The sequence below is a fragment of the Silurus aristotelis genome (assembly GCF_946808225.1).
Source record: "Silurus aristotelis genome assembly, chromosome: 4".
NCBI lineage: Eukaryota > Metazoa > Chordata > Actinopteri > Siluriformes > Siluridae > Silurus > Silurus aristotelis.
This window is the reverse complement of record NC_139577.1, coordinates 15,403,484-15,527,911: the sequence shown is the minus strand read 5'-3', so window position 1 is coordinate 15,527,911 and position 124,428 is coordinate 15,403,484. Positions and strand designations below refer to the sequence as shown.

At 38.3% G+C, this 124,428-nt stretch overlaps 4 protein-coding genes and 3 long non-coding RNA genes across 17 annotated transcripts; 3 read left to right on the top strand and 4 right to left on the bottom strand.

Annotated features, from left to right (window-relative positions):
* Positions 1-6,941: 6,941 nt before the first annotated feature.
* On the bottom strand, positions 6,942-79,288 carry marchf8 (membrane-associated ring finger (C3HC4) 8). Of its 3 annotated transcripts, none has more exons than XM_083539316.1 (7): positions 79,176-79,288; positions 64,682-64,868; positions 26,919-26,969; positions 19,554-19,633; positions 14,374-14,554; positions 11,865-12,000; positions 6,942-10,077 (listed from the first exon to the last, which is right to left on the bottom strand). In XM_083539316.1, exons 2-7 carry the CDS (start codon positions 64,784-64,786, stop codon positions 9,773-9,775), a joined length of 858 nt encoding a protein of 285 aa, XP_083395442.1. In that variant the 5' UTR covers positions 64,787-64,868; positions 79,176-79,288; the 3' UTR covers positions 6,942-9,772. The 3 variants fall into 3 exon arrangements, with proteins under 3 accessions (XP_083395442.1, XP_083395443.1, XP_083395444.1); XM_083539317.1 differs by lacking the exon at positions 79,176-79,288 and adding an exon at positions 65,056-65,168; XM_083539318.1 differs by lacking the exons at positions 64,682-64,868; positions 79,176-79,288 and adding an exon at positions 36,947-37,357.
* On the bottom strand, positions 16,590-19,547 carry LOC310724889 (uncharacterized protein). Its single transcript, XM_083539320.1, has one exon. It carries the CDS (start codon positions 19,114-19,116, stop codon positions 18,301-18,303), a length of 816 nt encoding a protein of 271 aa, XP_083395446.1. The 5' UTR covers positions 19,117-19,547; the 3' UTR covers positions 16,590-18,300.
* Positions 51,713-62,079, top strand: LOC310724898. Its single transcript, XR_014533199.1, has 2 exons — positions 51,713-57,536; positions 57,779-62,079. It is a non-coding gene; the product is annotated as an uncharacterized lncRNA (long non-coding RNA).
* Positions 79,289-81,315: 2,027 nt separating the features above from the next.
* zfand4 (zinc finger, AN1-type domain 4) lies at positions 81,316-94,313 on the bottom strand. Of its 2 annotated transcripts, none has more exons than XM_083539287.1 (10): positions 94,188-94,313; positions 92,146-92,450; positions 88,795-88,870; positions 88,549-88,616; positions 88,200-88,386; positions 87,743-87,890; positions 86,264-87,322; positions 86,070-86,124; positions 83,224-83,341; positions 81,316-82,327 (listed from the first exon to the last, which is right to left on the bottom strand). In XM_083539287.1, the coding sequence occupies exons 2-10, from the start codon at positions 92,327-92,329 to the stop codon at positions 82,192-82,194; spliced, it is 2,031 nt and encodes a 676-aa protein (XP_083395413.1). In that variant the 5' UTR covers positions 92,330-92,450; positions 94,188-94,313; the 3' UTR covers positions 81,316-82,191. The 2 variants fall into 2 exon arrangements, with proteins under 2 accessions (XP_083395413.1, XP_083395414.1); XM_083539288.1 differs by lacking the exon at positions 94,188-94,313 and adding an exon at positions 93,028-93,180.
* LOC310724894 lies at positions 83,362-85,773 on the top strand. Its single transcript, XR_014533195.1, has 2 exons — positions 83,362-84,397; positions 84,966-85,773. It is a non-coding gene; the product is annotated as an uncharacterized lncRNA (long non-coding RNA).
* Positions 94,314-94,395: 82 nt separating the features above from the next.
* LOC310724896 lies at positions 94,396-97,166 on the top strand. Its single transcript, XR_014533197.1, has 2 exons — positions 94,396-94,572; positions 94,667-97,166. It is a non-coding gene; the product is annotated as an uncharacterized lncRNA (long non-coding RNA).
* Positions 97,167-97,481: 315 nt separating this feature from the next.
* Positions 97,482-114,512, bottom strand: washc2c (WASH complex subunit 2C). Of its 8 annotated transcripts, none has more exons than XM_083539266.1 (32): positions 114,328-114,512; positions 111,155-111,292; positions 110,906-111,070; positions 110,748-110,816; positions 109,597-109,770; positions 108,328-108,421; positions 108,157-108,221; positions 107,795-107,848; positions 107,541-107,627; positions 107,159-107,243; positions 106,835-106,900; positions 106,420-106,535; positions 106,162-106,222; positions 106,004-106,054; positions 105,745-105,921; positions 105,488-105,651; positions 104,930-105,040; positions 104,752-104,841; positions 104,552-104,653; positions 104,361-104,462; positions 104,081-104,253; positions 103,755-103,866; positions 103,140-103,331; positions 102,847-103,032; positions 102,030-102,158; positions 101,828-101,929; positions 101,578-101,658; positions 100,764-100,820; positions 99,424-99,642; positions 98,640-99,227; positions 98,291-98,462; positions 97,482-98,201 (listed from the first exon to the last, which is right to left on the bottom strand). In XM_083539266.1, exons 1-32 carry the CDS (start codon positions 114,334-114,336, stop codon positions 98,056-98,058), a joined length of 4,137 nt encoding a protein of 1,378 aa, XP_083395392.1. In that variant the 5' UTR covers positions 114,337-114,512; the 3' UTR covers positions 97,482-98,055. The 8 variants fall into 8 exon arrangements, with proteins under 8 accessions (XP_083395392.1, XP_083395393.1, XP_083395396.1 ...); XM_083539267.1 differs by having other exon boundaries at positions 107,795-107,851; positions 114,181-114,492; XM_083539270.1 differs by having other exon boundaries at positions 114,181-114,492.
* Between the last annotated feature and the right edge of the window lie 9,916 nt (positions 114,513-124,428).

The window sequence follows — 124,428 nt, the reverse complement described above, 5'->3', positions numbered from 1 at the left end:
TGTTAAATGTGAGTCAAAATCGTAAAAAAAATGAAAATAAATAATCACTTGAAACATATCAGTCTGTGTGTGAAAAATCTATATAATACACAAGTTTCACTTTTTGTATTGGATTACAAAAATAAATAAACTTTTTATGGATATTGTAATTTAATATTAAAATTTTAATATTCTATAGGAGACAGATTACTAGACAATATTTTGACATTTGCTGAGGGGTATGTAAATTATTGTTGAAGCCCTCTTCTTTTCCCAAAAAAAGAGGAGTAAAAAAAAAAAAAGAATCGATGCAATCCTCCCTTCTCCCCAAGTGCAGCACCTCTATGCACAGCATGTTCTGCATACCCCATTTTAGCACCTCTACCTTTAACATTCAAACTGCTTCTCTAAGCTGCACGTGGGTGGTCTCTCTTTTGGCCTCATGGGTAAGACTTTTTATACAGTGTAAATATTGTCTACACAAACCTCAATGTGTGCATGTGAAAGGTCCTGTAAATGTTCTATTGTTGAACTCAGAATGAAGTGAAATCCAGAGTGTAGTGAAGTTACACAAAATATCAATAGCAATGTTTTGACCTTAAATCTTAACATTTAAAGTAATCTTACACACTCATAAATGCTGTTTTTGATTAAATAATAATTATAGGAGCCTAATGTCCCATATGGTTTTTCTCTCACACACACACACACACACATAAATTAAGAAACAGAAAACAGCCACACTGTTCATGCTAATCTCTATAATTATCATTAAGAAAAAAACTAGACTAGAAAATAAAAGAAGAAATACACCAGAATATGTACAACACGTTTAGTCAGAATTATTTGGACAGCATCCCCGAGAAAACCAGCAGCATAACAAGCAAGCACACAATGAGTTACACAGTCTAATTTAATATTCACACATAAATCATTTTAACTGACTTATGAATTTTATTTTCCATTAAAACATATCTCCCTTAGTGTGTAGAATAATGCCAGGCCTGTTGAAAGATTAAACCCCTTTAACAAGAGTAGGCACAACAAATTTTCTCCTGCTAGGGGGCACTAACATCAAAAGCTCTGACTACCGGATTTCCGGTGTTGCCTGAAGTCAAATATTTCAAAATAAAAGTGCACATATGTAGTTAAAAGGGCAGACGGCAGCTATGATTGATGTAACAATCACAAAATGACAGTAACAATAGGAAGAATGTAAATGCCCTCTTGGTAACTATTTACAATGTAGAATTAAGTGGCAGTCTGCCAACGTATTGGGGCCAATCACAATCAATCAAATTTTTTTACTGATTTAAAACCTAAGACCCCGGTCTTCATAATGAGCAGTCGAAGATGCAGGTCCAACTTAACCTTTGGGTCAACCTGGTCATGGTGAAAGATGTGCAGTTTGGTATAAATTATCAAATGCTGCTTTCAGAAAATCCTGTTTAGTGCATCATTGAATTACTGCTCATTGGGCCTTATTATGCTCATGTGTCCCAGCAACCAGCTAAAGGCATAAACAGACCACCTCGAATTTTGCTTAACAAACACTGCAGGCTGCGCTTGGTCAGTCCCTCCGTTGGCTTTATATGTAAAACATGGTGTAGATTTAATATTCAAATGCTCTCCACACAAATCTTGGAATGTGCATGTGCTATACACGTTTTCTTTTAGCTAGAATCAGAATTAAGTGCAGACTATAGTGCAGTTACACAATGTTTCCAGAAAAACAGCACATTTCAACATCTGTGAAGGCAAAATGCTTTTGAACAGAGGAGGGAATTAATGAAGTACAAATACTTTGTTACTGTATTTAAGTAAAATGTTCTTGTATCAGTAGTTTACTGCAATATATGCAATACAGCCATTATGGTTGCACAAGCCAGTGCACTCTTAGTTCCAGGTTGGGAACATTTGTTCTTATAGCAGCTCTCCTCACAACTTCAGTTTTTTGCCTTCATTATTACTTTCATATTACTTTTAAAAAGGAGAAGTGTAGGAGAGTGGATGTTAGAGTTGGTACTTTAAATGTTGGTATTATGATGGGTAAAGGGAGAGAGGTAGCTGATATGATGGAAAGGAGAAAGGTAGACATGTTTTGTGTTCAGGAGACCAAGAGGAAAGGGAGTAAGGCCAGGAACATTGGAGGTGGGTTTAAACTGTTCTATTATGGTGTGGATGGAAAGAGAAATGGTGTAGGGGTGATCCTGAAGGAAGAGTACAGTAAGAGTGTAGTGGAGGTGAAGAGAGTTTCTGATAGGGTGATGAACGTGAAGTTGGAAGTTGAAGGGGCGATGATAAATGTCATCAGTGCTTATGCTCCACAAGTGGGTTGTGAGATGGAGGAGAAAGAAAAATTCTGGAATGAGTTAGATGAAGTGGTAGAAGGTGTACCTAGGAATTCTTTTAGATATTGCTAAAAACTTTCTTCCAGCTTCTCCCATTAGTTGTCGCCACAGCGGACCTTCCGCATGTTTGATTTGGCACATGTTTTTACGCTGGATGCCCTTCCTAACGCAACCCTCCCCATTTATCCGGGCTTGGGACCGGCACTAAGGCTTGTGCAACCCTAATGGCTGGGGTTGGTTCCCTGACCGGTGATCGGACCCGGGCCGCAGCAGTGAGAGCGCCGCATCCTAACCACTAGACCACCAGGGGACCTTTTTTTTTTTTTTAAAGGATGGAAATGGCAGTGGTAAATACTTATTTAAGAAGAAGAAGGAGGATCATAGGGTGACATAAGAGTGGAGGAAGGTGCACACAGGTGGACTATGTTCTATGTAGGAGATGCAACCTGGAGGAGATTGGAGACTGTAAGGTGTTGGCGGGGGACAGTGTAGCTAGACAGCATCGGATAGTGGTCTGTAGAATGGTTTTGGAGGTGAAGAAGAAGAGGAGGAGAGTGAGGACTGAAAGAAGAATAAGATGGTGGAAACTGAAGGAGGAAGATTGTAGTGTGAGGTTCAGGGAAGAGGTCAGACAGGGGTGAAGAGGTGCTGGATGATTGGGCAAATACTGCAGAAGTGATCAGGGAAACAGCTAGAAAGGTACTTGGTGTGACATCTGGAATTAGAAAGGAAGAAAAAGAAACATGGTGGTGGAATGAGGAAGTACAGGACAGCATAAGGAGAAAGAGGTTGGCAAAACAGAATTGGGATCGGCAAAGTGATGAGAAAAGTATTCAGAAGTACAAGGTGATGCGGCAGCAGGTAAAGAAAGATGTGGGAAAATGCATATGAGGAGCTGTATGAGAAGTTGAACACTAAGGAGGGAGAAAAGGATTTGTACCGTTCGGACAGGCAGAGTGACTGAGCTGCGAAAGATGTGCTACAAGTTAGAGCAATAAAAGATGGAGATGGAAATGTGTTGACTAGTAAGGAGAGTGTGTTGAGAAGATGGAGGGAGTATTTTGAGCAGCTGATGAACGAGGAAAATGAGAGAGAAGGTTGGATGATGTGGAGTTGGTAAAGCAGGAAGAGGATAGGATTAGTAAGGAGGAAGTGAGAGCAGCGATTAAGATGATGAAGAGTGGAAAGTCGGTTAGACCAGATCACATACCGGTAGAAGCGTGGAGATGTTTAGGAGAGATGGTGAGAAAAGGTGAGAAAATGCCTGAGGAATGGAGAAGTGTGCTGGTATCTGTTTTTAAGAATAAGGGAGATGTGCAGACCTGCAGTAACTACAGGAGAATTACGTTGATCAGTCGCACCATGAAGTTATGGGAAAGAGTAGTGGAAGTCAGGCTGAGAGAAGAGGTGACCATCTGTGAGCAGCATTATGGTTTCATGCCGAGGAAGAGCACCATAGACGCATTATTTGCTTTGAGAATGTTGATAGAGAAGTATAGAGAAGGTCAGAAGGAATTGCATTGTGTATTTGTGGATTTAGAGAAGGCATACGACAGAGTGCCAAGAAACGAGTTGTGGTATTGTATGAGGAAGTCAGGTGTGTCAGAGAAGTATGTGAGGGTGGTGCAGGACATGTATGAGGACAGTGTGGCAGCAGTGAAGTGTGCAGTAGGAATGACAGACTATTTCAAGGTGGAGGTTGGACTGCATCAAGGATTGGCTCTGAGCCCTTTCCTGTTTTCAGTGGTGATGGACAGGTTGACTGACGAGGTCAGACAGGAGTCTCTGTGTACTATATTTTGATTTGTGGTGAGAGTAGGCAGCAGGTTGAGAAGAGCCTGGAGGGGTGGAGGTACGTGCTGGAGAGAAGGGGAATAAAAGTCAGTAGGAGTAAGACAGAGTACATGTGTGTGAATGAGAGGAAGGGTGTTGAAGGTAGAGGAGTTCAGCTACCTGGGGTCAACAATGCAATGTAATGGAGAGTGTGTTACAGAAGTGAATAAAAGAGTGCAGTCAGGGTGGAGTGGGTGGAGAAGAGTGGCAGGAGTGATTTGTGATAGTAGGGTATCTGCAAGAGTGAAAGGGAAAGTTTATAGGACTGTGGTGAGACCTGTGATGTTGTAAGGTTTAGAGCAGGGGTGGCCAACCAGTCAGAGACCAAGAGCCACATTTTTTACTGTGTTACCGCAAAGAGCCACATCATACACATGGGCACACATGAACATCACCCATCCCTTCCTCTTACACACACACACACACACACACACACACACACACACACACACACACACACACACACACACACACACACACACACACACACACACACACACACACACAGTCAGTTCAACCCACAATCAAGTCCACAATCAAAATTATAATAATTTACAATAGCGTTTTTCTTTTATTATGCATGTTGCTTAGTGGAAGTTCTGGCATTCCAGGTCAGAGTGCAACTGTGATTCAATAGCCGTATTAATGTCCGATATTCTGTGTTCAACAGTGTGGCGGGATAGTTGGACGTCTGATACAATAGGTTTTAGTTTGTCATTTTCAGAAGACAAGATTTCAACAAATTCACTGAGGCATTATTTAACAAACTCCCCTTCATTGTATGGCTTTTTAGCCTGTGAAATGTTCCAAGCCAAATAAAATTTTCCAAGCCAAATTTAAAGCTAATTTTTTGGGAAAACTGTATCTGCTTTTCTGCCTGACTTTTCAAAGTGACCACATTGTGCTTGTGAAGTTCAGTCCCTTTTGGAAATTCCTGGTTGATGTTAGCATGGAGTGAGCTGAAGTGGCGCTGAAGATTTTAAATGTGCTAATGACGCCTGACATAAGGCAGAATGACTTGCCATTACGTTCAACATAAATATTAACTCTCCCACTCTGTTAAAAACGTCATATTTTCTTTTTGCTGTGCATTTTTTCCTGCCATTTTGAGAGCGAACTTGACACAAACTTTTTACTTACAATTTTAGTAAACAATTTGCATATGGAAGTTTGTGTTTGTGTTTTTTTTTTATGTGCGTGTTCGCTTCGCTTGAGTTCAATACGGTATTTTTGTCAAACGTGTGTATGTGCGTGAGATGAAAATACCGCAAAGTTTCCCAGTAGGGGCAAGATCATTTAAGTTTTAAAAATACCGTATTGAACTCAATGGAACTGAACATGCACATTAAAAAAAAACCACAAACACAAACTTCGATATGAACGTAAGAGCTGCATGAAACCAGCCAAAGAGGCTCGAGAGCCACGGGTTGGCCACCCCTGGTTTAGAGACAGAGAATCTTTAGAGAATCTGTACTTTTACTTAAGTGAAGGATGTGTGCACTTTTGTCATTTCTGCTTTTGAGGCTTTTTAGGATGTAACACTAGTTGATTTGACAATAATCACATCAAATGAGATGAGACAAAATAATTCACAAGTATTAGATGTCACTTACAACAGAGAAACCCACAAAGTTTTTCTACTGGAATTTTGCCAAACCTAAAGAGAGGTAAAGATATTGTGTTGTGGACTGCTATGACCGAAATCAAACTGTGGGAATACATTTGGGTACTGCATACAAGGAAAAATTCATTGGATATTAAAGTTGGACTTTAAAATTTTTATTTACAGCAATTTCTCCATTTGTGAGTAGCTCATTTTTGACTTTTTCTTTGACAGCGTGTTCAGCAAAGACTTTCAGATTTCGTTCTTTTAATCACAGCTCATGTTTGAGGGTTATTGACACCATGTCTTCTGCACTAGGATCATATCCATTAGACAGAGAAATAAATGTGGAAAATGCTTCTGAAGCAGAAGAAGCTTCAAGTTTGAGTTCAGTGGTGTATCTTTCTACAGGTCAAACATGAGTGTCTTTTCAAGATCGGATCATGTCTTCTATTTTATAATAATGCTGATTGGTGTTCAAATTTTTTTCAGCGTACTTCAGATGTCTACATTGAAAACAGATCTGAGGTATGATTTGGAATGAACAGCTGAAGACTGCAAAAAGACCAGGCAACATTTGCTCAATGTAGCCTCAGATTCCTGTTCTTGGCAGAGGTGGAATCTGATGTGGTGATCTGTTGTAGGTTATCCACCTCAGAAATACTTTTTAATACTTTCTCACAACAATAGTGAATAGTGGTTATTGAAGTAACAGTAGCTTTCAGTCTGGCCATTCTCCTCTGATCTCTTATGACAACAAGTCGTTAATATTAACAACTATGCGATAGTCACTGAGAAGACTTTGTGCTTTTAGGCAATTATCCATATTCTGGTGATTGATGGCAACATTAATAAAGCTATTAATCTGCATTTGTTTAATTTTATGCATTGTGATGCTGCCACATGATTTGCTGACTAGTAAAATTCTCACCATTGTTTAGGCAAAAGACCAATAAAAGAAAGCTGAGGGTTTTTGTCTCACTCACAGTAGCTTAAGATGATGTGTAAAATACAGACAAATCTGAAAGATTAATACTTATTTAATAACTACATTAAACAAACAAATCTTTTAATCTTTCGTTTTTACCACACGCGTCTCTCAAAGCGACTTTGAATGCGAAGGCAGTGTTTAACGTAAACAGCTTTAGGAGCCACTTCAATAGACAACCAGATGCTGGTTTCATCAAGGTTTTATTTTATTGCTCCATTTAATCTCCCCTTAAAAACACGAAACAACATCACTTACATCTTAATTAAGGAACTTAAAGTTAACCTCTTAAAAGCGTAATAATACTGAGAAAAAAAATGTACAGATACATAAAATACAAAACTATACATTTAAATTACAGTCTTTTCAGTTTCACAAAACCATACTTAGCTACTGAGAAAGCCACAGCAACGTGTTCAATCAGGTCGACTGCTTCTCTTTTTTCCGACACAGTGCTTGTGAAAGGCCTTAATGACATTTAGTAGCCGCGTGAAAACCGAGGAAATGGTAATTCCAAGAAACGAGTGATGGTTTCAGTTCTTTAGGCAGTGTTGTGTCAAAAAAAAACAACCACCGCTTTATAACAGCAGTACAGATTGTGGCCAAAAACAAAACACCCAAAATGTCTCGTTTGCAACAATGTATAGGTTTACTTCATTTTATTTGGTTGCTTTACAGTCTATATACTCAAATATGGGAAATCAAACAAAACAACGCACATCAAGATTTTCATTAAAAACATTATGAAAAACTACTTTTACTATTCAAAGAAAAAAGGTCACAGAGAAGAATGGAACACAAGAGGGCTAGGAAACAGTCATGTTGACCACATTCAAGTCGATTCAGTAGCAATAAATTGCAGTTTGCAAGGAAAACACTTTTCTGAGCATGTGTGTCTTCAGTGTGTGTGTGTTAGCAAAAGTGATCAATCATGTGATCATCAGAGCTCAACTACTAGCAATCGGCAGCAGTGAAGAATGAAGAGACAAACAGTACAATTACTGCAACAGATTAACGCTAAACAAAGCAGACACAATGCAGCAAAGCTGATACCTGACAATGCAGATGTGAAATTACAATACAGTAATAATACCTGGTTGAAAAAAACATTACAGTTTAAACTTAATTCAATATTTTGTCAATGGTCCCACACTACTTTAAAAAGGTTAAAGGAGCCAGCTCCTATTTATCTCACCTCTGCACTGATTTTTAAACTAAAGCAAAATGGATCAAATATCAAATCTTAAAGGATGCCAGGTTGCAGTTGGGTAAAACTTTACAAGCTTTCAAAGGGCATTTTTTCCACAGTCATCATGTAGCAAAGCAGTAAATGGTAGAGATCCAACATAAAAAAAAGTTGAACGATCCAAGAACAATATTATATTAAGTGTGCAACATCGAATCTGTAGTGTTATTTGCATAAACTGTAAAACTAAAAACCATGTAAAAACTGGAAAAGGACTAAAAGACTGATCCCATCAACAAACTGTAATTGCACTTTTTCATTTTGCTCGAATTGCACCAAGCTTTTAGGGTACGTTAAAATCTGTATAACAACATGTAAAATGTGATCTCTGCCACTAGATGGCAGAAGTTATGCTCTGATTGCAGGTTCGCCCTGACTTTCTTACGTGACAAGGAAGAGAAATGGGATCTGTTCCTTCAAAAACCCCTATTGCATGAGAAAATGATGAAAGTCACAAATTTCCCAACATCTATAACTAACACCCCTCACAACATTTCTATGCTTTAAAAGAAAGTCTGAGAGTCTAGTTTTGGGACTCCATGCAATAAATTCTAGGGAATACGTAGATTTGTCCTAGATTTACTGTCGTATTTAGAAACCAACAAAAACAAACACAAAACAAAACAAAACAATATATGCATGCTGACTGTAATGAGAAAAAGAAAAAAGCTAAATGTTGACAGGATACAGTTTCTAAAGCCACATGTTACATGTAAAAGTGTATGTTTGTGTGATTGAAAAGAAATTTTTTTAACTATGAAATCATAAATAAAAATGGTTGACTTAGGCAAATAAGCTACTCTTTTAACCAGTACTAAAGGAACTGAATTCTTAAAGAAGGTGTTCAAAGTAAAGACTCAATATAAAGATTCATTAAAGTATAGAAAAACACAAATCATCTCGAAAAGGTGTCATGATTCTGGAACTTAAATCGCTGTGGAAATAAAATGGCTTCTAACAGGTAATGGATGAGATTTTTTTTTTTTAAGCCCCCAAGAGGAACAGTTAGGGGCTGATGGCCTAGACAGAAACCATAGCAAAAAACTAGTGGTCAACATATTCATTATGGGCCTGCCACAAGTTACAGCACTAGCAAATATGCTTTAGCCCTTGGTAGATATTCAGTGATTTGATTTTGAATAAGTAAGTAACATTTAGAATAAGTTAACTATCAGATAAAACAAAAGAAAAAAACGGATCAACTCAGAAAATACTTCCTTTTATGAAAGATGGCATGATCACAAAAAAAAAAAAAAAAAAAAACGTCCATTTTCCCTTATAGCTCCTCAAATTTCCAGTTTTTACATCCAAATTTTTTTTTCGTGGGAATAAAAAATGTCATATAAAATGTGAGAAAATCTCTCTGTTTTTTTCCTGTTATGTATATATATAAATGTATGGGTATTAAAAGAGGAGAGCCTTAAAGAAGGAACAAAAAAGTGCTTAAATGCATTGTTAAGGACTCCATTTGAACCAGCGCAGAGACACATTACTCACACACAGGGTGAGCACAGATGCACGCAGCTTGAGTGGTGCTTCACACATCTCATACAAGAGCAGTACAATGGCAGTAGTTGGACCTGGCGCACACCGACTCAGAATGGCTAGCCAACAAGTTACAGGAACAGAACAGACAAAACAAAGAAAACACCTAGAAAAAAAGAAGGAGTTCTGTCTCAGTTACTCTGCCCAGCGCTGTCTGTTGCCCCCTGTATCCTGGCAGGAGGCAAAGCATCATCTGGCCCCACGGAATTGGACTGCGGATGCACCCCTCACATGTGCAGTATCTCCATGCTGTAGTCCTCAGTCTCTGTGTACTGTGAAGTGTTTGTGTCTGATTGTGCTGGCCCAAAACCCTCCTTGTTTTCCAAGTTTGGCTCCATAAGTAAAGGTTTTTCGAAAATATTTTTTTTATAGGTCTCTGGTCGGTTTTGCACATATATGACTCTGTTGTAGGCCTTAAGTCTCCTCCACAGCTGGATATAGACTTTGCATTGCACGTACATGAAAACCAGTCCGCCAGTGAACCCGATAGCCACCACCACAAGCTTTGTCCAAAAAGGCCACTCCAGAATCCCTGCAGAAAACAGTAAATGATCTTGTGAAAAAGGCCAGGTTTAATGTCGTGTTAATAAATGAACCAAAAGAATTACATTACAATTGATTTTTGGAAGAAAAGATCAAATCATATTGAAAAGAGACATTCATTCCAGGACCAGCCATATGCTCTCAAAAACACAATGACAAGTGCTACAAAACACCGCATCATTTCTGTGCACAAATACAGTATGATTCTGGAGTGTTAAACATTCTCTAAATGTCAAATCGGTCACTGTGGTCCGGCTACAGGGTGGACACCAGAGGAGCTATGACACTGGAATCACAGACAAGATGCTCCTGAAAGGAATCCCGATTTTCCACATATAGCATTCGAACTCATCTTGAGAGTGAGCGTGAATTTTAAAGTATTTTAAAATTCTAGAAAAAGCAACGGAGGCATACCTCTCTATTATAATGTTTCTAATAATGCAATCTTTCCAGTGGCAGTCGATTCCTTTCAAAGTAACGAATGGTCTGTCAGATGTGGTGGAGGTTGTTCCAACAAATTATCAATGCAATAAAAGGTTTATATCTTTATAGAGCCTTTGACAGGCAAATATAATCAAATCAATAATTTTTCACATTCATTTGAAGCAAATCACTTTGCTATTTGCAGTAATCACTAATCAGATTGGGAGGGGACTGGATGGTACTGTGGTGAATCATAATTGTCTACTGTGAGCTAGAACACAAGGTACTCCTGAACATGGAATATAATACTGTACTGCTTTGGGAGGCTCCGTAAGTTAGACCAGGGTGCAGCTTTAGTGTTCCTGACATGGTGAGCAGGAATAGAGTAAGGAGACAGGGGGTTAGTCCTGAACATATGCAGATCTCCCAAGAGAGAATGTGCTATACGCTGAGAAGAACGTGGGCTTTTGTTGCTCTTTATTTATTTTACGTCATGCCATTTTTTTTTGGTTATTTGAAATGCACACTGCTGCTGTTCTTGGGATTGGATTGGAGTTTACTGATCAGGTGTTATTATTACAACTTTTGCCACCTTAAGCTGCATGTTGCTGATTCTACAGTATATATTCATGTATCAAAAATCAATTTTTACCATCATATATGAAACACATGGTGCACAATATCTCAATTTTACCAACCAATTAGCGTTTAAGGCTCAAAATGATGGGTGAATCTCTAGCAGGCAGAGAGTTGAAGGGAGAGGGTAGAGAAGAGGGACGAGAGACTCAGACATTTGAGCAGAAAGGAGGGTGAATCAGATATTTAGGCAGAGAGAAAGAAAACAAACATCTGAGCAGAAAATAGGAGGAATAAATTGAAAATATAGATATGTAAGAGCCAGAGTCAGAGAAAAGACAAATCAGATGTTAAAGGCAGAAAGCATTTACCTGGTATTCTCCTGGCTGCGTGGTTAAAAAGAGTTTATTACTATTTCACTACAGGTGGAAGCAGGAGGCATGAGTAATTGGGAAGGGTACTGTATTCTAATGCCAGTTAAATTACATTCATCTCTATTTATCAAAAACACAGGCTACATAGCCACACATTGAAGATGATAATGGATATTCATATGTCAGGTATAAATGAGAGTCATGAACTAGTCTAATTTCAGAACAAGACAGATGTTCATACATTGCTTAGAATCATCAACACTTCACACTGTTGATTTTCTTTTCAGTAACACTTCAATGGGAGCAAAATAACCCTACAGGAAAATCTCCAAATACAGCAGAACAATGGGATGTTGGTGAGGTAGGTTAGGGAGGGGAGAGAGAGCTGGTAGAGGCAGCTGACCTTGTTTGATCTCCTCTGCAGTGCGGTCGATCAGGACGTACAGTGACCAGACCACACACGTAATGGCAATGACATGGAAAGTGACAGAGCACATGATCTTCCTCCTCTCGCTGGCTGTCATCTGCAGCTTCTCCCACTGTAGACACAGAGATGGAGGCAATAGTTTATACTGGGCTCTTTAAACACCTGAACTTTTTTCCTCTGACATGTGTACAATAACAACAGATGGTATTTACCCCCTTATTGATGGCATAACAAATGGGGTTTACATCAGAACCCATTCCGTCTGCCTCGCTGGCTTCGCTGTATTGCATTACAGATTACACACACCCTCACGCACTTGGCCTTTCCACTGTAACCTGACAATAAATATTTAATGTAGCTTTCTGCATGATCTTACAGCATCAGTTCCATGGCCTGTGTTTCAACAAAGTGTTACTAAAGTCCAAATATTAAATCCAATATTAAACTAAATACTTAATTATTAAACTTTTGTTTCTTACAATTTGTTCAATGTAGCCAGTTATAGTTCTCTGCATTAATTAACTTTTTATTAATTTTTTATGTCAAACAGCTAAACCATTCTATTTGTAAATGTTTTTTGCGCCAACAAAACAAAACACTGAGTCACTAACAGTCAGACATCATCAAGGACAGTGCTGTGATGTTGCTAAAAGCCTCTGCTTTAAGTGACTAGTGACAGATTGTGTTGAGAATAAAGACTACTCGGCTTTCTAGATGGGATGCTTTCACTAAAATCCACAAAATGATCAACGCTTCTGCCTTCAATAATAGACCCCTTGGTGTTTATAAACAAAAAAGCCAAGGAAGAAAAGAAAAAAAAAAAACGATGGAGGAGTGTAGATACAACATGAAGCGACTTGTTATAATCTGACCAAAGAATCCACTTTGAATAAATCTGATTAGGGAATTCGAATAACATGATGTAAAATGTTACACACTTATTGTTATACATTAGCACTAACAGCCACCATGTGGCTAATACAACACCAAGTTATTTAACACTAGAGAATCCTTATGGCTTGAGATCCAGTCAGTAGCTAAATGATGCAAAATGTTCAGACATACAATACATCAAGATCTCATACATACTAAAGACATACAGGTCTTGTGATGCATGAAACTTTTTCTGTTTGTGGGAACGTTCAAGCCATAATTTTTTATGATAACAAATTTACCTAGCTAAACCTGTCCATTATAGACAACTCTTAGATTTATAGTTTCTTCATGTTTACATCAGCTATGTTTGTTAAAGTAAAATTAATTAGATGAACCAACAAGCTAAAGTTGATAAATTCTCAGTTAGCCTGCCAGCTTCAATGATATGAGATGAAGTAGGTGCTGCCAATATTTTTTTCTGTTGGATTATAAAGGTGTACAATTTACTATTATGTGTTAAAAACAAAAAAATGTGTTTATGAAAACCTACAATTCTGGCATTCAACAACAAATAATTCAATAAAAATCACCATAAAATGATCACACATTAACTATGAAATATTAAATCACTATAGCATCTTGTTTTTGCAACCAGGAGGCATAGATAACACCAGAGTGAAGTGTTTTACTCACACACTACACAAAGAAATTACCCTTGTTATTCTTTACTCTTATTTATGTGAAAAAATTACATATACTATATATATATATATATATACACACACACACATATATACATACACATATATACATACACACACACACACACACACACACACACACACACACACACACACACACACACACACACACACACACACACACACACACACACACACACACACACACACACACACACACACACACACACACACACACACACACAGTATGTGCAAGTTGTCTATACACTCCTCCTCCTAAACTGTATGAAAATGTTTAATATGTACTGGGATATTGCTTTGTGCTTAGAACTAAAGCTGCATTTATTAAGCTCTGAAAATCAGAACCACTGATTGCAGGATATCGACGCTCTGCGTTTGAAGATGGATTAGAAAGACAGCACATGGACGAGAATGGCGTCACTGTGAACAAGGCCAGTGTTTCCAGCTGGTATTGTGACCATACTGCTATCTTGCATAACTCACAGACATCTGACCTTGATGTGTTATAAAAGCTGAAAGCCTACAGTGATACAAAGCCGTCCTGACTGACGGATGGTCTGGATGTGATGCAGAACACAGGAAATGTATTTAGAGGTAATCAGTAGCAAAATTGATTCTCGATTCCTGCTTTCATTTAGTTGCTTATGCTAATAAACAGTAAGTGTTAAATGATTACAGGCCTTGTAGAATGAAGACACACTCAAGCCTGTTTTGGCAGAATGCGGTCTTCTGATCTTAAGAGTGTATGGGAGAAATTAACCTTTATGAATGAAAAAGAAATGGAATTACTAGTCAATTAAAATAGTACTGGTGCATTTTCAATGGTCTTTGAAATGAACATGGCTACTGCAGAGTGTGTGTGTGTGTGTGCGCGTGTGTGCGTGTACCTTGCGCAACGGCTTTAGTTTGGTCTCCATGATAAACTCAAACTTGCAGAGCTCACAGCAACGGGTGTCAGAGCTCTTGATCCACTGCTGCAGACAGGCCTGGTGCACAAAGCGCAGGCTGCCTGTGCAGTGGCATGGCGTGATCAGTGGACTGTCCTCATCACCCTCGCAGTGACAGATCCTGTACGACAAACAGAGGAGAGAGGTTCACACTTGCATCGAGAGCTTGCAACACTTATAACATGCACACAAGGCTTGCATCGCAGCTGCAGCGTACACAAAGTTTTGCCCCGAAGTTCAGCTGCATCAATGCTCTGATAAAATAAATAAATAAATAAATAAAATAAATAAATGCTGTGGAAGCATTCTGTCTCGAACTATCCGCACTGAAGCTCATCTGACATGTGATGCGGGCTGTCTCTGAGTTTTTACATATCTGCTTTCTCTACAGACACTGTAAGCTGATCCAAATAAATGACAGCACTGACACTACATCAAAGCTTAAAACCTTCTACAAGATCTGCAAGCATCATATGAATTCAGAAATATAAAGAATTTTAAGTGGGAAAGTAAACAAACAAACAAACAAACACACACACACACACACACGCTTGCTTTAACAGACTTGTGTTCAGCCAATTCCTTCCTTGCACCTTCACCTACAATATAGAAGCTGTGATATTTTAGAAACTGAACCAATTAAACAATCACGTGGATGTGCATGTGTAATAGTTTCCACACACCCGTACGTGTTAATCAGTTTGCCTTTAGGTAAATTTAGCAAACATGCAACCTACCGTCCATTCAGTTTTTCTAAAACACTAATCTCATGATGTAGGATCAATTTGATAGACACAAGATCCTCAGAAGTGCATGTAAATCAAACCAAAGATCCCTTACAGCAGCTTTAAACATTTGGATGGGGAATTTGGAGATTTAATGTAGGATCTGTTTATTTAAAAACTAAAAACTAAAATAAGACAGAAAGCAGGGGTCTGATCAAAAGCAAAGAAATCTGTTGTGAGCCCACTGTAGTCCACCAGCTAAGAAACAAATAGACAGATGTAAGCACTGCCATTATTTATTAGGTTACAAAACTCATCTGACAATGCTGGCAACTGTGCCCCTGTGCTGCTGAGAAATCGAGCAGTTCAAGGTGACTCTGGAAGCAGTTCACATTAAACTGAAGCAGTTCAAACATTCCTGAAGCTCTTGGAGGGACGTCGCTTGAAAAGGATTTTCTTCGGTTCTTTTAAAAGTTGCTGTGAAATACAATAACTGTGGAAGGTTTTTAATATCCTAAAACATTGAAGGAGTTACAGAGCCAGGCAAACACTTCTGATTATAGGTTTATAAGAGCAGCCTCCAGTACAGCCGGATTGGGAAAGAAGGCTTAAGAAGATAAGAACGACCCGACGGCAAACAGCACGTCTGCATGTAACAGAGAACAGCACACCTTAGCAGAAATATCAGATCTGACAACTGTCCAATCGTTTTCAAACCGAGTTTCTGACAGGCAACTCTTTGGCAAGAAACGTGAAAGAACTAATGCAAAGAAAGAAGGCCACCACTATAAGTGTCAAGATGTGGCTTTCTACAATGAACATGCAAGATAATGACTATTTCCAGGCTAGTCTTATCCAATCCAAGATACAGGATTAAAAGACAAATAAAGCTCCTTCAGCACATAGACTTCCTTACAGATAGCAGAGCTTTAGCAGTATTTAGACTAATGGAGAGGAGCAGGTCATTTAGTAGCTGTCAGCACTAATGTTATATGTCTTTGATAACAGGGGACATTTCATTTTGCTATTCAATTCAGGAAGCTGATGAGTGTCCAGACTTTGCAAAAACCTCTAGAGGAAATGGAACTGAAGTCGCTACACTGAGCTCCTCGCACATTACAATCTTTAATCCAGCAGGCGACTTGATTTCAAGCATTAAGAGTTCTCCATTTCTGAGGCACTATGAAATTCTCAATAACATGAACAGTTATAGGATAAACAATGTGACAGATGCTTCACATTTGCGGTGAAGAGACAAGTGTGAAGTGAATAAAACAAATTTGCATGAACAAATAGCAACAAAACTGGTTGGCAGGATGAAGAGAACAGCAAATAGGCCAAATAATAATTTTAATTAGTATACACACACACATTTTTTTAAATATATATATATATATATATATATATATATATATATACACATACATACATACATACACACACACACACACACACACACACACACACACACACACACACACACACACACACACAACCAGACCTGCTGTATCCATAATTAAATCTGCTTTTAAAAGCATTATACTAAATTCAGCTTTTTAATCCTCAGTACAAAGACAGACACCGGGACATCAGAGGCAGCATCCTGTCCTTCCGCTTTGTTTCAGTCAGAATATCTTAAGCCCATGACACACTCACAGCTTCCCAACGATTAGACCGACTCAATCCAATTATCACATAAGACGTTCCATTTTACACCCCGTCCTTATTGACTCAGGTAACAGCTCCTGGCTCCCAGTGTTGACTGTGCAACCTCTGACAGAGTTGCCAAAGAACAGCAAAATAGTTTCACTGAACAACTGTTTTATATTCAACAGCTCTAACCTTGTCTTAAGCATCCACTACAATCCTATACATATGATTTAACTACAGTACAAAGACTGCAGGCAGTTCTCAGTATACAGAGATTGATGGCAGTCCAGCCTAAAAATATTACTTATTGTGTTTTAAAAATAATATTCCATAAAGTGTCATACTGACTAATGATCACAATCTGACCGGATTTCTTAGCAAACCGTAATATAACCTTAAGGCTATTTTTTTTTGCTCACAGATACAGTCAAGAATTCATCTATCATATAATGATAACCTATGCATATTCTATATGCATATTATGCATATAAGCTCACATCCCTGAACAGAGACATTTATATTGTGCAAATGCTTTCTCAAGCTCATGCTGCATATTTCTAACAGCATCACTTAAACCCAAACACATCCGTGCACTGCCCGTTTGAGGTCACCTTCACTATGAATCAGGCCAACTGATCCATATTCTTGAGCTAGTTATTTGCAGGTCTTGTAAAGTAGACACCGAAGAGAAGGCCATTAGCAGCCCTGTGTAACTGGGAAGAGCTGATGAATCTGTGAAATGCTGGACTACGCGAGCAGCGATTGGACTGTTAACTTTTTTTTTTAAAGCCGAGTCAGACAGCATACACATCAAAGGCAGCGAACTTTACTAGAGAATGAAGTCATGAAAACAGCAATGACAAATTTGTTTTCTTTTCATACTTTCACTAATATTTTTAAACAGCACTGATTAAATCGAAAACCCTAAAAAATTATGAGCAAACTCAGACATGCAAACACAAAAGCAGACTTTAAACTGCTTTAAATAAAATTAAATTGCACAAAAAAAAGCCATCAGAACTAAAATGGACAATTTAGAAAATCAATTCTTCTATTCCTCAATTTGAAGTTTTCTGTGGTTTAATAGCATGTCTAAGTCAATTACCTAGCTCGGAAATGGGCTCAAGGATGAGCTGATAGAATTGCATTAATCTTGGTTTGCTTTTAGCACCTCGTGTTTTGCAACTATGACCTGTGCCGTAATCGAATCTCCCACATACATTTTCTCTGACAAAACTTGGAAACGTTCCATGAATTGACAAACTGCAATAGGTCTGGTCTACTGTTTTCCTTTGGACAACCTCTTGCTATTATTTTCCACAGCGAAAATCTATACACTATGCAACTTAATATACCATGCTTGCATCAGCATATACAATACAATACAATATTTACTAAAGCACAATGCTATTACTTAATGGTTTGCTTTACTAACTGACTGTAATTAGCAGAAAAAAAGAAATTTAAAAGGCAGCAGAGCAGCATATGAGATTTAATCATATGGGTGGAGCCATAGGGGTTGTGGAGACTGTTGGAAAGGCAGGTGGGATGATGGGATTCTAGAGATGGAGCACTTTTCTAGAGAAAGGGTACATGAGTAATTGACTGAGTCGGAGAGGAGAAGCCTCACCAACCTGCAGCAATCCCCAGTCAGAGAGTATGGCGAGGGTGGACCTTTTTTCTCCATCAGTGGTGAGAAGCAGCCGTCCAGATCACCGTCCTCCTCCAGGAAGCAGAGAGGAGCGTGGTGATGCTCAGATTTTAGCCTCCAACTACTAGACTCTTCCTCAAACACATCGTCATCACCCAGCTCCTCAGTACATACCCCATTTACCTCCGGCAAGGCACTGGATGGCTTTGCACAGGAGGGCGGTTCGCCCAGAGGCAGACTGCCCGTTGTGGAGGAGCGAGGGAATGGGAAGAAGAAGCGCAGCAGATTGGAGGTCTTCTGAATGTCAGCAGGGTGAGCACTCGCGTAGCCGTAGGTGGTGGAGAAGGAGGTGTGCTGAGTAGAGTAGAGTGGAGGCAGGTGAGTCAGCTTGACTACCAGAGTCTTGGCTTGGTGCCCACTTTCTACATCTCCTTTCATATCGGAGTGCAATTCACCATCTGAGCGTGTGCGTTCAGCAAACTGCAGGCTGCACCGCCTGTCCATCTTCTGACCCACGTCATTCAGAGACTTGGAAAACTTGAGCGTGCCGGCGTGCGGTCTGAGGTTGACCGAGGGCTTTAACAGGGAGAGCCACTCGGCCCCAAACATGGATTTATTTTTGGGTTTGATGGGCGAGTCGAGACAGAGATTTGTCATAGTGATGCTCTGCGATGGCCAATGCTTATCATCGGAGTTGAGCAAAACCACAGCTGTCTGAGCAGGTTTCTTAGAGACCTGCCTGTAAGCCGGAGCGCTAGTGTAAGAACTGCACAGCAGGACATAAAAACAGACAAAAACACGGGACAGAAGCAGGGGCGAGAGACAAGCAGAAAGAATAATGAAACATCGACATGCAACATGCAGTACACAGCATGAGAACACTGAGCTTTAAAAATTGCACATAAAAAAAAAAAAAAACACACAAAAAGCAGTAGAAAAGTATGAGTCAAAATACCAGTTCTTAAATAAAAGCTTTAACCTCTGCTGGTTGCTAGCATTATAATTTTCATGACTAATGCAGAGAACTACCTGCTTTGAAGCGGCAGCAGCACATGAAGGAGCTCATTTTAAACATACAGACAAGCTGGTGGTACCTGCAGATGTCCTGGTTTGAAGGCGTGACTGAAGTTCGAGGGAAGCTGATAGGGGTGTTCACAGAAGTCGGGCTCCCTGCCTTTAAGAGGACAAAAAAAAAGAAGAAAAAAAAAAAAAACACACATTCAGGTTTTAAATGAGAGAAGTAGACACACTGTCAGCACTTTAAGTCATGTTGCAAAAACACCACCTGAATTAAGGAAATGAAAGTTTCACAATAGCTTCGTACATCTAAATACTGAACAGTTTTATTTTATATGCAATTTGCACTATTTTGATTTCATGTGACACCACAGAACTGTAGAAATTGTATTATCATAGATACACATGCCACAAGCCAGGTTTAATTTCTCTGTGTCCAAGACCAATTAGTTATTGATTCACAGTGAAGCACACCGAGAACTTATATGGCCCAGAGCCTGACAGTAATCAATATAGTGTGAAATGCTGACCTTTTGAAAGGCATGGACACACACACACATTAAAAAGGGCTTTTAAATAATAATATTTATATATACAATTATTTAGAGCAAGCATTCCAAATAATGCAAAGAAAATACTGATACTGCTAGTAAAGTCAAGAAGAATCGAACCTCGTCGTGCCCCAAGTTTTTAATTCTAAAGAAGAAAACAGAGGGTGAAAATTGCTACTACATGTCGCAGGCATATTTACTGCTCTGTTATCCTGCGAAGATGCAGGGGTTTCATGTACTGCTGAACTCCACTGCCCCTGTACAAATCACTGTGTGTGGAAAAAAAGATGAAGTGTGTGTGCGCGCGTGTGTGTGTGTGGTGACTAAGCTCAAAATTTATATTGAATTATTACGACTTCCTGCAGTTTCACTAATCCCGCAGGAGGTAATCAGCCCTCAGTGTGGGTATTTAAACATGATACAGGCTCTGGCATTTAACAGAACCCCACATGCATACACACAAACACCTTACAGGAACAGTGTCTAAGACTCCAGGCAGGTATCAAAAAAAATAAACAGGACAGCACTGGACTATTTTGTTGAGAAACACCTGTCTAGCTTACACTAACACACAGTAAAAATGTCTTCTAATACTCCTACGCTGCATGCTCATGATTCAGATTCGAGTATCAGGTACAAATACAGCAAACAAGTCTCGATTTTAAAGAAAAGTTGCCTATACAGGACCTGCATGTACCATCCCAGATCAAACCAGACTGCTGAAATTTGTGGAACGACACAATCCATGTTGAGTAAACATTGTTATTCAAAAATATTACTGCAAAGTAGAGGTGTGATGGTAAACAAAATTCACGGTTCGGTTCAATTTCAGTACATTAAGCCGGAAGAAATGCAGAAGTTTAAGCCGGAAGAAATGCAGAACATACTTGCTTCTCGGTTTATTATCAAAGCAGTTTATTTTAGTTATAGTTTAGTTATTATAGTTTTTTAGTAACATTTGCAAGCATTAATAGTTTCCCTTTTTAATTCAAATTGTAAATAAAATTCCTGTTCAGTTAAATAATATAGACAATTATATTGTATAATATAAAAAAATATAATATATACAAATAAAAAAGAATAGAATAGAGTAAATCAAATGAATGTAATACACTTTATTATAGGCAATCAATGTAGTAATTGATTTAATTGGCACAAATTGAATTGATTACATAAAATTTAATAAATGGAAACATCTAATTAAATAGTTAACATTTGTTAGATACCATTTGGGTAATCCTAATGTGTATATACAGTGAGGAAAATAAGTATTTGAACACCCTGCTATTTTGCAAGTTCTCCCACTTAGAAATCATGAAGGGGTCTGAAATTGTCATCGTAGGTGCATGTCCACTGTGAGAGACATAATCTAAAAAAACAAAAACAAAACTGAAATCACAATATATGATTTTTAAACTATTTATTTGTATGATACAGCTGCAAATAAGTATTTGAACACCTGTCTATCAGCTAGAATTCTGACCCTCAAACACCTGTTAGTCTGCCTTTAAAATGTCCACCTCCACTACATTTATTATCCTAAATTACATGCACCTGTTTGAGGTCGTTAGCTGCATAAAGACACCTGTCCACCCCATACAATCAGTAAGAATCTACTACTAACATGGCCAAGACCAAAGAGCTGTCCAAAGACACTAGAGACAAAATTGTACACCTCCACAAGGCTGGAAAGGGCTACGGGGAAATTGCCAAGCAGCTTGGTGAAAAAAGGTCCACTGTTGGAGCAATCATTAGAAAATGGAAGAAGCTAAACATGACTGTCAATCTCCCTCGGACTGGGGCTCCATGCAAGATCTCACCTCGTGGGGTCTTAATGATCCTAAAGAGGTGAGAAATCAGCCCAGAACTACACGGGAGGAGCTGGTCAATGACCTGAAAAGAGCTGGGACCACCGTTTCCAAGGTTACTGTTGGTAATACACTAAGACATCATGGTTTGAAATCATGCATGGCACGGAAGGTTCCCCTGCTTAAACCAGCACATGTCCAGGCACGTCTTAAGTTTGCCAATGACCATTTGGATGATCCAGAGGAGTCATGGGAGAAAGGCATGTGGTCAGATGAGACCAAAATAGAACTTTTGCGTCATAATTCCACTAAACGTGTTTGGAGGAAGAAGAATGATGAGTACCATCCCAAGAACACCATCCCTACTGTGAAGCATGGGGGTGGTAGCATCATGCTTTGGGTGTGTTTTTCTGCACATGGGACAGGGGGACTGCACTGTATTAAGGAGAGGATGACCGGGGCCATGTATTGCAAGATTTTGGGGAACAACCTCCTTCCCTCAGTAAGAGCATTGAAGATGGGTCGAGGCTGCGTCTTCCAACATGACCATGACCCGAAGCACACAGCCAGGATAACTGTAAGAGTGGCTCTGTAAGAAGCATATCAAGGTTCTGGCGTGGCCTAGCCAGTCTCCAGACCTAAACCCAATAGAGAATCTTTGGAGGGAGCTCAAACTCCGTGTTTCTCAGCGACAGGCCAGAAACCTGAACAATCTAGAGAAGATCTGTGTGAAGGAGTGGGCCAAAATCCCTCCTGCAGTGTTGCAAACCTGGTGAAAAACTACAGGAAACATTTGACCTCTGTAATTGCAATATTAACATTGACTTTCTCAGGTGTTCAAATACTTATTTGCAGCTGTATGATACAAATAAATAGTGAAAAAAAATCATACATTGTGCTTTCTGGATTTTTTTTTTTAGATTATGTGTCTCACAGTGGACATGCACCTACGATGACAATTTCAGATCCCTCCATGATTTTTAAGTGGGAGAACTTGCAAAATAGCAGGGTGTTCAAATACTTATTTTCCTTACTGTACGTGTGTGTGTGTGTGTGTGTGTGTGTGTGTGTAACAAATGTCTTTATTCCTTCCATCCTTCATTCATTTACTCCCTCAATATGCTGAATTGTCAGTATTTTCTCCTTTTAAGAGAAAGAATTTTTCATTTTAAGCTGTACATAAAACGAAAAAAAAAAATGTGGTAAAAATGTGCGCAAAACATTTTTTTTTACAAGAGTTTTACAACGCATTATTAATAGTATTTCTGGTACAGAGTGTGTAGTCACTCTGACACTGCACTCACACTTTTCTTTTTTTTTTTTTCTTTTTTTTTTTTTTTTTTTTTTTATACCCTTGACCTTTCTGTGTATCTTTAATAATAAAAGTTTAAAAAATAATAATTTACACTGCGGTTAAAGTGTGAGGCAGAGAATAAACAAACTTGTGGTAATACGTTCGTGAGGGAAGTCAAATTTTAACTATGTTACCGAAATGGAAAGCATTAACTTCAAAGCACAGGGAACACAAAAACAATGCACATTTAAAACAGAAAATAAAAAAGGAGAGAGGTGTGTTAGTCACTAAAATCTTTACACCTACTATTTAATTGAAATGTATTGATTATACTGGACAATAAAAAATTAATAGGGAGACTGCTCTGATCGCTGAGCATATTTGTTTTAACATCATTGGACGTTCCATTCATATAGTTATTCGTTTTTGGAATCTTTTAAATAAAGGTTAAAGTTTTGTACTTTTTCCCTTGTATGGACCAGACAAATGTTCCCCCAAGGTCAAACTAGTCAGTCAGATGTTCATATCTAAGTACACAACAGGATATAAACCTAAGATATATGCTTTAAAAATCCATCACTTATATGACCGAGCCCACACCCTGAGGAGAGTACATACTCATAAATCTAATCCCGCTACAGTAGTGAGCCGAAGTCTTTAGAACATTGCACTTAATGCTACATTTCTTAATGGTCATCGTTTTGTGTACAGTCATTCCCAGTCCCTCCTATTGGGTACTTGTCATTTCACATGGCCTGCAGACAAGCTAAAGTGCTCATCTAACCACAATATTCCCATTTTGAGCAATCTGCCTCTCAAGGTTTTTTCTGCAAATTATCATCTCTCGCTCTCCTCGGAAGGTTAATGCTTATAAAACGATATTTTAGGCTTAAGGGGGCAATATAATAGCGCAGAATCTATTGACCCTAAAATGAGTTTCACTGCTATTTTATAGTGCTCTATACAGGGAAATAATAGGGTGCCTGGAATCAGAATGATATGCTTTGTGTTCTGGTTATGACGTGCATAGTATATATTACATCACACACAAAAAAAGGCCCCTTTACAGCAAGGCCCCTAGGTTCTAAAACCACAAATATAATTCCCAGAAACAACTGAAGCAAACAAATACAAATAATAATGCCTGTCAACATTATTTACAAAATGATACCCTTTATTTGCCTTTCATATTTTTACAAGCGAGGTTTATATTTTGCATAGCATTGCTACCCAACAGCTCTTTGTATATAGAAGTGGATTTCCTCCAGGTTTTCACATTTTCTTCCACCTCACATTGGTAGTTTGGCTATGATAAATATCTGCTAATTATGAATGTGTATGCATGGTACCCTGTAATGAATTCAAATAATTACAGTTTCGTTATTTTCATATTTTTCCATATTTTTATTTAAAACAGATCCTCTTGAAATGCACCGAAATATGTGCATAACACTTGCGTATTGTCTAGAGGCATCAACCTACAAGTGTTTGGGCACAGTTAGCCAAATGCAAATAATGCTGCCTGTCATCTGCTCACTCTGCTGACAGGCACATGGTTACAGGAATGTTAGAAATAAGTACACACAGATGTAACAAGCAAAAAAAAGTCACTCAACAGGGTGTGAGACAGAAAGAGAGGAAGAGAGGAGACAGACAGACAGACAGACACAGACAGACAGACAGACAGAGACAGACAGACAGACAGACAGACAGACAGACAGACAGACAGACAGACAGACAGACAGACAGACAGAAATAGTAAGCGAGAGAGATGATATAACGTATGACACAGAGACACTTATTTGAGAGAAAAGGTTTTTGCCACAATAGGCACAATGATCACACTCTGAACGGTTCTAACAGAAGCCCACTGTGGTAGCTGGACTGATAGCACAGAAAATGAGAGAAAAAAATAGTGAAGGAGACAAAGAGAGCGAGAGCGAGAGCGAGAGAGAGAGAGAGAGAGAAAATGAAAGAGACATAGAAGCCGAGAGAGATTCTTAGCAAGAATACACATTTGAGGTGTTATCAGTTAACATGCCCTCATGCACTGTGTGTATATACGTGTGTGTATGTGCTGGATGGTATGCTTGCGGTTAACAGAACACAAATGTATGATGGGGCATATTTTCTATTATTTATATTGCAGCTGATTAAATGGCTCTAAAATGATGGGGTCCTTCCACAGAGATCTAATGCTGTCTGCATGTAAACCACCGCATACCGATTCATTCCGAAGCTAAATGAAGACGTTTAATCTGACTGTGTGAACAGCCTCAGTGTTAAATGGTGACAAATTTAGAACCACGGGTGATGCGGTGTCAGTCCTGCTTGTGTTTTTATCTTTAGCCGAAAGGCTCTAAAGGGCTCCCATCAGTGTTAGATGAGAGCAGTGGGGTCTCAAAAGCTGGATCACACAGCCTTTCTGCCAAACCACCAATTCACCACCTAGATGATATCTATTAACACATGGAGCTGGTTTATCGGCTAAGAGGTTAAGAGGCTCATAATGCCGAGTTAGTGCACTTGTGCACAGTTAAGAGAACAAAACCTGTGCCAAAGTGATAGCTTTTACCCCGCCTGATCCCTGAAAAATCCCACTCCACTGAGCTTGATTCAGCCAAGACATGGCTGCCCTGCAGTGTGTATAAAGTGGGTAATTGTCTGTGTTTGTATAGGACAAATACAAAACTATAGCAAGTGTTTCCGAGCTATTTTAGCAAGAATTATTTCGTTCATTTGTTAATTTGTTCATGCGTTCATTAATTCATTCATTTAGTCATTCATGCGTTCATTCATTCAAGGGTAAAAGTCAGAAGTGTCAATTATTTTGACTCATGTCTATGCCAATAAAAATAATTGAATAATGTTATAAATAATAATAATTGAGTGCCAATTCTTCCTTCAGCTGAGGCAATTGTTTACAGCTTCCAGCTATGCGCATGCATAGCAGCCCGTCCTCCGTTTACACAGCGCCAGCTCTTTTGTTCTAATTGAATGACTATATTTTTATTTTTATGAATTTCTTTTTTTTTTTTTTTTTTATGTAAATAACATAAAACGACAGGGTTTAATAAAACTTTCTTGATATTTGTATTCCCTGAACAAAGCACCTCTGTAAGTGGCTCTGGATAAGAGCATCTGTGCAATGCAGTAAGTCTAAGTGCAGTAATTATTGGAAATATAGGAATTCAGTCAAGTACCGATTATATTAGTACGTATTCTTATGCATAAATTGACATACTTTTAGGTGCATGAAGAGAATACAAATGCTTTCTGAATTTATACAATTTTCATGAATACGAAAAATTCTTGTATGAATGCACATACAAACATTCTGAGATTAATTCGGTTTGCATCCGACTTGATAAATAAGACCCATTGTTATTAAACTGACTAATTTTTTAGATTTAGATGATAAATTTGAGTTAGCAAAAAATGAGGTTTGCTTTTTACCATGGTTTATGTATTGCCTTCCCTATTTCTCTGCCTCTAAATTATACAAAATGTTCAGACCATCAATCTCCTGAGCCTGGTACAGTCTAAGTGTCTGAGTCGTGCTCACAAAATAGAAATGAGAGATAAGATTTTATAATGTGAGAATTTTAGATGCAGACCCCCTGGAAAGCACTAAAGTTCACCTGTCCTCAATCTCTTTCTCTCTCACACACACACACAGACACACGCGTGCGCAAACAAACCCACAAATGCACACATACGCATACGCATACACACAATCATATAAACAAACACTGTGTAAGAAGGTAGGAGGAAAACAGATTTCCATACCTTAGAAATGTTGCTTGACCTGCTTGCAGAATGACCCAGTGGTTTCTCATTCTGTAAAGAAGAGAAGAAGAAGAACAGTGTTACCACAGAAACAATGCTCGTGCGTATCGCCAGCATTGGAAATGACAACCTTGTTGAATGTGTTCTAAATAAAGCAACCGTTTTGAAATATGATAAAGGTTCCTATTTTATCAAATCTTCCATGTCAGCACTTTTGATTCCATGCTGTCAGTTTGGATAAATTACAAGAGCATAGTCAAAAAATGCATTTGTGGAACATTTAATTACCTTACTGACAGAGAAAATAACTTGGAAAAATAAAAAAAAAATATGTCTGTATATTCTAAACCATCAATATTTGCTAACAGCTTTACATGACTACTATTTAAACCCATTGAATGGAGTCAAGTACGAGTAGAGAAGAAGAAAGATCTGTAAAGAGGATTTAGCTGGCAAAACAGCAGACGTTCTGAGGGCCTGTTCTCAAATAAGTTTAGCTGCTTAAAAATGAATCCCCAAGAAAAGAACAGTTATCAAGCCAGAGCATCCATCAGCAACTAGCAAAAACCTTTAGAGCCTTCTGCATGTTTCTCCTGTCTTTACTTTGAGGCATTCAGGAGTAATTTATAGAATTATGACCTTTTTCAGTTGAAAATCACACCAGTAGTGCAAGAGACTATAACTGGCCTTTCACTCAGGGTAAGAAGGCCATTTCTCTGATTGGCATTTCTCTCCTGCATGTCAGTCAGATAGCGCTAGCCAATTGCAGGTGATCTGTTCTCTCATCCTTGTGACATCTAGCAGTAAGAGTCTCCTTTAAGTGTGTTCAGCCTCCGTGTGAGTTCACAGGAGTGGAAAGTGATTTATTTATTTATTTTAATATTCGATTTTTCCCTCACATAAAAGACATCTAGCTAAATAGCAGGAATGATCATTGAGACAAAACAAGATATAACAAAGGCTGCTGCTTACAGACACTACAACTCTTTCGAAAGGGCTATTCCGGGAGGCTGGAACAATACAATTACCGTACTTTAATTTCCGGACTATAAAGCGCACCCATATATAAGCCTCACCCACTGAATTTTACAAATATTTTTAACATAAATAAGCCGCACCTGTCTATAAGCATACACTACACTGTCTACACTAATGTACTTTACACAGGCTTTAATGAAAGACACGTTACACACGGTGTAACAGGTGAAATATGTTGTGCTTCCTTTAGGAGCAGAGCGGTATTTTGGGAATAGGCTGCCACTGCATTCTTCCGATATTAATGCATGTGTTCAAGACGAGGATTATGTCCTTATTATTTTCTGATGCTCATTTCTAAGTTTTTTGACTATCCCTTAATGCTGTTGCCAAGAAAAATAAAAAAAGCATGAGTTTTGGAAACCTGTCTGTGCTCATATGATTTCTGTTGCAACTGGAGTTAGTGAGCTCTCCCTTGACTCGGACTCAACGCGTTACAATGGCTTGTATCTAAACAGTAGCCTACCAAGAAAGTAATTGTTCACTGTCCTTCTCCTTCCTTTCACAACTATTTCTCTCGGGAGTTTATCTTTTGGCATCGTCGTGCGTTAAAAAAAAAAATGTTTTTCTCCCGATGCCGTGCAGCTCAGAACACAGGTGAGGTGCATTTTTTTTGTTTCCGTTCGGAAATTTAATTGGTCTAATGTTATGTTGCTTAGCTTTTTGGCTTGAAGTTTGTGAAACCGAGAAAAACCCAGGAAAAATTCATAAATTAGGTGCTTCGTTGTTTAAACCGCGGGGTTCAAAACGTAGGAAAAAAGTAGCGGCTTATAGTCCGAAAAATACGATAGATTTTATTTGCATTGCGCATTTACAAATACAAATCGGCACAAAATGAGTATATATCCACAACCACATTGAGCAAGCAAGAGTCAGTACCAGTTAAAAAGTCTAGCAAATGAAGAAAAAGGAAGAAGAACTGATAGTTGTGGATGAACATGAAAGACAATGATGAGTTGAATATCAGCAGGCAAAAGACCAAGAAACCAGTGGTACATTAGTGTGTTAATGAGATGGCAGACACGAGTGGAGAAAAATCTGATTAAAGCTAGCAGAAATTTTATTTTATTTAATTATCTTTACCTATATCCCTGGCTCAGGTCCTGAATAAAGCCATACTACAAGGCCTTGAGGCAGAGTGCTGAACACATTCATATTTAGTAGCAAAAAAAAGTATTATATGTGTAATATTAGAATATCCAGAAAAAGTGTAACATTGTGTTGAGATGACATTAAAATCAACACAGGAACACAAAGGCTGTAATTTGTGATTGGTCTGTACACCCACATCCCATTGCAACTGAAATTGGAGTGCTCATTTGTAGCATGGGGCAATTATAACTAGGGATGCTAGATTTTGCTGTACCAGGTATACTAATACACATAATGGGAAAATTTTAGTCATTATATTTTGGAAGCCAATGTGATGATGATCTTTAACATACAACAAATTGTGTCTGGTGTGACAAATAAATGCAGATATACACATACTGACTGTTGCTTAGTGCTTAATAACCTATTCACTTTCCCTATCAATGGAAAGGGACAACCACAGACAAGATTGTTGCTGAAAATCACGTGCTGGATGCAGCACAATAGTGACACTAATATGGCGAAGTGGCTGTTGCAGTGTTTCTGGGATTTTTTTTTTGTTCTTAATATCACTAAAACATACCACAGGTCTCTAGCCATCAACAAAGCTATGGACTAATGACCAATGAAGGTTGAAGGACAATTAGCACATATTGTGTACAGAAACAAATGTGCTGTAGTACACAGTGTGTCGTGCACTCAATCTAGAGCACTAGTAATATATTATACACACCAGCAGGCAAGAGACTAAACAGTGATCCGTTTTCTATAGTCAGTATAGCAAATAAGAAAGCGTGTATTTTTGAAAGCTAGACCTACGTTTAAAAGCAAGCATGAGCTTAAACACACACACACACACACACACACACACACACCTGGACCAAAACTCCATGTCATGTGACTAATTTTTAATGCACATCTTTAACAGGCTACGCAGAACTTTCAACCTCACTTAAGACACACAGACAAATGAGGATTACACAGACAGACAGACAGACACAATCACAGACTAATTCAGATAACCACACACACACATACACACACAGATAAACAGGACAGACACACACACACAAACAGATAACTAGAGTTACACAGAGAGGTTCTTGCACATATACAAGATAAGCCATAATAGGGACACACACACACACACACACACACACACACACACACACACACACACACACACACACACACACACACACACACACACAGCTTAACATCTCTGAAAAGAAAGAAGGCTCTTTTCCAGCTGTAACCATCCTTTTCTTAACACACACACACACACACACACACACACACACACACACACAAACATAGCAGGCTCTCTGACAATAAAACTGTACAATTCAAGCCCTCAGTGTAAAAAAAAATAAATAAAAAAAATAATAAAAAAGACACAGTTGAAGTTCATCTCAGCTGAGAGCTCAGAGTCTTTTGCAGAACAGTGTGATGATTCTTGTGTGAATGTTGTGTTGATGTCCTTCAAAGGAACTGCACTAGTTAGAAGAATAGTGTTGCTGCGGGTGAAGTGAAGGAAATTCTGTGTATGGTGGTGCAGTGCAGCAAAAGAAGGACATGTTCTTTAACATTAATTACTCCATCAACTTACTCACAGCTCCTACCCATACACGTTGCCATGGAGATGGCAGTGATGGAGGACTGGGTGTTAAATCCCTGCTGGTCTCTGTTCGGTATGAAGGAGAATTTCATCCATGCTAGCCAGCAAAACCCGCAGCTTTCTTGCCCTCGCACACATCATAATTCTTTTACAGTTTAATGACACAGTCTAACCTCATTTCTATAACTGCATTCATGTGTAAATGTGTTCAAGCGAGAGAGAGAGAGAGAGAGAGAGAGAGAGAAAGAAAGAGAGTGAGACAGACAGACAGACAGATGGAATGCTGTTATCCTGCAAGCCTGCACATTTACAACTTTGATTTGTCTTTATGGCTCATTCTTGATGGAACATTGTACTGATGCTAACACACACCAATTAAACCTCTTTACTACATTAGCAAACTCTGCTTGAACGCTGCACAAACACGACTTTATGCCGCATCCAAAGACATTTTCAGATAGTTTGAAACGCAAACTGAGCTTAATAAGAGCGTCTATATTTTCCCCCAGCACTGAGAGTCTAACGCACAGCGACGGCTTAATGATGCAGGGCAGCAAGTTTTCCTAAAACAAAAACAACTTAACAGAAGTGGGAGCAGTCACATGCTTTTTGCATGGTTTTTTTTGGTGTTTATTGGTTGTAAGATAAAAGAGAACTTTTTTCTCTAATTCCCTTTTATTTGGTCATTTTGAAATGTTTGTAAGCCGGTGCGTAGCTGCGATTGGCTATCAGCTGGAATGCAGAAACTGGCTGCAGTGTGATAAGAGGAAGCAAGCATTAATGTTTGTTCACCACACCTCAACAATTCACTCTTTCGATTTAACACTTCCACACAATCTTATAGCCATGGAGAAGTTTTCTTTATTTGACTTTCCCTTCATCATGAATTTATCATCAGAAACTGCTTTATTCTTTTTAGGGCCGCATAGAGTCTAAAATCTCGAAAATACCGCTAGACCATAATATACGCACACAATTCTTCACTGATTTATACCTAGGGGCAATTTAGCACAGTCAGTCCACCCGTAGGCATGTTTTTTACAGGTGAGAGGAAATGGGAAACCCATATGGTAAAAAGCAGAACAATCCCAGCTCAAAATTGAACCGTGGTCCTTAGAGAGAAGTTGCAATGCTAGCTGCTGCACCACCAAACCACCCTAGTTGGCCTGTAGAGTATTTGATAGTGGACTTAAGAAGGTTCTGCAACACATCCTTCTGCCAGTAAATTACTTTCTGGTATGAAGAAACTTATCTCTGAGTATATCTGAAATTCTGTGTCTAATGTTTGGGATTAAACCCATTACAAGACATTTAAAATATATTAACTGCTCTAAACAGAGTCAGTTCACAAGAACATGTGAGATGATGTTCAAAGGTAAAGAACATGTACACCATGCAGTTTCATTACAAAAAACATTGCCAAATAGTGGCAGGCAGACAACAATGAGCAGCTTTCAGATTGCCATAAGTGCACTGCCAGTACAATGAGGCAGCAAATGTATGCACAGTCCCCGAAGCTAATGAGCAAGGGATAATTAGAGAACAGCAGAGGAGAGCAGAGGAGGGCAGTGGAGTGACGAGAGCACTGCATGCCAAACAAACGCTCCTCCTGCTCAAATTATAGAACCCCTAAGTAGCTTATGCTACAACACCCCACAAATAGGCAAAAGATGAAAGGTGATGTTATGGATGTTGTGCACAAAGAAAGTCTCACTAAATCAATAACCACATGTAGCAATCAAAAACCTCAGATTCAATTATATTTCACTGTGACATTGGCAGGAACATCATCCAGTTTTGCAGCATTCCCTGAAAATTAGTGTTACAAAGTGTCACACCAATAAATAAGTCAGTGTGTATGTAACGTATGCAGATGGGCCAGTTTTGGGCCACTATCTCCTGCACTCATCTGTGAGTTTGTTTACAGACTTGGACAGTTGATTTATGTGGCCACTGAAGAAGCTCTTTTAGCTAAATTAGCAGGTTTTTATTTATGGCATATTTTGCTTGAGGCAAATCATTGGAATTTAAAAACATGTACAAGATGTATGAAAGCAGTATAATCTCCAATGAACATCCTGAACCCTGAATTCAAGGACACACAACAGAAAACATTAAAAGATATGTCTGAAACAGCTAGTCCTGTTTCCAAGTGTAGTTGTCCCTCCTCCATGGTTCTCTCACTAGTATTATGTGGGCCTTCTTACAAAAAGGAGCCAACATCTTTAGTGACTGAATGACTGGACAGCTGGGGTTGTTAGCCGTGCATTGAATTAGTGGCAATTGTTGAGATCAGGTCTACACTTCCTCAACCTGCTGTTCCATGTCCTGCTGTCTCATCCTTTATTCATCTCTCTCTCGTGCTCGTGCACAGTCTATTTCTGCCAGCAAGAAGTGCCAAATTCAGAGACATTACAGACTTAAGTGTTCTATATTAATAATAATAATAATAATAATAATAATAATAATATGCCCCTTTTCAAATCGAGCAAAAAGAAAAACGAATACAATTGTTTAGCGTCACTGTGATGGTCAGGTGAGAATGTATGCCATCCCTCCCTCCCAGAGAATGCAGCCAATTTTACTACTTTGGCTCCTAGACATGAACGGCTGTGACATCGTTGGGCAAACACTTTTCTGTCACGCCACTTGAGAACCCGGTCCTTTCATCATCTTAAGGCCAAGGGAAACAACAGCAATTTTCCCTCATCACTGTTGTCACAAGAACATTCTCTGTATAATATTTTTGTATTTGCACTGTTCATATCTGGTGTCATAATGAAGACACTGAGACGAGATGGAAAAATTTAATCCACCAACCGAACACTATGTGAGATGCTCACAGGGTTGGATAGGGCTCACATCATTGGCATTTGAGAAACTGACCGTACAGAACATGGCAACGAATCTCCTGACAATTGTTTAGAGAATACTTTAATGGCATGTAAATTTGATAAATACAAATAATTTTACATCAAATGCGGTCAGTATTCGATGGACTCTCAGCTGATTCACTAAACCAATAATGTCTTAAATATATTACTAATCATATCAGGTCGCAGTAGCAGTGTTTGTTGTGTGGGGTAAAACTGGTTCGAATTGCTTTGGCAGCTTTGACTCAGGGCAAGTCAGGCCCTATAGCCTTTCAGTACTTCATGAATATTTCACCTAAACCCTACACTACACTACACTACACACACACACATTCATACATACATACAATGTCCATGAGGCACCTGCCACTTCCAACCAGCAGGAGCCTTTGACAACTATTCACACTCAAAACTGTTTCACAGCTATGCAGTTAGCGCGTAGGAGGTTTACAGCAAGTCAGCTGTGCCTAGAGCTTGCCATCCTGATTACAGAATTATTTTTTTTCTTTCTATGGGAGATTATTTTCTCAACACTATTACTGTCTATTCATTAGCACACTTTAAACACTGGAATTATTCCAAACATATCAACCTAGTTAAGGTACAATCTGAGAAAGTGACCAAGATGTACCCGACCGCCAATATACAGTGCATTAAAATTGCTTCGAGACAATTTTTGTTTACATGAGACTGCGTGCATAAAACAGCACATGTCTACAGAAGTCCTGACTGCTGACTTCTCAAACAAAAAACATTCATTCACGTCACATCAGCCCTGTGTATCAGTCAATTCAATTTAATGAATCTGATGTTTTCCTGTAATTAGTCTAATAGAATATTTCAGAGTCACATCTAATCACTATGACAGATCAATCAAAGCCTAAGCAAACACATAATCGTACATTAGCCAACCTGTCACACTAGTCCTTTATATAACAATATGTTGTTTTATAGAAAGTTTAATTGAAAGGCTTGTCATAAAAGCTGTCCAGATGCTCATTATTTGACCACTCATCTCTGAAAACATACCTCGAGTGGGAGGAAAAAACACTTTATTTTAGGGCATTTACAGTTAGAAAGAACCTGCCTCAGAAGCGTCTACAGTACGGCATACTTTTATACTCCTAAAGCAAACTATTACTGTGAACACCTAAACATTATAATACAAATATTATAGACCATACGAACACACTTCCTGAGCAGAGGTAATGTGATCACGGAGCGCTATGGGAAAAGCTTAAGCAAAAACAGAAGCCACTTTGGAAAATACAAACAGGTACTAAAAAAATTTACATACATTTCACAAGAAACCTTTTGTTTGTTTCATCCTGTTCAACATTTAAATCTCACATTTCCTCCATTTTTTTAAGCTTGCAGTAGCAGCCCACAAGCCATGGTCGGCCAATGTCAGCATCATGATTAGCATTATTAGCATAGCAACTATTACTTAACTAACTGCAGTTAACTAACAGGCTTGCAGATGACACCAGAGCTGAGAAAAACACAGATGGGGGAAAACTTTGAATACGTCTTATTCTTATAAATACAGACCCTTGGTCAGAGAGATGTGTGTGAGAACAGGAAGCAGTAGAGAGCAACAGACTCCTCCTGTCCTGCAGAGTAAAACCCTAATCAACCTCTGAGGATCAGACTAGTGTAACACGAGACTTGTGAGTCTTAGCTGTGGGGAATTCCATTTGACTGTATAAACAGCCAACATTAACGTCCATATATGTTCATCAGTGTCTTTAGAGGACATAGACAGAGGGACATGAAAAAATGACTAAAGTAATGACTAAAATAATGTCTGAATTAATAAGGTGTTATTCAAGCCGCTTAGAAAAGTGATGCGTTCAATTCCCTAATCTGACACCGCAAGTAATTCCACCCCTAAAGCAAATCTAAAGTGTAGAACCATTGGTGCACTTACTTCGTTTATAACAAGTTGATCCCAATCATCTCCTTACTGACTTGGGCCTATGAATCCTAATCAGAGTGTTCACACAGGGAGCTTTGTACTCCTTGCTCAGAGGCAGTCCATCGCCTTTTATAGAGAACAGAGGAAGGAGTTGTACTGTATTTGTGTTCTTATCAATCATTAAAATACACTGATAAAGATTCAAGGGCACTACATTGGTCACGTCAACGACGTTGAGACATCAAGTCAATAAATTCAAATTTAAATAGGAAAATGACCAATACATGACATTACATTGATGTTAGACCTATCAGTAAGTACAGAGCTGACTCTAACGACAGATTATTTAATCTTGTACCCACTTGAAATGTGTTTATATGTGACAGTGTGGTTCGTTTTATTCAAACAGGGAGGTAACAGTGCTCACAGTCACTTGTCTTACACACAAAAAAAAATCTGACTGAGCTCGGAGCAAAAAAGATGGACACCTCAGCGAGAGACAGCTGGACATGCTCCTCATCCAGTCTGCCTCTCCCTAACATGCTGGATAAACTGCCTCTAGTCATGTCACACTAATCTCAGTCCTCCCCTCCCCCCGCTACCGGGTTTTCACACAAAGCCTCAAAATCAACGCAGCTAATCGCTAAAGATCCAGATAAAAAAAAAACCCAGATCAGGCTGACACTGAGAATCTGCGTCTCTATTCCAGAGGAAACAATCAGTAGAACCGTGTAGCAGAATTAAAGTGAACAGCAAGCTAATGGCTAATGCCAGCTCAGCTTCGCTCTGAAGAGTGTATTATTCTGTTGTATCCGAAAAGCTGTTAAATCAGTCATAATGGTAGTTAATGGCACTGAGGAAAAAAGTCCACTCAACTGAGGCTTTACACACACAAGCACACAAACCAGAAGCAGACATGAGCGCTGAACCGATCACAAAACAGTGACTTCACAGAAGCTCTCACATGCAATACGAGCCCTAAATGATTTCCACCTCAGACTAATCCAGCAAGAGAAAAAATATATAAATTGTTAGATCACAAACAACAGCAGTGGTTAACCTCCTGAAAAAGACCTATAGAATACAAGATGTTCACACATCACACACTCTGGGATAACACATGACTAAAGTAAATAAAGGAAGGAAATGAGGCCACAGAACTCATTTATATAAATGTAGGTACAACTGAGCTGTACAGACACACACACACACACACTCACACACTCACACACTCACACACTCACACACTCACACACGGGCAAGCAAGAGAAAAGGCAGCAATCCTTTATCGAGTCTCACAGCTAGAAGAATGAGAGAATGCACAGACACATAAGCAGCTCATCCTCCTCCAGCAGGCCTTGCCATAACAACAGAGGCAGCATTGAAGGCTGCATCCTCTGTGCATGAATGTTCCCACACAACACACTCATCTTCAGCAGGACCAACAGTAAAACAAACCAGCACGATCACACAAATTCGAACGTGTATTTACCTGAAGCTTCATTTTCCAACAGGAATGCATCGGTGAATCTTTTGTAAGGGAGGCTGTTACCTCCCTCTCCTTTGCCTTCTCGTAAGCAAACACACAAACAAAGCCTTGTTGGAAAGGTTACATGTCCCCTGTGTAAATCCAGTGGGGGATGAGGTGTTGCTGAAAGCAGAAGTAGCACAGCAGTGGTGCAGTAGCAGGACAAACACAGGCCCCACTCGACAGCACACGTACACAGGCACACATCCAGCTACAGTAGCAAGCTGCCCTACATTCACCTTTCCCTTGTACACTCACAGATACACGCGTTCCCTCGGCCACTACTTGTCCAGGCTTGCTCTAAGCTCTCAAAACCCACCCACAAAACCGCTTCCTCCAGCTGACTCCAATCAGCAGGGATGATCTGTTAAATTATTCATGAAGAGGCAGAGCTGTGGATGTGTTTTGAGCTTCAGCCCTTGTGCTTAAAGCCCGCCTCTCCCTGCACACACTGCTTGATGGTGAGCTCGGAAAAAATAAAGGCCCTCTCTCTCCTCCAAGATCTCAATCCACATGACAAAGTCCTTAAATGTTGCTAAAGACTTCCAGAAAAACATGGTCACGTCTTATTTTGACACAGACGAGCTAAACAGAAGGGCAAATCACACAAAGAAAGAAAGGAAGGACTCACAAAGATAGATAGAAGAGAGGGAGGGGGTAGGAAGAAGTGCTTTTGGGAGCACATAAGGCAGAATCTAATTTGTTAGAGAAATTACCATGGCTGAATCTAAGCCTACTCTACTCTAGCCTGGATTTATGTAGCATTAATCGAACCACGGGGCTCATCTGCTTCACAAAGAACACACACAACACTTTTCCACTGCAGCTCAGGCCCTTCACAGCATGACCAATTCAACCAGAATTTATTTCAACAATGATATAGCCTTGAGACAGCGAATGAGATAAAACAGTCTGTAAAAATACATATACAGCAGTGACAGGCTGCAGCGCTAATGCTATTTAAAGTGTGTCTTAATTCGACGATATTTACACAACCGAGAACACTATTAAAATAACACAATGAAGCATTTGCCATATGAGAAAAAAGATTCCCGATGTTTCTGCCTCATTTGTTTTATTAATTAATGGCATATACCATGTATTTAGCCACTAATTATGTCTAAATGTTACTAAAATCAGATAAACAACAAGAAAACAAACAACAGCTGATCTCAAATCTTTGCTATACATACAGATCAAATGCTGCTTTTTCCATTTCAGTCTCCGATCATATATCAGTACCAGTAGCTCATATAACACACAACACTGAACTCTCTCCAATTCTTTCTCTCACACACGCACACATGTTTAATACTTAAACATAACTACTTTAAACCAATGCTGGTATATGCTCCTGGCAAATTTAGTAATCTGATACTGAAGACAAAGTACCTGAATAAGCACATCGAACATTAATGCGTTTACTACATCAAAACACCTACACAGGTGACTAGATCTTTTTGTGAAACCATAGCTAGCCGCCTAGGCAGCTCCCCAAGTAAGGCTAAGGTTAGAACGAGAGCTACTCCTACACTCTTATAGCAGATAGCTTTATTATCTCAGGCAAATATTTCTTCTGTTTAGAGACAAATTTTGTGACAAAAAACCCCCCAGAAACGAATTTCTAAGCATGTTAAAATATCCACGACACATAACATTTTGTCATCAAATTTCAATAATGTGTAAAATCAAACTCAGCCCATTCATTAATAGATTTTAGAATACAAACAATAAATGATGTTTGGCATAAAAATGTATAGGATTCATTATAGTTCTGAAATAATTCCTCAAACAAAATAACTGCTAAAATGTCTAATCATTGTAGACAGAGCTTTCGAATGCTGTAGTCTGTAAAAAAGTACTTCTCCTTTATACACTTCCTCATCATGAGACCTAAATCAAACTGAAAGGCAAAAAGATGTGTGTGATACAGAGCAGCAGCAGGCACAAGTTTCCTTACTTGTATGCTGCTATTCAGGAAAGCAGCAGGGTGACATAGTGTCATAACACCACGGACCCTAGTAGGTGGATTGGTTACACTAAATTGCCCCTACATGTAAATGTATTTGTCAGGTTGCATGTGCATGGTCCAATACATTGTACTTTACATAATATTTGAGGTGTATGCCTGTATTTTATGACCAGGGTAAAGAAGTTACTTTAGATGATGAATGAGCAAATGCTTATTAAGAACAACAGGTTAAGTCACTTATAAATATGAATAAACACTCCATGCCCATATCACACTTTCTGGACTGCAAATTGTTTGCTATTACCCGGTACGGACTTTGGTCAGTCAAAAGAAGTGCACATGATCCCAAATGGCAACTGTTCCCTGTGCAGGGAACAAAAAGTGAAAATAGTTTCTGCAAATTTGCACATATCCATTATGATTATTTTTAAGAGTGTGTAATTAATTGTAATACATATTACTATATTATATGGAATAATAGAGCCTTGAGTAGTAATAACAATTAAATCAATTAAATCATATACAAAACGTAAGTGACTGGTGAAAAAATATGATTATTAAATGAAACCATAAATGTGAATATATTTTAAGCGTTCATATAGAATTTTTATGTCCGTACATAAATTTGACTAATAGTTTTATCATCAAAGAGTGACATTTTGGATCATTTATGTTGTGCTACCTGGGTTTTCAGACACCTTCAATGGAATAGATTATCTACAATAAATTCGCCAAGAGTTATTTTCCCATCGATAATAAAGAGTGAAGGAGAGAGAGAGAGAGAGAGAGAGAGAGAGAGAGAGAGAGAGAGAGAGAGAGAGAGAGCGAGAGCGAGAGAGCGAGAGAGAGAGAGAGAAAGCACGAGCAAGAGAAATATAGGTAAGAAAACCAAAGAGGTCTGATGTCTGCTAAAGAAGACATCAGATAACCTCCCGGGCATGAAATTGCAATGTAATAGTCCTTTTCTGCTCTTATTCAAAATAAAATCATACATACTAATGGGAGCCAGAGGCCCTGTCTCCTCTAGGGAACTCTCTTCATCAGGTGTGTGCTGGCGATAGATAACTGTTGGGGTGCATACCAAATCAATCAGCTTCAAATCACATTTCTCTGCACTCTGCTTAATATTTTTCATCAGTAGAGGTGAAAGGGGGACACATGCGCACCAGTCTACAAATATAGCACCTTTTACAAAATATACTTCCAGAGTACGCAAACTCATTAATATTCATTAATATTACCACTGATCTATATTTCAGAAATGCCACTCAAACCAGGTATGAACTCAAAACTATGCTTTAAGAAGACAATTGAAAGCACCTGAGTGAAATGCCGCACAACAAAAACACAACAGGTTTGTTCCCTTATATAAGCCCAAGACCTGTCAAACCAGTGGGTGACATTTTAAAACAAATTAACCATGCATTTAAAAAAATTATTTTAAGTACAGCTGCTGGATATAATAAAAATTATAAGGAAGGGAAATTATGAATACTGATGCTCTTAAAATTCAGAGTGAATTAAATGCAATTAAGTGTCCTAATTCACAAAACAGCACATAAAATAAAGTCTTAAGGTTTCTACTCTTAATGTTTAAGCTGCAGGACTTCTCACTAAATGAACAATAGGAATGGAAATAATATTTCTAGCTGTTTCTGGATTGACCTCCCATCATTCTATATTAGATTGTTGGTAACTTTGCAGATATGTCTCATACGTGTGCAAAAAAAAAAAGGATAATGAAAGATAACGAGAGGTAAATTTAAAGACATCTCTTGTAGGATAAGTAGTTTAATAAGTATTAATAGCAATAATAAGCAGTATAGCTGCTCTAATGTAAGTTGTAAGGCGTTTTTAAAAAGCTGGTAATGCTCCCAAATTAGTTTTAGGATAACCATATTCTCGGCTGTGCTGGTATACTGTGACTAAGCATTCCTGTCATTCGCCAAGCGAGGGAACTGCCCAGAACTTCGAATGTCCGAGGCTCCCAACATCCTCAAAAAAAGTGGCTCTTCAGCAGAAAACAAGAGAACAGGCTAACAAATACTAAAATGACTAGCAATTATCTAATAGAAATACTACTTAAGTTAGTTTGTGGTACTCCATAATAATTTTAGAACAATTAAAAGTTGATCCTGAAGATATTTTTCTGATTTTCTTCATTGTACCTGAGCAGCAATACAGATTTAAACATCCCAAGCAACAAGCAACCTGTACTGATGATAAATAACATGATGACAGATATTGTAGAAATCAACAAAAAAAAAAAGTATTCAGATGCTAATAAACTTGCAGATAATGATATGAGCACAAAAGGCTATGCGCAAATACAGAACGATGTGAGGTTCATGTTGCATTCAAATGGCTGTAACAAAAAAAACTGCATGTAAACAACAGAAGGCCATGTTGCTATAGTAACTGTTACATAACAGAATCCCAGTACATAGTGGCAGTTTAGTTGATAGAGTTCACTTGACATTAGCATCATATTACATAATGTTTCATGGAAGCGGCTTGATATTTTTGTGACGTTAAGGTCAAAGCTGTAAAATAGATGAAATTGTAGCGCAGCGTAGTTTCGCAGTTTCCTGCTTAATCTTGGCTCGTTCAGATGAATGTATGTCGACGTGTAAGTGATAGCTGCTGATTTATGACTCCATTTTAACTACACGTTTCAAGGGTCTTGTGTCAGGATCATTCGTCAAATTATTATTTTTTTCCTAATTTAAATGTTACTGACACTCAAAAGATAGTAGATCGATCATTCAATGCTTTAAAAAAAAGCCCATTAATTTACTGCAGCTACACCATGGATACAATCACACCATATCATAAACCAATCCCTGCTTTTTCACATTTACTATTTCGTGGGTCAGTATGTTATAAACCCATAATTTCTAACTGTATGGAAAAGACGAGGTAAAAAATGGCTCCAGCGAGTTATTGATGAAATTGTTGTGACGGTGTTTAATTGGTGCTAACGTAGTCATTCAAAGTATAAACATATCTTGATGAGAGGGTGAGCCGAGTAGGACATTTATAAACATTCCTGTAACTCGTTCAACTTAACAAAATAGGGTTTTTAAAGTAAATGTATCCTGAAACAATAAAGGAAAATTTATAAATCAAGAAGGAAATGTGCAGACTGATAAATGGCACAAACACTGAAAGTTAAAGACAAATGAGAATGTTTTGGTCTACTCTGAAACCTATGACTATAAAAGTGAAATATGAAAGTGTTTTATGAACATATTGACTCATCAGTAAGAAATGCTGCACATGATCAGACATGTCCTTTGTGGGTTTTTTATTTTTTCTATATAAACATTTTTTTCCAGGACATTTAAGGGAAAAAAGGGAGCCAGGCGATAACCGATAACTTCCACAAAATGTCCCGCACCATTAAATGTAACTGGATAAAAAGCATGATGTGCCATTTATTCATAGAATAAAAAAAAATTTTGATTGCTATAAGAAAAATTTAAAGCACTTTGTTACATGCTGTTATGGTATTCATTAATACAGTATTGCACCAGGCTGTCTTGGCTTACCCTCCCTTTAACAGCATGTCCTGACATGTTTTATTCCTTACTTACTGCAGCAGGGTTTGCTCTGATCTGGCCTGTAGCAAAAGTGTGTCCTTACAGCAGATGCCTTCCGCACTGTGAACCCGTACAGAATGACAGGAATAGAATCATAGCTTTACAGTTTTTTAAATAAGTATACGATCACACCTTGGGTAGTCATTATTTTACTACTATTTACTATTTTTCGACATTCTACCCATTTTATCTCTGAGCCAAAACGCAGACGGCTGCAATTTGATCCTCTTTTTATGAAGAAATGAAGAGGATTAAAGTGAAAAATTGAGTGTTTAAACATCATTCCTTGGAGCCATGATTTCACACAACTCCAATAATTCATTCACAGCAGAAAATGGGGAAAAAAACAACTGAAAAGCAAGGAGTCTGTTGTGTATTTCATCTGATACAAGAATATCTTCTAGGTTGACATTTAGGAGAGTCTGTACTCCCTCATCTGGCTTACGATAGGACAGGAATACAATTAACGCTGCTATTGACAGAAGCTTATAAAAAATAAAACAACAAACAACAACAAAAAAAGCAGGACATTTATCTAACCCAGTTCTGCTGGAAGATTAACAGCTCAGACAATAACATTAACAATAACCCAGACACAGAACGTGAACTAGATTTGTAATTGAAACTGAAGAGACAGAGGACACAGATGTACAGAACCATCTCTGTGCAGCTAATCTGTCTCTGGTTGTGTTCTGGAACGCAGCAGGATGAAGACTCTAATTGAGAGAATTCCTAAGGACCAATACGGGGAAAAAAACTGTGCACGAGATATGTTGCGATTACATGCGACATCGCTTGACATTTGAGTTCTGACTGTAATGCAAAAGCGCAGATGTGAAAATAGCATTAGAGGCACGGTGCACCACCGAGCTGTGTGGGAGGTGTTGGATTGTGAGGCATGCCTTCAGTGAACACCACCACCTCGTTTATGGCACCGTACGGCAGGTCATCACACATGTCATTACCTCAGCTAGCAATCAGTCATTTACAATGAAGACCCCAGCAGCGTCTCCCACGCTGCTCCACAGAAATGCAAAAATGTTGAGCCTGTAAAACATGCAAGGCTGCTAAACCCTCCCTCATCCAAAGGTTAATCATGTTCTACACAGGTTTCTGAGAGTCTCTCTCCATGACAGTCATCGGCATGCCAGCTCGAGCAGTTGTCAGCTCCATGAGCAGGATTCCAAACTACAGCTGGGTTATAGCTAAAAATAATTAAAGCCATATCCTTTTGTGGGAGAAAGAACAAATAGTCATCCCCAGAAAAGAACACAGCAGAGGAGAAGAAGAACAAGCAAACAAGGAAGTACATGGCAAAATGATTTTCGCTTTATTCTGTTTTAGTCAGCAAGTTTCCAATGAAAGCAACTCAGTTTACTGTACAATGATTTAATTTGACATTTTTTATGTTGTAAATAAATGGCACTTAGATAAATTATTTCAAAATGTAGCTCGTCTTATTTTTTTTTCTGTTTCATATGTGATCACTTAGTGAGAAGTTTAATTTCACTGCCTGCTGAATGTGCTGATTTATTTTATAGTCGGTAAAGATCTCTACATTCATGATTCAGTTTTCAGATTCAGATGCTAGTTTTCCTATTTGCTGGATTAATAAAATGTACACAAGTAAACATATGGCTAATATGAACCTACTTCACATGAAGTTTTCAGTTTCTTAAATCAATGATCTTCATTGGTCAGGGATTAGTGCCACATTTGGTTAACAGTTCAGTTTAGAGCTAATTTGACATTAAATATCTTCTATCACTTTAGCTAATTAAAATTAAGTCAAATGGTCACAAGACCTTTTCACTCAATTAAGCACATAAAAGTGAAAATAGTCATTTTCTTCCAACATCCAACTGTCTTCATAATAGGCTCTTACAAGGATAGTCATACACAAAGTTTTTGTGGGAAATGTGAGTAGAGTGGGATCCCACAGGGTGACAACAGGACAGTCAAACCTCAGTAAATTTTAGCCACAACTCTGCACAATTTAGTCTTCGGCCTCATTTCACACACCTGATTCAGCTCATGAGCTGAATTAGATGTGGAAGAAGAGGGAAAACACAAATCACTATAGGGATGTGGCCTTACAGCACCACAGTGCAACACTCCTGACCTACAGGAGGATAGCTGAGTACTTCATCAGTGTGCTGGACAGCACCATGCTGTTAGCCATTTTCTCAGTGGCAAACCTTTCGAACAATATTGCACTCAATACTCTAAACCTGGACACGAGTAAACCTTGATAAGCTTACAACAGAGTGCTGAGTGCTAATTGCACAGCCTTTCCTCTAACAACAACAGGGATCTGGTGCTTTAGCTGTAACCAAGTTTGAATAAATAAATCAGTATGGTTAGCAGATGCTTAATTACTTGTATGTGATGAGTTGCCATTGTAACTCCAGCATTACATTTTTGGCATACACTTTCCCATCATTCCCACCTTATTCCATCCAATGGCATCAGCAGGAGTCACGAGTGATAAGAGCCATAACTCACTGATTCCTGCTCTCTCTAAACTTTTGTTAATTAAACAGATAAGTTGTTTTTAAGCGCATTAACTTCAGCAACAGCACTTAGTTCATTAAAGCTGTATGCTTTTAAAAGTATGTGATGATTTTAAATCATGGCTTGATTAACAGGACAACTACATGATACTGAAAAACATCTGGAATTGTGTTTTTCCTCAATGGGGACAAGGCCACATTCATGGACTGTTAATTAACCAGGTTAGTGTTTGGTGTTTGGTGTGTGTGTGATAGAGAGATTTTTTATTTTGAAAAATCTCTGTTTTTTCAAGGCATTAGAACATCTCAAATGAAGCAGGCTAAACGTGGCTTCATCTGTCTCCGGCTATATTTAACACTTGCTCACACCATACTATTTGCACATTTAATGTCAACTGCTGAGAAAAAGTGAAGCAGCCTGGCATTAGTGACGATGCAGGCATGCCACTAATGAGTGCAGGGCAAACACACCTGGACCAGGCTTGACTCCCAGACCTCTGAGGCTGCCACCAGCACCCATAAATTAGCAGTGCGGTAATGAAAATGTCATTTCTCGTTTACTCTGCCTGAAATATATCATTTGCAGCACACCACAGAAATTAGCATTTTAAGGCCATTCGTTTTAAAGCTCGCTGCTGAACAGTGAGTGCATCCATTAGCATTTTGAATGTTACAACCAGAAAGTTTATAATGTCATTCAAATCTAAGGAGATATATAAGGAGATAAAAGATATACTTTATATATTTCCTCTAACTTCGTTTTTACAGATTATACAGATACTACACAGTATTAGCATTTAGCATTAGATTCGTGGTACCTGCGGTTTCCATCTTTCCCGTTGAATTAAGCTAAGTATTGGAGTTCAATTTTACAGAAAAACTTCCTTATATAAACTCTAGATGATTTTACGATAGGAAGCAAGTCTGGCCTCGAGATTAGAGTTAGAAATGAGGATTTATAAGCCATTGTCCATAAGTCCAGTGGCTGTCTTATTTCCCCAGGCAGTAACTATGACAGCTTACTTACTCTAAAGGGCAGACATTGTAATAGATATAAGGTTTTAGTGACAAAGCCTAGATGTGCAGATTTTTAAGGGAATATGTGGACGACAGGAGTTTAAAGGGCTATACCACATTTCAAATGCAATGCTTTAACATGTTATGGACAGCAATATGAATCAGCCTATTACTGTCCTGTTGATTACTGACGGCTAACGAGTTTTCTGTTTTACTTTAGAGACCGAGTTCAACAATGCATGTTCGTATAACTGTACATACAAAAACAATAAAAAGTCCTAGCAGGAGTTTGACACTTCTTGCTTTTTTTCAGTTATGGCTGCAACAAAGCCAGTGACGCATCATCATTAGGGCTGAGACACACCGAGCTGACGTCAAAGAGCTAGCGGCAAACAAGGACTGACTGAGGATTACCTCCTACTCCCTCACGTTTTAAGATTGCATTGAAAGGCACTTCAAAGAGAAACAGCTGATATGCACATACAGTCTGTACCAGAGCAAAAGAAAATGGAGTGGAAATGGTATTCGTAGTAATTTGCAATAGTGTTAGTGGTCGTATTTGTAGCCAAGGGTGACACAGTACTGCAGTGGGGATGGCAGATAACCACAGTAGAAAATGATGAACCTAATATGATACAACATCAAATGGTTTAGTAGCTTTCAAATGATGTATAACTATGTTAAGAAAGTGGGGTACGCCTACTGATAATTTGCAAATGATGATGGCAATGAAAAAAAAAAAAACACAACAGATTTTAAAAAACAGCAAACGAATCATTCTGCTGTCTTTGCTGACACACAAGCTTAAAAAATAAACTTTTTTTTTTTTTTTTTTTTTACATACCTGATGTCTGTCCTTTTTTTTGATAATAATCAAAATTTACTAGATCATAATCTAGTTATAATCAATCATAATTAATAATCATCGTATGATTCCTGCTTTTATTCATTACAATCATTGCCATTTAAATGGCCAAAATGTGTTGATCGTTACACCTCTACTGCTAAATGTGTCATTTGCTTGTTCTGCTTGCTTTATTTATTTATTTATTTATTTATTTTAGAAATGCTTCGCTGAACAAGGGATCACAGATCCCCCTTTCTCTCTCAGCCGCTAGCATTTGATTCATCAAACGTAATGGCTGCTGACATGCGTTCACAAGACACAAAGACTCAGCAAACAGCTACGGATGTTAGCAGCCATCAGTGCTTATTCTTAGGTGCTTAGCTGAACAATTTCATTTGTCTGATCAGCCACTTGGTTCAACGTCTATTAGCTGCAACAAAACTACAAATGAAAAGGCCTATTGGTTTTTTTTTTTTTTCAATAATATCCTCTGAATGTTAACGAAGTGTTCCAAATTGGTGAGTTATCTAAAGCGGATGAATTGCTAAAATTTAGGATAAAAAAATGATTAAAAAGCAAACAATAGTTATTACAAAGTAATTGCACCTTTTTGCAGGCTGATAAATTAATTTCAATATTGTTTAATGTTTGTCAGTACAAAACACCAAAAAAAAAAAAAAACGTGCGACATTGTTTGCATAACAAAACAGCACTGAATTGTGATGTAGGCTCCTGCCTCAATACAGGCAATAAAGTATACACCTAGAACCACTGATACTAAACCTGTGACCAACAGAAAAAGTACAGCTCTTGTTAATCTTACTTTCAGTACTTTGTGGAATGGGCAACAATACCAAGCCTACTGTGAAAAAAATAAATGATCGTGCTTGTAAGAAGAGTATTTTGTTCAATGGGTCAGCATTCTTTATATAGCTGAACGCTGAATGAGCAACACATGTGAGATACAAGTGCACCTTTGAGAACAATGCGATGAGTGTATGTGCTTGGTATGCAAGTGATCCACCGTTTCAGAATATATGAACCGGTCTGTGTCTGATTACAGCTCAAAGAAGCCATCTGTGATGCTGTGTTTTCTTCCCTTTTTGTTTTGATGAGGCAATCTCAATAGCTCATTCACATTTCTTAAATAACATTCACATTTCTTAAATAACAATCATGTGAATTTATTTAGCTTTTTGCTTTCCTGCATTTTACCTCCTAACTCTTAAAATCCACATGGTTCTAACTCATCAGGAGGTCCAAATGACCCCCACTAACTGTTCTCTCTGACTCAGACTTTTTCTCATTAATATGAAATTGCTGCCATTTCCAAACAGCTGTCCTGGTTTGTCTGGTTTGGGTGCCACTGCAGTTTCAAAGGCACATGATACATGCCGGACATGAAAGAATGACTGTCAGGGACAGGAACATGGGACAGAAAGAACATTCTTTTCCGCTTGATAGCTCTGTTCTATAAGAGTCCATGTAAATTTCACGAGTAAGTAAACATCACACATTTGACTTGCTTCCTGTTCTAATTACTAATCCTATTTACATGCACAGAAGGTACTCTTGCTACTCATGACAGCAGTTTGGATAAAATTGTATTGCACATCACTGTCACTGAGAAGAGAATAAGCTCCGACAAGAACCTGATGACTGACACAGAAACCTGTTAAAAGCTAAAAATCTACTTTTAGGGCTCAAAAGACAACAAAATAAATAACTGCTTTTTAGCATTTGTCTATTGTCTGTGACCATCTCAGAGGAAATAATTCCTTAATATGTAACTGCCATTGTCCCATTTCACTGTTTTACTCTACATTGCTTTTGAAGCTCTTTTTGCTCGCCATTTGTTCAAGCAGTAGATGACCAAATTAAAAGGGAGACCAAAAATCTAGTGTAACAGCTGCTGCCTACTCAATAGTTTCAGAGCTCATGACCAAAAAAGAAAATCAGGATAAAAAAGCTTCTTCTGTCCCTGTATTGTACGTGTTCCCAGAACTAGTATCGAAACATGATACACCACTGCTTCTCCTCCATCTCTGATCTGCTCTCCCTGGTTTACCACTTCAACTTGATTTATTCCAGTCAAATATCATCCCTTTCAGACAGGGCCACACTTTTGCCCCAAAGCAAGGACTGAAATTGTTCTAAAGTGCACTGTCTGCAAATTCACAAATGAAGTAGGGAAGTGAAAGAGCCACAGGGCTTGAGCTTAATGGTTTAAATAAAGCCAGTGATCAGTACCTCTCAATTCCTCTGTTCTCAGAAGCATGCATCTCTGCAGAAGGGAACAGGTGCTTAAAGCATTTTCATATCCTATACAGTAAGTAACTATGCGTCTAGCAATCTACCTGGTTTATACTCAGGTAAACACACTTTTACTGGAGGGTGAAATTTGGTGGCAAACTAGAGTGCCATCAAATGCTAAAAATGCTCCGTTTTGACTGAATTCACTAAAAAGATGCAATAATTATAATAAGATTAAGTAACGTTAATTTGACAAGAATATTGTCAAGGAACATTAAGCATACCTTAATGTTCCTTAAAAATATTCTTGTCAAATACAATATAAAACTCCAACTATGAGTGCACCGTTTATGCAGGAAAACTAAAAATGTTGCCAATGCGAAGGATCCTTTGACTGATGATGACTTAGAGATAAATAATTTTCATGGTCATTAGCAGCAAAATTACCTAAATTGGACAGATAGAAGGAAAGCAATGAAATTGTAAAATATAAATTGAATAAGTACCTGAGAGTAACCATTAGAAGCTAATTGTAGTGTCAGGTTCCTTTGTTGGTTTGGCACAAACATTATTTTACAGGCTTTGAATATTTCTGTGTGTTTCAGAGCACACAAGAACAACTTTTACATCTGATGGTAGAATATATACAGTATATCGCTCAGCAGCTCCGTGATGCCTGCCGGAAGTGGCTGCTGGACGAAGACCGGAGTGTCGACGAAATCTTTGACCTCGTCGTGCTGGAGCAGTTCGTCGGACGGTGGAGTGGGTCCAGTGCCAGTGAAGACCACTTGGTTGCATACCCAGGGGCCGGCGAACGCTCGGATCCCACCTCTAACTCTCTATTGCTTTCTTCCCTTGTTCTTTCACACTTTCCTTCCACTCCCCTCCCATGGAAACAGGGCTAATCCCCTGAAGCCTGTCGCACGTCATCGGGCACCTCCTCTTCCCTCTCCTATGTTTCATCTTCCTGTGTCTGTGTCTTCTGTCCAGCAGGTGGGTGACTCGGACCACACAGGTGCAGGGGGTAAGCCTAGGCCGGCCTGCTAGTGTTGCGGGGAGCCGGAGCATCTCCTGGATCAACAGAGTTAGGGGTGATGGTCTGGATCCCCAGGGCGTCACAGGCTGCCCCCGATCAAGCAGGAGCGTACCGCATACCAGTAAGTATCCAATGGGATAAACACCAGGCGTTTTTGAATACCGGCTGTGGCCAGAAAGCTTGGTTCGGTGCAAGGCTTTGAATACTGCACGCTGGGTATAGGTAAAGTGTGTGCTTTACCATATTACACACACACACACACACACACACACACACACACACACACACACACACACACACACACACACACACACACACACACACACACAGTATATTACACACACTAGTGGCCATCACTGTACAATTTGGGGGGAAAAACTATACCGTTAAGGCGGCGGTTAGTCCCCACCTTACCCATCCACTAATTCTGGGAATTAATTGGCCTGCATTTCTTCATCTGTTGGGGGGAATTTGTGGATGAGTCCTGCTACAAGGTGAATCGGTGATTGTACGCTATGTTGGTTGGGGAGACGGTCCCCAGGCCCCGGGTCCCTGGGCCTCAAACCAAGGAAGAAACGACCCAGTTGTTGATCCCAAAAAGCTGCAGAGAGCTTCAGTTTCATGCGGCTCACCTTAACCCGATGGCTGGACACCTGGGACATGAGAAAACCTTGGACTGCCTAGTCGGCAAGTTTTATTCTCCATGCATTTGCGGCAATGTGTGTAGATGGTGTACGGCATGCCCAAAAGCGCCTTTGCGCACATTACCCCAAATCGAGGTGGAATTGACCTCGTCGGGACATTACAGCAGAGTGCACGGGGGCATCGCTTTGTATTAGTTTTTGTGGACCACGCAACGCAACACCCGGAAGCATGGAAATTGGATTGGGGATATAATCGGTCTGTACTAGCGTCTATCATCCTCAGACCGACAGCTTAGTGGAGTGATTTAATCAAACCCTCTAAAATATGATTCAGAACTTTGTTAACGGAGATGGCTTAAACCCCTATTATTCGCAGTATGAGAGGTCTCGCAAGCCTCCACGGGGTTTTCCTCTTTGAGTTATTATACGGCCTTAAACTGCGAGAAGTTCTCGATGTCATTCGTGAAAACTTCACCTAGTAAAAATGAAATTCAATACGTCCTTGACCTAAGAGCAAAACTTCACACTTTGGGCCAACTAACTCTAAGGGGAAATTGCTACAGAGGTTACACAGAGGCCTTCTAGTGGGCGGTCCTTATCCCCCGATACGTTCGGATGGGCCTTCACTCTCTGTTCTGACCACACCCGCCCCAGTGTTTCCATCACATGAAAGATACTAACGTGCGGATCACTTAGTGGTATCTAGCACTTCAGCCATTTAAATTCAAGGTGGTCCACAGACCCTTATAGTTTATATAAGTTATAAACATAAATGGTAAAAATAATTAAAGAATGTAAAAGTACAGCAAATTCTGGAAAAAAAAAGAAAAAAATTTGGATCTGGATTTCATCATTAACACCTTAAACTATCTGACCGTATGTACTTGCAACATTTAAGGAATAACTGTGAAACATAACACATAAAACATTGTGCTGATATAAAGGACATTTTTTCTCTTTTTCCACTGTGTCCTAAAGTTAAGGTTAAATTTAACTTTGCTGTAGTTTTGCAATCATGTTTGTACACCACACTGTCTCACTTATGGTGTGCTTTTTATTTAAAACAAGAGCATTAGCAAATTAACCCAAAAAAACCACTTCCACTGGAATTCCTTTTATTCTGAAATGCATTAATTTGCAGCATCAGGCATGTGTTCACAGAGAGAATATAATTTAGGTTAAATGTCTGTGTACTTTTTGTTGTCTACTTCAGAATAACTTAAACCTAATTAACATATAATTAAAATCTTACATTTGTTCACTCTAGCGCTTTGTTCTTGCATTAAGCCCGGTCTTATAGAGCATGTGGAAATTCATTTATGATTCAAATCTAAAATATTTACGACATTGCACATGTTCCACTCCACTGAGCTGAACACTGAATGCTATTCCATCATTACTATAAAAAAATCAACAACATTTTTGCCCATGGGGTAAATTACATGGTACATGTTCTGTTTTTATTTATTATAATTTGCATAAATTGTGAGCGTTTTTCACAAAAAGCCCTCCAAAGCATGGCAACCAGTTTTAGGATAAACAGTAAGTAAAACAATGGGTGTTTTTTTTAATACAGCATGAACAGGTATTTAAAATGCCAATGAGTAGTAAATGGTGCCTGTGGGAAATTCAATCAGTTAATGAATTCAATCAGGACAATAGGTAAATGATTGGATTATTTATTGAATAATAAATACTGTGGAAATATCTTGTTGAAATGACTGAAAACAAATATCCACAGTAACATTTGAACAGATTAGATTAGGATAAACTTTGTCATTGTGCAGGGTGCAATGAAATGGTCCAATGAAATGCAAATAGCATGTAACCAAAAATTCAAATAGCAATATTTGTATGAATACACATGCATACATATAATATGATGCTTTAGAAAAGGTGGGAGTATGAGGTAGTGAGTAGAGTCCTGCTCAGAGCAACTATAAAAGTGCATTGTACAAAGAAGTTATATGCGTATGTCCGGTGGCCATCAGATGTCTATACACAGATCACAATGTAATTAGACAATAGTAAACATGGAAATTTAGCGCTCTTTGATCGCCTATAATTCTCAATCCCCGTCTCATTCTCTCAGTTCTGATCCTGGCGTTTACAATAATACAACAACAACATTTGGTTGCATCCACATTCCTTTTGACTTCCAAGCAGATTGCCTTCTGTTCAACATCTAACTACACTACATTTCTTCTGTGGCGTCCTTGATATATATGCAATGCTGAACATTACATTTACAAGAGTGCTTTGTCCAAACAATTTACTCAACACAAACCAGACACTTTCTCCTGCTCTTTCGTTTTGATGATAGTCTTCGTCATTTGAAAACTGTCTATAGAGAGCACTTCAGAGTCTGCTTTACTTTGCACACACAAACAAGATGCTCCTCCATGCATAGCATTTTAAGCTTCCTACATATTCTAAGGGTTATGCATGTAGACACACATTTTTCAATTTGGAATAAAAATTAACTGGTTTAATAAAAACTTTTAACTGGGTTTGAATCCACGGATGAATATTGCAAAATGCTAATTATGTATTTCTTCAAATGCATCTTTGCAGACAGAGGCAAGGTTTCTTATAAAAACTCACAAGCCACAAAACCAAACCAAAGCATCAATAATCCACCATTTGTATGTTACAGCGGGTATCAGGTGCTTTTTTGTTTCATACCGTTCTTTTTTATCTAATAACATGCTAATAGCGTCCATGCCCAAAAAGTTTAATATTGGTCTCATCTGACCATAAAACACATGCCAATTATAATTCTAATGACACTTCTTATGCTGCATTTTCTGATATGCTTCCTCTAGCAACAATTTCAAACAGCTGGTTATTATGAAAAGTATTTAATAGTTGCTTTTGAAACTTCCATCATAAGAGTCAATTGAACTGTGCAATTCAAAAACTGTGATCTTTTCCCCCTTCACTGTCTTTACTGTGTGTGGGAACAGTGTGCTCCAGTTCCTGGAAAATATCCAGCTGTTTTACTTTATGCAAATGGAACGGCTCATGTATTTTTATATAATTAATGATCTCAAAAGTATGTGGACACCTGACCATTACTCTATATATCCTCCCCAAATTGTTGCCAAACATACAATTGTAAAGAATGTCTTTGTATGCTGTAGCATTACAATTTAACTTTACCGCTCCTAAACAGCGGAAACCTTTACCAGCAAAATAATGCGCCTGTGCACAAAAGCAAGATCCATGAAGACATCGTTTGTCAAGGGTGGCAGAACCCCGAATGGCCTGCTCAGAGCCCAGATTTAAACTGGAAGCCCCTGGCCTCTTCATCTGACATGAGTGACTGACCTCATAAGTGCCCTTGTGGCTGAATGAGCACATCCCCACAGTCACACTCCAAAATCTAGTGGAACATATTCAAAGAAGAATGGAGGTTATTATAACAGCAAATGGGGGTTGTGATATCTGGAATGGTTTGTTCAACAAGCATATGCGTTTGATAACTCAGGTGTCCACAATGTATACATACCTCAGGGAAACACGATAAGGTTTAATTGCAAACAGAGCAAATACAAAAATAGTAATAGATAGACAGTATGTATAAGTTTGTTTAAAAAAATCTTCTTAAGGTTTACAGGCTATATACAGTACTGGTCAAACATTTGGACACACCTGCTCCTTCAGCGGTTTTTCTTTATGTTTAGTATTTTTAACATTGTACATTTATACTGAATCCATCCAAACTATAAAAGAACACAATTATTTAGTAAACAAAAAGGTATTAAACAACCCAGAATATGTTTTATATTTTAGATTGTCTGAAGTAGCGCCAACTAGCTTTGATGACAACTTTGATGACATAACCTAGAGGTGTGCTTGGGGTCATTGTCTGTTCCAAAACAAATTATGCGAACAAGCGCAAACCAGATGGGATGGCATGTTGCTGCAAAATGCTATTGTAGCCATGGTGGAACAGTCTACTCACCCTCTCAATGTCTTTGTATGACAGGGGGGTTGGAACCAAAAATCTCAACTTTGAACCACAGACCAAAGAATCCCCTTTTCACGGATTTTGTGTTTCTTGTTGTACATCTGAAGTAATGGTTTCTTTGCCGCAATTCGACCATGAGGGCCTGACTCTCGCTGTCATCTCTGAACACTTGATGTTGAAATATGTCTGCCACTTGAACTCTGAAAAGCAGTTATGTAAATCGCAGATTTCTGAGGTTGGTAATTCTAATAACCTTATTCTCTGCAGCAGAGGTAGCTCTTTGTTTTCCGTTCCTGTTATAGTCCTCATGAGAGCATTTCTCCTGATAGTGTTTTTTTCATGACTGCACTTGGGGATGGGGATGCATTTAAAGTTCTTGATATTGTTCAGATTGACTGACCTTTATTCCTTAAAGTAATGGCGGCTTGTTGTGTTTTTTGCCATAACATAGATTTGTACAGTAGTTGTAGTAGTGGTCTAAAGTACATTAAAAATGTAAAAAAAAGAAGAAAAACAAAACAAAAACATTTCAAGTGACTACCTTATGAATCTGATGAGAGAATGACATGAGTGTGCAAAGCTGTCATCAAAGCTACACTTTGGACAATCTAAAATGTAAAAATATACTGTGTTGTTTAACACTTTTTGTATAGATGTTCTTTCATAGTTTGGATGTCTTCAGTATTATATAGCCAAACTTTTGACTGATACTGTCTATTAAAAAAAATTACTCAAATAGCAATGAAAATAGTCTTATTTTATGTACAAGCAAAAGTAATTGAGGGCATTGCCTGCTTTATTATTTAATACTTATTTTTATGAAAAGTGCCAACAATTCTGAAGGACACTGTATATTTGAACAGTTGAAAAATAATACCGCAATACTGAAAAAATAATTCTCCTGAGTCAGGATGTTTTGGTGTATTCTGTCACTTTGCAGACATCCCAAAAAACAGTGATGCAATCACAGCTCTTTGGTACAGCTGTTTGAATAAGGTGATTGCACAGGCCAGTTACACAGTGTGGAGAATTCCCAGATGATATAACAAGTTAAACAAAAAGTTCAGGTGTTTCCTCTGTGTGCACATGGAACAACATGTGATCTGTATAGTGAAAGAGTAACTCATTGGATAAGTTGTTGGACATCTGATTGGAAGATCATGGGTTTAATATCCCTTGAGCAAGGCCCTTAAACCTTAATTCTTCTTCTTCTTTCGGCTTCTCCCATTAGAGGTCATCCGTCTCCATACCCCTCTGTCCTCTACATCTGCCTCTTTCAAACCAACTACCTGCATGTCTTCCCTCACCACATCCATAAACCCCATCCTTGGTCTTCCTCTTTTCCTCCTTCCTGGTGGCTCGATCCTCAGCATTCTCCTACCAATATACCCCCATGTTCCTCCTCTGCACATGTCCAAACCATCTCAATATCTCCTCCCTCACCTCCTACATGCACTAATAAACTAATTTCTGATCCTGTCCATCCTCGTCACTCCCAACCTCAACATCTTCAGCTCTAATTGCTCAGCTATATAACTGTGAACTATGAAGCTTTACAGTGACAAAGCAGTTAAAACAAATGTATAAGTTTGTTCCTTATAATTCTAAGTTTGTCTCTAATGAGCATGCCAGTGCTGACTGTAGCAAGGAAAAACTCCCTGAGATGGCATGAGGAAGAAACCTTGAAAGGAACCAGACTCAAAAGAAAACCAGTCTTTATCTGGGTGTACTGAATGTCCTTTCATTATAGTTTAATAATTGCTAATGTAATGGTAGGTGTGTTTCTGAGCCATTGTAGTAAACTTTTGATATTAATTACAGTCCAAGTCCATCCTCAAAGTTCTTGGGATGTTCAGTAATTTCAAGGATGTTTAGGCTGTTGATGTGAAACCATCCCCAACTGCACAGAGTGGTCTCCAATCGAAGAGAATCAGGTTGGTATCATCCAAAATCCATCTGTAGCCTAAACTTTTTTTTTTTAATGAAACATTAACAAATAAATAAAACCACTTTTCCATATGGAGTTTGTAGAGGAGACTGATATTATATGATCTCTCTGTTTCAGAAAGAGCCCTGAAAACTAACAACTGACAAAAAAGCCAAGCAGATTTTGTTCCACTTGCTCTCTGTATGAATGTCTTTGACTAAAGCAGGTCTTTTGTAACCAACAGCACAGCCTTTGAGAACACACACTGCAGTCTGATTTAACCATCAGGGGTTTGATGAGCCAAGACCTCCACATATGGCTGTCAGCTATTTGAGAAAAACAGCCGTATCACACCTATCAGGGAAGAAGGAAAAAAAATCTTGACTACACTGTGTCCTTCATCAGCATATTCTGATACAAACATAGCTTGAAAAAAATGCAGGTGTACCTTCTAATACGTTGATGACGACGATGATGATTTCTCTTCCAAGGACACATGCCTTAGGAACAGACACGCAATTGGGCAGTGATTAAAAGAATACTTTAGCCAAAATGGCTCTAACGGCAAATTGTGATAATGAGAATGGCATTAGGAAAATGATTTTGTATTCAAGGCACCTTCTAAGAATCCATGTATTTTTTAGTGATTATACACTTTATATAGCCACAGCCTGGAAGGGCAGTTTGTCCTTCTGTGACTGAGGACCCATTATTATAAGCTGAATTCCATTATAGAATATTATAGTAAATTACAAATATAGATAATTATAGTATTTTTAGTTGAGCCTGTAGGTCCCCTGGTGGTCTAGTGGTTAAGATGCAGCGCTCCCACCGCTGCGACCCGGGTTCGATTCCCGGTCAGGGAACCATCCCCAGCCACTCTTAGTGCCGGTCCCAAGCCCGGATAAATTGGGGAGGGTTGCGTTAGGAAGGGCATCCAGCGTAAAACATGTGCCAAATCAAACGTGCGAAGGATCCGCTGTGGCGACCCCTAACGGGAGAAGCCGAAAAGAAAGTTTTAGTTGAGCCTGTCTTCTAGTTCATGTTCAAGTTAATTAACATGGTCTCTGTTTTTCTAGCAAGCTTAATTACTTGAACTGTCATGCTCACACCAGTATAGCACAGCAACGAGTATATTCAGATTTTATGACAGCTCTAAAATACACTTGAGAAAAAGCTCTCTCGCATACACACACCAACTGCCAATGCTCAAAAGTAGATGTGTGCATTGGACCTGGGATTTGCATGTGATTCAACCTAAAAAACTAAACAAAACAAACAAATACACCCCCCCACCCCCTGTATAAAGATTAAGAAATGGAAAAAAAAAAGACCTAAAAGCTCCTCTGCCTTTTTAAGACTTTGAAATGCTGCATCCGATTTCCGGCCAAGTGAATCATCTGGGTTGTGGGAGTCTGCAGAGCATAATCAACAAGTCACCAATAATTAGACACTGTGCAAAAGACAGCTATAAATCCAGTGAGGCTGAGTGAGAAGGAGAAGCCCACCTCAAAGCCTGGAGACAGTCCCAAGCTTCTGTATGAGGATCTTTCAGAGGAGAGGAGGCGGCTTATATCTTATCTCCATATTCTCAGCTCTGCCAGGGAAGACGATGGCAGCGCTGCCTGGCTTCTGGCCCAATTTTCCCTTGTAAAAGCTTTAAACGAGAAAAGCTGGCATACACAGACAGGAAATGATGCCACTAGTGCTAATTAGGACTTCTTTGGGTCAACCCCTTGAGCCTCATAATTACTCCATAAGCAAAAATGGCACCAAATGGCAAAATGTTTTAGCCTCGTTATTTGACCGTTAAAAAAGTCTTTAATGGTTACCACTGTTAGCACGTCCATCTGGTGCAGGAGTGACTGACAGAAAAGGAGAAAGAGATGCACTAAAGCATTACGCCTATAGACAGATAGACAGCTTGTACTAGCTGAACTGACAACAATATTGGCATTTTCACAGCTCAGTTCTTGAGAATGACTGATCCAGTAAACAGGGCTAAATGGATATATGGCTTCTTTCTCAGCATCTGGCTAACTGACCGTCTCACTGACCCTTGGTGTTTGTAATTGTAATAACAGGCTTTCACAGTAATCAACTTCACTTCAGCACAGCAACACTTAAATGGCACAAAGATCCTACTTCAACGGGCTTGTACGAGTGTTGTTTTACCGCATATAATAATCTATTTTTCCTCTCATTCTGGTTAAATAAATTCTCATTTCAAAACACTGAAAAACACCTACCTAATTAACACAAAATGAACTCATTAATGCAAGGCCAGTGTAATAAAATTTAAATGCAACAACATGTATTTAAAGCTATTTCCTTGCCGCTTGTTCTGCCTGGAGGCTTGGAGCATTGTGTCCTCCACTCCAAATTTAATTATGTTTTTCAATACTTCAGCTCTCGAGTGGCCATGTCAGATCTATCGAGAGCTTCAGGGAATCTCTTGTCTGACTCCTCATAAGTACACTTCGCAAAGGTGTATTAGGGGAAGCTGATCTGGCACCATGAAAAGCTATGGAAAATCATTGCCATTGACCTTGAATGCCACTCGTTTGAATGACACGTTGGGTCAATATTATTCATTATACAAAATGGCCAGTGGTGTGCAAATCCAGTCTTTGGACATTTAACACATATGATTCACCAAACATGCTCAACTGGGGATCCAAAATCATTGCAGTCTGCCATGCTGGAGATAAGTGCTAAATCATTCTACCATTATTACTGACAGTAAACATTTTGGTCAAATATGTGTCAAAGGAGTCTCAGACACTCTCTGACATCTTTTATTAACTTTTCTGGCCACAAGCTTTAGGTAAATTATTTGTCATGGATCGCTTTTTTTGCTAAAGATGATGGTTATTGGCCATGTTATATATACAAAGGTTTGTAGACACCTGACCATATGATTCTTATGTGCTTTTTTAATATTAGATTCAACATTTAGTTTCAATTTCCTGTTATAATCTCCATTCTTCTGAGAAGATTCCAAAGTGTGATTGTGGAGATTTGTGCTCATTCAGCCTCAAGGGCTGTAGTACTAATTTAGGGTGAGGAGGCTTGGGGGCAGTCAGTGCTCCAATTGATCCCAAAGGTGTTAATAGGGTTGAGCTCAGAGCTCTATAGCAGGCTACTCAGGATCTTCCACTCTAACCCATGTAAACCATATCTTCATTAACTGATGTTTGAACAGATTTGGATCTCCAGGTTCTAGTGAATGGAGAATTTAATGCGACCACATAAAAAGAAATCCTATACAATTATGTGCCTCCAACAGTTTGGGAAGGAGCCAAAATGGCTGGAAAAGACAGTTGTCCCAATACTTTTGTCTAAATAGTTTATGTACATTAATGAGCTCTACCAGATGCTCTAGCAAATACTACAAGTGTAAGGGTTTGTAATGACAGAAAAAATACCATTTATTGGGGAATTTATTTACACTTTATTCATTAATATTTCGCAAATATTGCAGGTTATAAACTGGCAGATTTCAAATCTTGGCAATCCCCTGTGCACATTAAACTCAAACATGGTGAAAACTTTCCCCTACCGAACACACTGGAGTTTCAAGACATACAATAAAGTAGGGCCTGAGGCTGAGACCCTGAGGGAGACTTACAGCAGCATGTGTGACAACTGTCCATGCGCTGTAGCTACTGATGGATATGATGGATCCATTTGATGGATATGTCAAAACTGAGACGAACTGCTGTAACTGCTCAATACTCAGTAATCTTATTCTGTCGAGCATACTGAAGACGGAGCCACATGTTGAAAAGCAAAATGGGGATGGAAGGGGGGTGAAGGGATGGGTAAACGCTGCTTTTATGATTAAGGATGTCCACAGTGAAAGAAAATGTGCATCAGAAATAACCAGACTGTCTGTAGTCCAGATACCAAAAATATTTTCATCATCTCTGTAAAAGCAGCCTTTTTTTCCACAAAACATTAGTGTGAAGGACACCTGAATATTTTCCTGTAGAGTTCGCTGCAAGGCACTGCAGAGGACAGTGTCTTCAATTTAAACCAGAGTGTAAAACTATTCTAAAAAAAATAAATCGTCATGCTTGCAGTGTATGCAAATAAAGGGTTCAGATTTGTATATTTACTTATAAACAGTGATAAGCACATATTCTGAGCTCTGCAGATAGCACTTCTAATGTCAAATATTGACTAACAGAAGTTGCTATGACTCAACTCCAAAAATCAAACAGCCCCTTGCCTCTTTCAGAGAGATTAGAGTGTTGACGAAGCTCAGAAGGACCCAAATGAGATAGTGCAGGCATTAAACCCCTGCCACTGCACAGTAAATACCCTCAAGCAGCCTGATGGCTTCACTTTTTTTATTTGCAGCGCTGCAAGGCTGATGAGCATTATTAGCATAGCAAACCGTTTAAAAAACCCCAAAGCAATGCACAATCTGGTAAGAGAGATATTTGGACATAAAATGATTGGTTAAATGTTTGCTGCTACAAATAAAAAAAAACAAAGAATCTTGGAATTGTACATATTTCTAACACAACAATTACAAGAAGCAGACATCTGGGGTCAAACAGTCAGTTCTTCTTTTCCAGATAAAAAATTATTACTACTAAAAATGTGGCAGTATTACATAAAGTTTGCAATAAATGTCATTTTAATAAAGCCTACAGAAATAGATGGTAGGTGAAATTTTACTTTAAAATGAGCCAAAAGTGACAAAATCTTATTTGTCAATTTGTTTTGTGTCGTTTGGGGTATTTCTACTGCAACTGTGTACAAGTGTATACATCATTATATTAAGGAATGCATGAATGCATACATTTAATAATTAAATACAGGTATTAAATCATAAATATTTTTTACCATTTCAAGACAAAATAAGATCATTTGAAAAAGCAATTTTGCTCAATGTTTTTTTATTAATGCAGTTCACACCTACAATGCAAAAAAGCATTCAAATAGAACCTGTAAAAAGGTATCCATTCACATACACCTTATCAAGACAATACATACATGTAATTCATTCTCACGTGTTTACTTCCGCTGTAAATTTGCCTGCAGTCTCCCTGAGTTCAAAAGATGTAAATAAGCTACATTACAATAGAAAGAAAGCTGTACAGAATAGGGCAGTGACTCGGCTATAGCCTGATATTCATTACAACAGCAAGATTGCCAGTGTGTATTATTATTATTCTTTTTGTTTTTAAAACTGTTGTATAAAAGCAATGTCCCAATATACTAGCTAACATTTCAGACACAATATGGTGGAATATTTTGTTTATTTTTTGATCCGTTAAAAGAAATAGTTCCCAAAGAAAAGAAGCCACAGCTAGGTAGAACACTGCATGTTGTCATGCCAATGCACAAACCCACTGACAGTCCATACTTAGTGTAGTAATGGTTTTAACTATCGCTAGAATGGAATCATGCAGTGAACATGCAAAGTGTGAGATGTGAAATACCAGTCCAATCAAATGAGTGAACCAGAACTTTCTGTATTAAAATAAACAATTTACATAATCAAAAAAATGTATAATTGTTTTCAACAATATCTTGCATGTGACCTCATTTATTCAATTATAACTTTCAAGATAATGTCTAATGTGTCAGGTTACACATTACACTATCTGGAATCATAAAAAAAAATCAGTGCCTATATTGTAGAATGCACAGTATATTCACACAGCACAAGGGAAAGATGATGAACACAGACTTCCATCTTTTATGTGCATGGAAACATGGTGGCACATGTGGGATCACCCAAACAGCTCTATAAGCCAGAGGGTGATTAAACTAGATTTTTTGAAGCTGTACAATCCTTCTTCATACATAACCGTGATCCAGCCAAAATGCGACCAAAGAAATTGGAAGATTATTGCATGTCATTGGGCTTCTGCTTTTTCCAAAAGTATTCGAAAGGAAGACTGAATCCAGTGTAAAGCGGAAGGAGGAGTTGTGTGCAAGAGGCAAAAGAGTTACATCCTTCACTCATCAATGAATTACAGTTTATGCTAAAAGACCAATGAATACTTCAATCTCTGAAGTTCCCAAACAATGTAGGAGGAACATGAACAATATTAAAGGTCAGATACATCCCAAAACAAAGCCACAATGCAAAGAGAAACACATCTGATAAGTTCCAATCATTATATTTATACTTATCACATGACAGACTGATGTTAAAACACAATGAAGTAACTGTTAATCACAGCATCGGCAATGTGAATGCAGAGTCAAGGTTTATTCAAAATGCAGCACATTTCCCAGAGGTTTCATGGATTATGGTCATTATGGACAAAATACAAATTACTATGTTGCAATGAGTGATAACCGACATTCAGTCTCCGCTGTTTAAATTCCACCCTCACTGTTAGAGATTGAAAGTAAAAGACGGCAAACGTGACAGGGCCTTGTCGAGTTTAACCAAGTTACATTTCCTTCACACATGCTTCATCACACAAACAGAATGAGTGGCTACTCAAGAGCACCTGGGCCATCCAGCCTGCAGCACTCGAGCTTCGAGTTCTATTGTGTGTGAGTAATAGTGCCACTGCTTGGGCAGCATGTTGTCTTAGCATGTCTTTTGTGTTTGGCCACTTGGGCAAAAGCATGTGGGTTTCTTATCAAAACCCAGAGTGCAGCTAAGTGCACGAAGTTAAGTCAGAGAAAACCACTGTGGTCAAGGTGACAAGAGTTTAATCATCTGAACTCAAAATCAAGCAATAGAGCAGCAATTGAAATAAATACTATAGAGAAACAAATATGCATGGGAATTATACGCACCGTTTGTCAAACGGGCACACGCTGTAACTAAATATTGTCCCTATTTTGGTTTCAATGCAGTTACTGAATATTTGATAGTAGTTACTGAATAATAAATTGCAAATTAATAAGCTACTGTAGGTCTTTATGTGGTTTAGTTAGAAGCAGTGCTCTCTCTCTTTCTCGCAAAAGATCTGGAAATTAATGTGACATTTTTTGTCTTAGGCTACTGACAACATACTCATTACTGTCCTCCTTCAATCACCTTTGTCAATCCCCAAGTCTAGAGCAAAAGGCAAGTTTTCACTCCTCCAGCCTAGGGGAGTTTTTTCGGGAGGGTGGTGATGGTATATATTAAGCCTGAACACAATGCCGCCCCATGCAGTGGTGAGTCTGTAAAATAAACCTGTACTCCAACATAAAAAAAAAAAAAATCCCCAGCACACCACATATCAGTCCTTCAAAGTGTGACGAGGTGCCTGCCTGTGGTTCAGACTGAGTCTGAAGAGCATCTGGCACAAAGGCCTGCCATGGCCTTATCTGTAATTACTCTGTCCAGATGAGCCAAGTGAACAACATAGCAGGCCTAAAGCGCTAATGATGCAGTAGAAGCCTTTCAGTCTCCACTAGGCACTAACCACTGGATAAGCCACTTTTCATCTAAGAGTCAGGAAGCTTTTCGGAAGCTTTTGGTTCAGTGTGTCTTTGAACAGAAGTCAACATGGACCTTGTACTAGGAATATGTTCTTTTTTTTTTTTACTTCCTTCATACTCTTGCGTTTTGCTCAGTCATGCAGCTCTAGTTCTCTTACTGGAACCCAGCTGTCTCCACCCATTCCCCCCTTTTGCTATGGGTGGTTTCCTCTAGAGTACACACTTCCTTTAATTCAGCTTAAATCTGAAAGCAAGGAGATTCTGCCTTACAGAGCAGAACTACATAATTACTCCCAGATCTGTGATTTTACAAACAACAAAATGTAAACCTGCAACGGTGCAATAAACACCAGCATGAATCCTGACGGATAATGCAAAGGTGAGAATGAGTTTCAGAGGCCCTTCTGATTGTGGTCCCCCCCTCCCAAAACCTAGTGCAAAATAATATCGTGTGAATATTATTTGAAAGAAAAGGTCTGGACTCTATAGTGTATAAAAGACACACCTGTTTGTCCCGGTCCTTGTCCTTAGCCTTTCCGCAGCTGCCAGACCCCCTGGAGGAAGTGACATCCCGGGGGATGACAGAGATCTGATGCAGTGGCATGTTCATCCCAGCAGGGCAGTGTAGCTCTCACAAACACAGAAACCAGCCCACCAGCAGCAGCATGATGGATTAAACCATTAATCACAACCTGTAAGATGGGTGATAGGTAGGGAGTAAGAAAGAGAAAGAGAAAGAGAGAGAGAGAGAGAGAGAGAGAGAGAGAGAGAGAGAGAGAGAGAGAGAGAGAGAGAGAGAGAGAGAGAGAGAGAGAGAAAAAGACAGAGACATGAAAATTGTGAAACAGGACAGGATAACTTAGTTTTTAAAAAGCTTACCTCAAAAAGCATTCACTGTAACAAATACATTAAATATTCCTCGTACGTCATCAGCGCATTGATTCATTAAGCGTTTAATTGGATCAATGCTTTGTGTCTGTTTTATGCAAAAATGTGTGTGTGACAACTGTAAATCAGCCAAAATAGTGACAATTTATCATGGCAGACTCATAAAGCCCCCAATGCACTGACATACGCCCACACGCCCGCTTTCTTTTACAAATAATTAGGTGTTCATTTAAAGAGAAGTATTTGCTCATACTCTGCTGGGAAGTCAGAAATGTCCAGTTATTAATAGCCTGCATTTTCAGTTCTACACTTTTGGCGTTATGACTATCTGTTGCTGCCCTGACAACAATTAAATAGCTTCACCTCAGTGACTCAGTAACCAAACAAATGGGCAAACTGCCACAACGCTTGACCCATAAGACAACAGTATACAGCAAAGAAATACTAAACCACATTAACCACATTCACCAGGAACAAAACAAAGCTAATTATCAGTGACATCATTTTAAAAAATAGGCACCATTCACCCAGACTGTAGATGAGTTCACTTTATGTGGTGATTATAATATAACAATGCTTTTACATTACAGAATATGTGAAAGCTAACCTAATTTTCCCAAACTCCAACTGACAGAAAATGAAAAATCAAAATATATCTCATAATGTGACACCATTATAACTGAACATGCATCCAAAAAATAATGGGAAAACAAGATGAATTTATTCTGTTCCATCTGTCCTGCCAAAAGGAGGGTGATTCACTCAATCGGGCTTCAGTGGAACATCTGGACAGCGTATAAAGGCAGGGCTCTCATGACAGTCCAGCATCAAATCAGTCACACATCCTCATAAGTTATCAATAAGACAAACCAATTCCATCAGAGAAAAACAGCATCTGGTATAAGATCTAGATTCTGTGAAATGTTTATTGCTCACAAAAAAAAGAAGACAAAAATCAACATCTGCTAAAAACATGCTTGGTCCTGGTTAAAAATAAAAAAAACCTTTAGATTATGGATGCAGCAGATTTTAGCCTCAGTGGTCAGTAAAGCTATCTTTTTTCCTACTAAAATATGTCTTTTCATGCACATGCGATCATTGAAATGTACATTTAGGACATTTGTCAGATGCCCTAATCCAGGGCAATTTACAGAAGTATGTATCAGGGCATAAACAGCCAAAGGACAAAAGTGGAGAGACTGAACCCTCGCCATAACCTTACTAGTGTTTAAACAAACCATTGTCTATAAACTCTAAATAACAACATGCAAGACAGAGCATGGCAATGTACGCAAACTGCTTGCCTGGCTATTTGCACTGCCATGCTGTTGTACACTCTTGCCTTAAAATGTTGCCCTATTTTCTGACAAAGCTGTCAGGATTGAAAAAATTGCCATTGAGATTGACAATACAATATCAAGTCTAACTAAATTAGCTTGTATTATAAACTACTCCACTGTAATACAAAGATGTAAAAGCTTGCCTAGCCATCCTGGCACAATACAAACATCAGGCATTCATCTGGTGGGGGAAAAAAATACTCCTTTATCTTAGTTTTCTTTTTTACTCGAAGTCATTAGTCTTGACGGTAAGTCCGAAAATATCCATTCACCATGCTGCAATTCCTCCTTTAACTCCACCACTGCAGAGTGCTACAGGTCACTGAGGAAAACAGGATCTCTTATGAGCTCAACTCGCTTATAAAACCAGCAAACTGAGAGCAGCGCACAGTTTCTACCTCGCATCCCTCTATAAAACTTTAAATGAAGGCATGCACCGTACATACCGCTATCAACGTGTGCACAAAGAATGGTGAATTGCTAGCTGTAGTTTCAGTGTGAAAATATCAACATATTTTTTACACTTATGAATGTGAAATATACTTTTATATACTCATGCGTGACTGTCAAATATAAAATGAGCAACATGAGAAGCATTGTAGCACAATGAAAACTAGCAGTTGGGGCTTTTTAACACTTGCGCTAAAAGCTAGGTTTTGTTGACATTCATTTTGATGAACTGAGAATAGGAAGGACGTAAATAAATGCAGCTGGGCACTATATCAGATTCTGGCTGCAAACTTAATCACCATTTTTCTCTTGAAAGTTTAGTTGAGGGTTTTTTTTTTCCCCAGCAATGCTGAGTAAATTACTTTGCTACTTGAGAAGCCAGTGATTTACTGAGCTACTGCTCGACTGCATCGACAATGGCCCGAGGTTAATCACGCAACGGCTCCGTCATCTGCAGGTCTTTCAGCTTGCCATCTGAGAGAATAACACACTCAGTCATATGGTAATGCAGTGAAATGGTTTGCAATAAAGCTATGTTTACATTACACGCTTCTTCTACAGAATTTCGACTTTTCTGTTCAGATCAGATGCAGCTTAATGGGTCACAATTGCAGCTGCAAGTAAGGAATGAGTGTCTTTAAAGAGAATGCATTTTATGAGTACACTGATTTCACGGGCAATTGTTTCACTACAATACACAGTTTTTATTGGGCTCCTTGCACTTTAGTTCGAATAGATTCCCCAAATATCAAGTAAATCTCCCAATTGTCTCCACTACAGTTGCTTTCCACCACTGTTGCCTTGCCGCACTGCTCTCACTCAGAGACGACATTATTGACCATTTCTATTCATGCCGCATTGCCACATATTCAATTTAGGCCAACATACGAAGGTTTCTCCAGTCTGATTTAAAAAGATCCAATGTTTGTGTCCACACGGTCCAGAAGAAATCTGATCTGTAACATGTTATATAATTTTATAATAATTTTACTGATATGTAAATATACCGCTTAATTTAACAGAGGTCTTCATTAGAAGCATGATACATAAAGCTTAAGTAAAGCTGAACTGCCGAAAACGTATGGGATTGTTTATATTTTTAGACTACCACTTATGACATATATTAGACAGCAAGTGTCTGTTAAACTTGAAGAACATTCAGTCTTAAAACAATGAAAAAAAAATAGACAAGCATACAAGATGGTAATAAAAAGGTTCAATAGGTTTGTGATGCCTGGATGACTGGGTAAAGGCATCCCCAAAACAGCAGGGTTTAGGGGCTGTGCCTGGTATGCAGTGTTTGAAGAAGACATGTAGGTAGATGTTGTATGATGCCCTGGGCAATGTTCTGCTGCAAAACTTTGGGTCCTGCCATTCAAGTGGACGTTACTTTCATACATAGAACCTAGCTACATATTAGTGCAGACCAAGTACAGCCCTTCAGGGCAAACGGTTTTACTTTAAGCAAAAGCTGACGAACTGTAAAAAATGTTTAGGGATCATATGAGGAACATTATGAAGAATTCGAGGTGACATTAGCTCCAAATTCTCCAGATCTCAATCTGATCTCTGTGATGTGCTGGAAAAATAAGTCAGATCCATGGAGTACACAGGACTTATAGGCCTCAATTACAGGCTGTACTGCACTGTTTATTATGGCTGTGATAAAATATTTTATTCAGTAACAAAAGAGGTGAGAAGGAAATTAAAAAACAATTAGGGCTGCTGCGATTAATTAATTTAGTAATCGAGTATTATTTAATTGATTAATTGAGAAATTGAATAAGATGCACTTTTTTGTGAAATTGAATAAGCTGCTTGAAATTTTTCATGAACTAAATCCCTGTATTTATCGACCGGCTTTAAAAACATGCTCCAATACCTGCTTTACGCAGCCACTGTGGAGGGACTTACTGAACGCACTGTATATAAATTAAAATGTAAAAATCAATTGCAAATTACTTTAAAAACGGTAACCGCACTTTACAGTGTTTCCTTTATGTTTTAGTTTGATATGATCCCAAACTTTGGACATTTTCTGGTGTTTTCTTTGGCCTTATTCTTCTCCTCGCCCTTCACTGTTTTCTTCCCGTTACTCTGTTTTTCATTCTGCATCGTCTTCTGTGTTACCTGTCCAGAGCGCTCCAGAGTTAAGCGGGTGGTGCGTCAGTAATAATGGACTACTAATCAAACTACTCGAGTTATTTGAGGAATCGTTTCAGCCCTAAAACCAATCATTATGATTTTGAAAGCACTACTAATCAAGCCGGGAAGATTTGCATATGCATACGTGCTGTTCACACACACACACACACACACACACACACACACACACACACACACACACACACACTACCGTGTACATACTGTATAAAACTATTAAATGAGCATTTTACACAGTATGCATTATTAGTCTAAACTTTCATAAAATCATATTACGCAATAGTGACACAAAGCTATAGGATATAACAAAAATTAAAAAGTAATACTGATAAATCTTTACCACATCACACATTTCTGCATGTATCCTACTTTTATGCCTAAAAACACATCAAATATTTTTTATGTTTCAGGGATTTTTTTTTTTTGTAAATTTGTGCACATAAAGCACTGTTTTGGGAAGTGGCAGCCCAGTGGTAAAGAGGATGGACTACTAATCAGAGGTTTTATTCTCAACACCACCAAGCTGCTGCTGTTAGGCCTTTGAGCAAAGCTCTTAACCTTTTAACTGCTCAGTTGTATAAATGAGATAATTGTAAGTCACTCTGGTTGAGGTTGTCTGCCAAATGTATCGCATTTAATATTGTTGTGTTTTCCTATGATCCCACTAAATTCATTTAATTTCAAATTCATCTAAATACCTGCAGCACAAAAACATGTCAAAGTACCAGTTCTGTAATGCTCTTATGTATTTTTTTATTATTACGCAATAATCCTTCTTTAGGGTAGTGAAACAAATGCGCCACCTTAAGTCCTAAAATCTTTACAAGACAGAAATAATAAGCAATGCGTTATCTTTCACAAATGGAGATTCTACAGTATAATTCCATTTGCCAAATAAAAAAAAATACAAATACAAATAAAACAGGATATTTTTAGGAATAGGAATTGATTGTAAGAATAATTTACAAAAATTAGATAATGAAACATAATTGTTAATCAAGTCCTGAATAGAGGGAACACAGCAAACCACTTTAGGCACATGATGGAAGTTGTGCTTTGTTTAGGGATGATATAGTGTTCTCCTGACAAATCTCTTTCACAGGCTCAAACAAGCAAGCCACCCTACGACACATCTATAAAGCAAAGCAAATTTCATAAACATCCGCGCCCCACTGTAAGCTGGAAACGCTGAATCTGTATCGCTTCCTCACTTTGGTGAAGTAAGCAAAACTCAACGGAATGCCAGCAGCATGATCAGGGATGTTAATGTTAATAATGTGTATCCTTGATGTACTCTTATATTATTCCTTAAATGTGCAGACATCGGACCTTTCTGTGACCTTGACCATGTTTTACTCATTTTATAAATTTGCTTGTTGCAATGATAATACTACGTACTTGTCATCGTCCACATCGGATTTACAGATATCATACCGGGGAAAATGGCATTTCGAACTTCTTTAAAGAAACATGCACTCTATTGCTGTTCAGACACTGCATTAAATTATCTCAGGCTGATCTATCAGTCAGTAGTATACATGAATGTGCTTTGCTTTTGGAGATGCTGGGTCTCTGGACATTCAGCAGAAAAGGCAAAATTCAGTCTTATTGATTTATCATTATGTACTAAAGTGAATGGCAGCAACAGCTAACTTAAATAATTGTGCATGGTTGCTACGCTACCAGAAAAATGATAAGTGGCATTTGCAGCAGTCACCCAACAAGTTCTTCAGCATCTTTAACAGAAATTACAGTTTTGCCTGTGTGTAAATATGAACAAGGAATCTGTATTATCAGGCTTCCTCTAACATCCCACCAGTCTGTGTGTGTGTGTGTGTGTGTGTGTGTGTGTGTGTTCGCACACATGGTGCCCTGTGATGGACTGGCAGCCCATCCAGGTCTCATTACTTACTCATTGTCAGTGTTCGCTGGATAGACATTCATGATTAACAGATCATACATTCACAAAATGCGTTATTATATCGCTTAGATCATTTTAGTAATTGATTATTATAATACCACTGCACGAACAATGAGTGGACACTGCTGGTTGACTGAGAACTGCAATGAAAGTCTTTTCCTCGGAAATGTTTATCACAGGAGCACATTTCCGGTAATTCCCTAAACTATACTCGGAACAATTCTGGAGTAGTAATTCTGCTGTCACCAAATTCCAGACAGCTATCTGCTCTCATTTCAATTTATATTGCAGATTGTCAGACTCACTGTCTGTAAAAACCTATAAAATATCTGTAGAGCAGCCAACAGGAGATAAATTGAAAAACAAAAGAAACAAAAAAACCCCAACAACCAGCTGATATGTGCCTATTTTTTCAATGGATTCCGTTACTTACATAAATCAATTTGAAGTAAAAACTATGCCATTTTCAGTCAATTGGAATATATGAACAACATCCCAGAAAGATAAAGAAGACAGGCCGAGTAGATAGAGCTAATGTGCATCCGTATATCCCTCATGGACACACGAGTGTCTCGGTGCTAGAAAGTATTGCTGAGAGGTAGTTGGAATGTTACGGGTGGAAAAAATAAGCTCTGTGTCAGGAAGGAAACGTGAGTATTCAGCTGAGCCCTGAACCCAATCCCTGACACCGAAAAGCTGCAGAAAGTGTCAAAACAGAAAGCCAAGTTAATAGAAGGCACCCACAGAGATGCAGCACTGCTTTAATGACATTTATTCAGACTTCACTGTGGATATAAATAACAACCAAATGACATCGCTGGCTTTTCAGAAGTGGGTTACGTTGGGTTAAATCAAATGCAGAGTAAAAAGGATTCCGAATAATTTTCCATGGGCACTGTGCTATATAGTGACTAACTTGAGATCCTCGAGCAATATATAAGTCTCAGTTATTACGCTGTCTAGTTGTTAATAATGTAGGCAGGTTGGAACATTTCCTTCTGTTCTGTTCTGTTTAAGCTAAGATAAGAACATTTACACAAAAAGAAAAAAAAATTATCAGCATAAGCTATTATGCTTGCCTGTATCTGTGTTTAAATAAATGACTGTCCAATTCTTCATAACAACTTAGCCTCCACTAAAGTGGAACTTTTCTGTCTCACCACTGCAATCACCATAATGTAAAAACAACTCTAAGTGATAAGGCTCTGTGAGATCTCCCTTGATGGAAACTTAGTCAAATCTCTACGTAACGACACTGCGTTCATCTCCAATCATCCCTGTAAACTAAAAACCATAACAGTTATATTAAAATATGACCTGCTACATGTATTATGTCAATCTTTTTTAAACGTCACACCAAGATCAATAGCAAAAGTGACTACTTATGAATAATTGCACATAATTGAAAAGACATTAAGCACACTCCCAAAACATTTACTTCCATCCAAAACTGCAGATCAAGTCTCATTACTGTAATGAATGAAAGCGAGCGAGAGCCAGGTAGCACTGGCTCCGTTCCCTACTCGTTTTCATTCATGGCATGCAAAATTACATGTATATAAAATGCTAATGGAATTCAACTGCACTATGGACTGGAGATATGACATCACCTCAGATAAGGCACAATCAATACCCATTAGTTATATAGTGCTTTGTTGAAAGGACTGGTGAATGTAGTATATAGAGCAGTGCATGAATTGTTTGTGTTTTGAGCAAGGCTACAATGCAAGACAGACAAAAAAAAAGGAAGGTCAAGAACACAATATCAAATGAATCGTGAGGAATCTTAGTACGATTAAAATTATTATAGGGTTAAAAAGTCTTTTAGCCTAGTCTTGGTTGTCATATACTTCACCTTCTGGTGAAAGTGATGGCCTCGGCAGCACAGAGGAAGGGTTGCAAAAGATGTTACAGTGAATGCCAGCAGTGAATATTGGCTCAAAGCCCCAGTGTAAGCAATAACCTGAGCCCCTTTGAGTAAAATCATCAATCAGGACAATGGATCGATTTCCTATGGTGTCTCCCACGACCATCTGACCATTCACAGTCTCTAACTAGTTCATTTTCTAGTACAAAGTGGTTTAATGCTGAGAATGAATCATAATCAGTATAATCATAAATTTAATGTATTGCAGCGCCACTGATATGCTAGCAGTTTTTTCTAAGCCTACAGTGTAAATATTGATAACTGCACATTCCTGCCTAGAAGTAATTTAGAAGTGCTAAACAATGTAGAGCCATTAATGGACATGGAGGACAAAACAAGTAAACAGGAAGAAACCGAACATAAACACAAAGAACAAAAAAGATTAAAAAAAACAAGCTCAGAATGATCCAGAAAATGATGGAGCTGTGAGACATCAACAGTATTCATGCTTTTGGAGATTAACATTTTATATTTTTTTGTGGATCAGAGCTAAGCAGAACTGTAGTTCAAACTTGAGCTTGTCAGTTGTGGTCATCTAGTAGAGCAGTTTAGCTTTTATCTGTAATTTAGCACTTAAGCTGCCTGTAAATCTTTCTCATCTCTTTTAAGTGCTCATGAAAATTCATCAAAAAAAAACAGCAAGGGTTGCCCCTAAGACATCTGCACTGTACCTTGTTATAGTGATGAGGAGTATGAGACATGCTGGAAGCCGTCTTCATGCTATCTGTACCTCACCCTGACTAACCTGAATCAAAAGATGTTCTTAGGTTTACATATCACAATATGTTTACAACAGTTTCAGCCAGAAGTGCTAATATTACCACTTCTAACTACTCAACATGCAGATCTGAAATTCAGTCCAAATTCAGTATTGGATTCAGATCCGGTGACAGGAAAAGCCACACTGATCTTCAAATCAATTCAATTTTGTAAAGCTGCTTTGGGACAAAATCTATTATTAAAAGCTCTATACAAATGAAACTAAATTTATTTGATCTCATTGTTATGTTCATGAAACCAGTTTCAAACAACCTTTCCTTTGTAACTTGGTGCATTGTTTGGAAGTAGACATTACAAGAATAAAGACTGCGAGACCTGCTATTTTGTCTGGTTTAGAGACAGTAGCACTGATGCTAAGACAGGTGGTGGATTTTAATTGGGAGTGATGAAGATGGACATAATTAAAAACGAGTGTATTAGAGGGACCGTGCAAGTAGGATGTTAATGAGACAAGGTGAAGGATGCCAAATTGTGATGGTTTGTACATGTGCAGAGGAGGGACATGAAGAATGCTTAGGTTGGAGCTGCCAGGAAGGAGGAAAAAATGAAGGTCAAAAAGGAGGTTTTTGGATGTGGTGAGCAAAAACATGAAGGTGGTTCCTTTGAAAGAGGCAGATGTAGAGGGGCAGAGTGGTATGGAGGTGGATCGCTGTGGGGTTCACTGATAGGAGCAGCCGAAAGAAAAAGAAGATAAAACATTGGTAACCTGTGGTCCTAAGGAGATGCACATGGTCAAAAAACACTACTCTAATTGTCTTCCAAAAATGCATCAAAAGTGTGCTAATAAAGCATTCCCCACACCATTAGAGGAACTCTCCCAGCCTGGACTGTTGACACGCGGCAGGTTAGATCCATAGATTCATGCTGCGGGCACTAAATTCTGACCCACCATATTGCCTGGCTCAGCAGAAATGGAGATTTATGAGAACAGGAGCATTTTTTCAGCCTGTCCAGGTTTGGTAAGTCTTTGCCTATTGCAGTCTCAACATTATTTTCTCGATTGATAGAAGTCGATTGTTGTAACTCACCTGCCTCGAGGTTCAACGGGTTGTGAACTCTGACATGATTATTTGTTGTAGCCTTTCTGTCAGGTCAAACTAGCCGACCTCTCTTATCAACAAAATATCTTCAAGTTTTTCCAACATATCCCCATTTTCTAAAAGTTAATGTTTTATGCTGATGTCATGGCACATCACATCTTTTTTCTCACTGTGTTCTGCCAGGAGATCCATATCAGACTAATAAACACTTCAGCTCTCAGCCCCACCCTACTGTAAATTTACTGAATATCCACTAAGTGTGTGCTAGTTAATAATGTCCAGTTTCATGTGGAGAAAAAGGTTCCCTGAAATAGAGTATCTGAAAATGCTTGACTGGGAATCTAGAATACCTTCTGCTGTGTTTTTCCAGTACTGCTTTAACAAAGTGTAAAATCAGATTCGGGTCTGTCTTACAGAAGAGCCAGAGAGACGTGATTTATTCTTCAGATCAATATTTTACAGTATAATGGAGGTAACATACCAGCGGTGAGATGCAAACTAGATAAGACACACCTGCCAGTGCTCTCTGGAGTGCTGAGCAAAAGGAGTGATATACTACACAATTATCTGTCAACCTCAAGCTCTGCCAAACTATCATCACTGCACTATAGCATTCAGCAAAACCCAATGACCCAATGATGTCAGAAGTATCTAAAATTATTAATACATGCATTCATCTTCAATACCTATTCTACCCTGATCAGTGTAGCAGTGCATACAAGTGTATATCCCAAAAATACTGGGCAGACAGGTGGGAATAGGGTCACCATTTCATCATGCACACACAGATTCACACACTCATTCAGAAGTAAAGGGAATTTAGCATGGCCAATCCACTGGAAACCTGACGTAATTCTCACTGGCGAGTAGGGACCATGTGAATTTCAAGCTCACAAACCGAAGCTAAACCCTCGAGCTAAAGGCCAATACTGCTACATGCTGTGCCAATCTAAAATTACTTACCAGGAAATCAATCATTTTAATGCTTTTTAAGGCGAATCATTTGATATCCTATAATAATTGCTCCCCAGAAAGAGCACATCAACAAGTGAAATAATTATAAGCAAGTTTATCAATAGACTTACAGCATTCACTTGGTTTCTTGGCAGCCTCAGCTCCTTTGACATAAAATTCTATGGCACAACAATAATTACAAGAAGGGCTTTTGACTAGTGTGTTATTTGACTTTCAGTTTCTATTAGTCACTCTGTGAAGTACAATTCAACAAAATTTAGTACCGCTCATTGTTCATTTGATCAGCTTTTGTGAAGCCACTACAGCGTAATTGCCGTCAGCCAACTTGACAACAAAGGAAGGTTCGCACTGCAGTAAACACATGGAATAGGTTTAAATGATGCAGAAGTATTTAGTCCCGCTGTCAGTGCCATTTGTTTAGGGGAAAAAACTAAATCCTTCACTGTAAGAACAGCTGCAAGCCTGTCATTTGCCTTGCACCTGCATTTCACAGTATGATGACTTGAAAGGTGTGTTCAAATATTGCATGCATTCAAATATTAAAGCAACCTACAATTCAGGCACAGACAGAAATATTAGCACTATTTTTACACCATGCATTCATTCATTTTAATCTTATGCCATGGAAGGCTAAAATTGCTGCTTTCTTCGCAAGAAGACTATGAAGATGCAATCATTTTATGCGCTTGAAGTAAAGCTTTTTATGAGAGAATGCCAAGAGTGTGCCAAACTCTAATCCAAACATAATTAAGCTACTTTGGACAATCTAAAATCTAAAACATATTCGGGGATGTTTACCACTTTTTTGTTACTACATAGTTTCAAACATGTTCTTTCATAGATTGGGTGTCTTCAGTAGAAAGAACACTGAAGGAGAAGGAGTCCAAACTTTTGCAACTGATTATAATCCTCACTACCTATTCCAGTTTATGCTATTTTAGATTCATCAACATATTAAGAGATTCCAATAAAGGTACTGTTAAAAATAAACGTCCGTTTAATATAACTTATTGGACACATTATTTGATATTGTTTTATTTCCTCAGAATTAAAACTCACATATATGAAAATATAGTGGTGGCTCCAGCGGTTAAGGCGCTGGGTTGGCGATCGGAAGGTCTGGGGTTCAAGCCCCGGTATCGCCAAGCTGCCACTCTTGGGCCTTTAAACAAGGCCCTTAACCCTCTTTGCTCCGGGGGTCCCTTACGAGGAAAATATCAAGGTCCGTGACGTCGGAATGACGTGGGGCCGCCTTCCCGTGGGCTCACCACCTGCAGGAGGAACCGTAAGGGACGGTGCTGTGAGGATTGGGCAGCAGTCGAAGGCGGGGACCTGCTTAGACTGCTGCCCCCGCGACCCGAATTACGGATAAGCGGGAGTGAATGAATGAATGAATATATGAAAATACAGAATTCACTATATAACAATTTCACTTACACAAACACCCACATTATGATACATTTTTGTCTCAACAAAACAATAAAATGTATATATTTATAGTGGTTAAGATGCAGCGCTCCCACCACTGCAACCCGGGTTCGATTCCCGGTCAGGGAACCATCCCCAGCCACTCTTAGTGCCGGTCCCAAGCCCGGATAAATTGGGGAGGGTTGCGTTAGGAAGGGCATCCAGCGTAAAACATGTGCCAAATCAAACGTGCGGAGGATCCGCTGTGGCGACCCCTAACGGGAGAAGCCGAAAAGAAATCCATACAGCATTTGAACAGTGAAATTATTTCTGATCAACATTAATGGCTTTGAGACCATGCACAAAACTGGCTCAAGAACTGTCTATCCTGACTCTAGAAAAGGATGTGTGGACCTATCAATGCATAAGCTTTGACGGGAATTATGACACCATACACCCTTCCAATTAAAAAAATATAGTTTCCTTTCTTGCAAAATACTATAGCTGAATGGGTTCACTCCCTGTGTCATTTCCTTCCAACAAAGATTTGGTTTTAATGCAACAGCCATAAATAAAATATTTCGGAAAATGCTTTCGTCAAGCATTAAGAGAAGTCCACACACACACACACACACACACACACACACACACACACACACACACACACACACACACACACACACACAGATTGCGGGGTGTGTTTTGACCAGTATTTGGAAAGTATCCCACTTCTGAGATAATCACATGCTCGCTTACTTCCTTTTAGTGCTGTACAATAGTTTGGAAAATGCCAACAAGGTAAAAGCCAATAAAGAATCCGCCTTTCAAAAGCAGTGCTCTTTTAAACCCATTTTCCTAAGCTGCTTAAGGGAAAAGGCAGCAAACAAACGGCAATGCAATACAATGTTCTTTATGAACAGCAAGATTTCAAACTCAACAATATCCATCTGGAATAAAAAGAGGATAAGATATTGACATGACATAAAAGAAAAGGCCCTCTTGCATAGAACAAAGCAGTAAGCAAAGACGTTGAGCAATTGATTTTTTCAGATCAGGCACTTCAGGATCACTCAATAAAAAATGGAAAAGGGAAGCTCCAAGAGTCAGGAATGAAACTTCGGTGCCCTAAATGTTCTAGGATTAAAGGCAGGACATGGATCATGACCACAGCAACTCCTTTTTTTTTTTTTTAAGTATTGCACCAAAATTAGGTCAGTTATAACAAAGTGAGAGAGAAGTTATTGGGTTCCTAGCACAGATACACAGGTAAACAGATACAGACAGACTCGATTCTTCTTGTGGTCATGTGACCTATTAATCATGTGCAACTTGTGGTTAGACTAAAGGTTAAAAAAAAAAGAAAAAATTTAAAAATTACTATAATATAATCAACCACAGAGGTCCTGATTCTGCCTGCAACTAATAGATGGTGTAAAATCCTTCCAGGCACACTAATGCACAATCCTTAAAAAAATGACTGGCACGACAGATAAAAACGCCAATGATTATGATGGTCCTGTTTCACGCATAAAACGAGATGGAGATGCTATGGAATGCAGGAAGAACGCGCGAGCGCACTGCAGCTGTATCGTGACGCTTCGCCTACACGCGCTCACTTCTATGGTTCTTTTGAGTGTTTGTTAGTTTTTAAATAAACCACAGAACAGAGCGATCGGCGGTGCAGGAGATAAAAGATATTTTCAGCGAGTTAACAATCACAATGCTGCAAGCTGAGGGGCACCAGAGCTCAAAATGTTGAACAAAAACACGACCGTCTGCACGCATAGACACGCTTTTACACTGGAAAACGACGACACTATTAGTTAAAGCCATGCCAAGATGGACAGAAATGATCCGAGCTTTAATTTCCGACCCGTTTGCTGCTTTTCTGCTAATGCCCTTATGAGACGTGATTGGGAGCAGTAAAACTGAGGATTACGCTTTTCATTTCTCGCTGGAGATTTTACATTACATTACATTCAGGTTGCACGTTTGCATCTTCAGTTTGTCCGGTCGACATTTAGAAAAAGCAAAACACTAACAAAAAAAACCCCAAACAAGATTCAGTCGCGCAACTTTCGAGTACCGTGTCTGTGGTTTGTACTCACCTCTTTTTTTTTCCCCCTCGGCCTGAGGAATCCGCGATGTTTTGTTTATTTCACGCTCTCCATCGGACTGAGTGCGTCATGTCACCCAGACTTCCGCGTTCATAACGAAACCGAGGCGTGCGCATGCGCGGACCAGACCCTTAACGCAAAAGGGCTCTTACACTGGGCTTAAGTTGCCCCGATGTCTCATTCACACACAACTCCGAGTCTATCCAGTCTGCTCAATCACATTCTGATTGCCTCGACGTCTGTTCAGAGAGAGAGATCATTAAGAACTGTGGGTTTTACCCAGAATATTAACCAACTGGATTTAAAGCTCCCTCTCCCTGGACTTTAATACAATGTGGCCCAAAGCACTAATAGACAGGGTTTGCTGAAGTACATGTTACCCTTTATAGACGCTTCATTTTTAACCTTCCTTCACATACTTATTTAATGAACATAAAATAGGTATAATATATGGCTTATTATTTAAGCGTACAATATTGTTCAGACTACTTACTAAAGACATACAGCATTTTATTGTTGAATTGTCCTCCCACCAAGAGGACACTGTACCGGGAGGTTCAATTTTGGCATTTTTGCCATACATGTAGGCTTGTGATTGAGTTATTGAGATTTAAATTGATACCATTACATTTAAGGGACTACACGAAGAACTGTGAAATATAGGAAGTTCATAATTAACTTGTATCTTGCTGTTTTGCATCGTTGTACCAAACTGAAAATAATCACATGCCACATGGCATTGCTTTAAAAAAGCCCCGGTGGTCCCCAGACTCCACTTACTGCTTTATATAACTCAGACCAGGTGGATTGATAGGTTTATAAACTAGGCTTGTCCCATTATTAAGCAACAATTGCTAAGAACTGGTATTTCATGATTAGTGCCAGGCCATAGACACACCCAGTGATGCCTAATCTTGAAATGGTTGGTGTTCGTACATGCACAGTTAACCTGTTAAACAAGTTCTAGCTCAGAATGTTTTCTCAGAGATGAGCATTTTCCCTAAAGGAACAAGCTGTGCAACCCAAAACCTGACAGTGAGATCTTCAGTTTGTTATTTAGCTGCAAATCTACAAAAAAACAAAAAAAAAACAACACTGTCATTCTGTTAACACAAAACACATTTCCCTCTTTCAGTGAGTTGTGTAAATGGATTTTTCGTTCTTTCTTTCCAAACCGCAGTGTTTTTTTTCTTTCTACTGGGTTTTATGTAATATATCATAAATCACGAATAGCCAGCTCTGTAACCACAACCAAATTACTCAAAACTGCTGCCTATTACCTTCAAAACCATCTTCTGCCTGGTCCAGTGTAGTGTGATTCACACTGCATATTATTTGTTATAGACAGCCAGAGAGATATTTCAAGACTGTAAAAATAGAATATTCTTCTTTACTATGATTTTAAGTCTTGCTGAAGGGTAAACAGCTCAAAACAACAAACCACTTGCATTTCTTGTCAAAAAAAAAAATATGGGCTGGTGCTTGCTGGCAAACTCATCATGTTAGTTGTTTATCCTTTTTTGACATGATCAAATTTATAGGATTATTTCCCACCATGAAACAGTGGAACAGAAACAGTGTAATAATGAACAATGCTTTGTGTTGAATGTCTTTATAAAGGAGCAATTGTACAAACTGTGCTGAACAAAAACAGATGGAAAAAGTTTTTTGGAACATTTTAGCCACTCAAAGTACAGTCCAATTCTCTGTCTAACGCAGAAGAATGGAAAATATTCTGCAAATCATTCTTCTATCTGAAAATGATAAATAATCTAAAAGAAGTCTATGGGACGGTAGTTTATATGTAGGTGGACATGTACAGTCTAATTCCCATTTACAGCAATTTGGAAGAAATTGGGGCAAGCAAATGTAACAGAATATGTCTTACATTTACAACAGTTGTATAAACGCCTTGTTTAAGGGCCCAGCAGTGGCAGTGTTTAGATTTGAACTCACGACCTGCTGATCACAAGTCCAACATCTCACCACTTAGCTCCCACTTACCATGTCTTGCTGTCAGGGACCTGCAATAAAACTGTTCAACCAAAACTTACAAAAAAAAAAAAGAAAAAAAAAGGAAAAAAAAAAAAAAAAAAAAGTACTGTAATTCTGTATGTAAAATGCAAGACGATTTAATTTGTAAATATTTTTAATGAAGCGTTTGCTTAAAGAAGTATTTTATTTCCTAAGAGTAGCATAGCAAATGAGTAGGGGAAGAATCCAGCACATTTCCCTAGCTACAATAAAGAAGCAGAGTGGTTTAAAAAAAAATTAAATCAAACATGAATAGAAAGGATATTTTATCTTATTTATATTTCAGTTTATTAGTTTAATTTCCAAATAAATACTGAACAATTAACAACTGTTCATTGTAGTGCGCGATTAAAAAAACAAAACAACACAAAAAAAACTTCATGATGGCTACTCTGCTTTGTGTCAATGTCAGCCCAACCAAGCCCTTCACGAAATTATTAATATGCTACGTGGCCATACTGCATAGTAGTTTTACAGCTCCCAAAAATACTTCTGTTCAAAGTGAAACCCATGATAAATGCATCTTCTATATTATGTATTTGCAGTACCTGGTGTGGAATGCTGTAGGCTTATAAAGGACCAATTAATAAAATTATTAAAGGGAAAAAAAAAAAAAAAAGTGAAGTAATTATACCTAAAGTGCATCTTGCAAAAAGACTTGTCTCATGAAGCCATTTACATTTTAAGAAACAGAAATATATCATATTTCTAGACATACAACGATTTGTAGTGATTCTTCCACGCCAGGTTAAATTTTTTTTCCATCCTATATTTGTACACAAAGAAAAGTTAGAAAAAAAGAAGAAACTAATTCACATTGTTGCAAAGTATTAAAAAAACAAAAGAAAGAAAATGCAATTGCATTTAAATGCATTTAAGCAATTACTGTGATAAAAGCACACTGCTGGTTTAGTTCTTGTTCTTTTACATCATGCTTTCGTTTGCATATCATCTTCTCTCTTATTTAGTGCCGTCATATTTTGGGCAGCTTTGGTGCATTGATGATGGGATTGGACTTCTGTAGGAAGCGGCGTCCTGCACTTTTGTAGTCGTAAGTGCAGTTGTGGGCCTCTGCATAGCGGTGCGTGGAGCAGAAGTTGTTGCCACACCTTAAAAAAAGAAAGCGGAGAAGAGTATCATCAGGGGAGGTACAAGCTTTAAAATTATGTCAATTGAGAAAGTGCAGTGCATCTATAGGCTTTTAAATAAGAAAAAAAATCCAGAGCCTCTGGAAGATTCAGTAGGACAAATGTAGGACGGCTTCAGTGGGATAAATGTGGATTTATATTTGAATCCATACTACATTCATCCCACTGAATCCATACTACAATCAGAATAATAAACCAGAATAGATGAACCAGATCTAAGATCAGCACTGCTAGATCTCAGACTGAGACTGGTCTCTGCTTTGGAATCTTTTTACTAAAGAATAACTGTAACTAACTATCCATTCATTAATACTTTATAAATAAATAAAAAATAATAAAAATCTCACATCAGAACAAATACACCCCCCACAAATATTTATGCTTCCAAACAAATCACAAGAGCCCTTGAGGCCATCATACAAAACAGGAACAGAACACGACACGAGTCCCTACACAACATCTCAGCAAAATTGCTAATTTAAGATCTGGCAATGCTATTCTCGACCATGTCACATCTTCTAGAGAACGAGCTGATCTTTCATCTGAACTGTAGCTATGTGACGACACATTATAAAACTGCAACGCACCAACGGAAAGGCGGCTCAAACATGACCATAAGAAAGCGATACTAAAAGATAAGAGCTTAACTTTCTTCTGAAATGAGATTTCACGATATCGAGACTATTAGGGAAACGCCTTAGAAACATCAGACTACAGCTGAAATAAAAACGAACGTTATCGTTCGGGATCAAGAATCGGACTAGTTTTATAAATGTAAGCTTAGTCAGCACAGCATAAGGAATCGCACAAAGAATCTCCGAGGGTGAACTTGGACCCCATCAGCGTAACCCAGGTACCTGCATTCATAGCTGGTGGCTAGCCCGGTTTTCTTTCCGCATAGGAAGCAGTGTTTTGAAGTCTTCTTCTTTGAGCTTTGAGGGGCTTTCACAGGAGGGAGGTGATATGTCGGCGAGCCTAAACATTTGGACAAAGCAAAAAATGTTAGAAACGTCTATTAATAAAATCATACAGTAAGAGTTGAATAAGAGTACAGTAAGAGAATTGTGCCACCAAACGGTACACTGAAAGATGATAACTGTATCAAGGCTGCCCCGTGGTGCAAAGAAGCAGCGTTCACAGAAGCTATCCCCATGAAAACTGGCCATGATCTCTGAAAGGGAAAATAGCAATAGTCTCTCCAGTGTTAGTATATTGGGACAGTTCTTCTGAGAGCACACGTATGCGCAAGAAGACAGACAGTGTTTTGTATTTTGTTGCCCTGAACTAAATTTTACAAAGATTCCATGACTGGTTTTACATTTCTCAGATGAAGTGTGATCACTTTTCCCTCCCCAGTTGGTAGCAGTCATGTAAAAAAAGGAAAATTAGTTTGTAATTTGGTATAAAAAAAATAAAACATTACATATTCACACTATAATTACTACACATACATAGATAGAATCGGGGTGTAGAGCCTAGTGATTATATATTACACATCACTACGCTCTACACCCCTATTGTATCAATCATAGTATAAAGCCATTCATGCATTTCAATTTGGTTGAAGAAATTAATTCCTAAAAAACCTCGAGACACTGATGTGGCTGCCATCACTTGCATAAATTGAGAGCCGCTGGCTACGGGAGGAATCCTGCCATTCTCCTCATCCATACAGTTCTACACCCTATGCACTAAATCACGAGAATAAGCCACAATCCACACCCGAGTTCAAAATAAGCAGCTACTACATACATATTTAGAGTTCACTGCCATATTACAGACATCTTTGGAAATGCAGGCGCAAGTTATATGCCTGGAAAGTAAGGAACACGATAAAGGAACCTTGTGTGTGACGGAACAAGCAAAAGAAGCTCTTGTCCGGTCGCTGAGGCATGAGATTGGATTTTTAGTTGCTCTCTACAGCTATCAGTTCAGCTATCAGAGAGATCGGCATGTTGGGGACAGGATGCAGACACTAGGAGGGATCATTCTGGGAACATTTTAGAATATCACAAACACCAGCCAACAAATGTTTTGCATTCACACCCACACACATCCATTTCTTGCTGCCTTGAAGCTTTGCCATGGCGTGTATGCATATGGTATAAAACTGTATGCACATACTAGTTTATTTTAAAAAGAGGAACATGGCTTGTGTTTGTGTTATTGCATGCTTTCTATGAATAGTACTTCTATTGTCCATGCTACTGAACTGTGGCCCCACCCACAATGCTAGGCTCATAAAACATTTAAAAAGCACCTATAAAGCAGCACCATAATGCCATGCTGCCCTTTGGGTCATGAACACACACTCACCATCTTTCTGATGCATGACAGCCTTGGAAAGAAAGAAAGAAAGAAAGAAAGAAAGAAAGAAAGAAAGAAAGAAAGAAAGAAAGAAAGAAAGAAAGAAAGAAAGAAAGAAAGAAAGAAAGAAAGAAAGAAAGAAAGAAAGAAAGAAAGAAAGAAAGAAAGAAAGAAAGAAAGAAAGAAAGAAAGAAAGAAAGAAAGAAAGAAAGAAAGAAAGAAAGAAAGAAAGAAAGAAAGAAAGAAAGAAAGAAAGAAAGAAAGAAAAAAAGAAAGAAAGAAAAAAAGAAAGAAAGAAAAAAAGAAAGAAAAAAAGAAAAAAAACCCCTACATAGTAGTCCAGTCTTTTCTTAACACAGTTTGAAACATGGCTTTAACCCATACTGTCCTACACAATTTGCTACTTTACTAAAAACAACAATGAAAGGCTCTGTATTTTGACTTTGTTTATGCTATTTTTGGTTTAGGTCACCACAGATGTAATAAACTTCGATTAGATAAAGCCAGGCAGACGCTGGAATTTCAATGGCATTCATGTGGGACTTCATGCATTGCTTAAAAATAAGATAAATCTAGCTGTGATAAACCTAGCATTTCAAGGACTAGAACTGTCTAGCTTCAGTGACACTGTAGACTCATTCTTCAAAATACTGACGACAAAATATTAAACACAGCCAATACAGAAATACTAAAGTAAAGTCTGCAGCCAGGGAAACGCATGCAATTTAGTAGAGTTTGTGTTTGGAATATATTAAGGTGTTATAACATGGTTGACAGCATTAATGAAACAATTAAAAATATTCAAGTCTGTGAGAAAATGAAAGGGAAACTGCAGTTGTGGCATTTTTACACATGTCTACCATAAATGAGTCACAATGCTTATTTTGGTTACTCTTTTTCTAGAATACTAAAAATACTGAACATGTGGAAAGCACTAAAAAGCACACGGATGAGTCAGGCATAAATGTCGAAGTGGTAACTCTTGAATCAGGTGAAATATAGTTTAATATACATTAGTTAGCAAGCAATATGATCATCACTGGACAAAACTGTACCTAAAAATATGGCTTACAATGACAAATAAAAAAAAAAAATAATAATATCTTCTTTATACAAAACCAGTGTCACATCTGGAAGAAAGTCCAACCTTAAACTCAGCAGAAAACTCCTTCTTTCATTAGTGCCATTGTTTTATTAAAAAGGGATACTGAAATATGACCACGGTGGGCAGAGTTCTAGACTAAATTCATTGACTGAAACATATCACACAGCACTGAGTTATTGGAGAGGAGAAACTGGGGATGGAAGCTTCTGGAGGTAATTATGTGGCCCTGACATGTGGGTAATCAAGTGTTTTGTGAAAACTATCTCCAGAATGTAAAGCGTACAGACTCACCTATTCTCTTTATCAAAGTGGACGGTCCACTTGACGAGTCCAGGATGCCTGATGACTGCAACGACAGTGTTTAGTAAATCAGTTGAGTCCTCTTACCAGTTATAACTTAATCCATGCCCATTTACAGGAGAAAAGGAATAAATAGTCTAAGCATGCTTTCCAATGCATAGTGGTTCTGAGAGCCGCACACTCACTGTGTATGCTGCTCTGTGCAGGGGAACTATTCTCTGTAGCACATTCTCCTGTAGCAGATGGATGTTGGTTTGCAAGGGGACATTTGCACCACACAATCTGGCCAGATCACATGGCCTTGCTAGTTTTTCATCGCTGTTACCCACACAGCCTGACAGCTCTCTAGAAGTGTTGCTGGCCATGTTGGCAACGTCTTGTGCCTCGCTCTTGTATACCCTGTCAGGCCGTTTGCCTGGTGAGTCCACTCTGATGACATGGACAGGAGGGGTCTGTGGAGTCGAGCATGGAGTAAATGTAGGCCCTCGGTTAGAACCGAGAAATGGGCGAGACACCTCCCCGCTAAAATCTGTAAAAGGTTGAGGCACATGTGGAGGAGTGTGTCGTAAGTTCAGTGCAGCTCTGTCAGATTGCGACTGTAGCGTCTTAGTGCCTACTGACCATGAGCTAATGGATTCCGAGCCCACAACTCGGGAGAGCAGTGGAGTCGCAGTCATGGGTTCGTTTACAGCTCCTAAAGAGTCTAGACCTGCATCCGGCTGAGCAGAAACATCCAGACTCAGCGGCTCTGGCTGCAAGCTATTAAACAGAATGGATTTGGAACGCTCCATCATAACTCCTTCTTCTGGTAGTATTAGTCGGTCACTCTTTACCTCTGTCTCGTCTTCAGTTTCCAGACCAGACAGAACAGAGAGCGGTGGAAACAAACAGTCTGTTAAAGCCTTCGGCCCACCCACGTCCAGTCTCGAGACTTTAGGAGGTAGTGTGATGATCCTGGGGACGGGCTTATTCCATGGATCCTCCTCCTGTAGCATGTACTTGCTAGAAGTTGTCAGTGAAGAAATGGCTCTACCAGAGGAAGGACTTGGGTGAAAGGTGAAAGGTGGACCAGCTTCAGAGGAAGACTGTTGCTGATCACCAATTGGAGGTAGCTGTGTTGCAGGGGCATGGCCAATCTGAGGAAGGATACGGAGCATTCTGTGATTGCGAGCAGAGCCAAGTGAGCCACAGAAAGGGCGTGGACCACCAGGAGGCCTCACTCTCAACTTGGTAGACTTCTTGGGCTAAAACAGGCAACATGCAGAAAAAAAATAAAAGCAGAATTACAAAATTCTGAGAACAGAAAACACAGCCTCAATGGTGCAAAGCTAATGGGAAAAACATGAAGAACTGTTCCCTAGATATTACATTTCAGAAATAGTTGCATGAACTCTAACAAGTCAGCAGTCTCCCAGAGACTGTGCAGAGTAGTGTTAATTAAAGCACTGCACTAGTATGTTGAACTCGTTGTTATTGCTGGAATGATTATGAGAATTGCTCCACCAGTCAAGTGGAATCAATTCCAAACCTGTTTTAGCTACCATACTAATAAAATAAAATGTTCAGGACAAGTACGGTCTGGGATAAAAATAAATGGCCCCTTATTTTTCTATTTTTTTTTACCTTTGTACTTAAAAATCTATACACAGTCTTGCCTCCTTTACCTTTTTATTGAGGTTCATATTCTCCATCTTGGCTTTAAGTTGCTTCATCTTGTTCATAGTGATGGAGTTCTCCAGCGTTAGCTGCGCAGAAGAAACGCCAATGCCCTTCTCCTCTTCTTCAGTGTACACGTTGTGCATTGAACCATTCCTAAACCATAGACACAAACAAAACCAATAGAGCATTATTTAATGCACTCAAAGTGTTTATATTGAAGTCTGTTTAACAAAGAACAAAAAAATAAATAAATTCATTTACACCAGAGCAACTTTTAAGCCATTTTCAAAAAAAAAAAAAAAAAAAAAAAAAAAAAAAAAAAAAAAAAAAACACATTCATTTTCAGAAACCTTAGACACAAGCACGATCTAACTCACCTTTATTGAAATACAAAAAATGTATTTGGACTTATTTTACTTAAAAAAAAAAAAGGAAGCAAATAATATTTCATTTAGAACAAACCTTAGAGACTTTGACACAGGAGTCAGATTTCCGTCTCCACGGTCCACAACCCGGAAGACGTTGAGCTGGTCACCCTCTTTGTACACCAGAAAAGTGACCTGTTTATTAGACAGAGACTTTTCCCACACCTCATCCCTCTTTGAATCCAAGCAGTCAGAGGTATCCTTTACTGAACTTTCAATAGTCACTTAAAAAAAAGAAAAGAAAAGGAAAAAATAAAAAGAAAGAAAAAAAAATTTTTGTTCACTAACAAAGTTTTTGTAGATCATGTAGTAAAGGTAATGTTCACAACAACACTCAACGTCTAAACAAATCTTATGATTATCAGTTATTAGTATTAGTCAGTCACCTCGTTTGGTGTTGATAGGCCCACCCCTCATAGCAAGGACCAGCTTGAGTGTGCAACCTTCAGCAATGCTGGAATAACAGTAACCAACAGCACAGATTCTAATTAACCTTTATCACAGTTGAATTTCCTCTAATTTATAGTATAATCATTCAGCAGCTGTCGAGTTAACAGAAAAACCAGGTTTGTGTGTTAAACAATATATTGCCTGGGTGCTAAAATGTTCCCAATCAGAGAAAGAAAAATTACCTGTAGTCATTCAAACAATACTCATCATCAAGTTCCAAGCTGTTCCAGATTAAATGCTGCTGAGCAACAGGAATACCTGTTATAAACAAAGAAGAAATAAAGAGCCCATGTGAAGTGACCTAGTTGGCAAGATACAAACATTCACCTGTGGAAAGGAGGAATAGGGTGGATGACAAAATCTGACACAGGAATGTTATACTGTAGTACATTTTATGAGCCTACAGACAAACCAATTGCACTAAAAACCATACGAGAAAGAAAACATTCATCATTTTAATCTATATGTTTAACCAGGCAGCTCGAAATCTACTGGGGAGATAAATTGTCGTTAAAGAAAAATAAAAAACTGTCTTTGAAACCTTAAAGTCTCACCACTATTAAATGAGCATAAGCCCTGAAAGTGGGTGAAAGTGGCAAGGGTTAGGGTTAGACTTTAAGACTTTACAAAACTTCAATAAAACAGATAAACATTAAAGTGCCTTGCATGTATTGAAAACCCAGAGGAAACATGATTCAGTGCTGCCCCCAACTGTAAGCTGACTGCAACAAATCATCCCAGAGACACTTCATAAATGCATTAAAGTTCAGCAAAGACATTATGGCCTTCAGGCCTGACTCTGGATCACAATCTTACACCATATAATGACTAACAGCTGTTTGTGTCAAATTAGATTACTCTCTAGATAACCCACAGAGGGTTACATATATTTGACATATGGCTCTTGTTTCTTAAATCCTACATGTAAGAATGAGACAATAAAATAAGCTTCAGCAGTTTCCTTTCAGCATAAAGTCCATTGTAAAGTTGCCTAAGAACAGGTTCAGAAAACAAAACCCACATGACCGATAAAAGCCCCAATAATCAAACTGTTTATAAAAATAAAAAAATCTATTATTAATGAAGTCATTTTTTATTAAACCCACTGGAGAAATGAACACAGGGAAAGCACCTCGAGTGATCTGCAACAATGCGATGAAAGTTGCATAAATAATAAAGTGGCAACATGGCAGTTACCACCTTACAGCTCCATGGTCTGATCCAGAGCTCAAGTTAATGTATATGGAGAGTTTCTCATGTTCCTCCTGAATCTGTCTGGGTTTCTTCAGGTATTCTGTTTCCCTGCCATTTTCCAATATTTAAAACTAAATCATAACTGGCAGTCCAAAAAAACCATGGTTAATAAGCTAAACGATAATCTGGATAGACGGGTTATATTTAGTTGAAATGGGTACGGCTAAGGCATGTCTGATCATGCCCTTCAGCTCTTGTACACAATTTCATTGTACGGTATACTGACAACTGATTCCATTCCTCTGAATGTGTAAACAAGAATCCCATATATTTTTTACATGAAACAATTTATACACTATACCACCGAGTTTAAGGCAAACAATTGTATAGGGCAGGGGTGGCCAACCCGTGGCTCTCGCGCCGCATACGGCTCTTTGCCTGGTTTTATGCGGCTCTTACGTTCATATCGATGTTTGTGTTTATGTTGTTTTTTTTTTTATGTGCGTGTTCGCTTCGACTGAGTTCAATACGGTATTTTTAAAACTTAAATGATCTTGCCCCTACTGGGAAACTTTGCGGTATTTTCTTCTCACACATGCGCATTTGACGTAAATACCGTAATGAACTCAAGCGAAGCGAACACGCACATTAAAAAAAAACAAAAAACCACAAACTTCTATATGCAAATTGTTTACTTACATTTTAAGTAAACAATTTGTGTCAAGTTCGCTCTCAAAATGGCAGGGTAAAATGCACAGCAAAACGAAAATATGAAGATGAACACAGGAGGTTTTAACAGAGTGGAAGAGTTTATATTTTTTTGTTGAACGTAATGACAAGTCATTCTGCCTTATATCAGGCGTCATTAGCGCATTTCAAAGCTTTAAATCTTCAGCGCCACTTCAGCTCACTCCATACGAACATCGACCAGGAATTTCAAAAAGGGACTGAACTTCACAAACGCCATTGTAAATTATATTTTTGTTTGTGGACTTGGTTGAACTGAGAGTTTGTGTGTGAGACAGTGCACACAATGTTGAAAATAACTGGCCTGTGGTCTTAGAACTGTAGGAGTCAATTTCTGTCATTATCATGTTGGTGTGTGACATCTATAATAGATCTGGCTGAGCAGAGGGTTTGGGTGTGTGTGTGTAAGAGGAAGGGATGGGTGATGTTCGTATGTGTCCATGTGTATGATGTGGCTCTTTGCGGTAACACAGTAAAAAATGTGGCTCTTGGTATCTTGACTGGTTGGCCACCCCTGGTATAGGATGTCCTTGGGTTTGATAGAAATACATGTTCCCTTCACTTAAACTGGGAGACCCAAACTATTTTCAGCATGACAATATATCTGAAGTCAAAAAAGTTCAGTGAAGACATGGGTTGGAAAGGTAGATCCTGAATTGCCTACTACAGAGCTCTGACCTCAACCCTATTGAACACTTCTGTGATTGGAACGCTGACTGCACCCCAGGCCTCCTCACCCTACATCAGTACCTGATTATATATCATAATTTTAAAATTGAAAATGAGCAAGAGGAATCAGTGAAAATGTTAATTACTCCAAGGCATCGTCTAGTGGCGTCTAGCATTAGACTGCTGAGTGCTTTAAGTTGGGAAATTCTCTCTCACATTTGAGTTAGGTTTAGGGCTGCTACAACTGATCATGGGATCATGAGCATGGAAGCACCTTATATTAAACAGAACAAAGAAAACTGTACTTGCAAGTTATGCAAAGCGGAGCTCGTGTCTCACACCATTACACCACCTCCACCAGGCTATATTCCAGACATAAGGCAGGCTAGATTTATGGATTCAAATAGTTGTAGTCAAATTCTGACCTACCATCTGTGCTTCATCAGAACTAAAGATTCATCAGACTAGACTACACTATTTAGCCTTTAACTGTCCAGTTTTAGGTCTATGAATACTTTAACCACAGCTTTATGCTGTTGTAGACCACCTACTTCGAGGTTTAACATGCTGTGGATAGTAGTAGTGCCTATATGAAGATGCTTTACTGCTCACCATAATTGTACAGTTACTGTGGGGGGGTTTTCAGCAAAAAACAGTCTGGCCATTCTTCACCATCATCTCCCAACAACAAGGCTTTTCCATCTGCAGAACTGCTGCTAACTAAATGTTCATTCTTTGTTCTTTTGTCTCTTTGTTACACCAACAACCATGCCATGGGCAGCATCGCAGAGAGCACATTTTCACCCCTTTGCTGACAGTTGATGTGCACATTACCTGACATTTCTCATCAAAAAATACAATAGCTATATTTTTTCTTATTATTTCACAAGACTATTAAGCATAAGTGCTAAAAGTACACATACCTTCCAGTCTCTGAATCTTGGCTTTAACAGAAACAATTGTCTCAAAAGGGGAGACCTGCAGCTGGAAGCAGGTTCCTGCCAGAGTCTCTATGAACAGCTCCATGGTCTCATAGAAGGGCAATTTGTAGTTCACAACTCCTAGGTTATCATCGTTAAAAAACGGAGGCTCCCTTTTGTCAGCCATTTTCGAAGGGATGAAAGGTATTTTAGGAAGAAAATGGGATGAAGCCTGCCCAAGGTGGATGAGTGAGGGTTGTGATCTCACCACCGTCCCTGGGTATGCACATCCTGGGCCGAGGTCTACACTGTGGAAAAACAGACGCATGACACAAAGAGCTGTAAAAGGGCGTATAATATATATGTGTGCTCTTTCTCATTACTCCATATAAGACAGCGATTTAAACCTCAGTACAGCCTTACTCCAAATACAAAAAGGTCTAGAATGCCTTGAGGATTAAAAAAAGCTGTCCAAATTGTTAAGCAACAAGCTAAAATAAAGTTGCTCATACCGAGTACAAATTTTATTTACCACTGCAAAAAAAAGGAAAGAAAACAATCAGGATCTTATAATTAAAATGATCCACTGTATTGATTATACATTTGATGTTCATGTATTTCATGCCTGCTCTAATTTTAGAGTTAATCGCTTCAAACACTGAATAACAGCTAATAAAATAAATAAATAAAAAAAAACAATAAATAAACACTGTCCCTGTTACATTTGATTCTTAACTTTGATTGTATTTTCTTTCCCTAACAAAACTTGGTTACCTGAAAGTAGCCACAAAACAGTTCGGCAAAACAAACAAAGTACTATCGACATATGGGAAGTGAAATATTAGCCGGTGTCACTGTGATTAACAGTATTGAGAGTATACTTACAACTTTTGGCAGACGCCCTTATTAAGAGTGACTTACATTCATCTCATTCATACAACTTAGTCACTATGGGGCGAAGAGCCTTGCTCAAGAACCCAGGAATGCTAGCTTGGTGTGGCTGGGATTTGAACTCACGACCTTCAGATCCAAAGTCCAATGCCTTAACGACCAAACTAACACCGTTTATACCATCCCTCCTACCTGTACACGAACACCATTGACATCGGTGGCACTCAAATTCGCAATCTCACATTCCCAATTACATTGAAATGAAAACTTAGGAAACGTGATCTGCATTGAGAGACACCACTGAGTGATATACAATCATCTAAAAGTGATCACGTACAAATTTGCAGTGTTTGTCCTTCTCCTTTGGAACATGACACGAAAAAACTAAACTTCTGCTATAATTCGATTGTAGGAATTTAAACAGTAAGTAACAGACCTGTGATTATTAAAATATAATCAATGTTTTAATGTAAAGAACAGCTCCAGGGAATCAATAAGCCCCTCAGATATTTTATTTAATTCACCTACTTTATTAATTGATCATACATCTGAACGCTGTCTATGAACTAAAGTTTGAAAGAATAAACAGGAGGCTTCACGTCTCCTAAACCGTTCGCGTTATTCAGCGACAAGCACCATGCAGAGAGCTGAGCTTCCTGAGCAGTGACCAGATCCGACATTTCCACCAGGACCCACTAGATCACTCCGATCACCATTTTGTAAAGGACGTGATCTGGTGATGGAGGTGTTCATCGGCGATCACTGGCTCACTTTCTAGACGTACCCATGTAATGATTGGTGTTTGCGTGCTGGTACACAAGAACCCGATAAAAAGATAGCAGCATAAATTTTAAACAAAAACACACTATCTATCGCTCTATATTATATATATATATAAATGAATGAATGAATGCGAATAAATAACGACTAGGACGCGGCACAGTTAGCAACCCAGCTAAGTGTAGTGCATTTAGTAAGCTAGAAGGTTTTGCAGACAGAGCTAACAACAGGTACGGGATGATAATGATGCTAGCGGCTCTAATGCTAGTTAGCCTATTCGCCAGCTTTGGTTCCACACAATTGTCGTGCGAAATAATAATTATAACAACAACAATAATAATGATAATAATGATAAAATCAGCGGGTTTCAGTACCATTAATTCTTTAAGACATCTTCACCATTTCTCGGTCTGTCCCAGTGAACATGGTGGGAGTAGTCTATTGTGGCACCTTTGTTTGACTGACATGAGAGGAGCCGAATGGCTTTGCCGTACACTGGCTATTAAGCTTGCTCGGTCCAATAAGAACACGGCGGAGGCGGGACTACAGCGTGCTCGGTTGCGGTTCAATGAGTTTCCTCGACGTCTCCCGGATGTGAACTCTGGTTTCTAAGTAACGCAAGTGTACACACTGTGAAGGCTACGTCTCACGTACACGCTTATCATACGACACACACTGAGGAATACCTATACACTTATTAATTCAAACGATTTTCTGATCAACCAGTGTGTCAGCAGTGCAGTCCATACAATCTTGCAGGTACAGGAGACCAACTTGGGGCAATGTTCATATCAACTTTCACAATAGGAGTGTGATGATGATGAAAACCTTTTTTCTATTACTATTTTTTCAGTGATGACAGTGACATGGTGGTTGGGCTGGTTCTCTGCTGATCTCTTAGGACTTTTCACACACAACAATCAACATCCAGTGAGTGACAGTTCTATGGACAGAAACGCCTCGATGATGAGAAAGGTCAACAGAGAATGGCCAGACTTGTTCTAGCTGACAAAAAGGCTATAGTAACTCAGATATACACCCTGTACACTCTTGTGGTGAGCAGAAAAGCATTTTACACACTATCACCTTCAAAGTAGTCCCTTTGCATAGCAATACAGCTCTCCCAGGGTTCCTGCCTCTTCTGGAATATGTCCTGAGAGTCTTCTTTTCAAAGCATGTCAAGCACCTTTTGTGATTTGTGCTGGATCTCCGCAATGATGCCAAAACACTCGATTGAGCTGGATTTTCATCTTGGGGAAGAGGGCAAACATCTTGCACAAGTTGCCGAATGATTTAGACATTTTCGAGGGTTAAGCTCACTGAAAGTGTTCCTGATCTGTCATCATCTTTCAGTGAGGTTCTTTCGCTCTTGAAGAGTGTGCGCCACTTAAAACACCTCAAACGACTTGTTGCAGCATCACTATATGTCAAAAGTATGTGATGTTAAACGTCTCTTTGGTAGATTTACCCAGTTTCATGCAGCATTTCACATTTGCTTCTTGCTGCCCATGATGAAATAGCAGACATGGTAATGCTTATGGTCAGTATAGCACCATTGGTCTACAAACTTTAATACCACCTCATAGATTTTTCAGCATTGATGGTGCATTTTTAGATGTGAAACCTGCCTATTCCATAGGCAGTAATTCACTGCTATACCATCAGAAATGCAGGCTTTTAAAATGAGTGCTGATAACAAGCCAGATGGTCCCTCTCCTCTTTAGTCTGGAGGATGCAGTATCCATGGTTTCTAAAAAAGCGCTAAGAATGCTTTGAACCTTGAGGTAGCTGGGATAGAAAAGGACAAAGACCACATGGGGCTCCATATTTATCAAACAAAAACAAAGTCGAAGCTGCAATAAGCACAGACTCAGCAAATCTGGACATCTTAAAGCCAGAAAATAGTGTGGGCTGGTAGAGTGGTGTAACAGTGTGGGGAATGTTTTCTTGGTACAATTTTTGGACCCATTAATACCATTAAGTCATTTGTTGAATGCAGAATATTTAAGTATTGTTTATCATCAAGGGCACCAATTTAGGTGTTTTCTTATCTTTTAATGCCTTTGTAATTAGGGATACTGATTACTGGATGGATAATAATTATAAACTATTCATAGTAAATTTTGATGAACATAGCAAGTGTGATTTTAGTGCAAAGAATATACAACCCCATTCCAAAAAAGTTGGGTTTATGCTTAAGATAAAGGCAATGATCTGCAAATCTCATAAACCCATATTTTATTCACAACATAACATAGAAAACATGCACTTTATGTGGCTAGGACACTTAGTCCTTGCTCTGTGTTCTGCAGCTTTATGTTATTTAATGTAGTACCAGAGTTCTGGAGGAACGATGTCTCATTTCACTGAGTCAGCTATATATGGTAGAAATGACAATAAAAGCTTCTTGACTTGACAATGTTTACACTTTCAATGGAAAAAAAAGAAGGTAATTTTGAATTTGATGTCAGCAAGACAAAAAAGTTTGGACAGGGCCATGTTTACCACTGTGTAGCATCCCTTCTTCTTTATGTTTAAATTTTTTTTTGAAGAGTCTATATACAACCGGGAACAACCGTTGATGTAGGATACAAGATTCCAGCTGCTCAACAGTCCTGGGTTTTCTTTGTCATATTTATTGTTTCATTATGTGCCAAATGGTTTTCACCTGTGAAAGGTTTGGACTGCAGGCAGGATACAAGCACCAGGATTCTTCTGCATTTTATATGCCAGGCATATAAAACATGAAGGATATTTTGCTCTAAAACCAGTATATACATTTCAGCAGTTATGGTGCCCATTTCATAGGCACTAATTCAACCCCATACCATCACATTCATTCTGTCTCCTCTTAAGTCTGGAGGATGTAGCAACCATGACTTCCAAAAGGATTTTCAAAAGTTTTTTCTAGTTTTCTACTTTTGTCTCAGAGCAGACAGCAGCCTTTCTGAATCATAATCATGTGGCTTCTTTTTTGAATGCTAAAGCTTAAACCTGAATTTGTGGTTGACACAGGGAACTGTATTCACAGAGAGATTTCTGGAGGTGTTTCTAAGCCCATCCAGTGATTTCCCTTTACAGAATCAGGTCTGTTTTTACTTCAGTGCCACCTGACAAAAATCACAGGCATCTAATATTGATTTTCACCCTTTCCTTTAGCAAAGAGATTTTTCCAGATTCTTTTAATCTTTTCATATTATGTAATCTAGATGATGAGATATTCAAAGTCTTCACAACTTTAAGGGCAGGAATATCATTCTGAAATTGTTACCCATTTTGTAGAAGCAAATCGGTGAACCTCTGCCCATCTTTACTTCTGAGAGACTCTGCCTCGCTACTTTAAAAAAAAGAAAAAGAAATGATGTTACTGACCTGTTGCCAATTACCCTGATTAGGGAAATGTTCCTCCAGCAGTATCTTTGAAGTAACGCTTATTTTCCAGTGGGTTTTGCCTGGTCCCAACTTTTTTGAGACGTGTTATGTTCTATTGTGAATAAAATATGGGTTTATCATTGCATTCTGGTTTTATTTACATTTAACACCGAGTCCCAACTTTATTTGGAATTGGGGATGTAGATGGAGCATAAACTTTGTTAGAGGATGTCAGTAACACAGACAGAACAGAGCTAGTCTTTCACCCACATATTTTCATTAACAAACCTTCAAACTTTCACTCTTCATAAAATATATTTTCTTTAGTTTACAAAAATCATTTTACATGCAACACAAAAAATGTATAAAAACAGCATCAAAAGACACTAAGCACTAATGTTGATAAGCAATCCTGACAGCCATATGCAACAAAGTGATGCAAACGAATGCAAATAAATCATGTTTACCATGTCAGAGGAATGTATCCATTTACAATCAAATCAATTTGATTTTATATGATGTACAACTGATACTGTCAATTTTAAAGTGCTTTACCATGATAAACACTAAGAAATAAAACAAACCATTGTTAGTCGAAATAACACTTCATGGCAACTTTACTCTACTGCTGAGAGACGAATGGATGCCATTAGAAGTTACTTGATTCTGTTCATCTCTTTATCATGAAGATGTAAGCTACTGATCAAACAAGATTTTAATTACTATTAAAAGTTAGTTTTTATGATTTATGATGAGTCTATTTGACAAATGTATTTTTAAGAATTTATAAATTATCTGTGAACAGTATTAATTCAGTATGTTCTACCTGGTCAGTCCAACACTTTCTACACCAATACAAACATTCGATTTTTACTTTCCACCAAACACATTAAGTGGATCATCAAAAATATTATGGCCTGATTCCTCTGCCGAATTGGGTTCCTGAACAGGCTTCTTAGACTTCTTTGCGGTTGAGGTCCCTACTGGTTTTGTGAATCCAGATGAGAAAATGTCATCTATAAACAGTGGAAACAATAGTGAGTGTGTATCAGAGAAATGTATTTCTTTAATTTACCCGTCTTTAGCTTTAACAGCAGTAACTTACCCATGTCATCATCAAATATTGATTTTGTTTCGACTTTCTTCTTCGGCTTTTTCTCCTTTGGCTTTGTTGTAGGTGTCAAATCAGCAAAAATGTCATCATCATTAAACAGGCTGGCCTCCATGCTTTGTTCTTTAGGTTTTGTAAATACTTTGGAGGAGGTTTCTTTATCATCCTGCAAAATGCATTTTACATCAGTGGTTCCGTCTGGGCAAGAGAGCTTGAAGCTCATCAGCAAAGTCACAAATTGAATAAAAAATAAATAAATAAATAATAATAATAATAATCATAATAATAATAACCTTTGTAGGAAGCCTTAAGCCTACAGGAAATGCATTAAAATATACATCACCTGGAAGATGTCTGGTATAGTTGAGCTGGCAAGTGATTTAGAGTCCTTCTTCTTCTCTTCTCCAAAAATGTCATCATCATCATCATCAGCATCAAGGAAAGGCATAGCCTTGGCTTTCTTCACCGTCTTTGGCTTGACGGTGGCAAAGAGGTCGTCACTATTGTCGCTAAAGATAGGCAGGGCTGGCTCTTTTTTCTTGTAAGCTCCATGGAACACTGTCTCAGGAGCCTTTGTCTTGGTTTGAGGTGAAAGGGTGTGCTTAGGGACTGAGGCAGAAGAAAAAATATCCACTGAGGAAAACAAGTCCTCTTCAGCAACAGGGAGAATCTTGGGCCTGACCACCCCATCAGAGACTGTCTGTGCAGGCATTGTAGTGTTGTTAGTAGATATAGGTAGTGTAAGAGCAGATGGTCTGGCTGGAATAGGATTAAAGGCGGATGATGCTGAAGTCGTTCTGGCTGATGAACCAGCTTGAAAAGACGAGTTTTCTTCCGGGCTGTCCAGACGACCCTCTTCAGAGTGCTGAGCAGCCAAGTGTCTCGCTGCACGGGACTGAGGACGGCGTTGCATTGCGCCTTTAATGCGGACCTGCAGACAGGTTTTGCGTTAAATAAGTTATAAAAGCGAGTCCATGCAAAGTGAAAATGAGTGAAAGAGTGAAAATGTGGACTGCCTGGAAACAACTGCTTTACATTCATCAATGACAAACTGCATCCTTTAAACCAGGGGAAAAACAGTGTAGTCCTAAGGCAAGTGCCAATAAAGAAGCCACAATCTGACCCACCTTATTGGCATTCTGCAATGTGGTGACCTGAGCTGGCGTGTCAAAGCCGATTCCACCCCCAGCAGCAACCTGGAGTCCTGCAGTGGCAGCAGAAGCAGGCAGCAGCCCTGCTGGTCTGGGAGAGGAGGACGGAGCCAGATCAGAGTTTATGCTGAGTGCACTTGGAACCCGTGGACCTGCTCCTGGCATGAGGCTGGCAGGGTTGATGGCCAAACTAGCCTGAGAGGAAAGAAAAAATAACCAAAATATAGATTCTCAGTAATGCTACTTGGAAAAACAGGACGTTCCTGGATCAGCCCAAAAGCCCTGCAAAATTTGATAGAGGTTAAAAGTGGATTATATGGCACAAAAAAAATACAGATTTAATTATCATATAACAGGGTACTACATAAGCTCCATTGACAAAAAAATAAAATAAAATCAGTCACTTCCAGCAACAGTAGTGCCTTAATATCTATATTTTGATCAACTTGATAAATTAAACCTAAAAAATCTTTTATGTTTGAGCTGAGAAAAAAAAATCTGGGTTATTGAATGAAATGGAAGGTTTCAAGCCCTTGACCACAATGAACTGTGCATATGCTTAGTAGAATTGTAGTCATATGGATCATTTTTGTCCCTTTGCCTTGATAACAGCACCAATGCTATTGGATAAGAATGTCACCAGCGCATTCAACTCACTAATCCCACATTTCTCTTAATAATCCAACATATTCTAAGGAATTAAGTTCTAGTGTTTTCGCAGAGTCAAAGTGTCCCATTGGTCCATTATGGTCATCAAAACAAATTTGGTCACCTGTATCCCACATCTTATCAACTATTTGATAGTAAAACAGTCGTATCACATTTCAAAAAGTGCAAATCTAGGAGTTCAATTCTACTTTCATTAAATGTCCAAAAGTACTTATAAAAGCACAGTTTCCAGTGAATCATGAAATAACTGATTGTGACATTGATATTTTTTGGCCATATAATCCATAATAAACAGTATGATGCCTTAATCACAAAAAAGCAAGTAAAAGGCTTTGAAATACACATTAATGCATATTGTAAAACATGCTGTGCATATGCAGAAACACAGTGAGAAGCAACAAACATAGCAATACAACAAAAGCAATGAAAGCAAAGATACGTGCAGACATCAGTCCATATACAGTAGCGTGATCTATAGAATGTAAAATACAGCTTTAAAGTATAAAGAGAGTTGTGTTAGCTAGATGCCCAAGCTATGTGTCCCTGCTTTGGGAGGATGAAGTTCATTATGAGTGAAGCCACAATTGACGAATTTTTAATGAAGTAACAGAAACAAACAGAAAGAGAAATCATCAATTAAGCATTACTTGAAGTTTTCCAATCCTTGATGACGTTTCTTTGGATGTTACAGGGCTCACAGGCTTCTGTGCAATCAATAACAAGAAATACATTTTCAAAACAACCTGTAATACTTTAATGCCTGATTATTTGTACTAATAGTTTCAATGTAAATTGAGTAAGTTTAAATTGAACTGTTATAAATTACTTAAGAGGCCTAATGATGTAATGTGATGTGATGGATGTCAATGCACATATGTGACCATTTGATTTGCATAATGGGAAATATTTAACTCGCAGTGCGGAAATTAGGATTCTGTTAATTACGCATATAATGCATTTGCACTGTATAAATACCTTAATATGCACAACCCGTGAAACTAATAGTATATAAATCACATTTGTATTATGGCTTTCATAATTACCAGGAATCATCTGCACTTGTGGGGCACAGGGTATGCGGGTCAATATTGTTAAACTACATTATAACTATTAAAAGGAGCCCTTCAACAGCATCAGCCTCACGGCATTTCAGCTGACTTTGGAGCTTTATATCTAGTTACAATGATGCCTCAGGTGCTACATGTTTTTATACAATAATCCTTTAGCTATAAATTATGACCTTGTGAACTTGTACTACATTTTGGTTCACAATATTGGACCTTTGCTTGTATCAATGTTTTATTTATATATTTGTATACAAACACAAAAAAAAAAATAAAACATTTATTCAAATTGTGAATGAAGTGTATTTTAACTCCTATATTAAAGATATTCACAAATTTTGTTCATCAAAAATTCATACTCTAAAAAATGTAAAAGGAAAAGGTTTCAATCACATACCTCACTCTTAATTGACTGCACTGTACTTGAACCTTTGTCGGTTTCTTCGTGTTTAGCCTTACTCGGCTTGTCTGGAACTTTCTACATGTGGAAAATATATAAAGGGAATCAGACATGCTCTTAATTGTCCTCTTAGTGTTCAAAACCTTTGGTTTATATAAAAAAAAAAAAAAAAAAAAAAAAAAAAAAAAAAAAAAAAAGCACCAGATTCAATATTTCTAAACTATGGTTATAGGAAGAACTGCATTACCGGAGGAGCTTTTTGCTTTGAAGTGCTGAACAGGTCATCATCCTCCTCCTCCTCCCCAAACAATGTAGAAACAGCAGGCTTCACTAAACTTGGTACAGGTTTCTGGAAGCCCAAAACCTCAAATTAAAAGTTTTCTAACAGCATGTATACTTGTGGACTGCAGACCAGAGAAATAATGTTTGTCAATGTATTTGCAACTTACAGAGGGTTTACTAGAGGCTGCAAATAGGTCCACCTCAGGATCGTTGTCTTTTTGCTGCGTCTGGCTAAACAGAAGCTCTTCATCCTGAAACACACCCGTGCTCTTTACAGAAGCTTTCGGTTCCTGAGACTGAAACACAACCAGCATTATCTTGTTAATAATAAATTATAAACACTATTTATTGAGCAACACTACCATGGAAGAGGAAGTTAAAATTGTGTATCGGGTCTGTTTTTACACTCATGTTTAATAACATCAAATATGTATTTAAATTACTGAGCTGATAGTAAAATGTTTGCTATAAATTTATGTATTTGTTCATTTCTCAATATCACACCTGTCGCACACACACAATGTTTTAATGAAACTTGCCACATAAGACATTTACTGCCTTTCTAATCGCTTAACCAAACATTCCTTCACCAACTCCTACATACATATACACTATATGACCAAAAGTATGTGACCCATGACCATTAAACCCTTTTGTGATACCTCTTTAAAGTGTTTACATAAAGGTGAACCCACAGAACTGCATACAATGTCCCGGTTTGCTGCAACATTACAACATCCCTTAAATGAAAATGAGAGACCTATACATTACTAATGCTCTTCTTACTTAATAAGCACAAAGTTTTACACCCATGTTTCAAGATCTAGCAAAAAGCCTTTCCAAAGCAGTGGAGGCTGTGAAGAAATAAACCTGCAGTGGTATTAATACACACCGATATGATTATCAGGTGTCCAAAAACATGTCAAATGTAGTGTATTTCACTATAGAATTTTGTCAGATCCTGATATAGATAATAAAACCAACCTTTATTGTAATTTTGTCTGTATTTTTGTTTGCTATGGAAAGTGGAGGTGTCTCATCAGGTTCCTCTTCCTCATCATCATCATCAAACAGACTAAAAGTGTTTTTTGTGGACTTTTTCTCCTTGGTTTCCATAGGTGGTGGGGCTTCAGTATGCCAGTCAAGATCGTCCAAGTCATCTAATGTATTCTATGACACACACACACACATTGTTTTTGGTTTTCTAATTGAAAAAAAATGAAACAAAATGTTAGCATCAAACACTTGGAAAAAAGTGGCATAGTTTTCATCCTCACTGTTTTGTTTTTGGCTTCATCTCCTAGCACACTTATTCCTCCAAACAAGCTAACAGCTCCAGCAGGCTTTTTAATCTTGTTAGATCCCTCAGGGGGAGGTGCTGGCTGCACAGCTTTCTTCTCCTCAGCTACCACTTCCTGTGTCTCCTCCGAGCAAAATAGAGGGGGGGTCTGAGATGCAGCAATAGGCACCTGAAACACCCACATGCACACATATGTTCATATTCGATTCTCTTCTCAGCTAACGTGTTTGCTCTCAGTCTGTACTTCTAACTATTCTGGAAAGGCATTTCAAATTGGCTTGCCTGTGTGAAACCATATGAATTATACCTCATGTGGTGAATGACTGGACTGTTGGATTTTAATCAGATTCTTCATGCAAGCTTTTTGTAATAGATTAACCCTTTAAATCTAACAGAAATGTCATCACCAAGCAAATAAAGTCAAAAGGCAGCTTAACAGCATATTAACATACACACAGTATGGGTATAACATGAGTCTTTTTTTATATATATATATATATATATATATATATATATATATATATATATATATATATATATATATATATATATATATATATATATATATATATATATATATTCCACAGCTTACTTTAACTTCCGGAGTTCCTTTGTTTGCAGATGGTTTAAAACCAAACAGTGAACCTTTGTCTTCATCATCTTCGTCTTCAAACAGAAGGGAGACTCTTTGAGAATTCTTCTGCCTGAAAAGACAAACACCAGTGTCCTGTGTTGGTTGGTGCAAATACTTTGAAAGAGTTTGTATTCTTATCGACACAAGGTTTCTCTGAGATTAAAGGCACACTTTGTACTATTTCTAATTTTAGTATTTTGGTCTATAACTAATAGGGGGTGTAAACCCTGAAAATCGGTGGAATTTAAGATTCTGTGTTAAAGTGATGTCGATTTAAAGAACACCTTGACTCCTTTGTGGCTGCAAATAGATCATCGTCATCATCAGCATCAAACAAGCCGTCTTTCTGTGGTTCTTTTGCACTGGGTAGCCTGGAGGGGGCACTAGTGCTAGCCTTCATCCCACCACTCTTCACACCAGGCTTAGCTGAACTTGGCTGTGAGTTTAACCACTGGTCCTGAGAAATGGATTAGACACAGTCAGTTCAATGACAACAATTAAATGAATCACATTCTGCACAATGAATTCCATTGGCATTTTATGGAAAGGTTTCAGTCTGCATACCTCATCATCGCTAAAAAGACCGCTTGATAATGACTTCCTGGTTTGGGAAACTGCTGTTTTGCCTGGAACTGATTGGGATTTTGGCACAGAGGAAAACAGATCCTGTAATATGCAGGAAAAAGGTCAGTAGTAATGCCAAAATCCTTGGTCTAAAACACTGCTTTTTGTTCTGCATGTTGTCTTACACTCACCTCTTCCTCATCATCAGCAAATAAAGAAACTGCACTCTTGCTTGGTTTGTTCTGTACCTTGCCTTCTGGTTTTGAGTGACTTTTTGGCACAGTAGGGAATATCTTTGGGAAAACAACACATGCAAAATTGTAATAAAAAATCCTTGCATTAAAAGCAGTCACTTTTAGAATTAACTTTTAAAAATGTTATAAAAGTATACTTGGGAATCCTCATCATCAGAGAAAAGACTCTGCGCTTTCTTGGTCACTTTAGAGGCAGCTGATGGTTTGACCTCAGCAGGGGGCACACTCTAAAATGCATTATACAAAATTAATCACCAGCATAGAAAAAGAGGGAAATTTAAACAGAAGAAGAGACAATATAGAAAGGTTTTATACCTTTACAGATTTGACAGGATCCTCACTTGCTGAAGGATGGCGCTTCTTCAAGCTTTCTGCGAGGAGACTATTTGTGCCAGGCCCAAACATAGAGATGGCACCAGCTGGTAACTGCATGCAAACACAATTATCACACAATTGATTCAATTACTTTCATACCTCAATGCATTTCATTGTATTCTTGGTAGTAATCCTGCAACAGGTCAACTATAGGAAAAATATGATATAATGGTTAAACTAGAATAAACTTTGTTGAACTATAATGTTTATAAACTAGATTTAAATACTAATCGAGATGTATTCCTGAAATTTTCAGAAAAACTAAGAAAATTATTGTTTTACACCGACTGCGCTGTAGGTGTTCGTCGGGATTAACATTAGGCATGACTGAGGCACACTGGGTTTTCCATCCGGTCCAATTACTAACCACCAATTAGTATTTAGAGCTTTCACCATCTTAAGATGGAACCTAACATACTGCAAACAGTGGACTATAACTTGTATATGAAGAGGTTAAACACACAGCTTTATCTAGGAATTTGTGTACCAATAATCTACCTTTTTCTCAGGCGGCTGTACCACCTCCTCCTCTTCCCCAAATTTCTTGCTCTCCTGAGAAACAGCAGAACGAGAACCCACACTAAAAATGTCACCATCCTCCTCATTATCATCCCCTCCAAACAGGTCTGCTGTCACCTTTGGCTTGGGTTTCTCCTGTACAGCTAAACACAAAATAGGATTTTTACTAAAAGCGCCTACTATTTTGGACAAGTGGCAGTCCTGTGACAGGGCTTCAGTGACTCAGGCCAGCTCACCAGACGATTTTTTAACTGCCTTCCCAGTGAAAAAGTCATCATCATCATTGTCATCAAAAAGACCAGATCCTAGTGAGGTCTGTTCTCGAGCTGCCTGCATTTTGGATTTGACTGGACGGTCATTCACTTTGCTCTCTAGTGAGTCTGAACCATTTGGTGAACCGAACAGATTGTTTCCTAGCAAAAGAACACAAATATCTCTCATTCAAAGGTTAAAATTATTGACGATTTATTGCCTAAGATTAAGAAATTGATTTACCTGGGAAAATGGAAACTGCACCTGTGGGTATTTTCTTAGCACTGAGGATCTCTTTAAAAAAAAAAAAAGGAAAAGTACAGGTTTACATATTGTTATTATTATTAGTTACACCTCTTCCAAAAGAGATCAGCAAGTTCGGGTTGCTTTCGGGTTGGTACCTGTTTTTTTGACGTCTGTTCGCTCCTTCTGCATTTTGGGTGCCTCAGAAAAGAGATACCCCTGCAGAAATATAATAAAAAAAAAAAAAAAAAAAAAAAGAAAAAAAAAAAAAAAAAAAAAAAAAAAAAAAAAAAAAAAAGCATTTTAAAATGTCAGCCATTATATCATATGGCTACTGCCGTCGGTTTTATTTTCGAATTAGAATTTCTTTTCACAAATCCTTTTCAAATATTTCATCAATAATAAGAAGCACTTACCTCACCATCATCATCAAATAGGCCTTTCCCTCCACTAAATAGGCCACCCTTTTCTCCAAATGGAGAATATTCATCATCCTCCATTTCTGGAGGCTTGAACATCTCATCATCTTCCACTGCAACAAAATCGTTTATAAAAACAAAAACAAAAAAAAAGGGTTTATCATGTGATTTGCTCAAGCTACAATAAACAATGCAAGGCATGTGGTCTAAAGATTCCTTGGGAATTTAAAGGAAATCTAAATGAACAAGATATCGATAAGCTCAATCAAAAGAACGGTTGGATGTTATGAGAAAAACATTGTCTGTTCATATGAACAATAATCTTTCAGTGTGAAGTATTATAAAGGTATTAAGCAAACAGTAAGATGTTTAGAGGGAACCTCTACTACAGTGTGAGCATAGTTCCATGTACCCTGTGCCTCTGGTAGTTTCTTTCCTTGTTTTTTCCTCTTGGTGACAGATGTGCCTGATGACAATGCTTAAAAAGAATTACAAACATGCAAACGTAAAGCAAAAGTAAATAAAAAATGTGGAGAAAAAAAAGTGCTAAAATGTTTTATACATGTTTAGATTATACACACATCTCTCTCTCTCTCTCTCTCTCTCTCTCTCTCTGTCTGTCTGTCTGTCTGTCTGTCTGTCTGTCTGTCTGTCTGTCTGTCTGTCTGTCTGTCTGTCTGTCTGTCTGTCTGTCTGTCCACACACACCTCTCTATATGTATAAACCACACACTTACATGTGCAATCTGCCTCTGGCTTTTTTGTCGTATCTTTAATTCTTGCAGCCAGCTGGTGAGCAAAAGATGTTGGATCCACATCGTCCTGAAATACAAGCAGAAACATAAAATCAGCCTGACATTTGCTGAGAAAGCCATTTCTAACGGCAATCCTTGTTACGTTCATTTTTATGGATGTATAATAAACCACTTCCTTGAGCTGAAGTTAAATCAAAAGTTAGTGACAAAAATAAAAATCACTAAATACACACTAATAGCATATCCATCACATTTAGATGAGATGGTTAAAAAAAAAAATTAGGAAAAAAAAAAAAAAAGTTTTTTTATTTAATATATACCAGTATCATTTATTGATACATGTATAGACAAATGAAAACTTTACCCTTTTGGCTTCATCTTCATCTTCATCTTTGTCAGATTCTCCAAATAAGTCAGAATCTTCATCATCTTCATCAGAACTGACCAACTTCTATAATATATATATATATATAAAAAAACTCAGATACAGTATACATACAGTACACATCTACAGCATGTTAATTATATTGCCCCGTATACACATTTTCCCAGTTTGCAAAAACTCATAATACAGAGCTGAAAACAATGAAGTGTTTACATAAATACTGGTGTTCTTACTTTCTTTAAGCTTCCTTGGCTTTCTTCTGCTTGGTCAGAGTCCTCATCTAAATGCTGCTGAGATTAAAGAGTTTTATTTATACTTGCCAGATTTTTGTTGAAAGGGAACCAAAAATAAATAATTAAATGATTAAATGAATAAATAAATAAGGGGGGGGGGGGGGTAGAAAAATATGATACAATAAATTTAGTCAAATTACATTCAGCTACAGAAGAATAGATGAAAGGTATGGCTGCTGTTGCCACTGTCTTCCTTACAAGCAATCTAAATTTAAACCCAGAATATTTTTGACACTAGCTATTGCTAAAAGCATTATGTGTGTATAAATAATAAATACGGGATGTAGAACAACCAGTTTTACCTTCTCCTGATCTTTATCAGCCTCACTCTCAATGAAACTCTCTCTATCGCTGTCAATGGACATTTCTACAAGAAAGACAGCGAACAAAACAAATCAGTTAGTTAAATAAGAGATCAACATGTTCAATTACTTCAGAGAATGAAATAAAGTAAGGCATTATGAGTACGCCACCATCGCTGGATAGATCTCCCAGACCCACATCGTCTTGTTCCATAAAAGCCTGAGATCCAATCAAGTACGGTAGCGGCCTGTCTACATATAAATCCTGTTCAAAGAGTTGAAAATGCATATTAAAAACCACCTCAGCAAATCTACAGTGCACTTCATCTTAGAGAAAACGGTATACTTGCAAAAGGGCTACAAATAACTAAAAACTGATGCCAATTGATCCAAATTCGTATTACGAAAGAGAGTTGAATTATGTTATGAAACAAGCATGCTGTGGTAAACTAGGTCTTCTCTTTTAGAATCAGGCCTTTAGATTGTTTATCTAAATCTACACACCCCTGTTAAAACTGCTGGATTTTCTAATTCAGGATTAATCAGGTAACATATTGTCACACGTTTATTGTGATATTGCAATGAACAAAACAGTAAAAAAAATGTCTGACAATATACTTTGGTCTCATTATAAAAATCATAAAAATCATAAAAATAAAAATAAAGACCTGCACAAGCATTTTAACAGGAGTGTGTAAAGGTGTTCTTGGTCAAATAATGCGATCTTCGGATATCATTAACTGAACGATCTAGCCTACATTTCAAGTATTTCAAAAAAACCTGAAACATAAGTGTTATACAGTGTGGCTGTCTGAATCAATTAGCTTTAAAATAGTTGATCTATGTTTGGCCCATTTGGGTTTAGAATTTTCCTAGTATGCAAAATATATAAGGTATTTGTAATTTGTATTTGTAATATATATATATATATATATATATATATATATATATATATATATATATATATATATATATATATATATATATATATATATATATATATTAGTATGTCAGGCCATTAGGTCAGCATCCTGCTAGTTTCGATTCCAAATAGATTTGAGTAAAAATCGATACCAGGCATTAAAAGGTGACTCCACAATTCGTTGTCGACTAAAATGCAGAGTCAATACAAAACTAAAAATTGACGAACACGTGACAAGCAAATTGAATTTAGCTCTAAAGTGTTTCAGTTAGCATTACAGCCAGTCGATCTTTATTAAGCCATTATTTAGAATCTGTCTGGCTGGAAATGAAAGGAACTGGGCTACAAATGCAAATGAGACATATAGTTGACCTGTTCAGCCTAACAAGAGTTCTGTCGTTGTATTAAATTGTTGTTATTTTCGAAAAATGATCCATCTAATCAAACAAAAAAAACAAACAAAAAAAAAAAAAACAGTAGTGGTAGACCTAATCTTTACTGAACCTGAGAACTCTCACCTTAGGTTCTAGAATGGGTTCCACTCTGTCAGCTGCCTCCTCATCCTCTGAGTCCGAGTTCCCTACTTTAACATCCAATTGTTCAAAGGCTGATTCTAGGACCTTCAGACCATAATTCATTGCCTCCTGGACTTTAGGAATCAGCTCCGCTTCTTTCTGTTCTCGTGTTCTTTCCTTTTTAAAGGACAAAAACACAGAGTGAACGAATGATACTGATCTGAAACAACCTGTTATTTTTATTTGTGCTTTTAATCAACATGCCGTTTAATCCTCCCACTGAGAAAGATGATGTTACCAGGCCGAGTCACAACAACAGTCAAAAGTGGAAGTAGAAGCTTAATGGTTTAGGGTTGTTTCCGTACGCTGTACGGCGTACAGGGAAGGTTGAAGACTTATTCCAGGTGAAATTAATACTGAACCAACATGGCTACCCTTCCATACTTCAACCCCATGCCATTCCATTCAGACTGCAGCTAATTGGAACTAACTTCACCGAACAAGTCAATGACCCGAAGCATATGCTAAGTTCTGCAGGTTTTATTTAGAGAGCAAAATAAAGTTTAACATCATTTATATATTTGTTGGTTAAATGACCAAGTTTGCTGCATATAAACAAGAGGAACATGCATGGGTCTCTCAAAAACTAGTCTAGAAATTTCTAAACAAGCACCGTCTACGTATATTAAAGTTTAAATAAGACTTTTTATTAGGTATGCCATTTAAAAAAAAAAAATCTGCAAATTCAGAACTATTAGTATTGGCCAATATATAATAAAACTACTGACATCCTCTTAGTAACTGAGCCCAAAGATTCCTCAAGATTCTATTGCAAGTTATTTCCTCCAACAGCAGCATATTGTGACAGACCCATGTTGTGTCACTTAACACCAACCATGTACAGCGCAGTAAAAAACAAGAGAGAGACAGGAAAAACCCAAAGTCAAATCTGATCAGACATTAGTACAGGCCAGTAACAACAGCTTTTTATGATTTAATAAAGATTGTTCAATTTATATTCATGTTTACTGTCAAATGCACAGAATAAACCGCAACCAAAGACAGTAACGAAAAAAAAAAAAATACTGACATAATGACCCTTTAAAAACTGAGATTTCTCACCATCATAGTTTATAGACGAGAAGTGTACAGACCTGTTCAGGGCGTCTCTCCTGAGCATCTGTTTTTGGGACTGGCTCCTCAACTTCTTCATCATAAACCCTCTAAATGATTAATACAAATTACATTTAACATAAAAGCGGGTTGCCCAAGCACAATGTCTAACTCAAAATAAATAATTTTTCAGACATACATTTTCGATAAATTGTATGTTGGAAAGCATTAGAAAGTCATTAAAGACGGTGTGAAGGCAGCTATCAGTTGCTTTGGTGTCCCGAATAAGGCCGTCCAGCTGTTTTTCGATCTCATGAGTCTTAGACAACATCCACTGAGAGAAGTCCTGCATGTAGAGAAAAAGCTGTGGAGGTACAAAAGATATCAGAGTGATAATCATGCATCGTGAAAAGTGGATTCACACTTCAAATATTTGAGACATAAATACCCCAGAATCTGCAGCCAAAGACCAATTTGCGCTGTTTTTCCGCATCTCTTCCAACGTCCAGGGTCTTTCCCACACCTGCTCCGCCTCACCATTGCAGTGGCTGGGGCCGTTCTCCATTGGATTCGCCATAGTGGTTACCTGTTACCACAAAACTGCTTATGTTACAAGGACACCATGCTTAATATAAACTAAAACAACTAATGATCTCTGAGCAGGTTCATTTTACATTTCAAGTCCAAAGAAAAGCATCTATACCTACCAAATAGAGTTGTAATGTTGTCATAGTTAGTAATGATGTAAAACAGTTTTGTTTTTTTAAACAGCTAAAACTTGAGTAATTTAAAATATCCCCAGGGTACCCCTGCCCTAATCCATAAGGCATATAAACTACATGGCCAACCATATGTGGACACCTGACCATGACATATATATCTAGTTTTGTCTTTAAAATGCAGACACAAATCTCAATGTACACAACTGTATAAAATAACCTTATATACTGCAGCATCAAGTGCACCTTCACTGGAAGTACGAGTCCAAAACTTGCTCCTGCATAACAATGTGCACAAAGCTCCATGAAGACATTCCATATTTGCCAATGTTGGAAAAGAAGAGATCAATTGTAAATGGCCTGAGAAGAGTCCTGACCGCAACCCCCACTGAACACTATTAAGATGAACTATGTTGACGACATGCCCAGGCCTCCACAGCCAACATCAGGATCTGACCTCACATGTGCGCTTGTGGCTGGATGAACAAAATCCCCAGGACCAAGCTCTAAAATCAAATGACAATCCTTCTCAGAAGACTGGAGTCTATTATAAAAGTAAAGAGGGGCTAAATCTTTCTAAATTACTTTTATAAGAAGCACATATAGGCTGTCAGTGTCCACAAAAAGACATTATGTGAAGGGCCCAGTCATTTCTATCACCTCAACTTAATCCCCCCCTCCAGTTCAGAGCACTCCACCAACCAAGCAGTCAATATAAACACTAAGCTTTGCCCATGGAAATATTAGATTATGCTGATTACAAAGCTAAGATCCAATAGCTAACTCGAGTGGAAGTGGACATGGTCAGAGTGCCCGACAGACTCATCAACCCAGATTCAAAGCATGCATATAAATAAGATTATAAAGTGCATTCTTGCTTTCTGTATATTAGATACATGTTTTTGGGAATAATTCAAGATGTCAGAGACACACACAAGCATTTAATCAATCACAGGGATCCCCAAACTATGACCCGACCACACATATGGAACGACGTGGAGAGACATATTTTGACAATTTAATTTTAAATATCTGTTTTACTCATGTCATATCTGTATTTAAGTAGCTGAATTTCTAACTGAAATTGATATTAACGTAGCATAATTATTTGTTAAATTCACCCACCAACCAACAGAATGGTACATTCGACATAACGTTCCATCGTGATCGAGCAGGTGATACTGCACGCAAACCAGCGGGAAAATTCAAAGAGACAAAAAAGTAGATGAGTGAGTTTCTTTCGTTCGATGCAAAGAAATGACTGTATCATGTGTCAGGAAACAGTGTCTGTGTTCAAAGAAGAGCCGACTATAAAACTGTCCACGGAGACAAGTAAGCAAGATTGCAAGGCCAAATGAGAGCAGACACAGTGTCAAAGCTAAAAAGTGGACTGTCAGCTCAGCAGAATACATTTCTATGCCAAACTCAGTTGAACCAGTCATCTGTTCGAGCGAGCTTTTCGGTGGCTAAACCTATTGCAAACTGCCGTTGAATATGAAAAGATATTGATTAAGATAGCAATAATGCTCTTTTAATAGGCTATATATCTCTTAAAAAGTTATGCTCAATTACACGGTGCATAACAAAATAATAAACCAATCCAGCATTAGGAGGCATAATGGCTGATGCCAACAGACTCAACAAGCTTATTAGGAAAACAGGCTTTGTCATAGGAATGAAGCTGGAGTCTCTGGTTGAGGTATCTCAGAGGAGAATGCTGAGGAAACCTCTCAGTATCCTTGACAACCCGTCACACCCCCTACACACGACAATGTCCTACACATGCACTTTCAGCTGTAGACTGAGACCAACAAAGACAAACACAGAACGCCACAGAAGATCTTTCCTACCAGTGGTCATCAAACTCTATAACTACTTCTCTTTCAGTAGAGAGCAGAGCTGACAATCAACACTGACCGTATCGTCAACATATCACAATACTACAATGTATGTTAATAGCATGTGCAATATTGTACCATCTTACCATGTGCAATATGTTCATAATTGCCTAACACCTTTGTTTTTTCTAATAGATTTGTAAATATAGAAAATGTCATTTATTTTTTTTAATTATATTTCATTTAGATGTATTTCTCTTTCTTGTACTTGTAGAAGACTCTTACAGAAAATTTCCCTTCAAGATTAATAAAGATCTATCTTATATTATCATAAATGCATTTAAAATCATACTACAATAATACTGGTAGTCACTCTGACCCATGTGATGTTGTGATGATGCCCTGGTCTATTACTTGTGAGCTTCTGCAGAGGTATGTTGAGGAGGGTTCAGAACAAATCTACATGAAGTTCCTGAGCATCTCAAGAACTACTAGAATGGATTTGTAATATCACCAGTCTACTACAATGTCTTGCATGAACAGTTCTGCATCACTGAACTCTAACACCTTAGCATGATGCAATTATAATGAATGGACATGTCACCCAGATATCCCTCTCGTTAGGGATAAAAGTATAGGCAATAACATATACATTCATATTTTATAACATATTTATTCCTATAAAACTGGTTTAGGATAACGGCTATGGTTAAAACCGCTATACAAATCAAACTGAACTAAATTGAGTAGTTAGCAAGCTCGGCTAACACGTTAGCTAAATGGTGTAACGTAGCTTCTATAGCGTTTTATAAAACTACAACAAAACAACAACATTATTTTGAACCTGTGTGACTCCAACCAGACCTGAAACTCGTACCTTTAGGACTTCTAATGTTTTATATTCTGCTACATCTCACTAGCTAAGCTGCAGCATGTTCTCCGTGGGCGCGATGCTAAGCCCAGCTTCCGCACACTAACACACACTCTGTATTTCACACGAAGCTGCAGTGTAACACAGCAGGCAAAGATCTGTACCTCAGAGGAGTTTAGTGCAGACAGATGACGTTTTTCATAGAAAAAGCAAAAACAAAATCACGAGATCAGCCTTGGTGAAAAGGTGGCTGTTGATGATCTGCTTCCTCATTAGAATTCCTCCAGTTCGACCATGTCCAGGCTTCAATCAGCTGACTCTATAGTCACCTGATCCTACCCATGCAGGAGATGCGTTTTTTCTTCCTTACCCGTTTTCTGACTGACACACACAAACTTCCGCGTTCAACAAGATCCTCAACGAGACGTTTCTGTCATCCGGCGCTTTGATTTGTCCGATATCAGATCACTCCCGTGGATTTAGCGCGTCACAGAGATCTACTAACCAATCCCCATGTGACAGGGGCGGGGTTTGTCAGAATACGGGTTGAAAAGAATTGAAAAGGTAATAGATGAAGAAAGTCAAGTCAAGAAGCGTTTGTCATTCCAACCATATATAGCTGACGCGGTACACAGTGAAATTAGACAACGTTTCTCCTAGGTGCTACATAAAACTGAATAGAGCTACATACAGAACACAAAACTAATGGCTAAAGTAAGTTGTACTAGCCACATAAAGTGCATCGTGTGCAACCTCCTGCATACAGTGCAACACAAAATACAGTGCAGCCAGATAATACAAAACAGTACAGGACAGATACACAATATTCACAAAATTGCTTCGAGCAGTATACCTTCAGTATAATATGTTATACAGTGCAATGTGCAAAAAAAGACAACTGTGTAGAATTGAAGAGTCTACTTGTAAACATATAGACCATTTCAAGGAAGTAAACAATAACAAACGCGTTGCGGTGATCGTGCGCATGTCAAGTCCAAAAGTATTTCTGGTGGCGCTATTTTTAAAGCACGGACTTGTCAAAACTAAATGACTAACACATACTTTTTAAGTTTAGCTAATCAGACGTTGAGGCACCAACTTTTCACTCAGAACATTAAACGCTTACCTGAAGTACTGTATCCAGACGTGTATTATTGTCTGGTTGAGACCAAACATGTCTACCCGAGAGAAGTGATTAAGACCTAACCTAGTCTGAATTCCTACAATTACTTCCTTAGAGAAAAAGTCAGAAATGCACTATATTGCCAAAAGTATTCGCTTATCTGCCTTCACATGAAAATGAACTTGGGCACCATCCGATTCTTAATCCATGGGGTTTAATACAATGTTGCCCCCCCCCCCCCCCCCCCTTTGCAGTTACAACAGCTCCTACATCTTCTGGGAAGGCTTTCCACAAGGTTTAGGAGTGTGTTAATGGGAATTTTTGACCATTCTTCCAGAAGCACATTTGTGAGGTCAGGCACTGATGTTGGACGAGAAGGCCTGGATCGCAGTCTCTGCTCTAATTCATCCCAAAGGTGTTCTTTCGGGTTTGAGGTCAGGACTCTGTGCAGCCCAGTCAAGTTCTTCTACACCAAACTAACTTATTCATGTCTTTATAGACCTTGTTTTGTGCACTGGTGCACAGTCATGTTGGAACAGGTATGGGCCGTCCCCTAACTGTTCCCACAAAGTTGGGAGCATGAAAACCAAAATCTCTTGGTAAACTGACGCATTAACAGTTTATTTTACTGGAACTAAAGGGGCCAAGCCCAACTCCTGAAAAATAACCCCACATCATAATCCCCGCCTCCACCAAACTTTACACTTGGCACAATGCAGTCAGACAAGTGCCGTTCTCCTGGCAACCGCCAAACCCAGACTCATCTATTGGATTACCAGACAGAAAAACGTTATTCGTCACTCCAGAGAACATGTCTTCCCTGCTCTAGAGTCTGGTGGCTACGTGCTTTACACCTCTGCATCCAATGCTTTGCATTGCACTTGGTGATGTAAGGCTTGGATGCAGCTGCTCAACCGTGGAAACCCATTCCATGAAGCTCTCTACGCACTGTCCAACTAAACTGCTAAAAGAAGTGTTACATACAGCTGGTGAGCCTCTTCTGAATATTATAAACTCCTGACTATCTTTAGGTCAGTTGGCTTGTATAACTGAGTGTGTCAAAGAATTAAAAGATTGGATAACTCAACTTTCTATTATTAAATTTTGATAAGACAGAGATTTTTCTCATCTGCCCAAAAAACAGTACACAGAAGCTCCATCATTTCAACCTGCATTTAGAAGGATGTATTATAACTACTAGTTTCACACTTAAAGACCTGGGAGTTATTTTAGACAGCAACTTGTCTTTTGAAAATCATATCAACCAAATTACAAAAACAGCCTTGTTCCACCATAAAAATATTGCTAAGCTAACAAACATGTTATCTATATCTGATGCAGAGAAGCTCATCCAATGCTTTCATGACCACCAGACCACCAGAGTTCTCATAAGGTCAAGAAAATATCATCTTATCCTGTTAGTGTTAATATGGTTCTAACACTGGTTTACACACATTCCTTTGCCTGTTCAGTGTCTATAGAAGAATATTTACGATGTTAGTACGCAAAGTAAACAGGAAGTCTTTATCCTGGCTCACACATCTCCGGCTAGTATGTCTTCTTATCCAAACAGGAAACAGTTTTAGATCAGGCTTACCTTCCAATGTGTATACAGTGGGGCAAAAAAGTATTTAGTCAGCCACCAATTGTGCAAGTTCTCCCACTTAAAAAGATGAGAGAGGCCTGTAATTTTCATCATAGGTACACTTCATCTATGACAGACAGAATAAGAGAAATCACATTGTCTGATTTTTAAAGAATTTATTTGCTAATTATGGTGGAAAATAAGTATTTGGTCAATAACAAAAGTTCATCCCAATACTTTGTTATTTACCCTTTGTAGGCAATGAGATCAATCAAGGCTTTTACACACTGTTGCACTGTTGCTGGTAGTTAAGCCCATTCCTCCATGCAGATCTCCTCTAGAGCAGTGATGTTTTGGGGCTGTCGCTGCTACCGCTCTGTGATTTTCCGTGGCCTAACACTTTGTGGCTGAGTTGTTGTCGTTCCTTATCGCTTCCACTTAGTTATAATACCACTTACAGTTGGCTGTGGAATATTTAGTAGCGAGAAAATCTTATATATATATATATATATATATATATATATATATATATATATATATATATATATATATATATATATATATATATAGAGAGAGAGAGAGAGAGAGAGAGAGAGAGAGAGAGAGAGAGAGAAAGTGAGAAAGTGGTGGATGAAGTACACAAAGCAATGGTAACAGGCGAGGTTATTAGTCCGCATTGCACTTGCATGACTGGGTAAGTCTGTATGTCTATGCTAATAATAAACTCAATTATAGGAAGTGAAATTTAAGGTTTTAAAAGATGTACTACCACTTTAAATAAGATCTGGAAATAATACCCTGAGAACAGTGATTTGGAATCGCTGGAAAGACCAGTCTACGATGGAGTTGTAAAAGTGTAGAGATAGAAAGAGAGAGATAAAATGCAGTGTTTAATCCACTGTGGATAATGTACGAGTTTCACCTCCCGATGTTTAATAAACTAAGTGTTGTGATCTCCCTATCTCCTTGTTGGTGTCCGAATTGCACTTGATGTCAGAAAAAGCCACGAATTCACACAGGCTAAGAACAGCGAAACTAGCATATAACACCAGACTTTACATAATAGAAGAATAGAAGAAGGTGTAATAGAATGCTGGCTAACGTGTCTTTTTTAATATGAGTTATATTAAATTCTAATTCATGATGTGTTGTTGATTTGAGATAATATTAGATATCAAACAGTTGCTAGTCAATATCCAATCTTGTCTGCTGTAATCCAAGTGTCACGTTTTGTTTTTCGGAAATCTAACCACTTTAATTTCCCACAGCAAGTTCATTCCTGGTCTGAGAGAGCATAAACAACATGCTCCTAGTTTTAATTTTGACATGTTTAATCAAGAATAAGAAAAAGAATAATGTTTTTAATGTGCATGTTAGCTAACCAGAAATGTCCAAGGACCAAAGACGTAAATTCCTTACAGAAACAGATGGCCATTGAAGTGCTCTATACACAAGATGTTGTGGAAAACAGCAACACATGTAGTGCTATAGACATGGATGTGTATGAATTGGATTTAGTAGTTGAGTGTGGTTAAATGTGAGTTTGTAACAGTTCTGTAACCTTTAGCAGAAAGACATAAGGAGTAGTAAAAAATGTGGATTAATTAGTAAAATATTTATTTGTGGCTGTTCTTTTGACTTTTGGTACTAATATGTTCATATGGGATGATGAGTTGAAGAAGGAGTAGTTTGTTCCAGTGCTGTCTGTAACATTTTGTGGCTTTGGGTGAAGATGTAATAATCAGGTGATTGTTAAAGCATAAATATAACATTATGAAAAAATATCACAGGAACAACTTTTGATTCAAATACAGCAGGGAAAATAATTATTTGACACATCAGCATTTTTTATCAGTAAGGGGATTTCTAAGTGGGCTATTGACACAAAATTTCCACAAGATGTAGACATCAAGCCAAATATTGAATTCATACAAAGAAATCAGAACATTTAAGTATACAAGTTGAGTCATAATAAATAAAGTAAAATGACACAGGGAATAAGTATTGAACAGACATTATTTAATACTTTGTAGAAAAGCCTTTGTTGGTGATTACAGCTTCTAGACGCCTCTTGTATGGAGAGACCAGTCGTCTGCATTGCTCAGGAGTGATTCTGGCCCATTCTTCCACACAAATGGTCTTTAAATCTTGAAGGTTCCTTGGTTCCTTATATGAACTTTGATCTTCAGTTCTCTACATAGATTTTCTATGGGATTTAGGTCAGGTGATTGACTGGGCCATTCAAGCAACTTGATTTTCTTTCTTTGAAACCACTTCATTGTTTCCTTGGCCTTGTGTTTGGGATCATTGTCTTGCTGAAATGTCCACCCTCTTTCATTTTCAGCTTTCTGCTAGATGGCAGCAGATTTATATCCAGAATGTCCCGGTACATTTCTTCATTCATCGTGCCTTGAATAATATGAAGCCAGTACCCCTTGCTGAAAAGCAGCCCCAAACCATGATGCTTCCACTCCCAAACTTAACTGTTGGTATGGTGTTCTTGGGGGGGTGGGCAGTGCTATTTTTTCCTCCAAACTTGGTGTGTAGAATGACTGCCAAAAAGTTCAATTTTGCTTTCATCTGACCATACTATAGTCTCCCAATAATCCACAGGCTTCTCCAAATGCTCTTTCGCAAACTTTAACCGAGCCTCAACATGCATTTTGTTCAGCAATGGAGTCTTGCATGGTGAGCGTGCATGGATGCCATGGCGGTTCAGTGCATTGCTTATAGTTTTCTTTGAAACAACAGTACCTGCTGATGCATGGTCTTCCTGAAGTTGCCCGAGTGGTTCTTGGCTCTTGGCGAACTCTCCTGAATATTCTTTGGACTCCTCGGACAGGGATCTTACGTGGAGCACCTGATCGTGGCCGGTTTATTTCCGGATTATGGCCCCCACAGTGCTCACAGGAACATTCAGCATTGGGAAATGCACCTATAACCATTCCCATTAACATGCTTTTCAACGATAAGATTACGGAGATCTTGAGAGAGTTCTTTGCTTTTACACATCATGAAGTCCTGTGTGCCTCCTGGGTAATGAGAAGCCTTTATGGGCCATCAATTAGGACTAAAGCAGCTGATATCAATTAGTACTGATAGGGGGGAGGGTTTCTCTCTCAATACTGACAGATTTCAGGTGATCTCCTGGCTTTCTATGCCATTTTGCACCTTGTTATTTTCATGTGTTCAATACTTATTCCCTGTGTCATTTCACTTTATTTATTATGACTCATCTTGTATACTTGAATGTTCTGATTTCTTTGTATGAATTTAATATTTGGCTTGATGGCTACATTTTGTGGAAATTTTGTGTCAATAGCCCACTTAGAAATCCCCTTACTGATAAAAATGCTGATGTGTCAAATACTTATTTTCCCCGCTGTATATCATATATAACCATTGTCTTTAAAGACAAGTTTGTTTGTTTTTTTTGTTTTTTTGCAATGTCTTTTCAGTACAAGGTATGTGACTTTTAATAGTCATTAACAATGCTGACCTGGATGCTGGGTAGCTCAAAACTTAAATAAATACATGCATACAGAGTTGGCAATAGTACACACATCCTTCACTTTGTCACGGAATACCAGGCATTAGAAACCAGGAGTAAAGCAAAGTGAATTTTTTTTTTTTTTATCTTGACAGAGTAAACAAAGAAGAGAAGGGAGTGCTGGAAATAACGAACTTAGCTGAAGCCAGGTTCTCGAGAAGGGTATTGGTATCCCAAAGGTATTTGAGGTTTTTTGATCAGTGATAATGGTTTGATGGCCAGAAGTTCTCAATTCCTGATATCATAGTCTACGCAGGCGACAGTTTCCTGGAGAAGAAGGCGCATGGTTGTAGACATTTGTACCCTTGATGGACTGATGACGTACCCTAGGAACTGTACACATCATTGGTGGAACTCACACTTCTAAGTTATAATTGAGTTAGTTTAAAGAAATGTGTGCTGTTTATTGTTGATTGGACATAATTTTGCAGGAGGAGTAGCAAAACATCGAAGGTGGTTGATGTTTTGAAGGTTGAATTCCCGATGTCCACTTCAGCATACTATGGGGAATTACAAAAAAAGCACCTGTTTTTTAAACGATACAAGGAAATAAAATTAAACTGTTACAGTTCTTGTCTACAAGGTGGTGCAATCAAGAAACTTCTTGGGCATCTTGAGGGCTACTTTATTTTGGTTTTACTCTGTTTAAGTTAGACAGTAAGGAAGGTACTTGGTCTAACATCTGAAAAGCTCAGGAAAGCATAAGGAGAAGGTGGTTGGCAAAACAGAATTTGGATCGACAGAGAGATAAGAAAAGTAAACAGGAATACATGGAGATGCAGAAGCAGGTAAAGAGGGATGTGGAAAAAGCTAAGGAAAAGGCATGTGAGGAGCTGCATATGAAGTTGGACACTAAGGAAGGAGAAAAGGATTTATACCGATTGGCCAGGCAGAGGGACCAAGCTGAAAATGATGTGCTGCAAGTTAGAGCAATAAAGGGTGGAGATGGAAATGTGTTGACTAGTGAGGAGAGTGTGTTGAGAAGGTGAAGGGAGTATTTTGAGCAGCTGATGAACGAGGACAATGAGAGAGAGAGAGAAGGTTGGATGAGCTGGAGATGGTGAAGCAGGAAGTGGATTAGATTGGTAAGGTGGAAGTGAGAGCAGCGATTAAGAGGATGAAGAGTGGAAAGTCAGTTGGACCAGATGACATACTAGCAAAAGCATGGAGATGTTTAGGAGAGATGGTGAGGAGTTTTTAAACAGATTGTTCAACAAGATTTTGGAAGGTGAGAGGATGCCTGAGGAATGGAGAAGGAGTGCGCTGGTACCGATCTTTAAGAATAATTGAGATGTGCAGACCTGCAGTAACTACAGGGGAATTAAGTTGATCAGGGCAGTGGAGGGGTGCAGTTGCAGGGAGAAGAGGTGGAGAAGGTGGAGGCGTTCAGGTACCTGGGGTCAACAGTGCAAAGTAATGGAGAGTGTGTTAGAGAAGTGAAGAAAAGAGTGCAGGCAGGGTGGAGTGAGTGGAGAAGAGTGACAGGAGTGATTTGTGATAGAAGAGTATCTGCAAGAGTGAAAGGGAAAGTTTATAGGACTGTGGTGAAACCTGTGATGTTGTATGGTTTAGAGACAGTGGCATTGACCAACAGACAGGAGGTGGAGCTGGAGGTTGCAGAGCTGAAAATGTTTTTCATTGAAAGTGACGAGGATGGACAGGATTAAAAACAAGTTTATTAGAGGGACAGTGCAGGTAGGATGTTTATGAGACAAGGTGAGGGAGGCAAGATTGAGATGGTTTGTACATGTTCAGAGGAGGGACATGGGGTATATCAGTAGGAGAATGCTGAGGATGGAGCTGCCAGGAAGGAGGAAAAGAGGAAGGCCAAGGAGGAGGTTTATGGATTTTATGAGGGAAGACATTTAGGTAGTTGGTTTGAAAGAGGCAGATGTAGAGGACAGGGAGTATGGAGATGGATGAGCCGCTGTGGCGACCCCTAATGGAAGCAGCCGAGAGAAGAAGAAGAAGATGGTGTCATCGCATGGTCTCATCGCAACCCATGGAATTCTTTTACTTTTTACATTTTTGTTTTGGGACACATTTCAAAAGTTCTAAAGGTAAACATACTTCCAAATTAGACCCAATCTTGTACCCAGTGGTGGGTGTTAGAACCTTTTCAAAACATGGGCCAAATCAGTGTGCCAAATTTGATCAATCTTTTAACCCGATAAAGAAAAAGACTAAAAAGAAATACCTTTGGTGCTTGGTCCTCTAATAATAACTTGATTTATTATTGAATGTGTGTGATGGGGAAGTTGTTGTACAGCATTTAATGTTGTATACACGCAGCTTCAGGTTTCCTGGTTTGAACCAGAGATCAGATTAGTGAGTTTCACATCTCCTAAAACATTTCAGCATCATTGACTGATTTTATTTGCCTAATGACTCAGCATGACACATATGAGTGTAGGTGTGCTCTCTGCATTCAACATGGGCTTGGCCCAAAGAAGGCAGTTACTGAAAGGAATCAATGAACAACTGTTTATGTGGTTAATGTATAATGTAATGAAGCACCAGTAGGCTGATGAATTACTTATTTAGTAAGTCTTTAAATTTTTTTACATTATTAAGTAAGTAGTACATTTCTGTCATGGCTATAGAATGGCTAATTAATAATCAACCATATGCTGCATACTATTAAAAATGCAGTCCACCCTTCATCCCATATTTGTTTTATCATATCAATTAACAAGCTGCAAAATGTGAAATATGTCCGAGACTATTTAAGGAGGATTTTACTGCATGGTCTACCAAGAAAAGTTTAACAACTGATAATTTTTTTATAATTCACAGAAAATGTCTGTAGAAACATATTCAGGGTTGGGCAAAGATACATCAAAATACATTTTGATCTCCCAGATGAAGGTTAGTTTTAAAGAACCTGTTTTATTTTTAACAGTTTGTGAATGACTCATAAATGTATCCTTATTTAGTAACTTGGTATTTGGTAAAGTAGGACCTACTTTGCATCAGCAACACTAACTCAATGACAAACAAGTCATTCATAAGAAGACAGCTGATGGCACCTGTATTCATAGCAAATAGTAACTAACTAATTATTTGATTGTTAATTATAAATATAATACAAATGTTTCAGGCAGTCTTTCACGCAATGGTATGCAAAACCATGATCTTACTAAACAGCTACTTCAATTAGGGTACAATATTCAGCAATCAAATATTTATTTATCAAACACTGGACACCTGCACATTGACTATCTTCTTTCATGTGGATACATTTTCTGTTAATCTCAAGTCTGGGCAAAATACTGAGTAGTCACGAACCAGATGCCGCATTATTATGATGTCATCATGTAGACTTCTTACAAAGTGTTTTACTACAAAAAAAAAATACAAAATGCAAAACACTAAAGTATTTTGATACAAAATATTAAGCCATTTTCATCAATATCCCGATCAAATACAAATGACTAAATCTTATTTTATATTTGAAATACATGTATCATAAATTCTGCCCATCCCTGAATATATTTATTAGGAAGTTAATTGCTTTATGTTTGATGAAAAACAAATTATAATTTTGCTTTAGGACAGCAATCTGCAGTTAAGTAGGTAATAAAAAATACTGTTTGGCTCTTTGAGTAACTACAAATGCAAAGAGGTCCATGTGTTTAATTCCGCTAAAATATTAAAACCAATATTCAGATGGTGTGGGCATATTAGGGTAAAAGAAAGCCTTTACTTAACTGTGTTATTGGGTTGTGAAACAATTTTGCGAACATTTTACTGTCTCCATTATCATTTCATCATTGTTTCTGTGCTAATTTACTTATTTTAGAAACATTGAATTATGTTTCCCACACAGGTTCATTTATCTTTTGTCTGTTGTATATAATAAAAAAAAATTATGGTTGCTTTTATTGTTGTTATTGTTGTTTAATAAAGTTCAACGATGTATTCATTATAGCTTATTATGCATTCATTATACTTAAAGGTTACATAAAAAAAATAGAGGTGGTTTTGTACCATTTTTTAGGATGTTGCCCTGAAGGGAAATAATGAAGAAAACAAA

Bases quoted from the DNA above. Each gene is read 5' to 3' on its own strand.
- LOC310724889 (XM_083539320.1), bottom strand. From the start codon at position 19,116: ATGACAAATCTCTGTCTCGACTCGCCCATCAAACCCAAAAATAAATCC.
- marchf8 (XM_083539316.1), bottom strand. From the start codon at position 64,786: ATGAACATGCCACTGCATCAGATCTCTGTCATCCCCCGGGATGTCACT. The intron at 26,970-64,681 runs GTGTGTCTTTTA...TCTTCTTTACAG, and splicing joins ACAAGGACCGGGACAAACAG to AATGAGAAACCACTGGGTCA. The intron at 12,001-14,373 runs GTACACGCACAC...CTGTGTCTACAG, and splicing joins AACTAAAGCCGTTGCGCAAG to TGGGAGAAGCTGCAGATGAC.
- zfand4 (XM_083539287.1), bottom strand. From the start codon at position 92,329: ATGGCTGACAAAAGGGAGCCTCCGTTTTTTAACGATGATAACCTAGGA. The intron at 88,617-88,794 runs GTAATTTTTCTT...CTGTTATTCCAG, and splicing joins TATTGTTTGAATGACTACAG to CATTGCTGAAGGTTGCACAC. The intron at 82,328-83,223 runs GTACCTGGGTTA...TCTTTTTTTAAG, and splicing joins GCCACCAGCTATGAATGCAG to GTGTGGCAACAACTTCTGCT.
- washc2c (XM_083539266.1), bottom strand. The intron at 107,628-107,794 runs GTAAGAACACCA...TATATATTATAG, and splicing joins GCCAAGGAAGCTTAAAGAAA to AAGTTGGTCAGTTCTGATGA. The intron at 106,901-107,158 runs GTAAGTGTGTGG...ATTCTTTTTAAG, and splicing joins GCCAGAGGCAGATTGCACAT to CATTGTCATCAGGCACATCT.